Source organism: Tinamus guttatus, unplaced genomic scaffold (genome assembly GCF_059628265.1).
Source record: "Tinamus guttatus ecotype Peru unplaced genomic scaffold, ASM5962826v1 Tinamus_guttatus_pri_ptg000150l, whole genome shotgun sequence".
NCBI classification, from domain to species: domain Eukaryota; kingdom Metazoa; phylum Chordata; class Aves; order Tinamiformes; family Tinamidae; genus Tinamus; species Tinamus guttatus.
In genome coordinates this window covers 3,170,706-3,314,884 of record NW_028288684.1, presented here as the reverse complement: position 1 = coordinate 3,314,884, position 144,179 = coordinate 3,170,706, and the positions used below count along the sequence as shown (strand labels likewise).

The following is a 144,179-nucleotide window of genomic DNA, read 5'->3' as shown; positions in this document are numbered from 1 at the left end:
GAAACCTCCAAACTGAGAAGAGTTTAGTTCGCTGATTTAAAGACTCATATAACCCTTCCCTCTATTGCAAGATAGAACAAACTCTATCAGGCTCATTCTCGACTAACCTCTTACAGGTTCTTAGGGATGGTTAGGGATAGACACTTTGCATTTTCAGATCTTGCTATAGATGTTATTCCTGACTAACCTACTCTTGAGCTATAAAGGCTTCTGCTGATTCCACCTGATTCAGGGCATTAGAGCCTTCCAGCTATGCAGGAAGTGTTTTTTGTTGTTGTTGTTGTTGTTGTTGTTGTTGTTGTTGTTTTGTTTTCTTTCTTTCTTTTTTTTTTAATTCATTTATTTTTTGCAGTTCCCAGATAGCCATTATATTAATCCACATCCTTTAACCATGCAGTTTCTGGCCAGACCGCAGTTGTATTTAGGCAGGATGCACCAGAAATGGTGTACAGCCCTTGAGTGGGTGCCCAGAGCTGAACTCAGCATCAGCCCTGTGGACAGGCAGAGGGTAGTCTTGCAGGACAGACCCAGATGCGATCAGAGCCTACTCCCCAGATCATATGGGACACCGTTTCCCTTACCATGTCTAATGGCTCATGGAGTGGCTGGCACCTCACCAGGCAGTGTGAATAGGAAGCACCAGATCCAGGCACTCCAAGCTGCTCCTGAAAAGAGGTCTTGAAGATTTGCTTAGATGCGACTGCAACAAGCTTCAGGGAGCACAGGGGTCGCCTTGATACTTTCAAGGTTGACCACCGAGCATATCTAGTCATATGTCAACCCTCCCTCTCCAGTTCCGTCACCCTCTCAGTGCATCTGTGGCTACAAAAAACAACTGTGAACTGTTAAATCCTCCATAAAACCTTCTGAACCCCTTCAGTTGAGTTTCCACTTACCCAGAAGGGGTAGGGCTCAGATTTTCAATTAGCAGCCTGTTTCCCAGGTCTTCCAAAGCAAGGAGCTCTCTTCTTATGGTTAGAGAGCACGTCTTGTTCAGTACCTTTCTAACTAATGGTACAGATCTGTATTCTAGGCAGCACTTAACTTTGAAAATTTTAATTAGTTTACCCCATGACTCATTAATCTTCTGTTATTATGTCTGTTTCTGGTTTTACTAAGCTAGGTTATGAGGTGCTGGGAGGAGAGGTGAATAGGAGGTAAATAGGATGTAATGTTTCTTTCTTATGTTGGCTTCCATCATGCAGTGCTTAAACATTCTTGAAAGCTATAGCTGCAGCAGAGAAGTCCCTAATGAGCCAACAAAATTAGCTTGAGACCCTTCAAAGTCCACAAAATTTGATTAAGCTTCTATATAAATCATTATATCCAACCAAGAAGCAGATGGAGTCTGCCTTAGTTGCCTCTGTAGACCCAGGGTATTTAAAACCTCTTCAGTCTCACTCAGTGAGGCTTTCTGAACTTAAGAACAAAAACAGGAGTGTTTCTTGCCAGGAGGAACAAAGACAGATAAAGGTAGATAAAACTATCATCACAAACCCCTGACTTTTTCCTTTTCAAGATTTGGGCAGCGGCGATGATGTTTGTAGTGAGAGATATTTACACTGCTGATTTTATGCTGAGAGAACACTTACAACATCTACTAACTCTACCCGGTATTGAGCTCATGCAGAAACAGTTGACCATGTTTATGTTTAGGTCTGAAACTGTCTTTACTAGTAGACATGTCCTGCCTGTGGCAACCCATTATTACTGAATCCTTGTGTAGAACCATAGAGCAATGCAAGTTGGAAGGGATGTCTGGAAGGCATCTAGACTCATGCTTTCCAAAGCAGGGAGTACTTAGAGAGGACTGCTTAGGGCCCTGACAGTCTTGATATAGTACCTGCTAGAGATGCTGAAGGAATTTGCTTGACACCAGTTGATGTTACTTGGGGTTATAGTTCCCCTTCATGTTGCTGATACATAATCCTTCAGAGCGAGCAAGGCAGAACGTGAAAAAAATCATGAGAAGTAAAGATGTTTCTGGCTTTACAATACAGTAAGTACATTGTAGAGCCCTTCTTTTTGGAAAACTCAGCTCAACCTTTGCCTTCAAAGCACATAGAACTGCCTGGACATGCTGTGAATAAAAACACCATCCAGCATAGCTGAGCAGGGTCCATGAGGAAGGGTTTGATGGGGTGGCGAAACAGGTGCTCCACTCACTCACAAGAATGCTACAGTCATTGCTATAACATACCTGTTGTCTGCTACAGTATAAGACTATGGGACTCAGCAATCAGAGCAACAGTAGCACGCAAAGGCTTTACACAGGGTGCCAGATTTGCTTCAGTCGCCAGTGGATGCAAATGACATATTAGCACTGAAGAAGTGGCAGCATTTAAGTAATCCAGACTGCTTAATAGGAAAACAAGTGATCTGAGCACCAAGACGAAATGTGATTTATGTCACTGCCTGGTCAAACTCTCATCACTGCCTGCTGATGCAAGGTACTTCTCCACAGATACTTCCAAGCATGTTTGAACTGCTGATAGCTCAAAAACATTAGAAAAAAAAATGTCTTCAGCTAAGTAGCATCTAAAGTAAGTGGCTTTTAAATCTCTCAGGAAACCCATCTCAAATGCTTTAGTATTTATGAATGCATTTGAAGTCTTTAAATTTAATACAAGCTAATAGGTTGATGGAGACCCTTCAGCAGAAAGTCCCCCTAAAATGGGAGACATTACAGCAAGGTACAAAGTTCCTTACTATAAAAAATGAGGAAAATGAATTTTAAATTGAACTCAGTTCACATATTAGAGCAGCTTGTAAGAAAGACTTTTTTTTTTCAAAAACAAAGGAAAATGATTTTTTTTTAATCCTTACTTTTTATGATTTATTGTGGGCAGAGATCATCTTCCTATCTACTTCCACTAGATCCACTCTTACCAAGCCTCTCCAGCTCTGTAAGCTCTTCTCTTCTCTTGGGAAGGAATTGTCAGTTATTGTGTATCTGCACAATGCCTCATAAAATGGTGCTGGCCTGCTTGAGACTAAAGCCTGCAGAGGTCACCAAAACTGGAATGTCCAAGCCATGATGACAGCCCTCTTACAGGTTAATTAGGATGGCTGTTGGCTTTAACTGCCCAGAATCTGGTGCTTTGATCCAACTTTCAGGAAATAAGTGAATGAATGATTCGTCCCATCCTAATGCACACCTTAGGTCAGAAAAAATAAGTGTCAGAAATGCCTATCTCTCTACTTACTTACTTTTAAGAAGAACTAAGGTGACTATCTTTAATGAGATGCATGCACAGAGTGGTTTAAGCCAAAAGAGCTATCTGTTATAAGGATTAGCATAGCAGGAGAAATACAGAAAAGGAGAAGCTGCTCTGAATCCATCATCTCGTATTTAAACAAAACTTACTTACAGCGCAAGCGTCACTGCCAGGCTGTCAAAGCCACCTCATCTCCCCTAGAACTCATCTCACCTATTTTTGAATATGGCCAATGCAGCAGTCCACATCGAGCTAATGACCCTGAGTTGTCCTTCCAGGTGGAAAACATAAGCACACCCAGAATGCAGTATTTGAATTATCTAGCTTATGATGAAATGAATGATGCCTTAGAAATATCGCTGTCCCATCACTGACTATCCATTTTTACTCTATCGCAACAACAGGAAACTGAGTTCTAGAGCTGGCAAAGAGCTGGTGTCTTTGCTCTCTTTGAAGAAGATGAAGATATTGGAAATGTCCAGAACCAACCCTTAAGCTCCTTTCTATAGTATTTTTGTGTCTTAGATGACACAAAATATTTTTGTGTCTTAGATGAAGCCTAGAAGGCAAAGAAGAGTCTAGGATAAAGGAGAGAACTAGATCCTGGATAGAGGAAGCAAATTTTCTGTTCTCAACTACTGAGAAAGGAAAAGTAATATGGAGAGCACATGAGGAATTGCTAAAGTAAGTGCAGTCAGCATTCTAAAAAAAAAGAAAAAAAAACACATTACCAACACCTCAGTAAGGTGACACTGAGGGAACTGAGGAAAATGTCTATTTCCAAACCAATGTCCCCCAGATTTGCTAAGCCGTAAATGGTGTGCCTTGAATTTCTGTGTGAGAGTATTACCCAATTTCACTGCTGTAGGACACTGTAAAAGTTTTCCTATCCCACAGTGACACTACTGATGTCAAATGCTGACAAAATAGAGGTCCTTGTGTATACACATTTCCCATATCACTTTCTATTACTGCTATAATTTAATGATCATTTATTATTCTGTGCTCTAACAATGCTGCAGGTAGTTGAGGATGCATTCAAGGGAAGTGTACCTAGTTTACTGACTCTTCTGTCCTATTTGTAATTGCCACCTCACAGCAGGTATTACATCACTTCTAAAATATATTTAAAGTCTTTCCAATGAATTTTGCATTTGGTTTGTATATGTGAAGTACCAGGAGATTTCAGGTAACCTCTTGTAATTATACAGTAAAATGTGTAGCACCAGGTTTACGTGAGGAAAGCGGAGGAGGAGAACAAGAGAGGAGAGGAGAAGGGAAAAAAGGAAAATGAAAAGAAAATTCTGTTAAATATATTTTTCTAGGTATACTTCTTGAGTGTTCTAAGAAAGAGTGAGATTTGACAAGCAGTCATTCTTTCTGGCCTTTAAGGCAAAACAATTTTAGATGGCCTACTATTCCTGGAAAGAAACAGTCTTCCTCTTTCAGCAAGGTAATGGGGGACCATCAACATGTAATGGTGTTTCACCTGCCCCCTCTGAAAAGGTTATTATCTGAGCAGCATTTTGTAAGGTTGGCTCTGTGGTTGAGAGTATGTGCAATAGCTCTCCTGCTTGCAGAAGGACCACAGGCAAGAAGCTTTTCGAAAGGTTTTGTGCACCAGTTCATTTGTCACTTGTTTGTGTTTTACACTGCTCACTGTCCTACAGAGGTGATGCAAAAACACTGTAAATGATGACACCTATCTATGAGAAACCATCCATGAGGATGTACAAAGTAACTGGCCAGAAACTCCTCCCTGTCAAACCTAAGAAGTGGTGCACTCAGATCCTGAGAACTGGCACAGCTCAAAGGGTAGACGAGACTGACTCCCACCTCCTTCTGCTTCCACCTTCTGAGCATGGGGCTCCCTGCTTTCAATACAAAGGTTTTGCTAAGATAGATGATTAATTATTCAGTTCATCAATCACACTTCCCTTTTCCGAATCACAGTTCAAGTCCCTTTTAGATGTACCCTTGATATCAGCACAGTAGTCTAACTACAGATAGTCCTACCCTTAAAACAAACTACATCAATACTGTATAATGGATAGGATTCATTTTACATGCCAGATATATATGCAAGTATGAATGTACTTTGCAAAAAAAAAAAAAGCACTGGAAGTTAATTTTTAAACATACAAGTATATATTCCATTTTTTTCCTTTTTTTTTTAAGGAGCTTGTTGTATTTCAGTGCAGCAGTACCATATACTACTATGTCAAGAGTATCAGACTACTTGAATTTGTCCAGAACACTCTGATAAGGCTCCAGTGCTGAATGTGCCCTGAGGGTTCCCTCCCTCCTCCTGCCACATGCTGTGGGTGACAGGGGTGTCTCAGCTCCTCAGAGGATCTGTAGTCCCATTTTGCTTTGCAGTAGGGAGACAGACTGGAACTGCTGTGTAGTCCTTCAGTTCACTGGATAAAAGTCATCCTCTGTCCATAACTCTTGTGCACCACTTAAGGTTCTCGTTTAGACCTGAAATCAGGATATCAGACAATATATGGTGCAGAGATCTGACTTTGGTTGCCTGCAGAGGGGTGAATTTCACCTACTAGGAACAGCTACAGCCAGGTTTCTGAATAGATATTCAGAAGGGCTGATAATTCTCACCTTTTACTGGCTTGGCTGACAAATGAAGATATTCATAGGAAATGTCCGACACTTTTGCAGGAATTTGGCTTATTTTGTACTAGAGAACAGATATGCTATACCCGAATTTCTAAACTTACTGTACTGGCATCAGAATAGCTAGAAACCACAAAACATAGCATGAAAAAAATAGGAGAGTGGACTATGTATACATATATTTACATCTACATACATCTACATATAGAAGCTTCTGTTCACTGGAAATTCTGTAAGCCACTGCCTGCAATAGCATCCACCCTAAGGTAGTTCAAGAGATGACTCTTAAGAGACGGAGGAGATGGGGTTATGAGGCGAGCCCATCTGTGTCAGCACCTTGTCCAGCCATTGCAATGGTCCATGCAGGTGGATCTCAATCCAGCAGGGTGTGCTTGTAACATCTTGGCGATGATACTCTGCTCCCCAGCCCTACAAAAACATCAAAGGACCAAAAAGTCAGTTTTTTAAAAAGGTACTCTGAGTAGCCCATCATCCTAATTACTAAGATTTAATGCTTTTTCCTATGCAGATTTTTTTTTTACTCAAAATGTTGCTCTTTTTTAAGGTTATTATCATAGTTATGAGAGACACTAAGAGTTACTCTACACTAGTAAATTAAATATGCTCAGTATTTCCAAATGATGAGACCAGGTGGCATGGAATTTCCAATGGCCATGGAAAGTCCTGGAACATGACTATCATTTCCAGCTCTTTCTTGGAGATAAGAGATATCGAGCTTCTGTCAGGAGATGGGCATGTGCTGCTGGCAGGGACTCCCACCTCAAGGCAGCACAGTGTCTGCTTGTTAAGCAGGCAGCTACTCTGCCAGGTCTGGGCGGATATATTAATTTTAGACACCCATCTGAATTCCCAGAACAGTGTGATTCAGGTAACAAAGCATGATGGGACTCGATCAGCCAGACAGCTGATATTTCTGTGAGCACAATATTACAGAAAAGAAGTCATAACCTTCACCGTCAAGCCCAGGAGGGTTAGTGCTCTTCAGTGCAAATACAGAAGCTCTGGACTTACAGTGCCTGTGCACTCTATCACACTCTGTGAACAGCCAGTTTCACAGTAATGCAAGAGATTCAACTAACAGCCTAAAGTCTCACAGGTAACTGACTCTCTTTCCTTCATAAATAGTACTCAGATTTCCACTGGGCGATGTGCAATATATTGTCTTGCTGCCTGACGAGGCTCATTGTGCAGAGGAGCTGAGCTTTACCTGACAACTGTGCTACTCAGAAGGGTTGACATTTTTGTCATGAAGTATTAGACGTGATGTCTGCCAAAGGTACCTAAATTAGGGCTTCTAACTTTAAGGGTGATACTGCTCAGCTGCAGTGAAGATGCATGGCACAAGCATCAAAGAAAACAGTTCATCTCACCTGAGAGGCAGGACAGAAAAGCTAGATAAGGAGGAACCACAGGCTGCAAATGCAGCCTGCACGATTCTGAGGAGTTCGGTGCCAGCAAAGGGCAGCAGTCATTGCAGCAAGTCATCTGTCAGCTTGCGAGCGTTTAGGTGGCTGGCCATCTCCCTCTGCTGGCAGCTCCACGCCAGGGACAGATGCCTGCAGTTAAAATGTCACGAGCATGGGACTCACCTATGTCTTTGGCCTGTAAATTAAGGCCCTCCCTGGGCTACAGGTAGAGTCCTTGCTCCTCAGGGCTGGAATGAACTCCGAGATGGAGCTCTCTTTTCAAGGGAGTAAAATGAGAGCAATTTGCAGAGTTGTATTGGTTTGAACCCATGGTTCAGCCTGGAGAAGAGAAGGCTGAGAGGGGATCTGATCAGTGTATATTAGTACCTCAAGGGAGGCAGTGAGGAGGATGGTGCTGGCCTCTTTTCAGTGGTGGCCACTGATAGAACTAGAGAAAACGGCCAGAAACTAAAGCATCAAAAGTTCCACAGGAACTTAAGGAAAAAATTCTTAACAGTGAGGGTGACAGAGCCCTGGAACAGGCTGCCCAGAGAGGTTATGGAGTCTCCTTCTCTGGAGATCTTCCAAACCCGCTTGGACACAGTCCTGTGCCATGTGCTCTAGGTGACCCTGCGTGTGCAGGGGGTTTGGACTAGATGATCTCTAGAGGTCCCTTCCAACCTTAAGCATTCTATGATTCCATGATTCTATGACGGTGAGAAGAGGATACCAATAACCACAAGAGGAGTCCAGAAATGAGCCTCTAGGCATGGAGAAGATGGTTTCAATAACCCTGCTGGTACTGCCAGCCTTTCCAGCCTTGTGCAGGCCACAGCTCTCTCCAGGAGCATCTTTCCCCCTCTGTCCCGCATAGTGTGCAGGGGCAGGAATCAGGGAAAACCATAGGATTGCCCCATGTCTGGGATCTTCTGGTGTGTGGCACATACCAGGGCTGTGATAGGCAACACTGTCCTCTCTCCACTGCACACCCCCAATACCCCAAGGGCACTCCTGTCCCACCAGGACTCACACCTTGGAAGAGAAATAATTTGGGAAAACAGAGTACAGGAAATGGCCACGAAAAAAGAACCTAGGTAAGATTTGTACAATTTGTTTCCAAAGGTCGTGGGAAAGGATTTGAAATATCTCCTTCTTGCATTGGTCTTCTGGTGCCCGCGGCACGATAGTGGCTGCCATTGTTTCAACAAAGCATGGTGATAATACAGCAGTAGTGCTACTTAATGCATCAACATTACCACTTCTGCTGCCATGCTGGGCTCAAAAGCAGATAACACATCAAAGAAACTGCCCCTGTGTTGCTGAGATAATGAAAATATTGTGTAACTGGCTACACTGCCTTTACAAACAGCATGCCCATTCATGTCTTCCATTAAAGAAAATGCTGTTTGTTGGGCTTCTTGGGTACTTTTTTCCCCCTAATGCTTGCATGTGAACAAGATGCCAGTTCTTTCCCAAGAACAAAGCAATATATGCAGGAAGATTTTGGCTTGGACTCCCAGGAAAAATTACAGGGCATTCTTAATGCTCTTAGTGAAGAGGATGGGCCCCAAGGACAGTCAGAAAGAGTTAGAGCCAGAAAGTTGCCTGGGTCTCAACATTTCTGCTTTGCAAGATATAGGGGAACTGGGTTTGAGTCTCAAGCGGTATTGTAGTATCTTAGATGTGAACTCAGTCAGCTTGATTCAATCATTTGTATAGAACCAAATCTGCAAGACAAAAGGCTATACTAAAGCTGCTTGTAATAGCAGCTAAATAGGGCTAGTGAGCTTCTAATGACACAGCTTTCACCAGCAGCACTGTAGGAAGTCAGTCTAGTGCGTTTTTTTGAGTAAGCAGTCTTGAATTCCCTTAGATGACACCAAAGATACCAAAAGTACATCGTTAGTTCTAAAAGCAGTCAAAAATGACGTTCTGGAGAGGGCGTTCAAAAGATTTAAGAAACCCCCACAAAGACAGATACCATGTGCATCCAGCAGTCAGACTGCAAAGGTTCAAAAACATGGAAACAATAATAGTCTGGCGGTCTCTTTCAAACAACAGAAGAAGACTAGTGATTCTTCTGAGTTTTGCATTCCACTTGTTAGGACCCTTTCTGGTAGTGGATTTGGCCAGTGGGAATGCCAACACCAGTTAAGACAATCTTTTGCCAGGGAGCAGAAAGGTGGCAAATAATGTCAATCCCCAATAGGCTGAAGGAGGACCCAGTATCTCTTGGCTGAGCCCATACATGCAAGTCAATAGTAATGTTAAGACTATAAATTAACTAGTGGCCTAAGGACACCCTTTTCAGATTTGTGACCGCACCAAGTTCTATTGCAAACTAATAACGATGGGATGATCACAAACTGCCTAAGGTATGCACATATATTACATGCTTAGCCCATCTAAACTGAAATTTTTATGCCATCAATGGAGAAAACATCACCAAGTGACAGAATTCTTTTTTTTTTTTTTTTTTTTTCCAGAAATGCAATAGAAGGCAAAACAACCTTACTTTAACAAAGCTCATTCGAATAGTGCACATCTTGGTCAGCTCATACACCACTTCAAAGCCATGATTGACCGACTGGGCAAGCAGCTGGGCAAAGAGCTGGTTATTGAAAATCTTGAGGCTGCAGCCACTGGGGATCTTGCAGACCGTGGCTGGGTGGAAACCATGCTGATAGTTACAGTTGCGGCTCTGCACAAAAATGCTGCTGTCGCTCACACATTCTGCATAAACTTCTCCACCGACATAGTAAAGATGAACACCTCAAAAAGGAAAAAACAAAACAGGTGTTATTTCTCCAGTGTTCACAATATGCCTTATGCCAGTAATTCTATGGTTATTTTATTTGTGTGCACATACAAGCCCAGAATCATTCCAGGCATTTAGTGCCTGTACCTTGTCTTTTAAAGGACAGTAAAATCTGTGTATAACCACATATCTACAAAACGGACCCACAAACATTGAGAAAAAATTGTCAAAAATGTTATTTCAAAGTGTTGGTATAGGAGAAAAAATGGCTTGGCATGTAATATTCTACTTTGTTTCTCAGTGAAGTTTGAATTACTTTTTTAAATACACCAGCATGTTACTTTTGGAGGCATGCACACATGCATATACATATATATGTCAAACATACGTGAAACATATACAAAGCATACATACACAAAACGGCCAATAATTGGCAAAGCTGTTTTGCATTACACATCCAAATGTGTTCTCCTTGTGGAGCATACACAGTTGCCCAAGATTCAACTCACCGCACGCTATATCTTAATCCTATCACAGGCAATTCAAACACACTCTGATGTGCACTAAAAACAGCTTTTCTGTATTTTGTTTTATCCGTCACATCACAACCATGTATTCACATTTGCACGACCCTTACTTACTCACCAGATAGCTCAAAGTAACGTTTAACAAGAAAATGACTGATCTTCTTGTGAACTTTTGAGTGTCTGAGTGACTTACCAACACTAACTCGCCTATTTTTACCATGCCATAGGGAAATGAAAATAGAAGCACTTCTATCCTTTCAAGGACTCAGATTCCCCTCTGGATGCCTGCTTCCATAAAAACGTACATAAATTGGTGAGGGATTTATCTCAGCTAAATTCAGCAGCCTTAAGATTAGTGATCTAGTGTAAGCTAAATGTGTAGACTCCTTCTATAGCTGATAGGTGACAAGAGGCACCACCACCAGATGATTCACTCCATCCACCACAAAGTGCACTTACTGTCAGCTTAATCTGAGCTAAGTCTGTGCTGGTGCTGAAAACGCTCTCTTCTCCTTCCCCTGTTGCTTCTTTCCATACCTGCACTCATGACAGCAGCAATGCTTGAGAGCCAGGCAGCCACTCAGATAAGGAAGCTGAACCAAATGAAAACTAATACATTCACAGTGAAATCTTCATTAGCGCAAGGGTGGCAATGAGGACTTGGACTGCTTATAAGTGAGCATGAAACCACACCCTGAAGGGGACCTAGTCATCCTCTGAAGATGCCTCCACATTTAGTCTTCCCATGGTTAGAGGTAGACAGGATGAACTCGTCCCATGTTCAAGAGAGGTGGAAGGCTTCAGTTCTTTGTTCTCATATGAACCACCAATAAATAAAAGTAAAACCCTCCTTAAAATAAAAACCTCCTCCTTTTTCCCAGGTACAGAGCTCAAAGCCTTACACACAAATGCACACATTCCAAAAGTCTAAGTGGACTGCCTGCAGAGTTGGTGATAATCAGGCTTTAATAATTCAGTGTTAATTTGTTCTTTTTTCTTTTTTTTTCCCTGTTATTTTTCATACAAAAAAGCCGGGCTGCATATTCCCAGTCTCTGTTCATGCTTCTGTGGTCATGACAGCAAGGAGCAGCAGCACATCCTTGAAACAAAACCAGCCTCTCCACAGAAGCGGGAAAGGCTTGGGGAAAAGCAGGTTGAGTGGGAAAAGGATCTGGGAAAAAATATGCTCTCCCATAGACTTCCAGAATGACTCAGACAAGAACCTTAAAGTCTGTCTTCAAGCCATCACTTGACTTCTGTGCACCCACAGGCTCTCACAGTAGATCTGAGTGACAGGAGGTGCATTTGGCAACCCAAGCACACGTTGTGCTGGGAATGCGGGTGAAGCTACAGTGCAATTAGAGCCGCCGTCAGCAACGGCACAGCTGCTCCAGATGGTTACGTGGTGCTTCACATTGTGACTGCTATTACTTGACCCCTGTCTCCTCTTCCTTTTGTAAAAAGGGGGATAAAAGGGAAGGAAAATACACTGAAAATCTTCCTAGGTAAGCTTGATGAGTCCAAAATAATTCCTGAAATAAGCAGGCTAAGTGAGAATGAAGGGTAGGAAGAGCAAAATAAGGACATAAATATTTGCTGTATTTCAGATCTACAGATGTCACTAGTGATTTAGAGCGCTAAAGTGAGAAGCTCTAAGCTGCTGGATTTCCAAAACGTATTGAGAACCCAACTTGGGGAAAAAAAAATGAAAGCTTTCAAAAGCCTTCCACAAACTATGTACCACAGTAATCAAAGCACCAAAGTCACTTCTGAAAGCACTGTTTTCTTTTCCTTGAGGACTTTTTAAAAGAAGCAGCAGTGAAATATCAGCACGTGTTTCCAGTCTTCTGCTATTCATTCACTGAAGGGTAGCACTGTCAAGGAAATCAAGCAGTTGAATATTTGTGGACCAAATCAAGAGTTCATATGTTTTAATTGGATCTCATTGTTCTGTGCAGAATTGGGAGATTCAACAATCTCCAAGTTTCCTCATCTTTTTGACACTCTGCTCAGAAGTCCCCTTTATGTCCTTGAAGCCTAGTTGCTGAAACGAGTCCAATTGCTAGTAGAAGTTGCATTGTGTTCTGGATTGTTTGTAGCTTTGATGTGGTATTTCCAGGAAACCATTTCATGCTGATACACTAGATGACGATTCAATCGCATATCCTTATCCTACTGAGCTAATCTTGTTTACTCGCTCTTTTTTTTTTTCCCTTGTTAACATGTGACAATTGTATTCATTTCAGGAGCTTTCATCTGTCCAGCACACTTATGCACTGTGCAGTTTTGGAGCTGCTCTGCTCTCTTCTGCAGGCCTGTACTGGTGCCTTTTCTATTCCACTTGAACATGTTTTCCTAAGATTTGCATAAACAGGGAAGAGCAGGAAAATTAAGGATCTCAGATATTCTAAGCTCCTCTCTGGGCAACCTGCTCCCTTCCCTTGGGCAGATTCCTAGCATAAGACTTGAAAGAACTTTTAATCGATGAAGACAGATCTTCAGATTTGAATGGATGAGGACCATTAGCATGTACCTCATTTCTTTCTGTTCTGTTTCTTTTCATTTTGGGGGCAGAAATGTATGAGATGTAACATCTCAGATGACAACTTTGACTGAGATCTTTTGTCATTTAATGTAGCCACGCATCAACTTCCATCCACACTCCTCTGACAGCGTACCCTGATATGGAAGCTTTGCCTTACTTTCTGCATAAGCCCAGACTAGATGGATAGCTTTTTTACACTGCTTACAACAAACTGCTATGACAGACACCTGTAGCATCCCACCCACTTCACCCAATACATTCATACCAGCAATGTTCTCCTGAAGAACAGGACAAGAGCTAAGCACAGCATCTTCTGCAAAATACCTCATGCACTAACCTCTCCATTCACTGTTGTTTATAAAAAAAAAAAGTCACATTTGTCTCAGACCTTCCTCATATTCAGTCATTCAACACTAGACTATCAAGAGCCAATTAAAATACTGCTCTAGGCCTGGGAAATGAGGTGAGGTTGACAAGATAATAGGAGTGGAACAATTAGAGTTAATTAGCCCAGTGGGAACCCATTCCCAGGCAGCTCCTGGTGAGAGGTTGGCTTGGCAAGATGATGAGTCTAGACTGGATATACCAGAATAGGCACCACTTCATCGGCACAGAAACGTGGCCAGTACAGAGCTTCTGACTCACTGCCATGAACAGTACACAGCTCGGGGAGAAGATGAGGACCTCTGCAGCCTTAGTGACCTGGGATGGAGTGTGTATGGCCGTGCATGTTCAGGAGTGGTCTTGACATACTCGCTGCCTGTAGCATATGATGTTGAGTGAACAGTGCATGTAAATCTTCCAGAGCATACAAGCAGAACTGCTCAAAGGAGAATCCACGATTTAGTTTTACCAGCTGGAAGCTGATGAGGCAGAGGATCGGATTAGACTGATTTTCTTAAGTTGCTAAGGCAAAAAAAAAAAAAAAAAAAGCTCCTAAGGCATCCCTTGTAGAGTTCTTCAGCTAAATAACTCAACTACTAAGTGTTTCATCCATCTCCCTTTGTTATTTGGTGGTAGGAGAACCAGCCCTGAGGCACCAGCAATTATCCTTTTAGTGGCATTTCAATGGCAATATTCCCAGTTGCCAGAAGCCCTAATAAATAAAATGAAAATACATACTGCTAAATTAGAACACACAACTATAAACAACATTTTTCTTTTCAGTGGCCAAGTAAATTGCTTTTGTAAGAAGCTACTTTGCTGATTCTTATCCAGTCAGAAAAGAATCAGCTGCTTTTCTCCTATTTCAGAAGTAAACTCAGAGCATCGGTTTTAAGGCATGCACATCCGACAAATTGGCTAGATCTATTAATACAATGCACACTTCTTTCAAGCTGTGAATATTCCCAAGAAGGAGGGAACCTCTTACCTTTTCCTATGTGTCTCCTGGTGTTTTCTATAGTAGAGTTGCGGTTTACATTCGAGAGCAGTCCTAGGCAGAACCTGTTTCTGTTATTTGAGGGGTCTGTAAATCCATCTATAAGGATACTTCGAGAGGAAGCCTGGAAAGTCTCCCCTACCCGATTGTTGAGTTCATAGTAGGCAACTGAGCACCAGTGCTGGGGTTCCTCATAGCAAACAGGGCGAAAGTCTATAAGAAATAAAATTAATTGATGCTTATGCTTTTTGTATTTGTAAAGTGCATGTATTTTGTACATGTAAAGTAATGTAATACTTTTTAAAACAACCATTCTCTGACTCTGTCTCCTTTCCTCTCTCTCTTCCACCCCTGTCCCTGGAGATCTTCATCTAAAACTGTCACTTATGTCAGGTTTTTTCCTGACAACAGCTTCTGCCTCATCTTTATTTTATAACTGGAGCCTCAAATGTGCAAAAGGCTGGTGCATTAGATTAACTTTAAGCCGCTAAGAAGTCCCACTTGTTCTTAAAAGTGATAACTCTAATGCATTAAATTAAGCACATGCAGACATTCTTTGCTGAACTACAGCCCAATCACTACACTGAAAATAGTAAGAGATACATCTGCTGTGCACACCAGAAGGAGCTATGGATGACAGATGGGCTCAAAGCAAGAAGAAAACTGAGCCAAGCCTTCAGCCTGACACTAAATGCTGAAGTTCAGAAGTAATCAATCACTGCCCTCCCATCCCCATTTTTTGCATGCTTCTGGGCTTTCTGCTTCCATGTGGGACTGTAGGCAGCAATGTCAGCAAACACCAGCAAGGCTATTTCTTTTGGAACTACCTCTGCCCATAACATAACAGAATCCATGACCCTTATTTGTCCTCCAGGAATTAGTGAGTAACCTTTTCTTGCCTGCTTACCCCCTGGTAATATGTGGTAAAACCCCCTGGCCCCAAGGTACCTCCATGAGTAACCTCTAACAAATTTCCAACTAAGAATCACTACGCCATTAGAGATGGAAAGAGGTGGTAAAAAGTCTCTGGACTATTTATTTAAAAATACTGGTTCCTAAAGACTACTTCCTGTTCGGCCATTCTTTGTATCTATCTGTTATTAACACTTTTATCCTCATCTTTGTTCTCCAGTTCTTTGATACATAAGTGGTCATCACTGCTTCAGAAGGTTGGAATTATTTTTTAATGTGCATTTGTATATGTGGTGTTCAATCCCAGTCCCTTCTATCCTGACCATCCCTGGCACCTCTCCCTAAGGCTTATATGAGTTTGGCCTCCTTTAAAGATCTTTGTGCTTCACTAACACATGTCTCTCTAGCTTCTAGACAGCCAGTAAGGTAAGATTGAAATGAATTTGGAAATAAGAAATGTTCTAAACGTAAAGCTTTAAAATGCATGAAACCCAGAACTGAGGGTGATAAAGGGTGATAAAGTGAACTGAGGGTGAAAGAATTGTGATATTGGTAGTGCTCTTTTGCATTATATAGCCTTCCCATCCTTGATTTAATCTTTGCCTCTACAACCTAGAGAATAGTGTTTGCTTTAATTATCAGTTTTCTAACTGTAGCAGCTAATGTATGTGAGAAGGATCTAAACTCTGTAACTACCCACTTAAGTCAATGACTCCTTAAATCACCCTATTCTGCTAGCCAACTGATGGGTCTAATGCACAGCCTTAGTCTTAACCTTTTCTGAGACCTACTTTTACAGATGCTGGACATTTAATTGACAATTTTTACTTAACAAATTCTCTATGAAAAGTAGTACAAATAGTTATTTACTTTCAGTGTCTGCGTCGGCAGATTTACCTCCATGGGGCAAAGACAGCACTAGTTGACTTTCAGCTATTGCATCCATTGACCGCCCATTATGGATTCCTGAAAAGTCTCTTGCATGGTAAGGCGGGGGTGGAGTTTCCACTATTAGAAAGAAGGAAAGAAAGGAAGATAGGAAGAAAGAAATAAAGAAAGAATGAAAAGAAAGAAAAGACATCAAAATCAGTAATTTGGTAAATTATCCCCACCTCTTCTTGTCAAACATGCAACATTCCTTCAGCATTTTTTAGCTGGAGAAAGATTTGAAACAGAACAGAGATGTGAACCTGTGAATAACTTCAATCCCCAGACTAAGACCATTTTTTGTTCAGGAAGAATGAAAAGGAAAAGCATATTGGACTCAATACACTTGAAAGAGGGAGGAATGATCATGACAGCAGTGTCTAGATTGGTCAAGAAGGCCTTGAAGTAGAGGGGACAGGCAGGATTCAGAAGTCTTCGTACTTTGTCCTGAAGAGCAAATGAAAGCCACAGGACCAACTGTGAACCAATTACAGCAACTGAGCATAGAGGTGTCAAAGGCTGTTGTGAATTCCAAGCAACTGAGAAGAGGCACTTCCCTGGCAGTAATTACTAAGGAACTAGGGATGATTATTGCCAAGTACTCTGGTAACTTGAGTTTTTACACTAAGGAAGTAATGCAAGTTGATCCTTCAGTTCCAAACTTCTCTCTCAAATCGAAAAAAAAAAATGCAGAGGATGATTTAGAATGGAAGCAAACTTTAATTGCTCCTCTGGGAGAAAGCTCTCTTTCTTCACAGGCTGTAAAGAAAGCCTATAGAGATCCTTTATATCCTGAAGTGAGATTTAGCAAAGCTCCACGCAGATTTTTCTTTTTTAATGCTGTCTAACAAGGGAGGGCCAGCTGTCTTCTGTCTTTTTCAGTCTTCTCGTCAATTAGCGTTAGATGCAATGAAAAAAAAAATTAAGAAAAAGTATCAACTCAGCTGCTCAGCTTCTGACTTTTTTTTTTCTATAGCAATAGAGAAAAAAAATAAAGGGAAGGTGGCTCTCTATTGCGGGGATTCACAAGAAAGGCAAGAGGCTTTAGAAAACCAGAGAAAAAGGGACTTCATTTTCACATTAGAAAATTCAGACATTCTGTACATAAGCTCTAAAAGTAGTTACCTTTACTCACTTAAACAAACTCAACAGGCCTATGAGTAACTTACAGTCATGTATAAGTTTGCAGGACTAAGGGTCTGTTTAGCAAGTCTAGGGTTTAATTTAGGTCTAGGTTGAAATCCCTTCTTTTGTATTTGGTTTCTTGGCTGACCCCCCAAAATTTTACCCACAGAGGATAAATGTGGACTGCCTCATAAGAAGACTACTGAGTCTTCCAATTACTGCAAAAGAACATTATTTATTCTGTTTAAGCAACATCCAGGACTTGGAAATACCGCTTAAAAAGCTACCTAATATATGGAAGATATAACCCTTCCACAGAAAATGCAACAAGTGAGAACAATAACAAAAACAAAATCAAGAAACAGTGGAAGAGAATAAAAGTTACAGAAAGTATTATAATACTGTTACACATGTATCATCTCAGATGTCTACACCTGAACTAGCCACCATAAGCTCTCCTTATACTCACTAAAGAAAATTAGGCACTTCCAGGTGCAACTGCAGCTACTGTAGACATATGCCTTAAAATGAAATTATTATTGTTTCAAGAATGCATATTTTCCTGCACGGAATTAAAGCATACACAGAATTTTACATTGTTGACATCTACATATGGTCACACCAATTCCACTTGGAGTCCCTGAAGTAACTCCTGGCTGTTGCATTAGATAGTCAGCAATCCCTGGTTGTTACACAAGCAAATTACTCCATTAGTATTCAGTAAGCTTTGATACGCTGAAGCTCAGGCTGAGCCACTTCCATTTCTAAGTGTCTTTCCAAGGTCCCCAGTTCAGGTAAACACACAAGTCAGAGGCATGTAGCTTGGAATGGGCCTGATCTACCTGTCAGGACCAGCTCTTCTGAATTGATCTCTGTTACACAGAGGTGAAAAAAAGAATGGGGATAGATAAACAAGTCCTACTACTTGCCAGAGTGTTTGGATGAGTTAATCTGACTACAGATTTGTAGTAGAAATGAACAAAAATTGAGTGGATGGACAGGGAAAGAAAAACATTATGCTGTGTTGAAAATGTCCGGTTTGAAAGAAAGGAAGTTCAAGAACTACAAATAACATGTAAAACTAAACATCTTTCCCACACTTAAAGTCAAAATAGATATTGAGGATATGAATTTAAATGCTTTATAGTTGAAATATTAAACCATTGAGCTACAAGATTCTGATCTGCATTCATCTTTATAAAAAAGTTGGGGCTGCTGTAATTACTTTGGAGTTTCAACAAAGTGCAGCAGTGACTTTTCACATTAAAGCCAGTCCTGAGTTGTGTTGCATGACACCTTCTTGTTGCATTTAATAACAATTGCATAGTTAAATTCTCAGCTAACCAGAACATTACCAAGTAAGGAGCTCACAGTATAAACAATCTGAGTAAGTTAACCCTGCTGAGCTTGGAGCTGTGGAGCAGAAGAAACAAGCACTGAAGGCACAAGAATTTGCCTGGTGACTTCACTGAGCGTTCAGCCAGATTGAAAAACACCTTAATTTCATGAAGTTTCTACAGTCAGAGGGGTCATTATAGATTAACAACTATTTCTACATACTGATTTCACAATTTTGCCTCTCTTGATGAAGCTGCTAAAGGTCCCTGTTCTGACTACCTCCATTAGAGGTGCCTAAGGTACTCTCTTCCATGGATTGTATCAGAAGCAGGGATGGACAGGAGGTGGACTGCCCCACCTGATGTTGTCTTGAATTTTCTCTTTATAGTAATCATGAGAGCTTGCTCAGACATTTGTAGCAGTGGTATGACTATGGCTTTTAGGCCACTGACCATCCATCAGAAAGACTGGCAGAAAAGGCGAAGAAACAAAAGGAAGAAATCTTATTCCAGGTCCATCCTGTGCAACAGTTTAGTGCACAGGCACAGCCCGATGGGACCACGCAGAATTGATCCTGAACCCAGGCCCTTGCAAGAGCCTCTGCTGCCACAGGGAGACATCTGTAAACCTCTTACCTGTGAGCTGATATGGGCTTCCCGGTCCAGAGGAGCTTCCTGGTGAATTGGGGTAGCTGATGCTGTTGGGTGACTGGGAAAACATGTGGCTGGGTGAGGGTGGGAAGGGGGTGCACGGAGGGTGCTGGAAAGAGTCGGGGTAGGTGGCATTGTGCGGCATCAGCGGCTCGCTGTGGAGAGAAGCGTTTCTGAACTTGGCCAGCAGGCTGAGGTGAGGGTTAAACTCACTGTGCCTTGGAACTAGTACAGGAGGTAGCACTGGAAGCAAAAACAGAATTGAAAAAATATGGTTACAACTGCACTTGTGTAAATAACATCTCTTTTTAAGTAAGGCAGAGCGCTATATTCAGTACTACTTAAATAGTTTTCTCTGATACTCACTGAGATACAACAAATCTGCCCTACAGTGAGGATCTGCTTCTTTGGCTTCTTTTTTTTTTTTTTTTTCAGGTTTGCAGTCAGTTGCAGCAGTTCCATGTGCAAAAAGGGACTTGCTCCTCAACTGGCCTAGGTACATTTACAGGTTTTGCAGGAATTTACAGGTACAGTATGCACACAGAGACATATTATAAAAATGCAAGCGGCACATTTCTCTTTCTCAAAGTTACATATTCCTTCTCCTGAAAGGCTGAAAAATTCAGGAGTTGATAAATATTATGATTAGTTTTTGTCAAATTCAGAGCCAAGTTTAATTATAATTAACAATGCTCAGCAAGTACACTGCATTATTTTACTACTAGCATTTTACAGATGGGCATAAAGAAACATAGACCAGAAGCTAGAGACAAGATTTAAAAGGTTTTCAGGTGCCAGAAAATGCTGCCAACTAGGCAGTAGAATCTTTAAAAGGAAATTTAAGTGGCAATTCAAATATTGCAGCAATATACATTTAGCCCTTGTAATATAGTTAAAAGAAGTGTAGCATGAGGAGACTAATGTCAATGCTTGGTAGTCAAGACACGAAAAATGCAGGTCAGAAAACTGAAATACAAACTCTTCCAACTTGGTCTAGTGGAAGATATCTTCTCTCCTCAAAAACTCACTTTTTCATGTATATCTCATATTGTGATGGCTGTAACAGCATTACTGCATTGAAGAACCAAAAGATGACCTGAAAACTTCTGAATTCTGATGTAACAGGAGCAACAGCAGGACCAGTCAAAATGTTTAAAAATTAGGTGGGAGAATTATAAAGATGTAGCTCATAGCTTAGTACACAAAGAGGTTTGCTGAATGTTTCTGAATAGGGTACTTCAACTTCAGGCCTTAGCTGGAGCCATCTGTAGTCCTTAGGGAGACAACAGCACTTGCAATGGGCAATTTTTGTACCCCGTTTTCTTTACTAGCTGTAGAAGATAATTAAACACCTAAGTGCCTTATTTAAGGCCTTAAACACAAGTAGGGGGAAAGAATACCTGCTTGCTAGCACAGAGATCAAAAACCTCAAGAGAAGATAAGGAGGCAAGCCAGGTTATTGTGACAAGGATGAGCTGTCTCAATACCAGAACAATACAACAGGTTTATACAGATGACTTAGTGTCTACAGTTGCTTTGGTCTAAAACCCAGCAGCATGTCTGTTTTTACCAGCTCATAGAAACAAATAACAAGGGGCATTCTTGGTTATAAATACTGACAGGAACATGTTGTTTGAAAGTGTTTTAATATGGTGTTTGGAACAAAAAGCTCTGTCTAGGTAAGGCTAATACTTCTTAGGCAGCTAAGGGAGCACCTTTTAGTTACTTTGAACTCTCATTTATCCAGCCTAATGAAAGAGTGGAGTAGTTGCTATAAAGCAAATACATAGATAATGCAAAACGTGTATGAGAAGAGGCTGTAGGAGACCCTCTCCTTGGACGTCTCTGTGCACCGACTGCTCAAAGCAGAGGCAGCCTCAATCAGGCAGCAGATCAGTGCCTGGTACAAATGCCACGTTTACTGTTTCCAGCTTGCTGTAGCACTATCTTGCAGCTGGGGCAGTGATTAAATTGCCCTCCTGCGAAGGCACTGGAATAGACCATTTGGGAATTTGCCAGTCATCTGAGGACTGAAGATCTGAATGTTAAAAACATAGAAAGGATTGGACTGATGACAGGGGATGCACTGTAAATGTTATCTCCTCACCCACCCCAGAAAGCAGGCACTGGATTTCCTGTTAAGAGACCATGTGTAGACCCTTCTCTGGCTAGTCTCTAGCCAGCACAGTGCTGGTGCTCCGAAAGCCTATTTTCTTCCCTTCAGCCTTCCTTGTGGGAGGACAAGTGTGCAGCCACCCACTTGGTGGCTCTTTGGTAGAGGAAAATATTTTTGCTTTTTACCTCTTCCTTGGGTTTCTGGATTTCCTTGACTCCCCAGGTAGGACTCATCGGCAATGCAGCGTTCACATCTAAGCTGCATTACCTGATCCCTCTAAGCTCTCCTTACAGCCAGTGGAGAGAAACAAGACTCTCTTAGTGCCCAGTTCATCTGCCCTGTGTTGGGACAAGGCCACCACAGAAGTGATCACACTGCAGATGTATTCTCGGTGAGCTGAATCCTGCCCCTTCCATGGTTCCTGTAAGCAGCTCTGGGCTGCAAGCTGCTGCTGCTTCTGGAGTTTTTCCCCATTCTAGCTTGAAAGTGGTCTGTTTTTTTGTCAGGTTCACAGCTACCCAGCACTTTCTGACCAGCAGCCCCGGAAAATGGGAAAAGCAGCCACCTCTGTGCACTCTGCAGTGAGCAGAGATACTGAGCAAGCGATAGCTGTGCTTGGGAGCTGGTACCAGTCCCTGTGTGTACCATTCATATTGAAGCAGCTTTCTTTAGCCCTGTGAGAACTCGACACAACTCCTTTTTTAAATGAAAGCTGAGAATTTGGTTATGTGAACAGCACTTGCCAGAGAAAGCCTTTGACTTGCCCTGAGTGAGTCAGCAAGAGGAATTTTCAGGCTTTGCGATGCCTTGTACTCTTTCCCAGCTCTGTCCAGGATACTCCTAATTTCTGCTCTGTGGTACAGTATTTGCCCTTCACTCAATCTTTCCACTGACTGCTCTGTGGATGCCTAGAGGGCTAAAGCCAATGTAGAGGAGAGGAATTTGGAGATTTTGTTGTTTGTGGCTAAAAAAAAAATCCCCAGAAGGGATTTGTTCTCCTTGCTCTTTTGGTAACAGATTTGTCTCTCTAAGCCTCAACCATTCTGAAGAAAGCGTGACCAGAGGCATGAACTGAAACACTGACTAATCACATCAGAGCCAATCTGCACTCATAATTTATCTGTGCTGTCTCCACTCAGTGGGGCACTTTCTTATACCTACTATTCTTCATCTAAAACTAGGGATGGATCCTTCCTTGTTTGCATGCCTTTGGTTATGTCTCAATTCCTGCTTCTGCCTTTCCTGCACTATGCTCTCTCCTATGCTCTTTAGCTGCAGTAGTTCTTGCTGGAATCCTGTCCGTTCCTGTGTTTGCTGATCCTGGGACTTCACGCGCTAGGGAGCAATTTATCTGCCCAATTATTTTATTCCAGGTACAACTCCACACTGCTATTTCTGATACATCAGCCCCACTCTCAGGAGTTTACTGCCCTTGTAGCCTTACCCTCTGGTAAGATCCACTTGTTCTCTATATCTATGACCATTCATACATATGGCCCATATCACTGAAGGCCATGCATCATCATCACTATAGATCATCAGGTGGTCTTCCAACTGGGAAAATACCACTTCTTCCTTCCACTCAGGCTTGACTAGGGCAATCTTCTAGTCTAAGTCAAAAGTTCACTTAGGCTCCTGCAGTCTACAACAGCAGTGCACATTAAAACCTCCTTTATCTAGAAATGAATGATGTCATTTAAAAATAATAGGGTAATAGGGCAAAAGCCTGGGCAGCTTTTATATTTTCTGAAACTGCAGCTTCTGCTGACAATGATCCATTCAGACTTCTCCAGAATGGGGAAGGTGGGAAGCAAAGCTTAACCATCATGCCTAGACCTTTAGACTAAGCAGACTAACCCCAATCTGCACAGGGATGGGGTTACACAAAATAAAGGAAATACTTGCTGTGCTTTTTTTAAACATCACCTGCTGCTCAGCAGGCTTGGAAAGAAGTGACCTACTGGGGATGCTGGTAGCAACAATGAACATGACATCCTGTCTTCTGTCTTCGACACAACTCATTCACTCTGAATAACAGTTAAAGGATCTGATCACAAAGTGGTTGTCTCAGCGAGACAAATTACAGTGATGGAAATTGAACCAAAAATGATGGGCTTTTGTATAAAAATAATTCAGGACTCTGGGTTACAAGGAATGCTGAATAATGGGTGGATTCCTTGGTTGGAGGGACAAAGATTCAGGGAATTTCCCATACGTGTAGGGTCACCAAGAGCTTGGATAGAGAGGGTTTCTGATAGTCAAAACAGGATGGTTGCTTGAAAGGCCTGGCACCCATATCACTCGCACACATTTCTGCAGAGATGTCCCTGCTATCACTTCCTCCTCACTTTCATTTCTTTTCCTCCTTCACCATGATCCTTTCCCAGCACTACTACCCTAAGTGCCTGCGGCCCGGAGCTGCATGGCTGCATGGCTGCCCCTTGCAGTGGCCTAAGCTCTCTCTGTGGCTGCGGCTCCAGCAGATTTGATCATGTTGTACTTCTTATGGTGGTCACATCCAAAATGCCCAAAGTCCCATGGGGGCAGCCTCTGCAACCTGAGTGTTGTTTGGGGAATTACTAGTCTGCATGGGTCAAAGCCATGGCAGGGAGCATGCTAACTAATAAACATGTTGCCAGCCTGCTTCACAGGCTAATAACTAGCTTTGTAAGTGTGTAAGCAGCTGCTGGGCTATCCCAGAACTAGCATTTGTCATAGGCACCAAGCAGCTCAGAGGAGCTGGATTTAAACCATCACTTTGCAGTGCTGTCAGCTACCACACTGGGGAGACTCCATTAGCTACACTGAAGTTGCACCAGAAGAAATGAGAAGACACTAAAGGCTAGAGCTTCCAAAGTGAAAGATATACAAAATGGGATATTTTATGAGCATCTTTTCTTAGATTCTTGAAGAGTTTATTTTAGCAAGCCAGGAGACCAGCTCTTTGTAGCAAAAACTGTTGACAACATGCACCACTCCCTGCAGCTGTAAAGTTTTAGTTGTGACAATGTTTACAGCAGTTCAGATGCAATTTCAGAATGACATCTCCCCTGCAGCAGAAGAACTACGAGGGAACGGTCCTTGTTGTTTAAAAGATGTTAACAAATGTCTTTCCCTTATTTTATCCCTGTGAAAAGAAACATCCCACAACTAACTTATCTGACTCTAATGTCACCTCAGAGTAAAGTTCATGCCAGACAAAGAGTAATCACAGAACAATAAGTATACACTTAACAAATGTACTCATTAGTAAATTACATTACTGTGATTTTTGGCAGCACGGGAAAGTTAGGTTAGACACTAGAAATCTTTCTGAACTGTAACAATAGCAAAGCAACATATTCGTATGCTTGGCAAGACTGTGAAGACAAAGGATATTAGACCTCACTTTAAAAACATATTTGTTTTGTTTTGCTTAGGGGTAGGAACAGAAGGGAATAGGATGACCACTCAAGGTCTCTGCCAGCCTGCTTTCTAAGATCTCTATGGAAGTTAATACTGAACACTATATTTTTATAACAGCTGTTGAGCTGTTTCATTGGCACAGACCAATTAAATGACCTTTCAGTTAGGGCATGAGTTTTCAAGGTTGAGCAGGTCTAGTGTAAAGAGGATCATCAGTAGAAAATTCAAAGTTCTGTGAGAAAGGGGGAGCACTTTCCTATAAACTATCCATCTGGATACTTAAATCCCACTGAAGGCAAGCCATCCATCAGGCATTTTAGGAGGAATTCACTGACTACAACTCTAATTTCTAAAAAGAGAGGTGGTGAAACATTTTCCCTGTAGATTAATGAGTCAATTTTCAGCTTTCTGAGGATGAGGCATAAATGCAGCCAAGGTTGAAAGACTCACTGGTGCCTAGATTTCAAGCAAATGGCCACCCCAGCAACACTGGTCTGTAGAGGGAGGCCTTGTGGGGCAGCCGGCACCTCCATATGCAGCAAGGGAGACTCTTTTCAGCACCCTGGACAAGATCTGGCCCCACAGGGGCTCTGCCACCCTGAGCTGGCAGCGAGGACCCCAGGCACAGAGCTGCCCCTTGATCCAGGATGCCAATGGGCAGAAAGGTCTTTCCATCCAACACAGCCTTTCTTTCCATCCAACACAGCCTTTCCTGTTTTCAGAGTAGGCCAAGTACAGACCTGCCAGTACAAAAGCTAGTAGAGAGCTAGGAATCATTTGCAAGGGATATAATTACCTGGGGTTTCCACCCGGCGGTAGTGGTAGGGGTTAATGCACACTTCTTTCTGCTTGGAGCCAAATGGGAACTCGCAACATTCCAAGGGTTTCAGTTCATGATGAGACTGCAAATCAGGCCAGCGCCACACTCTGCAGTATATGACGTGTGGGAGCCCCTTGCGGTGAGACACCTGCAGCCGGCCGTCCAAGGACCGTGGGATCGTGACACATTTACTGGGCTGGCCAGGGCAGCTCAGAGCCCGTTCCAGTTCTTCCATGGCACCTTTTTTCTTCTTCAGTTTCTTCACCAAGGAATCAACAGCTTTTTCTGCCCACTTCTCCTCTTCATCTCCTTGTTTCCAGCCCAGCAGCCTTTTCACTGCAGGGCTGGTGAAGGAGAACAAGGAGCTGATAGGGGTGCTGGAGTGCATAAGAAGCCGAGATTACCCACCAGGGCCAACAGAAGCACAATTTGCCCTCCTGCCTCCCAAGGCCTGGATGGAGTTTCCACAAAACTCAGGTGGAACTTCAGAGAGCAGTTCTTCCACGCACCCCCTTTTGTGTAATCTCAGGCGCTGGGTGCAAGCGCTGCAGCAGGGTCGACCTCAGAACTTTGCAAACATGAAGAAACTGCTGATGAAGCCTGGAATAACAACACAATATATCGTTAGGTTCCACATACTCCCTTCATTGTTCTTTTAATACAACTTGTTTGAAAGAAAAAATACTCAAAATGTGTATTTAATTTGTGATGGTTTTCTGTTTGTTTTCTGCTCTATTTTGGGTCCAAGTCTCTCCTCCCCACTGCCCTCCACACACATTTTAGAGTTAGACCTCAGAAAGCATCAAGTGTCTACTCACTTTCATTTGTGTTTAGAGTTTAATGCACCAAGCAAAATGTTGTAAGGTCAAGGTTATATTAAAGAAAGAAAATGTGCTGCTTTTTCTTTCTTTTAAGTTGCTGGGCGCAGGTTCAGCTAAAGCATCCTTTATAAAATTAAACATGTTGTATCAAATCTGATGGGACTAAAGAGTATTTTTTTCCAAATTCAGTCCCCCTCTGCCCCTCAAACTGCGAAACTCATTTAAAATTCAGCTATTTCCAGTTTTTGCTTAGTACCTCTGGAAGATCTGTTGTTATTCTCTAAGACTATTTACATTCTCTCACATGCAAGAGAGACTTGTTTGCTTAGTCAGTCTGCTTGGCTGTCCACAACAGTTCAAACCTTTTTGGATAAAAATCACAGACTTTTGGATCGAGTTCATGCTGGAAGGATCTTGAGTTATTTCTGCTAGGAGCTGCTACATCTGAGGAAGTCCAACAGAAAGAGTTTAGCTCTTGAGGTTTTGCTTCTCCTCTCTTTTTTTTTTTTTTTCCTAGTATAGCTGGAGCCAGTCTAATTTTAGCTGAAGATGACATATTTCCACTGACTGGAACTCCGAGGAAAGGGAGGAAAATGCCCTCATGTGTCAAGCTATTTACTGCTTTAAACAAACTTCACAGATCCCCCTGCTGCGCATACCAAGTTCAAAGGACTGAGCAATACAGACGGCACTAAACTAGGAGATGGGGACAGCTCCTCGAACAGGTACCTCCACAGAAGCAGCTCCGGGACTGCTCTGCTCCGACCTTGTGCAGGAGGTGGTTCCTGCTATCCTGCTGCTTCCCACCAGCAAAGGCCTGGCCGTAGTTCCCAACAGCACTCTGAGAAGTGACCCAACAGTCACTGAGAAGACACTGGGAGACAGTGCCTGCGTGGGGAACAGCAGGACTTCAGAAACCATATTATTCCGGTGTTCCCTTAAATGCACAACTCTTTTCAGGATCCAGGGGACGCCTGGGGACACAGAGTGCACACCTAGGTACAACATATTGAGATAGCAGGGCAAAGACAACACCAAAACCTGGCTTAACCTGGTCTCCTCACAAGTCTGGAGGGTCAGTCATGCTGCAGGATGAGCCCATGTGGCCAGGGCATCAAGCAACATCCCAGGCAACAAGTTGTGTCTCTGGGGACCAGTGACCCAACAGAGCTGGTTTCCTCTGGCCTTTCTGTTTTGCTTGCACACCCAATGGCAGGTTCCTCTGTGTTACTCCATAACACACCCCACACCTTGAGAAATGCAGACACATACGAACCTATGGAGCTTTCTCCCTTCTTACATGACAGCAGCAATGACAAGAGCAGTGGTTCTGATTCCCCAAATCCTTCCACAGTGCAAGAGAAAAGGGAGTGCTTAGTCCCTGCCTTTGGCCTGTCACAAGTCCCAGCAGCAGCTGATGTTCACCCGAGAGATTTCAAACTGCAAGCAGCAGGGGATGGGAGAGAGCAGGGAAATATGAACATGGTGTCTACAGAACTGGAAGGAAAAAGAAACACTCATTGCTTAGTGCACCCACTAGTGAGCATTGAACTCTGGGTTATGCAATTTCTACCTCGCTAATTTGTGTATATGGCAACTGTCTGCAACTGTCAGGAGAGACTCATGACAGAGTGAGTCAGAGATCACCTCACCTGGTCTCCTGGTGGTTACCTCACCAGTAATCAGTTAGGAAGGATCAAATTTGCCCTGGCAATAATAAATAAATAAATAAATAAATAAATGCTCTTCAAATTCAAGACTTCCATTCTGCGTATTTATAAAATTACACTGGCCTGCAGTATGTAGCTGGATAGCAAAGCTTTATTCCAAACATTCAGAGGGTAGATGTGAGAAAAAAAATAGATTAGTTCAGAATGATTTGTCACAGGGCAAAACTGTCAAGCTACTTGTAAAACATAACGCAGAGAAAATTTAGGCAGACAGTCTGCCATCCTTTACGAGAGTGGAGTCAGACTGCAAAGCCAGGGGCAACTCCTCCCAGGTAGTCCCTACAGTGCAGCTCTCTATTCCTCAGCCAGCATCAAAACATCAGGGGCATCTGCTGGTTTCCAAACGCCTCTGCACTGCTGTCACTCCGTGGCTGCACTGAGCCCCAGCATCGCGCGAGAAAGCAGAGCGATGCTGGGATCACCGTGGGTCGGTGCTCTAAGTAGGAAGAAGAAGCAAAAAGAGATGTGGGATGAGAGCCCACAGTGCCACAAGTTGTGTAAAAATCTCTGCTCCAGGCTCCCATTTCTTATCTGAGCGGGTCTCGCAGGCGTTAGTGTGTGTAAACAACTGCTCCGATAAGTTAATGTAACATCACAACCATCAGATATGAAAACATACATGTTCACGTAAACGTATTGTCCTGAGATTTTCTTTTCCATTTTGATCAAGATTTTAAATAAACACATTAATCTCGTTCAGTCAAATTAAATAACTCCACAGTGACATCAGTATGAGTCTGAGTACTATTGTTGCTGGTGGGAGCGTTGCCAAGGGTATGTGTATGAGAGCAAAAGCAGTGCTTTGCAGACCATGTGGTGTGGCCTCAGATAAGTATATTGCGCAATTTCCTATTGCGCGCCCTCTAGTTTCTTCTAAAATCTCTTTTTCCCAAAATACAAGTGACACACCAAATATAAATGGCATTAAGTACAGTAAACAGCTTTCAAATAATATTATTATCAGGACATCCTACTTTAATATGATTGAATTACGCAATGCCACACACTACCCAGCAGGCTAAGTCACATGCTGCTAGGCTTGCATGCTCCATTATGAAATACCTAGGCAGCCACTCTGCTCCAGGGCTGTAGAGATAGAGATGTTAATTTACAATTTAATTTAAACAATCTTTAGGACAGCAGTTGCTTAAAATGTATGCCTTTTCTATCAGGCAACTTGCCTAATGCACTGCAGGTTCCAACTCTGAAACGTTTTAAAACCACATTTGACATATCTGCAGTGCTGATGATCCATCATGTTTCTCGATGTTAATTGCTTGAGAATGGAGGGTGGGAAGGAAAACATTGCATTTTTTTTCCATTCCCCAACAAATGTATCAAGCCCAAGGCCATACCGTTATGAAAGTTCTGGTCTGGCCACCTCTATCTCTCTCAGTGATAGAATGATGCACTATCATGAGTCATGCATCTCTGAGGTTACATCCTTCACACACTTTCCTTCTCTGGGACTACATGGAATAGCCACCCTATTGGAAACTGAAAGAGTTAACAGCAAGGAAGCAGGCCACTCCATGCCAGATGGCCTCCAGGCCAAGAGCAGTGCCAGCCACATTTAATTTATTAGTATAGAGGCAGCCTTTGGGTGGGATTTCTTTGGCCAAACAAATGCACCCACATTCGCAATACATGTATCTGACCTAGTCATGCTGAACTCCCTAAATATGAGAAAAATACACATGTAGAAAAAACATGCATGTACAGGACACAGACCATTCCTCCCAAAAGTAAACACCTAAAAAAGTCAGCAAAAGCACGCACTATGTACATCTATTGAGTAAAATGAGTCTCACCTCAGTTTCACATGATTGCTAGACTAGGACTCACCAACGTGGACACAGAGTAGAGGGGACTGCGGTACTTATTCCTGTCCTAAACCCCACTTACTATTGCCTGGTGTAGAATTAGCCTGTAAGTCCTCAGGTCAACAGGAGAAACATGTTCCTTTAGGAACTCTACTGAAGTAACTTTTGCTGTGCTACCAAAGAGCCTGAAACAGCAAGAGCAGAGAAAAGCAGACGAGAGACCATCACAGTGTCAGGTACATACACTTCTTATAGTTACTGCTGAAGACAGTAAGACGAGTTCCAGAGTTCACGGAAATTAAACATACTGCAAAAGGCAGCAGCATACTGACACCTCCACTATGGAAACACCTTTGGGAAAATAGATTTGGGATGATAACAAAGGACTCCCTAGCCTGGGAAAGACTCGCATCCTCCTTCAGCAAAATGTCTTTGCAGGCCAATGAGCTATGGAAGTTTCCTTCTAATTCAGATCTGAGGAGCTTAGGAAGGGAATTGCATCAGTGCTGGTTAAATTTCACATTAAGCTTTATGTTAGAGTCAAAAAGGGAAAATGCAGTGAAAACAGGCTTAAAAAACCCAGCTATATGGAAAGCACAGGGCCCAGCCTCCCTGCAGAGGGTACTGTGCATGTGCATGTGGTGCATGCATCAAATCCCCATATAAAGCTCCAAGACTCTGGCTCTATTTCAGAGCCCACCAGAGTGGCGAGAGGCATGGCCATCAGTCTGGCAAACAGCTGACATCACCGTCCTGGTGTCACTGCAGCAGCTAAGCATGGCCACAGAGGGAGATTTCTCAGAGGGTCGTCTAGACATAAGCTGTGCAGCAACTGGACGTCGCATGCGGCTGGAACATGGAAAAGGGAGGCAGCTATAGCTAAAAGTCTGCAGCTCAGTGACTAAATCCTATCGGAATTGGGAGAAAGTAATTCCAGGAAAACCACGCAAAACAGCCAATTGCGAACATGCATCTATTTATTTTTACCTACCACTGATTTAGTTACTTCTAGTTACTAGGAAAAAGAAAAGCATGTGGGTTTTCTCAGAGCTAGTATTGTTGCAAGTCTTGATGCTGTTTCAAATGTGACCAATGGGCAGCAGCCAGGGTAAACTCCAGGATGAAGGTCAGTCAGCAACTTCCTGGGCCTCTCTGTCACGGCTGTAGTTCGCTCTGTGGATCTTCCATACCTCTTTTTTAGGAAATACTTACACATACATCACCAGTGGTGATGTTACCCTCGACACATGAATCATCCCAAAAAGTCTCCTGTTCTACTCATGGTCCTCAGGATATAGTTTGGGATCCCTTGCATTTCCTGTCATGATTGGAACTAGAAAGAAAAGGGTGCTGTTATGAACGTATCTGGAACCTCTGTCTTTTGCACCCAACAAAATACAGTGAATGAATTATTCATCACAGTGTTAACAAATTCTTCCACAACCACAGAACCTGACACCCAGGATTTTAATTAAATGGGATGTAAAAAGGGCTTTTTTTTAATTAAGAAATTAAATTTCTTCCCGGTTTGATCCTGAACTGCTTCAATTGAAAACAGCTGCAAAGATATGAGGTAAAGCATTTGAGACTCAAATTTACCCGTGTTTCACACAGCCCTGGCACTATCTCATTGTTTATTCCTATAAGCTTAAATGAATAATGCAAACTCCTGAAACTCATTTTCTTGTTATTTCAAGTTTGTTCTGAAAGCCTTTCTAGGCTTAACTTTATGTGAAGCCATTGATATCAAAGAACAAATCCTGCAGCACTTCATGCTTCTTTGGCCACTCTTTTAGACTGCGGAGTCTTCCCTGAATTCATTGCCTCCAGGATAAAATGAGGACAAAGTTTGATGCCAGTGACTAAATATGTATAACTTCCTAATAGCTTCTCTGCACTTGTGGAATCACTCAAATATTATCATCTCATCTACTCAGCATCATCCAGCTTCTCTCAACAGAAGCAGCATTCTCACTTGGTCTGAAGAATTGATTCACGTACATAAGCTGCACACCTTACCATGTCCACATACATTTCCATAGGCTATAAACTTACAGCCTTGTGCAAGAGGTGTAAATTCAGACACAAAACACAATTAGGCACCTCGCTCATGTTTGGTATGTCCACGCTGCCTCATTAGGAAGGGATGTACAAATTCCTGCGGCAGAACTGATCCGAACTGGCTCATCTACATGACAGCACAGCAGCATGGAGACTTAAATCATCCCAGTCCCAAAATCAGCAGAGCTATATTAATGTGCCTTAAACTGAAGAGATGGGAGGGGAATGGACACAGTAACAATATCTGTTTTCAAAAGTGTGAAAAGCTGCTACAAGTAGGACAGGAACAATCCAACCCGTCTTTCATGGTCATGTCCATGGACAGGACAAAAAATAATGGGCTTAAGCTACAGCAAGGGTCAACAGGTAAGTGTATAAATAGCAGGGAGCTGAGCATTGGGATGGCTTAGGAGGGTAAGGAGGGTCCACTGTTGGAGGTCAGAGAGAACAGATGACACATATCCATCAGGAATAACTGTGCTGCTTTGAGGAAAGAGAAGGGACCAGAAGACTCCTTGAGATCCTGTCCAGCCCTATGACCCTCTGCTATAACCAAAAGATGCAAATCCATGGGGATATGCCCTGTTCTCAACCTGGCTCCCCATCTCCATAGGCACGAGGAAGAATGAGTCACTCAGTCCCCACATCAGCCCTCACCGTGGCTGGTTTTCTCAGACCAGCAGCTCTGACAAAGCAACTGGATCTCCAGTGCCTTCATCCAAGAGAGATGACGACGAAGGAGTAAACATGTCACGGAGGAACTCTGAGGAGGTATCTGTAGGAGAAGGAAGGGCCAGTGGGCTATGACGAGGTTGGGGGATGGGGGAGTGCATCAACCTGCCTTGGGCGCCCAAAATGCCTTCTTATGGCTTTGGTTATCCCCATTTTATGGACAGACAAGAGTCCTGCATTCCTCACATACCCACCATTCCCAGAGAAAGTTTAGCAAAGCCCATCGGTGTTTCTAAAAACGGAACAGTTGGAAATACGCAAAAAATAGAGTTCCTGCTTTTAAAATAAACGCTGACTCGTCTCTAATACAAAGCACGCAGCCAAGTGCCTCCAGAACAAACACTTCACAAAGGAAGAAGAGAACTAGAAAAGAATTCCAGCTTCATTGCTGGCCTGAAGTTTATATCCATACTAATCAGATCCTGTAATCCTTGTTATCAATCATGGGCATTCTTGGAGCAATTCCCAAATACCCATTTTAGGAAAAGGATTTGCTTAGACATAGATGTGCAGAATGTTGTGAATAAGAGTACATCTAAAGAACAAGTACTTCACCTAGGATGCTGCATGCAAGCCTGATGGGGAGGCAATCCTGAAGGTCTGGTGTATTTAATTTGTTAGGAAGGAATGCACTTTCCAAGCTGTATTTGTCCTTGCATAGTGCCAGTAAAGGAAACAGTGCAAATGTTCTCTTCCAGTTGTGTGGTAAGACGTCCCACCTACCTAACAGTAGATGTGAGGTCCAGCTCCTAACAGCAGATGTGAGGTCCAGCTCTGCAAAGTTCAGCCAGCTGTCTACTATCTTCAGGTCCTGCCGGAATACACAGAAATGCAGGGATGTTGGTTCCTTTTGGGCAGATCGACAAGGTCTCATCCTGGTGATGAGGCTTTGGTCCCAAAGCAAGCACCCTGTGTCATGCTTTTGAGTTCTGATGACTGTTTGTGGCAGGTATCTAAAGTCGCAAAGCCCAAGATAAAGTGCAATGCTAGGAGTTAGCATGGGAATCTGTTGCCTATAAACTCTTCATCTCCACTCTAGGAGCATTGCTAGAAGACCTGCTCCTAGCCATGGCCTAGCACAGCGGCCTCATGCTAAACACCCAGTCCCAGAGAGAGCTATCTAGGAGCTCTGCCTGAAAGGTTACTCACTGTGGTGTTAACATAGTGGACACCTTTGGCAGAAAACATGATTTGGCAACACACTGAACACACTGCAACTGAATGCAACACACTTAGCATACAAAATAGAGGTGGAGTTTGTCAATAAAATGCTCCAAAGAAAGAACTTCCAGAAGTACTTCCAGTTGTAGACTGACAGTGAGCAAGTTATACTGCTGTCCTCTCTCCCTTTCTCCAAGGTGAGGAAGTCTAGGCAAGTACATACAGGGGGTAAATCTCATGCACAAAGGCTTGCTATATATATATATATTTATATGCATATGTATGCATATATATATATATCATGTTAGCAGTTTTCCGTGGAATCACATTAGCATTTCATTGTGTTCAAATCATATTGCATTCAAATCTGTTTTTCCTAAAAGGCTTTCATTGTGCATCACTGTGGGAAATTGCTAATGCAATAAGATTGACATATAGGCTCTCTTGCAGGAACATCCGCAGTAATCTGTGCTAATTGAGCCCTCAGTGGCTTGTGAAACCCTGCAGGAGGGAGGAAGGGTGGAGTATCCACAGGACCTACCTCTTGGAGAACTGCAAGAAAGAGAATGGGGAGGCCAGATGAGCAACCAGATTACTGGGATTTGCCTACAGGAGGATGAGATTCGGCAGCATGAATTGCTTTGGTCAATAACCCCAAGCAATAGCACTGGGGCATTTTCCACGAAGAACATCTGGATATGCTCGGACTCTCTATGGAAATTTTTCCATAAGAACAAAAGAAGTAAGAACTTGTCTATCTAGTTCCATCCTAGAGGGGGGAAAAGATGGAGATAACTGGCCATTCCCAGGGACTTAAGCTGAAACCTGCAGGTACTTAGCTTCTCTGCAAACTAGAACACTTGTGCTTATGAGATTATACAGGTTTCATATGTCTAGACTTGAGTCTGTGAGTATAAAATGAGGACTAGATTCACTTTAGCATGTACGATGGCATGTCGTGGTAGCACACACCTTCAGAAAACCCAAGATGCAAAACAAGAGACAAAAATAGGGCCCTGAGACTTTAAGATATGGGAAGAGAGAATCCTTCTTCCCATCTCTTCAAAACTGTTTCTCGCCTCCTTCCTTTCCTTCCTTCTATGCTCTGCTTCATCCAGCTTCTGGGTGCCACACAGGTTCCCACCGAGACATGTAGGTCCCAGCACAAGTCTTGGAGGAGCAGCAGAGCAGACATGGAAGCCACAGGCTGCTGCTGACCCAGGAATGAAATTCTTCTTCTCTACTCCAGATGTCCCTGCAGAGGCCCCACACTCTGCATGAAGCAATTCAAGATTTCTTGATGAAAGAGAGATAAATTAGCTACCTCATATGTGCTGCGGGGTGAAAAACTACATTTTGGCAGCCAGGCCACAGTAATTTGATGGAGACAAGTAAGTTTGGGTAGGCCAGGCCAACAAGAAGCCATAAGGGAGGTCTTGAAAAGTCAAGTGAACTGCACGTGTCTTTGGCCAGTTTTGAGCCTACAGGGCAGCATGTGGGATCAAGAGATTGACATTTCTGCTCCTGCCACAGGGCTCTGGGCAGATGATTTTCCCTCAGATGCCTCAATTTCTCCATCTGTCATGTAGGCATCCTGGCAACGGTTCCTTTGTAAAGCTCTCTGAACTCAGTGGATGAGGAATGCTAGGCAAGAATGCATTTTTTTTTCCAAAAAAAAAGGAATTTTCCTTAAAAAAATGCACATCAAAAAAAAATGCAAACAGTGATTACGCTTCATTGAAATGTATTGACTGCAGTAGCCCAATTATTTGCATTATAAAGTATCCTTAATTACAGGGAAATTTGCTAATAGCAAACACCACTTTATGGAAAAAGTACCACCACCAATAGCTCCCTACCTTGTTTTGTTTACTGCACCGCTGCATGATCAAGGACAATATAAGACAGAACAAACACAAAATAACAATTACCAATAAATGCCCAATCTTGCTCCTATTGTAGCCAGCTAATGAGAGTGAAAGGAAGCCTGAAGCAGAACCAACTGTAATGATCTATGGCTCTGTTAATTTTTCTCCCCTCCTCATTTCTGTCTTCTGCTGGACTGCAGGTCTGAGGCCTCTGGAGAACTCTGGAAATAAGGAAAATCTTCAGACCTTAACACCAAGATCAGGAGTAGCACAGAGATTCCAGCATAGGAGACTGCATGGAGACATTTCAGAAAGAGAAGCAAAAGATACAAGATTTTGGCAGGGGTCATGCTGACTGGAAACAGAAAGTAGGTGGGAGAAAAGAGCTGGTTGGGCAACAGCAGGTTGCAGTACCAAGCTGAATCGTTGCCACAGCATGGACTAATGCTTTGGCAGCTGCAAACCAAAGGAAGGAGGACTGTAAGAAGTAACGCGAAGGAAAACTGTCAAGAGATATTTGGGAGTATCAAGACCTGTGAGGAAACAGAGCAGTCAAATAATATGGCAAAGGGAAGGATGGCAGTGTTACTGACAGTGAGAGTGGGAAGGAAACACATCCTGGAGAGAAGGATATAAGGCATTTCTCCTTCCAGTGAGAAACCACATGAGGTATTAAAGCTGTCTTTCAGAAAATGGGAGATCAATTACTAGATTTTGTTTGTTTTTGTGTTTTCTATGTAGCTTGGATAGTGTAGACTCCAACCAGTGTCCATCTCCTCAGTGTCCTTGCTGTGGCCTTGTTTGGGGCAGCTGTACCTCAAAGAAAACTGCTTATCCTGACTTTTATCTAAGATATTGCAAAAGCTCTTGCAGAAAGCAGCAAGTTCTGCAGTTCTACAGTAGTCCTGTAGAACAACTTCACCTAAAAAAAAAAAATCACTGATATCTGCCACAAAATGCTGGCACATAGTTTCGCCTGTTTTAATTTCAATGCATATATGCACTTGCCATGATCTCAGTCTGGGCTCTGATGCTGCACCATATCAGATCCACTCATTTGCAAAAGCACAACAAGAATTTCAGCCACTGTAGTAGACATGCAGAGCTCTAGACTCTTCAGTTTACCTCTTCATCTGCAAAATTCTCACAGTTATCATTCAAACACTATAAACTACATAAAATGAGAAATAACTTGGGATATTTTTGAAAAATTAATTTTATTATACTGTATTCAGACTTGAATGTTTCCTTAAAACAAATGTTCTCAAAGACAGTAATAGCAGAGCAATGATTCTCTCAAATTATCATTGTTACTATTGTCTTTTGCTGTTAATGTACGACAACAATGATTCTTTATACCAGCCTGCAGCAGGAAACCAGGCAGTCTATGTAACAACCTTTTGTATTTTTTTGCTGTGTTGTTTTTAGTTAAAATATTTATGATTTTTTTTTCTTTCTTCTCCATCCCTGTATACCCATTACTTGCAATGGGTATATGGCATAGCAAATGGAACCTATATGCACTTTGCTTACGCTGTTTGCATCAGACACATTACCCAGAGCACATACATTTTTTTCCTCTTTTGGTTCTCCTTATTCTGTTAAGTTTCTCTGAAAAAAAAAAAAAAGATGCTTAATACAGCTGAGGTTGGAATTGCTGATAGAGAGTATCAGTACCAGTGATAAACTCGAGCTAGTGTTTTGGTTAGAGGTCACTTGTAATTAGCAGTCATTGTCCTTTGAATTTAACAATAGAAAAATAAAACTTTATCAAGACAGATTAGCCTGGCCATCAAAATCACAGCACTTTAGCATTCAGGAGGGAGGATTACATGACACACTATCTCCCTCACTGATAACAGTGGATAGCTGGGGATTCAAATGCGAGATGCAGAAAGACTGTAAAAGAATGAAAGGAGGGAAAGGAGAACTAACAGTTCGAACATTATGTATTATGTTACACTGGCACTTCTGGTCTCAGTATAGTGGGTTAAGCCTTGTCTTAACCAATGAAGACAACACAGGGGACCAGCAGTGAGTCTTGTTGGCGCAGCTTCTAAACCTGCTCTCCGATTCCTCTAAAGATGCCTCCACCTTCTACATGTGTTTGGCACATATGTATGTGCCTTCTAGCTTTGGATAAGTGTGTTAACAAAATATTAATAATTAACTTCTTCGCAAAGTTGTGAAGATGACAGCTTGAGTAAACCTTTGCATGTATTCATATCAGTTGCTGCATGCAAATGAAAGCATCCAGCTCCAGCTCCTACCATCTTACAAACCCTGCTTACCATAACAGTTCATGATAAAATACACTTCATCAGTATCACAGCCATTTTTGCCAAATTATTATCATTTTAAATGACAATAACAAAGTTAAGGAGAAAACACAGCTCCATCACAGGGCCAGATGGGAACGGGAAACTCAGTCAGTACAAAACAGTGTGTATGTCTTGATACAATTCACTCAGCAATCTTCGAGGGCATGTTTATTTTAGCTACTATGGCAAGTGAGCTCCATATTTGAAAGAATGCACCCCCAGAACCCTTCCTAAAAATCTAACAGGAAGCAAACATGAAATAGCCAGAGACTGGTACTTATCAAATCTGAAAGAAGGGAGTTGTCTGGCCGGATTAGAACGGATGAGGTTTGTTTGAGTGATGACATTTGTCCTACCGTTGTTGAGGGGAGGAATTTTACAGCGCTTTTCTGAGCTTATTCTCCTGAAGAGGAGACGATTACTCTCACCACACAAAAACAAACATATATAAAAATGAACCTTTTTTTCCCCCACACTGAGATACAAAGTACAGAAACTTGCATTATCTGCAATGTCCTTGCCGAACAGCCACAAACTTGAACACATTCCAGAGACTTGCACATCATTTCCTACTTCTAGGGGACTACGGGAGAACCCATTCACTGAGAAGCTGACCCTTCTGAGCCGAAATTCTTTTCATCGGTCTCTTAAATGTAAATAATTAACAGTGTGTGCGTGTGTGTGTCATTTATTTTTACTCCCAGTAATGCCTCTGTTAAGGCAGACCTGGCTAGCATCAAATAAATACACCTATAAAATCAAAGTAGGAAAAAAAAAAACAAAAAAAAAAACCAGAAAGCTACCACACAATATCTCAATTGTTACAAATTAACTAAACTTTGAATTCCCTCCACTTAGCGCTGCCTGGGCATGGAGATAAAATTATCCTGCTTCATAATTTGCCATATCCAGGGCTATTGTTTTTGGAAATGCTGCTTACTCGCTAGCAACTCATGTTCTAACTTCGTAGCCAAAGAAAAGAGAAGGGCGAGCTCTGTAACCGGAATACCAAGCACGATCTGAGAAATCCCGCTCCGTTTTATTTGGGAGCACATCCAGGAGCGGGATTTCTTGAACAGAAAACAACCTCCCGAAAGGAAAAGTATTTCCAAACGTGTCATGTGCGCGTTTTTTTCTCTCTCTCTCTCTTTTTTTTTTTTTTCCTCCCTTTTCTTTTTCCCTCTGCTCGCACAAGAAGGACAAACCGGGGCAGCGGGGGGACTTGTCAGCGTTTCGCCATCCATGAAGCCTCGCCGCTTCCCCCCCGCTCCCTCCTTTCGCTCGCGGTCCTGGCGTCAGTTTGTCTCCTCTTCGCGCTCCCCCTGCCCCCGTCCGCAGCCGCGGAGCCGCCGCGGAGCCGCCGGGCGGTGCCGGCCCCAGGTGCGCGGACGGGCCGGGCCGGGCCGGGTCAGCTCGGGCCGGGATGGGACGGGGCGGACGGCGGTTCCCGGGGCCGCGGGTGCGGAGCAGCCCCGCGCGGGGCTGTTTGCGGGACGCGGCTCTTACCTGCCAGGGCGCTGCCTGCGCTGCGCTGCGCTGCGCTGCGCGCGGAGCGGGGCTGGGGCTGCGCGGCGGCGGCGGCGGGGCCAGGGCAGCGGCGGCAGCAGCAGCAGCAGCAGCCCCGGCCGGCGTCAGTCAGGCGGGAGCCGGCGAGCTGTATTAGTGCGCCGGGCTGGAGCGCGGCCAGCAGCGCTGCTGCCGCGGCCCGCCCCTGCGCGGCCCCCCCGCGCGAGCGCGCTCACACACACGCACCAACACACTTGCACACGCATGCACGAACACGCTTGTGCACACACAGACTGGCATGCACAAACACACATGCGCGCACACATTTGCACGAACACGCTTGTGCACACACAGACTGGCATGCACAAACGCGCGCACACATGCACGAACACACTTGCACGAACACGCTTGTGCACACATGCACACAGACTGGCATGCACAGACACCCATGCACGCACACATTTGCACGAACACGCTTGTGCACACAGGCACACACAGACTAGCATGCACAGACACACTTGCACAAACACGCTTGTGCACACATGCACACACAGACTGGCACGCACAGACACCCATGCACGCACACATTTGCACGAACACGCTTGTGCACACAGGCACACACAGACTAGCATGCACGAACACACTTGCACAAACACATGCACGTACACACTTGCAGGCGCGCACACACACGCGCCCATGTACACACACAAGCATGTGGATATGCACCCGCATGCATGCACACGCATACAAGCATGTACAGACATGCACACACGCATGTACACGTGCATGCACACTCGCACAGAGTTCACCTCCAGCACTCCCCTACCACACACACACTCACTCACAGTCACCCCTTAGTACACGCACCCATGGGTCCCCTCCCATGGCAGACACACTCACACCCACGCACTTTCATGCACACACACACAAGCACACATGCACACACTCACACATATGCAAACATGTACACATGCACACACACACACGCATACACACATCACACCTCCAGCACTCCCTCGCTGTGTGCACACACAGACAGTTGTGTCTTGCTACACATGCCCATGGGCCCTCCCTGTCTCACACACACACTCACACATGCAGCACTTGCCCCACTGCACACACACACACACACACACGTATGTATGCAGCCCACCCTGTCCCTCTCACACGTGCACGAGTCCCCTTCATCACACCAGAGCTCACCCATGACACAGCCCCCTCCGCCATGGGGCAGCCTTTCCCCAGCCCTCACCCCATGGGCACCATCCAAATGGTCCTTGGGGTCACAAGAGCCGCCTGGAAGGTCCCAGCAGACAGGGGGAGCTGCATTTACTGTCCTGGAAATCTCCCAAGCAGTCTTGTGATCAGGGAATGCACAGGCCCCATTTAGCTTTTATCCCTGATTAAAAAATAAAATTAAAAAAATCATCAACAGTATTAGTAACATTTGCATATTGGAACAACTCCACCAGCCTGTGGTCAGAGAACAGCCAACGCGAACCGTAATTCGTAAGTAGATGTATTTTCTTCTCTAGATATTACCTATTAAATCTATGAGAAACCATTTGTAACAATATATGGCGTATTACGTTAGCTATAATAAGGACGGGGAGTATCAGTGAAGTCCAGAGCTGCAGACATCCACTCTGGCAGACATTAGAAATAAAAAGCACTCGTGAACACGGAGCTGGAGGCAGCTAGTGAGAGGTATGGCCTAAACACGACTCTGGCTGTATTGAAGAGCTCCAGTTAAATTGCACTGAGCCTTTGGAAGTCAATCAATAAATATGATTAAAGATATCATCCTGCTGACATTTTCGTCACTTTTTTTTTTTTTTACATTGTAAAACATGGCAGAAAAGCTAATGTAGTTTGTGTAAACATCAGAAAGCCACAATGGAATTATAGCTCCACAATGCAAATATATCAAGGCATGTGTGCGTAAGGCCTATGGGGTAAGAGGAGGATATAACATAACTCTCTGAATACCTCTGTTTCCCACTTTGGCCCCAGACGTCCTAAAATATCAGCTGCCTCCTCACTGCTGTCTCCTTTCTCCTCCTTCTTGACAGATGAGTGGCAGAAGAGACACTATTATTTATAATTCACTATAAACATTTATAAAGTGCCAATCACACATTCTACCTCAGTGTGTCTTGAGGTTTTATTTCCATAACACTGTTTATTTTTAACTTAGGCACTTTAAAAAGCACATTGTAGAAACAGTCTGAAAAGAAGAGCCTCCATCACATGACACATGTCACGGATCCATGACAGCAGAGTTGCTTATTTGGTTCTTAAAACTATCAAGCAAGTTCTCAGCTCATGTACATAGTCATGCTACATGATGAGTGAATATATGCTGGTGTTACCTGTCACCTGCAGAACATACTGAACTGGGTGTCCTCTCAGAGCTGGGTTGGTACATATCCCCCATCTTCCTTTCTGTTCTCTCCATATTCACTTCCCTCAGTACATTCCCTGAGTCCAAATTCTCATCGACGTGGCTTTCAAAGCCCGGTTCTCCTTTCCACTCTCCATAGAATAACATGAATTTACCACTTGAATTAGACTCTGAGACTCAATATAAGCTCCTAAGAGCTGTAAATATCTCTGCTTTGCATAGGTTTGGCTATGAGGCTCTGGTGAAGGACTGATGCTGTCTGCCACTGAACAAAACAGCAGTGTCATATGCTGCACTAAGGAGAGGACCTCAAGCTGCTCCAGGTGTGTTGGCATGGGGCACTGCAAGAATTCCAGACTCAGTATAGTTAATTTACTGTGTGAATTAGATTTTCCTCATGGGTTTATTCCAAGCAGATACAAAGTAGGCACTTGCCAGTGACGGCAGATTTTGGACCAGCAGAGCAGGGTTCATGCTGCCCGATGCCAGATGCACAGGGCAGCTCTGCTGCAAAGAAAAGGGGAGGCCACTCTTGCAAGTAGCAGTAACCACCACTCCCTCCAGAGAGTGCATGAACTTGGAGCCCTCAAGTATATTGGGCTTCCTTTTGCTCTCCTTGCCACAGGAGGACAGACCAGTCCCAGGCCTTCACCCTTGGATTTGGCTCTTTGATATGGCTTGTGCTGTGAAGTGTCTCACAGCTAGCTCCACTTATGCTGCTTGATATCCACAAGTAGTTTGGGTATCTCAGCACCCAAACCAAGATCTAAGTAGTTTGGACACAACTGTGTTAGGTTCAATGACAACTATTTGAACCCTCAGGGACTCTTCTGCCACACATCCTTTCCATCTCAGGCAGAATAAAACATTTGCTCCATACAAGCATATTTCATGCTGCTTGCATCATTTTGATCTGCATGTTTGTGGCTCAAGATGTTAGCTCTCAGAAGAAAAATAGGTGGGAAGAGTAGCTGCTATCTTATGTAGCATGATGGTGAATGCAGCATTGCAGAGATGAGGCTGGGCAGCTTACAGCAAAGAATTTAGAATTGTGCTTGTCTCATGACTCTTTGCTTCAGACTCTAAAAGTGAAGTTGTTATTTCATGGAGGCAGGCAGACAGGTGTGGAGGTGCATCACTAAGGAAGAGAGAAGAAAAGGAATCACAGTCGAATGGATATATAACAAGAAACACCTGAGAAAACTATATAATAGTAGTTCAGAAAACAAAACAAGCAAACAAACAAATTCTACTAAAAAGAGGAGACCTGAAAAATATTGCTGAGGTGAAAAGGCTGAGTGGCTTCATGTCCTGCCACAAGAATGTGGATTCAGTCCCTCTTTGCGTCTGCTGACGACATCATCTCAAATTTACCATTTAGTTTTATGGCACTTTTCAAGCAGATTCAAAAGACATATCAAGAAGTGAATTAGCACACCATGGTAGGAATGATAAACCTTAGTTACTATCTTAAAAAAAAAAAAAAACTGAAGAAAATGTTTGAATTGGCTAGGTCACTGCAATTTTTAGAACTGGAAAGGATGATTTTCGACACAGCACTGTAATTGAGCTAAAGATTTCTGTTATGTAAGTACCTCCTGATGGATCTGCACAAGAATGAAGTCATATTATTTGTGATTGAAGATTTGGGGGACAGATTCTTCTCTGAGCTACAAGAACATAAAATTGAAGTAATTCCAGTGAAATTTGTCATCATCTTATTTTACTAAAACTTTACAGACTCCCTTGTGCTTTCCCTTTCCTTTCCTTTCCTTTCCTTTCCTTTCCTTTCCTTTCCTTTCCTTTCCTTTCCTTTCCTTTCCTTTCCTTTCCTTTCCTTTCCTTTCCTTTCCTTTCCTTTCCTTTCCTTTCCTTTCCTTTCCTTTCCTTTCCTTTCCTTTCCTTTCCTTTCCTTTCCTTTCCTTTCCTTTCCTTTCCTTTCCTTTCCTTTCCTTTCCTTTCCTTTCCTTTCCTTTCCTCTCCTCTCCTCTCCTCTCCTCTCCTCTCCTCTCCTCTCCTCTCCTCTCCTGTCCTCTCCTCTCCTCTCCTCTCCTCTCCTCTCCTCTCCTCTCCTCTCCTCTCCTCTCCTCTCCTCTCCTTTCCTCTCCTTTCCTCTCCCTCCCCTGCCCTCCCTTCCCTTCCTTTCCTTTCCTTTTCCTTCCCTTCCCTTCCCTTCCCTTCCCTTCCCTTCCCTTCCCTTCCCTTCCCTTCCCTTCCCTTCCCTTCCCTTCCCTTCTTTCATATACAAAGATCTGATTTAAATCCACCTAAGATTTCAATGGATTGAGATCCAACTACTTGTCTTTTTATTGTTCCCGAATCTGTGCTCTCTTGTGGATGGTCGTGGAGAACAAGACCGTGAGATGAACTCATCATCATCAATCATTCAGATTGATGATAACTCATCTCATTAATGTTGAGATGTGCTTTTATTCCACAAGATGTTACTGGACCCAGAACTAGCTGAGATTAGTTGAAAGTATGAGATCTTCCTGTTGATAGAGGTTTTTGCTTCCTTCTCAAAAATACAAGACCGTGTGGAGGAGGAAGACACAGGGAACCTACTTCTGCATTTGTTGTACTTTTTGCAAGACAATATTTATGACTTAGTAAACCTCAGAAATACTTTGAACAAGACAGTGGTAATACTATAGCATTCTGTTTCCATTCCTTTTAGCCAGAACTGGCTGAAATGTATAATAAGAAATCACTTCCCTGCTGTTTGCCTGACCTGGCTGAAATATTTATGTGTCTCAGTCGCATCTGGCATTGGTTCAAGAGCTATTGTAATTCCCTGTCTTCACTTCACCTTCTGAACTTCACGCCTAATGTTGGGAAGAATCAAATGAACCATCAGTTATTTCATCTTATTCCCCTCTATACTAAGAGCTTGAACTCTTTCTTCATTGCTGAGGGTCTGCTGGGATGAAAATAAACAAATATAAAGATTCATAAAGTCAGAATGAACCACTGTCCTCAGACTCCAATCATAACCAGAATTCCAGGATTTCCCTAAATTTTTGCTTCAAAGCCAATAACTGTGGTTGAGCTAGAACAAATCTTTTGGAAAAAAAAGCATAAAGGTTTTGAAATCTTTAGTGACAGAAAATCCATTGCAAGCTGTGCTAAGTTGTTCCATTGGTTAGGTTTATCCTTGCTGTAAAGAAAAATGACTGTGCTCTGAATTTTTCTAACTTCAGCTTCTATCAGTTCTATATTGCATCTTCCTACACCAGGCTAAAGGCTATTGTTGCTTGTCTGTTCCTTTACAGGCCATGTTCATGTTGCCTCTCAGCCTTTTCTTTTCATCCACTTGAGCTCCTTGGTCCCTAAGTATGAGGTGATTTCTAATTCTTAAATCACCCTAAGAGTTGCTACACTTTTCTTTGAACCCTGTCCAAATTCTCAGTGTCTGTTCTTGAACTCGGGACACCAAGACTGACCAGGATTCTCCAGCTCTACCAGACCTCAGCAGTGCACACAGAGCTCATCTATACCTATGGCAGAATATTGGGTCCTCCCTTGGAAACAGAGGGAGGGAAGGAATGACCTTGTCACCAGCCCTATTTATAATCTAATCCCATTGTCACCCTGATTTCTTCTCTCCCTTTTTTACCAAAACCATAATCTGTGGCACTGGGAAACTTCTCAGTAACAACTTCATATTTTGTTCTGGGTCATTGTTAAAAATATAGTTAAGTACTATAAGGTCAAGAAATGATCTCTTCGGGCTTTCATTAAAAACCCATCAAGTTGATAAAATTTTCCCCATTTGCAGTGACATTTTCAGACCTAGGAACTAGTCAGTTTTTAATTGATTTAGAATAATACAAATTCAATAGAGCCTACATTAATTTCCTAATTAAAATGTCAGGTAGCATGAATCTGAATATCTCTGAAAAGTCTTTAATACCAAACTTACTTCCTTTACCAGTTAAACTTATATTTCAATTTTAATCTCAGATTTTTGTCATTGTTGTTGTTTATTGGTGTTACTCACATTATCCTCCCTTAATTCTTTATCAACTAAGTCCTTTGTAAACTGTTCCACTGTTTTACCTAACAGTTGTTTTTAGCCCTGAGAAACATCTAAGTACACATCTCATTCCGCATATCCCTTTCAAAAATATTGCAAAGCAAAGTTTGTAAGTCAGAGAGCTCCTTGACCTACTCATTAAAAATTCCTGAGAGCAAGATACAAGGATCTGATGATTTCCTCTTCAGTTGTTAAAATGGAAAGTATTTTATTACCTTGTAGCATGAGTAATATATCACTTCACTTTTCTCAGACACTTTTTAAATAGTTTTTGTTCACTTATTCACAGCTCTATCATTTCTGTCTATGACCGATGAGAACCATTGTTTGAATTGCTTTAACTTCTGGGATGCTTAACTCATTCTTATTGTTAATTGTGCTAGCCATAGATTTTTCCTTTTGTTTTCATCATTACTTTATTATTATTATTTTTCTTCAAAAATTTTCCTTTGAAATTTCCACAATCCCGATTTCCTTTTCTTCTCCCATGTTTTAGAGAATATATTTGCATTAGACTCCCTTTGGAGTCCAGCTTCTCTGTTAACTAGGATAGTCTACATTCTCAGCTGAATTGTGGTTTTGAAACATCTTCTAGAATGTTTTAAGTAGTTCCTGATTATTATTTCATTTTCTATTTATTTTCTTTCCTTAAAGATGACTTAGCTTTTAACTGTTTTCAGCTTTGTGTAACAACTGGCTTTTTTTAGCTACCAAAGACATATAACTGTTTGAACATCACATCGCGTCACAATCAAGTTAGAATCCCATACAATTAAGCAAGCTCTTTAATTTGGTGAAAGATTTCTCTACCCATCATTACTGAGTTTAACACATATTCCTTTCATCTTAGAGCCAGAATTTGATGAGCTAGGAAAGCCATCTTTAGATAGCAGAACTTCACCAAAAATATTGACCTGACTGAATATCTTCAAATATTCCTTCCTGAAAATAAAGTAAGTATTTAGAGAGATTTTTCACTTTGCTATTATGTCAATGAAGAGGAGCCATGAAGAATACCTGCATATCTGGAAATCTATTTTAAGAGTATGGTCAGCTTAACCTGCTGATTTCTCTTGCTGGCATTTTTCCATTTGAAACTCAGCTGAAACAGTTCTAGCTACAGAAAATTAGTACAAAATAAGTACAAAATATATTTGTCTTTATAATGTTAATGGGTGGGCAGATGGAAATATTTCTTTAATGCTGTGTGAACTTTTTAATAGTTCTCAGCATGGTTTATCTTCATAGACCAGCCACAGTGCAGCAGTGATCCCTTGCGTGTTTTGTTTATTTAGAAGTTAAGGTTATTTGAAGCTTCACAAGCTCATGTGGTTTCTTCATATTATTGCTGTAGGAAGGCAAAAATAACAATCAGGACAAAAGAAAAGGTTAGTAGCAAAGTAACAAATTTCTTTTTCTTTTTTTTTCTTTTTCATGGACTTGCTACCCCAATAACAAGAAACTCTGCAAAGATGTATTTCACTTTCTGAGAAAGTCCATTTCTGAATGCTATTTGAAACTATCTTCACTAAATGGAGTCCTCAGACTTCCCTCTCCAGATGAAAACATGAAAAGATGTTTGCAATTAATGTTGACGGCAAGTATCTCTTTAATAATGTATTATTTTAAAACACTCCCATGGTTTAAACAAAGACAGTATATGCCTTCTGGGGAAAGAAAAGAGTTCTCTATAAACTAAACTATTTAAAACTCAAAATATAATGAGAAAAAAAAGCAGTGATATTTGACAGACAAGAACACTGTACTGATAAGAACAGCTTATTTGTTCATTGTTGGCATTAAAGCAGGATGCAGTAAGTAGAAGGGAAAATGCCATTTGTATTAGAAAACTCACTATATTTTAATTAAAACTTGATTTATATGAATCAGATTTATCTGTATTTCCACTATCTGGCAGAAGTAAAGAGAAAAAAGGCCTCATAAACTTATAGCTTGTGCTTCAAGCAATAGGGGTCAAGCAATGAATCATTTTACTATGCATATGCTTTAAAACAAGTTCAGGACTGCTGAATATTTCGCTGAGGAGTTTCAAAAAGAATTGTTGTGCTTCAATCCACTCCTTGCTAATATGCTAACAGCTATTCTCTTGGAGATCATGAGGTTATTCTAGTCCCCCATGGGACTAGAAGCAATATTAATACTGTTTGAGACCTGCGCATTTCAAAGAAAGATGCATTTGGTAATTTACAGCCTGATTTAAAATTAACTGCAGTTCATGGGAATTATTACCAATTTCAATAAGTTGTAGATCAATCGATTATTGGTAATGATTACAAGACTGAGCATGTGATAAATTCAGTCCCCTGGGAATCACCTGGCACCAAATACCAAGCCAATCAAGATATCAGGTAAGCCAAGTTACATGAATAAGGTATTTGTTTTATTGAGTATCAGTTCACTGAATATTTGTTAGACATCCAAAATGTACAAATCTTAAGAATGTGTTTTATAACTGCAAAACATTTTTTCATCCACTCAATCCCTAGGACAAAATACTTTTAGATAGCACATTAGTATTACAGCCTCTGACGTGACGGTTATAAAAAAGAATAGGAGGAGAAGTTGTTCTCCTATGGATGAAAATAGATCAACGTTTAAAATGTATCTCCGGGTATACCACTAGATGAAGATAGTACCAAAATGTGTTTATCCTTTAAACTAGTCACTTGTTTTCTCGAGTCCTACCATGCTTGCATTATATTGGTGTGCTATGAGGCAGGAGCTGTTGCCTACTTTTGTTTCTTCATATTTTTCCACCTTCCAGTTAATATTTCAAATGCTTGACCAGGACCTCTGCCCAACTGGGTATAAAATGAAGCATAAGTGTGTCATGGCTTCTGAAGTTTTGCCTACCTCCATCACGAGAGTTAAAGGCACCATATTCTACAAACTAACACATTTAGATTCAGTGAAACCCTATGCTACTGCACGCTAATGTAACAATGAGAAATGTAATTAAAGTCACTACTATAATAACATCTTATCAGAATGCACAATGAAGATAAACTTGCTTATTCCAGAGACAGGAGGCTCATTGCATACATAGGAAGCAGTTTGTTCTGATGGATTCTTTGATCTACAACCAGTATCTTTGTTAACTGGAGGGGTGGGGAAGGGCTTGGTATATATTGCTAAATTTTCCTTCAGCTGCCAAGGGAAGAATAATTAAAAAAAGAGGGGGCGGGGGGGGTGGTGGGGAGGTTTTCAGGATCAAAGAAATGGAAAAAGTTATGCTGCCTAGTGAACAGGCCGAGGGAAAAAATTAAAAAAAGATTTTCATGAGTAAATATTTAGAAGGCACAGATGCTGAATAAACACCTCGTTTCACTAGAGACTTCAGCAGAACAATTAATGTATAAAAAGAATGAAAAGACTCAAAAGAAAAATAAAACTAGGTTGATGGCAAGTATGTAAACTGTGTACAGAAATACCACAACTATGCACAAGGTATCAGGTTTTCTTCATAAAGGGCAAGAAATTACTCTGACTCAGTGCTCCATATTTTGTACACAAATGAGACTGGATGGCAACTGAAAGCCTCAGAGACCTTTCAGAAGTCGTCAGTCCCTGGGAACCGTGTGAGATCGTTTCAGCATCCTGGCCCTTGGCACTGTGTGTCTTAAACTGGTCGGTTCAACTAACGCCAGTCTTTTTCCAAAGGAGGCAGCAACAAGCTCAAGGAAAGAAAAAAGGAATGTTTTGTTTTGTTTTTTTTTTTCTCCTTCATAAGGCTTGCCAAAGCTAGAGCACTGCATTAATCGTTTATTCCAAATACTTAAACACTTGGTTCCATGTTTGCAGAGTCCAAGTGGAAATGACTCAGCATGAAAAAAGAAAAAGAGCAGGCTGCCCTGCTGTAATTCACGTAATTAAAATATTCTGCCTAAATGCATTACATCTCCCCCCACACATCAAAGGCTTCTGGTTCCTCAAACCTGCCATTTACATTTAGGGAAGCCAGAGTTCTTAAGCTCTTAAGGGAAAGAAAAATGATGTGGCCTGGGCATCTCGGCCTTGGTGAGGATAAGAAATCGTAACACTGTGAAATACAAGGTTCCACGCAAAGATGCGTTATATTTAATATGTACTGCAGCACTGCGACAACTCAGTTACTCTTTGCTGTGCTAAGGACTATATGCCTAATTCTGTTTCTCTGTTAGCCTAGATAATTCCCCTGGGTTGCCACTTGACTGCAACAAGGCATCTAGGTCTTTCGATGATCTAGTCTAGTAGGAGCCCAGCTATGTCTGTATGGAAAGTAGCTGCAGGTATGAAGGAACTAGCAGAAGAACCTGCATCCCAGGGGACATACTTAGAAAGGCTTCAAGGTGATGAACAGTTTCACTTTGCTGGAGTTTGGAAGAGTGTATGGGGAAGTTTTGGGACGTGGAAGGTTGCCTAGAAGGGTGGCATCTGCGGTGGGAATGAGTCAAGGTCTTGCCATGCTCCTGGTGGTGTTTGGCCTGGGCTGCCCTGTTCTCTTGCTGAACTAGATAGATACAATTTGTGAAGACTTTCTGCACCTGTGTGTGTGGTATATGTTGTAGCCTACATGGAGCGGAAAACGCGGGATGAGAGATTACAGATTAGGGGAATAAGGATTTCTGGTGAGGTCCTTATGTAGCAAGGCAGCAGGAACAGCTGTGGGTTTGTGTCTACAGTACAATCATAGCGTAGTTCCATTAAGAGCAATGAGAAGCTGCAGTAATTCCTGTTCGGGCTGCTGGCGCTATGACCGACAGGTAGTGGGTGACTGCAGCACTGCGGATCTCTGCTGAGGAGGGAGGCAGGTAGGGAGGATGTGAGATAGGCATTTAGTGCTTGTTGCACTCTCTTGTATTAGGCCCAGGAGGTTTACTGATATGAGCAAGGAAAATAAATCAGAAGACTGCGGCCTCAGAAGAAAAGCTGGATGCTATCAACCCCTTCTATAGCCCAAAGCTGTTTGGACCTAGCCTGGAATTGCTCCAGGTCAAGGATGTTTGGGGGCAACAAAGGAGTGAGGCCGGGGATCAGGATTTGGGGGCGATATCTTCATCTCCAGGGGTCAGGTCAGATCTTTGTCTTTATTTAAGGGATTCTGCTTTAGCAGAGGATTGATGGTGTTAGGGATCTTCTCTGGTGGGATCATCCATTCCATGAGCCTGAGTCTATCAGTTGGTCCATATTCCTCTTGGCTGATGCAACTTCTTCCTTCAGGGCGCTTTTGCTCTGTTTGGTACTTCCAATGGACAGGCAGTGTTCACTGGGATGTTGTATTATGGGTCTTGTCTTCACAAGGCTTGTCAGCTGCATTTCAACACTGTGGTATGATTGCCTGACATAAACAACTACCCCATATTGCCTGGGGAAGGAATAAGACCATGGATGGAGCATGTACTGGATGAATTTCCATGCACAGCTTGTTTTATTTTTCCTTTATACTCCTAATCTAGCTTTCTGTAGCAAAACAGGCCACCATCATCCTGATGCCTTAGCCTCATGCTACAAAACAATTGTTTCCCAATTAATCACATCTTAATCACAGAATCACAGGATGGTTGAGGTTGGAAGGGACCCCTAGAGATCATCTAGTCCAACCCCCTGCTCCAGCAGGGACACCTAGAGCACGTGGCACAGGGTGGCATCCAGGCGGGTTTGGAAGATCTCCAGAGAAGGAGACTCCACAATCTCTCTGGGCAGTCTGTTCTGAGGCTCTGTTGCCCTCACAGGAAAGAGTTCTTCCTCATATGAGGAAAAGAGGAAAAGTTTGGAAATGGAGCTTATCTCTGCACCATGGCTGCTCTTCTATTCAGCCTGTTACTAGATAAAGTCTTGATGGCAGTTCTAACAGCTGCTAGAGAACAGAAGATTAGAAGAGGTTAGTTTTCCCTGCCTGCTTTAGAATCTCAGCTGGAAGTTGTTACGCTTAAGAGTACGTGCCTGACCACAGCTGGGTGATTCTCCCAGGTTAAGGCAGGTAGCTGGGCTCTTTGCAATGGAGAGAACTGTGTGTCCCCATTGTGGGGACAGTTTGCTGTGGGTGCAGCTCCACGGTGGTCTTCAACTGATTAAGGCAGAGCTACTATCAGTTCCACCATCCCCTGGTGTTGCTTTCTTATCGTCTCCCTTGCAGGAGTACAACATAACTGCCTATCCCCCCCAGGAGGGGGCAAGAAAGCACAGGCATTTATAATAGATATCCAGCAACACCAGGATCTCCAGAACTTAGGTAGGTAACAGGTCCAGCACTCTTCAGGTGGGTTAGTGTTCAGCTGAAAAATGCACTCATCTAGGTGTGGCTGTGCAAAGGTGACGTAACAAGATGAGGGTAGGTGATGAGAAGATCAAGATCACATCCTACAGTAGCAGGGCAGCTTTATGCAGGCTTAGTGAAGTGGTTACTTCTTTTCATTTATGGTATGAAGCCTCCATATGCATGTGCATGGCAAATTTTGGTTTTATTTTTATAGATGTGGGAGCAAAGTCATTTGCAGCCAGCTGTTAGAAAACACCCAGCAGGGTGTCTCCACCCTGGAGGGGTGTCTCCAGAGGGAATCGATCCAGGGCTTCACACTCCAACTCCCATGCAGGAGGCTGAACACCAGAACATATTCTGAGAAAGACGAGAAGAAGCAGGGGCAGACACCACAGTAATGTAATGGTGACAGCAAAACGGAGAAGAGGGATCCTGGGCCCTCTTTTGCTTAAGGAAATTTAACTCCCTTGGTATCTCCTTTCTCAAAAAGCTACTCACTGATGAAAAGCTATCAGGGCACTGAACTTCTGTTGAAATAGGGCTGTTGTTCAGCAAAGAGTGCAAAACTCATGACAGCGCAGATTAAGTGGAAGGGAATATGGTCTTTTTTTCACTGGGGAACGTGTCTGACAATGGGAAGTCTTCATTCTCATCCATGTGCTGAGAACTACTCCACAAAACTTGTCAAGTGATAGAATAAAATGCATCCACAGAACTGGAAACAAGGCTTAGGATTCCTTTCCCAAGGGGAGATTTAAACTTTTCATTGGACATATTTTGTCAGCATTGATTTTATTACTCAGAGGTTATTAATCATGTTCCTCACTGTGGCATTCATATTTCAAGTCATTAGCCTTTCACTTTCTGGCAAAAAATGCAGTAGATTTCTAAGTAGATCTGACTGTTCCCTCCTGTTGAGAAATCCATGGCATCATAAAACTTGAGAAGCCTTACACCAATTTAATCTATTAAATGACATCTACATTCAAAATACAGTGTGCATGTATAATGCCCCACAACAGATGGCAAAATCCCATTAACACAACAATATAGTGGCTTAGTTCCGGCATTCGGTGACTTTCTTGTAGGCAAAGGTCTATTCCCTCTGACATAATGTTCCTTATCTATTACAAATGTTGGATTGCCACATAGCATTTTGATATCAAGTCTGCATCTTAGTAAAATGTTAAGCACTTTTTTTTTTAATTACATTATTTGCTGGGTATGAAAGATTAATGTTTGCCATGACTTCACATCCAGTGAATGTTTCCTATAAGCTTTTTTGCTGTCTAAAGCAAAGCACTAGGAAATGTGAGCCATTATTTTAAAAGTTTGTGTTTTATTGTCTATAAAGACAGTTACCCATTTTATGAGCCTTGATCACTTTGATCTAGTCTCTTCCTCAAATTCAAAAGTTAATTACCTATGTAGATGGACTATTCAGAATTCAGCTGCACATAACTACACATATCAAATCAGAGGCAAAAATCAAATTAGGAGCAAAATGCACACAAGTCCCTAGAACACGGAACCTGGCATGAAAGAAAGAACCTGTTGCAGAGCTAGAAATGTGAATTACCTGAGAAAATGTTTAAGACCCTTGCAAATTATTTTCTAGGTAATAATATCAGTGTATGTGCAATAGGTAATGTGTATGTGCTTGGTAATAATATCAGTATATGTGCTTGCTGGATTTTACTAATTCTTAAATATCTGTGTGCTGCAGTAGTAGCATGACTACTTTACAAAAGTTTTCCTAAAGCATCTTGCTTGACAAAAAAATAAAAAGATTTTGCACATTGCTCAATCCTATGTAATTATGTTATGCATTAGATTTGCACTGAGTAGCAAAGATGGTATTTTCCCCAAAGCAGTTGTCGTGTATAATAAAACTTCTTCAAGGCATGAAATTTAATTGCTTGATGTTGATTTTCTACCTGCAGGAAGAGGAGCTAAATCTCAGGATTTTCAGTAAAGCCTGCAGGCAGGTTAAGTGAGGTCCTAGATAATCAATGAAATCACTTCATACTACTCCATGGATACTTGATAGTCACAGAGAGGAGCTCTTATTCTAACATATTAAAATCTTTTATCCTAACACTGGAAAATTCAGTAGGGGTTTTTTGAGTGTAAATAAATTATCATGCCCATCTTCTGGATTAGAGCTAGACTGATGTATTGCATAATCTTGAATAAATTAGAAGTAGCCAGGAATTAAAAACAAAACAAAACCAAAAAAAAAGTGCTTCATTATTTTATAACCAGTATAATCAGTCCATGTAAATTAGATTCCTTTAAACATGCAGATTTGCTCTAGTTATTTCTGAATTTCCTGTGTGATGCGGAAGGGTGCATGCAGCAAGATCAACCTTTCTTCACTGCTTTCTCTGAAACTGGTTCAGAAGTTGAGGCCCTGCATTTCTGTTTTCAGGGGATAGAGTGGGTCCAACATTAGATTTTTCTTCTCTCCATTCCTCTCATATCCATCTCTTCTCTCACACTCTCTTCTTTCAATGATTGTTGAGCTGTAATCCATTTTAGGTGTACCTGAGCAGTGACCATGTATTTAGGATTCTATCATGATCCTCTTCTATTATCTAGAGAAAGCAACATAGAAGATACGAAGTTGGATCTTCCTTGGTCAGCGCAACCATTAGGAAGGCACTGGCAAGTTTGTGAAAAACAAACATCATGCATGTAGACTGCATGATGAGGAAGATCTCCATCCTGCAGTATTTTTTTAAGAGCTGACAGATTATAGCATTCTTGATTCTTTGTTTACCACTGCATGAATGTATCCAGTAAGTCATCTAGTTGCATATATTTATTTTGGTAAGAATCTTTCCCAAAAGCTAATTCTTCTGACAAGTAAACTGAAAGGGTCTATATATATATTTTTTTTCCTCTGGAATAAGCTGGACTACATGTCGATATGGATGAGATTGGAAGAATCTGAAAGGTATCATGGAAGTTGAGGCAATATATGAACACATGGGTAGTGCACATAAGTTACTTACATCTAGTATATTTTTGGTGCAGCCAGACATTTCTATCTTTCTAGCAAATGCTGAAAATAAGTTGTTTGTTGTCTGGAGTTACATCTGAAAAACCCTAACACTGTGAGTGTGACCAAAACTGGAACAGGCTGCCTAGAAATCTTGTGGAGTCTCCATCAGTGAAAATACTCAAAAGCCATCTGGGCGCAGTTCTGGACAATATGCTTTAATTGACCCTGCTTGAGCAGCAGGTAGGACTAGATGATCACTAAAGGTCCTTTCCACCTCAACTGCTCTGTAATTCTGTGATTTTATTAAGAAATTTTTTAAAGGCTATCAGGCTTAATTAGACATATCACCAAAACTGCTCAACATCAGAAAATGCTTTTTTGAGACCAGAACTTTATTGCTTGATAAAAGCTCTCCAGCAAAGCTTGTTCTAACCTCATCTGTGCTCAAGTTCTTGTTATCATGAAAGTTTCTACCAACAAAACTTAGCCAGACTTGTAGAACTACCAAAGGAAAAGCTGACACTGTTGTTTAGCTTCATTAGTTCCAAAACTTATGACTTGGCTTAAAGACTGGAAGATGGCCATGGATATAGTGGTGTGTTTTTTTTTTGGTTTGTTTTCCTGGCAACATTCTGCAGGAGTTATCAGCAATTCTACTACCGAGACCTTAAATAATGGCATCTGACCTAGTCAGTCAAGAAGAGTAAGAAATTTCTTGTGGTTTTGATATAGTTCCTGATTTAATAGTAGACCATTTAGATTATGCAGTGGGGTGGTTCATAACACTTGGTCTGTGCAACTGAAGTTGTAATGTGGCCACAGAACAAAGTCTGTCCTTGACATAATTAAATAACTTCCACAGTTAAAGTTTTGTCTACTTTACAAAGATAGGAAGATAAAGATTTGTCCCACATGCGGAAGGCTGCTTTCCAGAGACTATGCAAAGTGAATTTGCCAAAACTGTTTGCAGAACTGAACTTTCTTCATCATCCTGTGGTTCAGATAGCTCTTCTGATCTCCAGTCCAAAAGCTGACATTCAATATTTCTCTTTGATTTGTAGAGGAATCTTTATACAGATCCAAAATAACCCCAGATGAAACATTAGAATATGGCAGAAACAGATGGGAATTCCAGAGTTAATGTCACCTCATTCTTAAAGAATATGGTATAGAAGAGGCCAGCAATGAAGGCTCAAATTCTGTCTAGATGTTGAAGTTAAGTCTACAAAAAGAACAAACTGCCAAAAGTTCAAAGGGGGACAGTGATCTCAATAGAAGAACACTAAGACTCAAGGACAGTAGAGGCTGACTAATGGAAAGACATGGACTTGTGAGGGACCTAGGGTCACGCAGGCAAGGATCACTTCTGGCTAAGCTATTTCTGGAGGATGTTTGTCTGGCTTGTAGCTGTTTACTGAATACTAATTGTACATGCAGAAAGAAACTCTTGAGTATGAGGAGTTATTTATGTCATTTGCTCCTTTGTTTGGGAGTGCTGAGAGGTGTGGGAAAACAAATGTAGACAGAAGGTAACTACATGTGATCTGCTTGAGAGTTATGGCAGAATACTGTTCATTGATGGTAGAGTGTGTCCCCAGAAGAGGTAGAATTAAAATGGCTTTATGCAATACCTAGGAGCTGCAGAGAGTCCAAAGGGAAGTGCTCTATATCAGAAGGGTAGCTTTTGTCATGAGATGCATTTCCCATGCCCCTGATGAATTGCGGTAAGGATCCTTACCCTGCAGTTGGCCAATGCGTCCAGCTGGTGTAAACAAGAGTGTTCCTGCAGCTCAGGTATCTCTAATAACCACAGTCATGCTTTTACTGTTCATTAAAGAACTGCTGTGCTGACTAGGCTGCTGGTTTTGAAGTGGGATAAGCAGTTTCACAACTTCTTTTAAAACAAGTGTCCTATGTTTGCCAAGTGTGGAGTGTTACTAGTATGCCAATGTGTGTATGTAATGCAAGAATCTGTCAGATTAGACGGGCAACTTAGAGACTGTTACCTGCAAACTGTACTGGTTGTTGGAAGACTGCTCCAAGCAAGGGGGGTTGAAAGATTACTTCCCCTTCTCCTTCCCTTTCCATCCCAGGCAGAAAATATTTAATTATGCAATTAAAGCAGTTTCACAGATCTACAAAGATGTGCAAGCAAAATGGATTAAAAAAATATCCAGGAAAATGAAGGCTGGTTAGCTCTTTCTCTTCTGATGTCTCCTTTAAATTAAATCACACCCTAGCACACTCCTCTCAGCTATGATCTCACAACTATTACTTAAACCAAGTCATATAAAAACACCATCTCGTTTTCCAGTAAGAAACAAAGGTTTGTCTGTAGCTTCTCCCCTGAGCCTAGGTGACCCCTTGGGCTAATGTGTTTGAGACTCCCTTATGTGCCGTTGGCTAACGCAATACACACGACACAGTGGCATCCAGCTCTTAACCTCTGAATCCCTATCCTGGAGAGGTAGATAACTTATGGTTCAGCTGGGAGGGTGCAGCCTTCCAACAACTTTGGAACACTACTTTAATTCATGCCCCTTGAGCTATAGCAGACGTGCCACTGCACCCCTAAGAAACATACACGGATCATAAATAAGGTTAGATGTTATGTTAAGTAATAAACAGTGAGATGGAGAAACCTCATTGTAGTCTTCTGTCTTTGCCTGTCTTTTCTCTTGGACTATTTTTAGTTTGCCATCAGCTTGATGACTGTGAACGCCAGGAACACTTGGACAACAGGTACATAAATAATTATGGATGGGTCTCCAGAGTATTAAACATTAGCAGAAGGATTCAAGGCAAGTGCTGGCTGGGACTATTCCATGGCTTGGAGATGTGGTTGTGTTTGTATGTATTAATACAACATCCAAAGTGAAAAAAACACCCTGGACTTCTCTCTGCATTGCTGGTAGTGGAAGGGTCTGCACTGGAGTTCTGAGTGCTGTGAACTGATGTATTATTGAACACAATTTTGCAGAATGAACGGCTTCTGCCTGGCTGCTTACACTTCACAGTAGAGATTTGAGTGCTTTATATAGACTAAAACTGATTAGAGATGTATTATTACTCATTTCAGAGTTACTCTGCTTTGGGATAATGCTGCAGTGTCACTGAGACCAGTTGGGGATACACAGCTAAACTTTGGAGCTGTTCCAGACAGTGAGACTACAACACATCGACACAACATGTTATATGTCAAAGAACAAAAAGAGAGGTTTTTAAATTATTTTTACCATCCATATTCAAAATATGAGTGAAAAATGGCTTCTAAGGATCAAAACCAAATATCTATCAGGGATTTTGCATTACTGTTGCTTCTGAGAGTGATAAAAAATGTAACAGTGAATAAATCTTGTGTAAACTACTGAACTATTCTCAGTAACTTTTTGCACACATGTAGATGAAAATTACTTTGTTTTGATGCCTCTTTGGAGGGTTGTGTCATGCAGGAGACTGATTAATCTGGAACACTCCATCTGCACGGGCCATCCCTGAAAATGTAATGATAGGAGGAAATGGCAACGGTTAAGCCTGCAGTGAAAAACAAACAAGGAGGCTGTTTGCATCTCTGCAAGTCTATGAAGAGTGAAGACAAGCTGGACAAAACACTGGTTTGAATGACAGGCTGAAGGTGAAGGAAACAGTTCACTTTATGCGTGGAGAAACCTGGCTGTCTACACGTAATCTCTGGTTAAACAGGAGTGCATCACATCTCAAGCCATCAGTCATAGAATCATAGAACCATAGAATGCTTAAGCTTGGAAGGGACCTCCAGAGATCATCTAGTCCAACCCTCCTGCGCCAGCAGGGACACTTAGAGCACGTGGCACAGGGTGGCATCCAAGCGGGTTTTGAAGAGAAGGAGACTCCACAACCTCTCTGGTCAGCCTGTTCCATCAGTCCTTCCCCTAGTAGTAACAACCTGCAGATGTTCCGCTAGAGTTTAACATTAAACGTTTTGGCACTTCATAAAATCAAGTGGTGGCTTTAGAAAATATCAAGAGGAGCCAATACTTTCTTCCTGTAGATCAGTGATTAGTGAACTCACATACGGAGGGAAACAAGACTTCACCCTAGTCTGAGCTTCAGAGAAAAAAGAAGAAATCTAAATCCATATGTTGGACCTTAGAGAAGTGGCTTAGCCATTATGATAAGTTATTCTTTGGACTTGTGGAGAGGGTTCATAGCTGTCAGAAGGAGAAGCCCTGCTTTTGCTGCTTTTTGCTGCTTTACTTTGTTGAGTGAGCCATTTGAAAGTACTAAAATGACAGAAAATGCCAGAAAGAACAGAACAAACAACCCCCCCCGCCCCAAACCCTGAAAGGTGGCATCTTATCATTCTGGTGAGTGAATGTGTCTTGGGGGGACAGTCCAAACAGTCCCAAAAGAGGTTCGGGGGGGAGCAGAAACTCTCCTCTCGATGGCAGTGTGCTACTAAATCAGCACAGCTGATTCAGAAACTGTACCTGGGAGCATCTTCCACTGATTCTGGGACTCTTTGCAACAGAACTGGTATATTTGGCGTCGAAGAACACAAGAACTGAGGGCAGTGTTTCCAAGAAAGGAATCCAGTTGTTTTGGTGTAAAATACTAATATCACAAAAAGAAGGGACTGGAACCAAAGCCTTCCTCACTCTCGGCAACTGCCGTGATGAATAAGGTTGAGTTATGTATCCCTGCTGCATCTCAGCACACAGCAGAATGGCTTAAATAGAGAATGAGTAAGAGGACAATCCATGGGAGAAATGGATCTGACCTCCCCGCAGTGTGGCAGTCTCATCTTGGTCTATTTCTTAGCTCCAGATTCTCATCAGTGGAGTAGCCAGCAGGCTCCTGCTCTGTCAAAAGGAAGTTTCAGACTCCTTTCTGAAAGGCTTTTACAGAAAGTAGAAGCCCTAAGAAAAGAGCTCTGGGTTCCCAATCACCTCATTTAGATTCAATATGTGATTTAAGACACTTACCGTCAGATTCTGTAGGCCTACCCTACAGGTGACTGTATATTTATATATGTATATATACACACATATATATGTATAAAGATCATACAAAGATAGGTCATCTTTGATTCTGACAGTTACAGATCTCTATTAGATGTTTTAAAGGATCTGTTTTCAGATAATTCTAAGTGAATTATTTTCCCATCGTCCCACCCCTGACGTGTGTTGGGATTGCTTAATACAGAATTTGGGATCTCTGTCACACAGCCATCTCCTATTTGAATAGTCCATAATGACTGTGTAGTTGCTTTTTAAATAAACAGATTTTCCACGATGTCTGCTAGGGAGTTTTCAGCGCTTACTTGTCATCGTGCTTCTTCTCTATATTCAGCACGAATTCAGTTACTGTTGACCTGTATTTTAATATGGGGCTCAAGACACAAGCTTAAGATACCTACCTCTGACCCAAATAAAAATTTTGTCAGCGTTCAAAATCCTTGCTCTGCTGCTGTCTGACCTGAAGGCGCGTAAAAGCCACAAGCAGTAAAACATTTTCAAGTTCCTCACATGCACTAAATCTCACTGTGGACAGGCTCTTACTGGCTCTACCTCTTGACACAGAAAAGCCACTTTTGCTTATGTTTTATTTGCTGCTTATTGGGATCCTCCAAGTGGGCATACCTTTCTCAAGAGTGTGCTGTTTGCCTATGCCTTGCATTACCTGCCCAACACACTGCTAGAGGAATGTTGATATCTGAGCAGGAGCAAAAGCTAAAAGCAATCACGAGTCAAACCTTCTGCTAAGGCGTGTGCCTGATGGAATCCTGGTCTCCTGTGATGGTTTATGCATCTTATATAATTTATGGGTACAAAAAGAAGGACCTGAGGATGCTACCCAGGCTGCTTCTAACCTTTATGTGAGACAGCCATGTTTCACTACTGAGTGTTACTACTGAAGGATATTAACACTCTAAGATGTTAATACCCCAGTAATGATGTGAGTCTCTCATAGTGCTGATTAATTTGGCTAGAGCAGCTTTAAGACTTTACTTCCTGTAGCTGTCCTCCCTCCCTGCAATCCTGCAACAGAGGCAACTGCTAAGTCCCCTTTGCTGCTTCTGCTTCAGCAGAAATTTGTCGTGCTACATGAACAAGCGCAGGTAACTGTGTCAGACCCGAGAACACTCCACACAAAGACATCAGAAAAGGATTGCTTCTACCCCAGAACACACTATGGCAGACTCTGAATTCAAATTATTTGAGCAGCACTATCAGCAAAGACCTGGTGTTGCTCAAATCCTTTCCTACCAGCTACTGATAACAGCAGGGCTCTCAGTACTGCCTGGGACTGTGTGCGAATGCAGGGAGAGGCTATGGGAGCTGTATTTACCATCTAAGTAAGCTGGTGCCTTTTTCACTCTAATCTGTTCTAATGTTGGGATGGTATCTTCTCACTGAATGGTTCAGGTAACTCTTCAAAATGATCTGCAGAAGAGTCTGGAAATCCTTCCACCATTTCTTAAGATGCGGACATGCATTACTTTAAACAACAGAGGAACTGAATCCGTATCTCTAAAACCCTGTCTGAATACACTGACCATTTGTGCGAGAGGGGAAAAAGAACCCATATGTTTGATGTTTGTCTTCACTTTAAGCAATAGAGAGTGTTGTGCCTCTCTTTTACCCTTTGCCTCATTCATACTGTCCAAGTTTCCTTTTTTTTTAAAAAAAAAAAAAAACTCCAAAAAACCCAGATCAGTTAATCGCTTTTCCTTTTTCACACAACTCATTAAATACTTGGTCAGTTCCATGCACCGAACTTGTTTTCTAGGAAAAACAGTCCTTCCTTAAAATGAGTATCTGCTATCATAGCATCTATATCAGCATAAGGGAGAGTTAAGAGTTTGATTTCCTGCTCTCTTTGTATCTGCCTTTTTAACTCTAAGTGAGCTTTTATTGTAATTTGGTGTGTATAATTCTCTGATTCTTTGTGAGAGAAGTTGTTGCTCCTCACTGCTCTTCAGAGCTGGAGTCTCTAGAGCTACTGCAGATTCTATTCATGAGAGTTGGAAGAATAACTGACATGGTGCCATTTATTCCTTTTATGGAACAGTGCTGAAAGAGGAATGGGACACGACTTGCATGGATGTTGCAGAGGGTAGATGACAACTGAGAAACAGATCTTAGGTTCCACACTGGACAGCATTTTGTTTGTTTAAGTTGTTTTAGGTCATAACACTTATGTACTGACCCTTTCTCATGGATAGAGCATAGTGAGTTCCTTCAATTCCCCTTCCTCACTGGCAGTATTTCCTTTTCCATTCCTAATAGATCTGTCCTCCTTCTCCATTCCCTCCTTCCACTCTCTGCTGAGTTCATTGCTATTCCCTCCTCCTTCCTCATGCAGTCCAAATACTTCCTCTACTCTACTTCACTCGCTGACTTTCAATCTCAGCCTTAGAATCAGCCTCCTATCAGTTTTTCTTTATATTCTTTCTGTCCCGCTTTACTTTCTTTTTTCATTTCTTCTTTTCCTCTTCATCCCACTTTAGCTTTGACCCCCAGGGCAATGAACAAGCTGCACTATCCAAGTGGACTAAACGCCCACAGCTGCCTGTGCCCATTACCATGTTCTCAAAAACACTTTTCAGGCACAGTGTGGGAGCCAGGGCAGGTCACGGACTATCTCCAGGAGACAGTTTGAATGCAGCAGAGAAGGGACGTAGTTTTCTTGTGTTGCACCGGTTTCCTTATTGCGGAGGAAATCTCTTAGGCTTTCTGTGAATTTGAGCCATGAATAAAGCTCACTGTATAGCTTTATAGTCCAGGATCTCTCCTCTGGACCTGAATGAAACAGACATGATAGCGCTCACATCCATATGACTAAGAGATGACAAGTGTCACCTCTGCATCCCTGAGGTAGAAGGTATCAAATATTCTGTGGTAATTATACATACGTAGATGAGTTTTTAAAGGAGAAAGTTCATTAAGGAGAGAGCTACAAGAGATTTTATCTGCCATGTTTTAGAAAGACAGTGTAGAAAACACATGATTTAAAAATGATTACACTAGCACCTCATTTCCCAGCTTTGGCAGCCTGCTCATAGAATCACAGAATTGTTGAGGTTGGAAGGGACCCCTAGAGATCATCTAGTCCAACCCCCCTGCTCCAGCAGGGACACCTAGAGCACGTGGCACAGGGTGGCATCCAGGTGGGTTTGGAAGATCTCCAGAGAAGGAGACTCCACAGCCTCTCTGGGCAGCCTGTTCCAGGGCTCTGTCACCCTCACAGGAAAGAAGTTCTTCCTCACAGGGAGATGGAACTTCCTGTGTTTCAACTCATGCCCCTTGCCCCTCGTCCTGTCACCAGCCACCACAGTGTGGAAGACATATAGGCTAAAAGAGCTGGTCATTAGCTGTTTTACTTATCATGGGTAAAATAATGCATCATCTAAGCCTCAGCATTTGAAAAAAAACAGTGAACTATTTCAGTCAAAATGTTAAAGTTCAGCTTTAAAGTAAAACATGAAGAAAATTTGAGGAAACTACTGACTGGCAACTTAAAGTCACAGCTATCATTCTTGAAGTCTGATCAGAGCAGTTCACTTTACCAGAATTGAGCAGCTGATATTTTATTCCAGCAAAAGCAGGAGTCATGTGATTGATTCTGCAAAAACTGTGGAGTAGGCAGAATATCAATGAGAATGAAGCCTGAAAAATAAATGGAACGTGTTTTTTGAGAATTTATTCCAACACTTCAATTTAGAGAAAACTGAGGTAACTTTTATAGGAGTAAAACCCAAAACTGAGTAACACCATTGGCAGAAAGAAGAGAAATTACCAATTAAAAATATGCACAGGTAAAACTGTATCCACTTCATGCTTCAAACATGTTCAAATTTGTACGTGCTTCCAAAAGAAAGACAAGCTTAGTTTGTTGGCAGTCCACAATATATAATTTTGAAAGCATTATTTAAAGTTGTATTCTGTAATAGGGTATGACATTGCTGAGAAAAGATCTTTTATGCCCCCTCTCTGATCTCATTTGAAGCATGAGAACTTCAAATTGGCATTGCTAATGCACAGGCCCCCAATGCACATTGAGTCTCATTTTCATATGCTCTGAATTACTTTTCCATGCCCTTTTTACTACAGATTTGGAGATGTCAAGGACTGCTAGCCTTGAACATACAGTATTCATTAGTATGTAAGAAATAGATCTATTTATAAAAGACAACATTTTAAAATGAAGTGTGCTCTCTCTTGAAACTTCCACAGTCAGTGTAGACAATCTGAAGTTTGATCTTAGACAAGCTATTTCGTCTTCAGACAAGAACATTTGGAATGTCAAGAGACCACTGAAAGTTCTTAGAACAGCCTTAGGAACATTATTTTTATAATAATGTAAAACCCATTAGTATTTCCCATAACATTGAATCTAAATATGTATCAGCGTGAAGCATGATTGATCATTACAACTTGTAATATGGCTGTAAATTTCCATATACTACAGAAACAAATGGTTTTGGCCATTTACAACAGACAGAATATTGCACCCTGTAGAATATACAATGCTTCTTTTCAACATGTACAATTTTACTAGCAGGAATTCTGAACGTACGATGAGAGAAAAGCAGATATATTCAAGTGAATTTATGTAAGATCCCCTGATTACCAGATAAACATCTTTTGAGAAATGCTTTTTGTTTCCTAAACAAGTTCCCCAGTAACAATTTTATAACACACATATATGTTGCAGGAATGACACGCACAGCAGGAGCAATGAAGAATTACCTCAGCTTTCATCACCATTTTGCTTCATTGAAACTGTTCTCATGTTCCATTAAGTATAATAATACATTTGGAGAATGCAAATAACCTAATTATATTTTCTTGTTTCAAGCTTCCAGGCACCGGTCATATATCGTAGTCGTATAAAAAGAAGATCCCTGCCCATCTGCAGCCAGCTCCAAAAGGGAACCAGCTTAGAACCTGTGATTAATGGAGAAGAAAATCATAAGGACATTGTTAGAAAAAACGAGCACCGGCAAGACACGCATTTAACTAGTGATGAACCTCTGCATTCTCAGCACATTCAGCCTACAGTCTAATTTTCATAAAAAATTATATAGCAAAAGTTAATGCCTTATAGTAATTACACCATACAAGGAATGGGAGATTCTAGTTTGGAAGCAGCACAGCACAGTAACTCAGCACATGCCACAAGATGTTTATGGTACAAGGTCTTCTGTACAAGGTTTTGTTCAGGTAAATAAGAACCTGAACAGTAATAATTATGCAAATTGTTTCTGAGTGACTTGGGAGACTTACAGCAACAGTATGAATTTACCGATCTTTGGGTAAATTAATGAACCCAGGCTATTAAACTAATTTCTTCTTCACTTCTGCTAGCATTCATGCCAGTGCAATACACAGGTGTGACTGCACTGACAGTAAGCATTCTCTTTCTAGTAAAGTTGGCTGAGGATATTACCTACTTGCTTGCATGCTCCTGTTCTTCCCATTCTTCATCACTGTTGCCATTTATTATATTTTTAGTTGTTCAGGGGTTGTGTTTTAGAGAAGAAATCCATGCTAAAGAAAATAAGTGGGGGAAAAAAAAAAGAAACTGCACTTGATAGGAGGGGATAAATGAGTTAAATAAAATGAGCAGGCAGCTGGAGACAAGCGACTCTTCAGCTGACTAAGAGATACTTGCCTTCAGTGGCCCATCAACACAACCCCTGAACACCTAAAGTACAATGTTCCTGCATACAGGTGTTCTGCAATCGCAGTATTATTGTAAAGACATCACAGCAAGTGAATGTGCCAAAGTACTGCTTTGCCCTAGCACTGCAGTTACCTGCGTTTGTTCCCAGTGGGAATGCACAGTTTTTCTCCCTCACTCCTCCTACTGGGCCTACAGTCCCATGCCTTGCCCAGGAAGCTGGCAAGGCTGCAAAATTGGATAGCCATATAAATGGAAGAAAGGAGTTTGGATAAGATCTGACTCACTCTGAGAACCGGTATGTTTATTTTATTCTGGATTAACATTTAAGAGATTTTATAAAACAAACAAATTCATACCTTCAATTTCAGTCCAGTTTACAGCAACTTCTGCTATGGGTATTTTCAAGCGCTGAGCTATATAAAGAAGTTCCACATCAAATGCCCTGAAGTAGAACAAGAAATAGCAAATATGGTGATATTTATTTTCACATGAAAGATGGTAGCACTATCAATTAAATCTGATATAATTGGTGTGAGTTATGAGGATGATACCAATGCTCTAAATATCAGATGCACAGAAATGAGAAATAAGTTACATGACTGAACGACTCAGAAAAGAAGCAACTTACATCCAACAATACTCTGCATCTATGTTTTTTAAAGGCATATATTATGCAGTACTTAGACCACAGTTCACCTTCCATTTCATCACAACCATGATTTAGACAATTTTAGACCAAGGCCGTCTAATCTGCAACATCAACTTATATTTCCAGCACCTTCATCGAAGGGGACTTCCTGCTGTGCCTTTATGCTGATTTGATGCTCTTTTTTTTTTTTTTTTTTTCTCTTCCTCCCTCAAGTGAAGACTAAAGGCAGCAGTGCAGAACTGCTGTGCACTAAGAGAGAGGCTCAACAGCAGTTGCAGTTTAGCTGTTGACCATTTAACATATAAAAGACCCAAATTTCTCAAAAACAAAATAGCTGAATGTTTATATGTGTAATCAGTAATTAATACATTTTAATTCTTCCACTATATGCTCAATAAGGCTTCTGGATCTGAGGCACTGAGTCTTTTCATATTAGATAAGTGCTTGGCAACCGGAGCTCACTTTCTTCATGCAGAAATCAGGATGCAAAATCACTAGTAGCTACTATTGACGTGAGAGAAAGCAAATCACAATTATGAAGTTTTGGTTGGAAGTTTTTGTAAAAAAAAAAAAAAAAAAATATTGCTGTGTACAGAAAATTTAGAAACTATTTTTAAGTCTATATACGATTCATATTAGGACATGGGCCTTTTGATTGCCATAAAACAGTTACAGGAATAAATTCATGTTTTTTTCCCCCCTCAGTGAACTGAATCTGCTCCAAGCAATCTTGCCATTTCACTTTTTTTTTTTTTTCCTCTCTAAATGAGCATTGAATATTATTTTATTAATTATGCCACGGTCTCTTTTATTGAAATCATACTGTTTGTTTTTTTGCTGACATTTTACATCTGTAAGCCAACGAAACATGTGTACACCTTTGCATGTCTATGAGTCATGTGCATTAGAGTAAATCTAATTTTGTAATACTACTTAACTGACTAAAAATGTTAAGAGACACAGAATATTTGTCTGATGAATTATACCATATGGGCTGCTCTAAAAATATCAGTTCATAAAATATTAGCCTAGTGAACTAATAGTCATTTGCAGCCATTTCTATGGATAACCAATTACTGGAATGTCAACACATAAAATACATCACAGGAAAGCAACATTAAATAGGTTGGTGAACTACAGTGCTCAGAGCAAAAGATGAACACAGGGATGAATCAGGTTGAACACTGACAGCAGTTACATCTGGTAGCCATCTGGGTAAACATTTCCCAAAATTAAAAAAAACAAACACACACCAACCAACCAACCCCCCCAAAACAACAGCAAAAACACTCCACCCTATTCAAAGCTGAAAGGGAATAGACTTTGTTAAGGTACTGCTGAGATGCTACCCCACCAGCTTTGCTGCACCCAATATGTATGGAAATATAGGCTGTGGTATGTTCAGTTCACTGATGGTCTGACACCCCTACTGCAGATACCAGATCCAGATGGTAAGAAAGAACTCGCTTTCTGCATGCGGAATTTAAGCATGGATATGTAGCTGGACTTGTTCTAGAGAGGGTAGGGGGGAAAAAAAAATCCACAGAACACCAGGGATGAGCTGGCGAGTGCAGTACAAGTGTCTGACATGAAGCAGCGAGTCATCCATTTCTGACTGCCGCCCTGTGAACAGAATCACCCTTAGAAATAGCAGGGAACTATTCGCAACACTGTTTCAGAGGCTTTTGCAGTCAACAGTAAAGCCAGGGCAGGGGGAAGATGGTTCGGCCTACCTTAAGTTTGACTCTAGCCTGAATGAACTCCTAGAACAGCTCAACAATTCTTTCCTGATCATATATGAAACTCAGACTCCAAACTAAGCCCCCTGAGTTAGACACCCATAATAGAGGGTAAAAACATCTTTCCAATCTATTTTGAATAATGGCTCTATTAATCTTATAGTTTATATAAATATGAATTGTAAAATACAGAAAGGGGAGAACTTTTTCATATGCTTATGTTTAAGTAGAAGAGTATATTTGCTTAAGTTATATTTTAAGAGCATGCTGGCTAAAATTTGATTGAACATCAAGTCTATAGGGTATTTAACTGAATTAAAAACTTCTTAAACTTCTAAAAGTGAACCTTTAGAAGGCTTCAGCTTATAAAATATCTATCCTACAAACTTACTCTGTATTTTGAGATTGCAGTTAGGCTCTTTTTTTCCCTTGTGCATCACCATAAATATTAAGTATTTCAAATTTCAAAATGAGGCTTTCAGTTATACTATAATTAGAATTTAAGAGTCTCTGCAATCAAAAAGATGTGCTATTCCAGCAGACTCTTGAAGCAGGGTCACAACTTCCAATGCCCAAGAGTTTTAAGAATGAAATACGCTGTCGAGGATTAAGCTGCCCATACTGCTGTGGCCGTACTAGGGCTTTGGAAAGTCCACATATGCCTGCAAAGAGGAAGACTTTTTACTGCACGATGAAACACACAGAGTTATATAAGCATGATGTTTTTGTGCAAATCAGACATTCATAAGCTATTCTACCCGTCATGCACAAAACCCAGAATTTTTTTCTCCGTGTTGGTCTAAATGGCTAAAGAGGGAAAAAAATCCCCACTGCTATAGGCAGCAGCTTCACATATTATGAATGTTGATTTGTCTGCAATTCTTACATTTAGACTCTCATTTTGAGATTAGTGACAAATTACAGAAACAAACATTAATATTTTTTAAATTAACTAGCTCAGTACAAAATAGAATGGCTTGTTCTGTGCACAATGTTGTTTTTATAGACAAAGGTATGCAATCAAGCTGCTGATTTGCTTCATCATTATAAATTGCCAATAACAAGTGGGCCAGTCAAGACAGGACCAGAACTGTGTTTGAGGTTCCCCTTGTTTGACCAATATTCCAGATAGGGCAGTAACCACTTTCCATCTCTTGTTTCCTTAGGAAAAGACAGACATTTTCAGGCTAGATGATTTATGGTATTTCTTGTAGTTAAAGAAATCAATGAGAAAATTTTAGATATGAAAATTCTCCCAGTGAGACCACCTAATTTTTCAGTTTTCCTCCTGTGCTTTATAATTCAATATATTAAAAGAAAAAAATACATCTTTCAGGTCAAGACAATAGATGGAGAAACAGAGCTTCTTTTGGAATCTGGAAGTGAGTAATTCCAACTGTCTCTATTATGCTTTTAAAATATCCCTTTTAATTTTCTTTTAAGTTTTAATTTAAAAAATGTGCTCCATCCATTTCTGAAAAATAGATTAGTGGTGTAATCAGATTCAGAACCTAAAAAACACAAAGCATATGCTCCCTGTTCAAAAGGTTGCTCTCATTTCAAACTAATGTCACAACTTTGCTCTTTAGAAAGTAAATTTTAAAAACATTTGGTTTATACTGGTATGCATACAGCCAGCTCTCAAAAGAGCACTTAAACAAAACAGTTAATGAAGACACACACACATGGCTTATTTGGGATGCGAGCATGACTTCCTAATACCAAAAACACTTCCAGTATCTAATAATTCTCAAATGCCAAATTTAAGAGTTAGATTAAAAAAAAAAACATATGGAGATATCTTGGTCTTGCTTTGAAAGTATTGCTGTATCAGCCTCATCCCATAAGGAAGAAATATTTTTCCTTGTATACATCAGTCTGCTCTTAAAATTTCCTAAATACAGGCATCTATACATCAAGCGCAACATGGGAAGCAGACAGCTGTGCTCTCAAACTTCTAGAATTCTTAACATTAAAGGGTTGATATTTAATTCAACATCAACTGGAAGAGAAAGAACATGTTGACGGAAGCAGCAAAATGGAGGTATGAGCAAATAATTTTTCATTCCTAATCTAGCTCAAATAGGGTTATTTCTTGGCTATTTTGAAACTGTCAATGCCACACAGATCATATAAAGGATATTCTTAACACATTCTCCAAGGCAAATATGGAAACAGAGGTTCCAGCTACCTGGTAATCCCAATGAAACACTGAAAACACCACAGGCATTTCTTCCCAGTGTTTCTAATGGCATTCTAATTGTGGAAACTTAAATTTTCAGCCTGTCCAGCTCAGAATCATAGAATCATAGAATGCTTAGGGTTGGAAGGGACCTCTAGAGATCATCTAGTCCAACCCCCCTGCACACACAGGGTCACTTAGAGCACGTGGCACAGGACTGCATCCAAGCGGGTTTGGAAGATCTCCAGAGAAGGAGACTCCACAACCTCTCTGGGCAGCCTGTTCCAGTGCTCTGTCACCCTCACTGTTAAGAAATTTTTCCTTAAGTTCCTATGGAATTTTTGGTGCTTCAGTTTCCGGCCATTTCCTCTAGTCCTATCATTGGCCAGAAGCAGGACAGCTATATTGATTACGCTGACTTATTTACTGCCAGGGCATCAGCCTCCAAGAAGGAGAATGTGCTCCTGACACTCACCCTTTGAGTGAGGTTCTGTTAACAGCCTGCAGAGAGATACAGAAATAAAGCCTGCATTCTCTCTTGGGGCAGTAGTGACAACCACCAACACTTCAAGGCAATCTCCTACTGCCCAGTGCTAATTCAGCACTTGTTGTCTCTTGTATGCAGCAGAGTCTACTAAATGCCTCCGTGTGAGGGGAAGAATTCTTGGGCTTTGTCTACAGAAACAACTGCCACTGCCAATAGAGTACTCAGTCTTCCCCCTATTCCTTTCAGGATTTACTGCATGGTTTATCCTTTTGCTACAAATGGAAGATATTTCTTAACTTCCACTGTAATATTACCCCAGGAAAGAAATCTTGACCAACTTAATTTACCTACATATTCACCTATGTACAAATTACTTAGATTCCCTTTGTAGTCAAGGGCAGGATATATTCACTTCTATGCTGCATTTTTACACTATATTCAGTCTATATTAAGATGAAATGAATTATACCTTTCCATTGCCTATGATGGCAAACTAAATGATGAGTAGATACACTCAAGATGTGATGAATACTGCCCTTTTTAGGCACATATTTATATTTTAATTGAATGATAAACTTAACACTACAGTGCAGGGATTATTATATAACCAATTTTGTAACCATTTTATATTAACACCATGAATAGATATGTTATGCATTAACGTTTGGTCTAAGTATTTATTATGTTCTTGCATGATTAATGAGTCAAGTGAATTCTATCTCAAAAAAATCTGAATATGACCAAACTCAAGCAGAAAGGATACAGGAGACTTGTGCAGAAGCTGCATGGCCTTTATCCTCTCAAATAGCTCACAACACACACAGGTTCAACAAGGGGGAAGAGTTCAGAGATTAGATATAGGCAGGGTTATGGTTCTCAAAGGGATACGACCTTATTTTAAACACTGTTTGTTGGCTGAACATTCCCCAGAACTCTCCTCCATTACCACAATGTCTCAATACTGACCAGACTAAAGTGAATTTCTTCTTTCAATACCTAATGGAGTGTTCTCCAATGGGATTTTAGGATTCAACAAAATGAACTATTTTTTTCTGATATCAAAACCCACCAATGTAAGCGCAGAGATGCCAGCAAACCCAAATTTCACTCTTCCATCTATTGACACAAAGCGGTTTCTCTCCAGTCCCCAGATGACAGTCTCAGTGGGCATGAGTTGCTGTGACCCACTCAAGGATTCCCCTCTGTTCCAAGTCAGCAGAGGGGTAACAGGCTCATTTTATTAGGAAAGTGTATGAGGGGCCTATTTAATTCTATTAAATCAAGACTCTCTCCAAAAACACTACCCCAAGATCTACCTGTGTGCCCCGAAGGTACAGGGCAAGCTGTTCTGTGAGTACTAGTAATACCAAATCAAATTCTTGTTTCCTACACACCTGATGGTCCTACCTCATTTCCCACTGCAATTATCTCAACACCACAGACATTTCACTTGTGACTACCCTTTCCCACACAGCCACTTTTTCCCCCATCCTCATGCCTCCCAGTCTGCTAGCTTACTTCCAAGCCTCATGGATAATGACTCTAAAGGAACAGCACTGTTTCATGTGCTGAAATGCTTGTTTCAGTTACAGGGGCCGAATGGTTAGCTATAGACCTAACAGTAAGTAACTTTTGAGTACTATAGCCTTTCCTTCAGCAATGGCACCAATCTGATTTTCTCTCCTCTACCTTGCTTTCAGTTTCTACCAAATTTGCTGAAACTTTTTATATGTGAGAACTCTGCTGTTCTGTCAAATTTGGTTGAAATTAGAAAACTGGTATGAAAATGGAGAGAGGAATACTGGCTGATGGACAGATGAGGAGAAAAACAGATAAATTATTGCCTGTTTCAACAGAAAACTAAACAATTAAACCAAACAACAACAACAGCAGCCCTTGTTTTAGGCAGATTTGTTGCTTGGCAATATTTAGAAAGTTGCTTTTGGAAGAATGAATTGCACTTTTTTACTTAAGGGATACATTTATGGGATTATTTTAGGGATTATTATATACAAAAAACTTTTATAACAACACATACATGCACAACAAATTAGCACACCAAAACCTTAAGTTCTGGTATGTTCCACACTAGCAATAAAACTAAAATGAATTAACAGTATTATCTTTTCACTGCTTCTATTCCTAGACAGAGGGGTGCAGAAAATGTACAGCATATAAACGTTTTTGCTCTTCTGTTCCTTTGTTACTAAAGAAAGTTAGAGTAGGAAGAGAAAGTCTGTTAAGGGATTTAAAAAAAAAAAAAATCTCATGTTTTATCTAGTATGGCTGACCATAACTAGAGTTATATTCAAAATTGCTCAGAGTAAGACTGATGGCTGCATTTTTATCCCCCCCCTTTTTTCCCCAGTATTTCTTCTATATAATAATTAATTCAAAAGGGCAGTAAAGTTAAATAGCAATTTTGGGAGGTGCACATTAGGGCTTTGAATACATGTTTAGCCACATATTTAGAAAATTGCAGAATATGAAGGATTCAATAACTGCTTATACAGTTTTATAGATTAAGCTTGAAGCATTATCTGTGTTTTCATTATATTTTTTCTTAGGGCAATCAATAAATCACCATCCTAGCAAAGGGATTTTTCTGAATGCTGCACGCCACAATTCCATACCGAATTCAACAGAAGCTCTGCATTGCACATCAAATTTGTATGCCCAGACACTATGTTTGAAAAGCTACTCTGGAAGAGCAACAAAGCTTGGCTATCACTGCCAAAACTCCAGCTAAAACTAGATGTGTTGCCCTGGACTAGGACTGTGGGATCATACAAACTTTTGCATGGGAACGTTGCTCAGTAGTTCCCCTCCTTGCCAGCAAACAGTGCCCTGTGAGGGATCTTCTGGGATGAACAGTAGTTTGAAAAGATTTGATTATACTTAATTAAGCCTGGGAACTGTCACCATCCTTTTCAGCATTAGTTGTGGTGTAGAAAATTTACAGAAATTATGGTACTTATGTGGAAAGAGCATTTCATTTTCTTAAAAGCCGTCATCACTATGTCAGTCTCATAAGGAACTGTTCTAGCTAAATTATAATGAGAGACAGCTCTAAAGCAATTCAAAGGGTAAATGTAATTGTCTACTGTATTAAATAATGAGATTTATCAGAAGTTCTCTCTTATTAAAGAAAAAAATAAGGAAATAAGCAAAGAGAAAAGTTTCCTCTCCCTTTAAGTCTTCAGTGACTATGAACAACTTACCAGATAATAATTTAAGGAAAAAACACTGCAGTTGATAAGTATTGAATTGTGAAGTCACATTGTCCAGAGATAGACTAAACAAAGTTTTGAATTGGGCTGGTAACTCTCAACACATATCGCTATAACAGGGTCTCTCCATTCCTCACCCTGCTTCCATGGCTTGTAGCTATAAGAAGAGAGAGGAATCTCTGAAGTAGGGAAATGACTACAACAGAAGAGTAAAAGGTTGTTTACAGTTTCTCCTGTGGACAAGAGCTCTTAGCATTTTCTTTACTTCCTTCTCTAAACCAATTAGAAGACAAAAATAAGTGATCTACTTTGAGCACTACACAGCTTTCTATGCTACATGCTTAAGTAAAACGAGTTTGCAAGGAATCAGTTGCCATCACCCAAAATATCAGTACTGTCAACTGCGAGAAGGTTTTAAAAATTCATCAGATTCTGTTTTTAAAAAAAAAAAAAATCAAAGCTTAGTAAGCCATCCCTTCTCCTCCGCATCACAAGAGGGTGAACTCAAATTCCCAGCAATTTCCTACAGTGCATCTTAATGAAATTCCTAATGAACAGCAGGACAGCATAACAAGAAATCTAAAATGCCACACACATACTGCTATAATTTGTTAAAAATATTGAGCAGCTAGGATGTATATATAGACACCACATGCTTTATTGTAAATGTTGATGTTAGCTTTTCAAAGCTATGTTCAGTTGGGAAGGTGAGGTGAGAAAAAAAAAAGAAAAGAAAAAAAGGCATTTACCAGCGTTCTATGTGAAGAGTTGTAAAAGTCTCTTCTGCAGCTTTTCTGGTTAAAAGTTTGAATCCACACTGTGTGTCCCTGATCTCTTTGACACAGAGAAACCATACGAGGAAATGGAACCCATACATGAGAAGAGTTCGGAAGTAAGAGCGCTGCAAATGAAAGGCAAAAAGTTAAATGCTTCATCTATACAGTGAGCGAAGAGTTTAAAAAGAGCTGGCTTAAAAGAAAATAATTCTGTTTTGTAACAGCTTTCAAAGTTTTAAAACTGTTTTGTTTGGCACTGGCACAAAATCTGAACTTCTAAATTGTTACAGCAGAACAAAAGAACAGCTGAATAGAAAGGCTTGTCAATTAAGTTCATGGGTGGATACTGGCCCAGAATATGAAATGTCCAAATTCTTATCCCTGCTTTCCTTAATTCAACAGTACTTTTTCATTCTGGATAGTACCATATTAAGTAGAGTAGAAACCTGAATTTCAGGTCATGATTGGAACAGTCATAATGTCTTCTCTATGATTCTCTGGGAATTTGGGGTGCTAATATAGGAGGAAAGAAGGAAGAGGGGAAATTCATAGTACATCCTCTACCTCTACTTGCCATTTAAATGCCATTTTTAATCTGTCTAGTCTTCTGTTCTCATAAAACTTCATTGAACAGGCCCAACAGATCCAAAAGTTACAAGAAGGATGATATAGAACAAATCCAGCAGGACTGTATAAAAGCTGTTTTTCCTCAAGAATATACACTAAAAACTAAACACTCATATGATATGTTTGTCCATACAAGTCAGAGGCTGAACTCTGGATTCAAAGATGTCTTTCCTAGGCCTGTATTGCAGACAGCTTCTAAACATGGATAGCTTAGATCCACAAATCACTAACTCACTGCGGGCCTTAAGCTGAATTTAGATTCTTGCATCCAAGATTAAAAGCTAAACATGTAAAATTGCTGGGAGTCAAAATTTTAGCTGGTAGACATCTCTGGATGATAGGAGATGCTTTTGAAGCTATTCATTTCAAATTTCAGTTGAAAAAAAAAACCAACAACAACAACAAAAAAAAAACAAACAGAAGATGCTCAACTTACTAGGTAATAACAACGAGAGCACTTATGCAGGCAGCAAGGCTGCTCTGTACAGACTTCCAATTTTCCTTTGGCCTAAGAGAATTCAAATGCCTATCTTGTGCCACCCAGAAAAGTGCTCAGGTCCCAGAGTAGTGGCAGATCTGGTGTGGAGTCTTTGCAACTTTTGATGAAGGTGAACCACTGTGCAACCAAGACCTTTTACCTCAGCCCCAGTACTGGGGGCATATACACGTAAATAGACGCATGCACAAAATGTACATACACAGTGCACACATGCACAGAAACTATTCCAGCATAGGAGCTTTAACTCATCACTAAAAACAAAACACTAATTTCTGCAGGTTGTGCCTAAAGCTTTACATTTAAACAATATGAAAGGAAAATGGTTTCTTGCTGCTAATTATGTCAAGGATTTGAAGATGTGTGTGTGTAAGATGTTCTCAACTAGAAAAATTAAATCCTTAAAACTGAAATGCTAACTTTTTATGCAAACCAGACCAAAGTTGGTGGTGTTTCAAATCTAGAAGAACACATTCTTCACATATGACTGAGTATATAGTAAACTTATGACAAGTTTTCCCCACTTTTATCTTCCAGTCTTTTACAAATCCTATTTATTTATAAAATCTGAATAGCAGTATCAAAAAATGGAATCAAGTGTTTTATTATTTAAGTGTTCTGCAGGAAACAGAAACATACCTTTGCTATTGAGTCCTTCTCCAGATGAGCTCTAGAACCACAGGAAATAGCCATCCCATTCTGCACAAAAGTATAAATTTAAGACTTGTCAGTTAAACTACTATTTGAGATTCCCCATTAAATCTTCAAGTGTTATTACAGATGCATAATAAAAACTTCAAAGCAGTAGATCTTTCTGCTTCCTGTAGCTGTACTTTTTATACTGGTAGATTCTGAGGCAAAAATAAATCTTTTCTTCAGTTAACAGAGCATCTAAAGTTTATTTTATTTTGTATATGACACATACAAATTATCACAATTTATTCATATCTGGTTCAGCTTACATAGTTCCTCTGAGCTATGCAGAGAGCACGTGTTGAATAACATACATAACATGAAGTGCCTTGGAATGCTCAGTGCATAGAGGTATGTTTGCCCTAAATATTACACCGTGAAAGAACACTGCATTAATGTATTTTTAAAATAAATGAAATATCATGGTATCAATAGAAATATCATCTCAAATTAATTTAAAAGAGATGATCCAAATGGAAGACTGAATTTTTTTTTTATGCTACTCCTTCTCACACCAAATACTTCAAGCCTGCGACATTCGGGAGCAGGCGAGCGATGCTGGAGAACCAGGAGCTGCTGCTGCCTTGGCAGGGGCACGGCAGGGCAACACTGCCTCCCCGTGGCTCAGCAGCTCGGGTGCCCCTTTCCTTCTTGCAGGCACATCCCTTCGGTCTCCCCCTGCAAGACTGCACAGCACTTCTTACCTGGCTTCCAAAATGGCAGAAAATATTTCCCTGTTCTGCAATGGAAATAAGTCTCATTTCTTTCAAATCAAGTACCTGAAATAAAAGAGCTACCCAGGAGAAGCTCTTATTTTCTGTTGTTGTTATTTTTGTTTGTTTTTGTTTTGTTTTAGTTTTTTTTGTTGCAATAGAAGTTCTTTAATAATGTGGTTAAACTGACAACTCCTAGAAAAGATAACTTATATAAAAGAGGGTGAAATTAAGATGCATCCTTAGAGCTAAATAGGGTGACACCAGATGAAAATAAAATATAAAATCCATTTAACAAACCAAAAACTGTTTTTAACTTAGCAGGTAATGTAAGGCATTGGAACAGACTACAATAACTACAAATGCTAAATAAAACATGTACTGTACTGAGAAAGGCATGATGAATGCAGGGGAGATAAGAAGTTGAAGCTATCTACTGACAAGCCCACTCTTGCTATTCAAAAACCCTAGCTCTTCAGACTGTATCTAAATCTTTAACTGGATCTCAACAAACTCCAGTTAAAATGGAATCACAATAAATTAACCTATATGCATGAGTATTACACTAAAACCATAAGAACTTGTACTCACGGGCCATGGCTGAAGATTTTTTAGACCTTCCTCTACTTTTTCAATATCTGGAAATTTTGTAGCCCCATCTGCATCAGCCATAAGAATTTTCTTCCCCCGGGAACTAAAGACACCCTGGAATTGAAACAGTTGATAAAAAAACAGCACCTTCTAAATCGTTATTTGTCATAAGCCAGTTGCAAGAGGTTGCATAAATCTAGTGTAGTAATTGGAGTAGTGGCATCACAGAAATGGAACACAACAGGTGATTCTTGCAGCAGATATTCTGCTGCAAACTACAATAAATTAGTTTATATTGCAAGCATGCTTATAGAGGCTTCACGTATTGCTCAGTGTTCCACAATAATATATTATGCATTAAAAGGGTCAGTCTCTCTCCTTACAACCTAAAATCCTGAGATAACAAGTTGCTACAGTTAGCTATAGAGGGAGGCACCAAAAAGCAATGATGAGCAGCTCTTGCTGCACTGGAGAGCTTTTCTTTGTTGTCTGAGCTATGCTTCTCTATCAGTCTAGAGCCATCCAAAGCAGGAGGCTTTCCATTTCAGTGGTAATGGAGAGAGAATATTTCTCAAAGCTGATTTAAAATAAAGCACGGTGTCATGGCAAATGCTCTGTGACAAAGCAGACCTTATAGCTTATTTTGCCATATTCTTAGTCAGCTCTTTAACATTTTTTGAAGGAGGCCGAATAGAAGCACAGTAGCGGGTTTGCCAAAAGTGCTGTCATGACTGAGAACACAGGATTTGGTAAATTCAAATTTACACTGCAGACTGTAGCGTGTATCACACAGCATTCTCCTTCTCCTAAAATAACTGAAAAATATTATTCCTTAGGAGTACTCAGTATTTTAACTATGCTTTCTCTTTGCTGTAGTTACTGGTGATCACAAGAAAAATCTTTGAAGCCACCTATTGAAGTCTAAAGCTTTACTGAAGCAATCAGTGGATAAAACACAACTGTAAACTTTACAATTACTTATTAAATGACTGAAGAGCCTCTCAACCCATAAATCATGTCCATCTCTTACTAAAAGTAAGATGTCACTTATCCTAGGAAAGAATGTTTCTTCTAAAATTTTAAGTTACTTTATTTTTTGGAAATGATGATTTCATACAATATCCATGTGCACATTAATATCTGAAAGTATGATGTCTGCCCCTTCTATTACCATGTGCAGGTGATAATAGTGAACTACAGGAATACAAAATTTCTTAGAGAAAAGTGCTCTTAATCTTTTTTAAAGTTAGAACTATGAACTGGAAGCTTGCAAATTTAGCTGTAAAAAAGTTTTTCTCTACAAAAGTTTTACTTAAATCTACTCTTTGTTGTTGTTTTTGCTTTTTAGTTTTGCTTAGAAGTAGCCCTCCATCTAACAGAAGTATGTAGTCCAACATTTTAAAAAGAAAAAAAAAATCTTTTGAATTCTCATATGAAAGGAATTCTTCACTGCTGTCTTTTCCAGGTAGGGAATATTGTTTTCAAGACCTAAAATTAGCTTACTTTGTTTTTGATTTAATTTATGGAATCCATTCCCAGTTTTCCTATAATCATTTTGTTAATATATTACATTCAAAACTTCGATCCACACATCCGTATCATTTACATAGTGGGGCACAACTTGTTTAAATAGAGAAGGAGAAGAAAGCATCAGTTACCATCCTGACTGCTCCTCCTTTCCCTCGATTTTTTACCAAAGGAAGCACTCGCACTTTGTCGCTTCCATATTTCTTGCTGTACTTCAGTGCAACCTAACAGACACATAAAAAAATATTCATAAAACAAAAACAGAAATCAAGGTAGAAGTTTGCATTTGCTCACCAATTTTTAGTTCAATAGCACAGAGTTATAGTCACTTCAGTCTGCACAAATACATTTCCCAGAGATTGCTGAAGTCTGTTCAGGAAAATAAAAACCAGTTCACAGTGAACACTGAAGACTGAAAGAGATAGTCAGGTTCAGTAAGAACAGGATACTCCCCCAAGCAGTTCTACAGCCCATTTTATCTATCTCATCAAAGTCTGAAAGACTCAATACTGATGTAGTTTACATTATACTATTACAAGACTTTTATATTAACAGCTACAACTAGTCAAAGAAATATAATCTTCTACTAGTGCTACCTATTTCCCATTTGTTTCACTTATCTGTGGTTAAAATAAATAAAAATCACAAAGATCTAAAACCCCATTCATACCGCAGGGATGTGCACTTCTGGTGCATACTGTGAGGAAGAAAAAAAACCACAAGTTCTCCTCTAATCTCTTCCAAAGGCTGACTCAATCCTTGCAAGTTGAGAGGTCCACAGCTACTGTATGCTGCTAGAAATGATGCTAGCAGGAACGCAAGGAAAACAAATGTACATGCACAATCCTAACAGTCAAGATTAGGAGAAGCTTAAGAGAAATGAAAAAGCAGCACTCATGTTCATAGCTGCCCTAAACACCCATCGTGCAATAGCTGAATGAAATTCAAGTTGCTCAGCGTTCACTTACTCTGACATGCATCCATTAGAAGCAGAAGACTGCAGAATTATTTTGAAAATGACTGCTACTGGCAATGGGTTTTTAAGTGAACAATTTTATGACCACAGCAAACTATGCTGTAACATAATAATAAAAAAAAGACTACAGTGGCAGTTAAAAAGAGAAGCACAGAGAAGGATGAATAGGCATTCTTAAAAGAGAGGAAATTGGGGGGGGGGGGGGGAGTGGAAGTTTGGAGAGAAATCCCCTATCTCAGGCTTATTGATGCTATCAAGAGACACCGAGTTACAAATTTATAATGTTCTTGAGGTGACATTGTGGAAGTGGCCGTGTACTCGTGTAGCTGTAGTGCCCTGGAGTATCATTTTATTTAATGATGGCATGGGGAACAGCTATAGGACACGTCAGCCATGCCATCCATCACAGAGGGCACAAATCAGCCTTTCAAAAGGCTTCTTAGTTTCACTAAGCTCCGTATTTGCATCACTATGCACATGTGGAATATTTCAGGGGAAATCTGAAGAAATTAAACAGAATTTCAGATGCAGGAAAGCAGCTGTCACATCTGACAATCATAAATAATAGCACTGGCCAAATGTGTGTGCATGCGACTCTCAGTGCTTGCAGAATAATGACAGAAACTGTCTAGAAACAAAATTTTAATTACTAGGGAAAACTGAATACCAAAATGTATGGACAAAAGATTTTCATGGTTCACAAATCCTATAAACTCATAGGTCCAATTATTTGGTAAGAAACTGCCCTTTCTTACCTGCTTGGTTTGATCTTTGCTACCATCGTCAACCACTATTACTTCATAAGTGAATGAAGGATCTTGTTTCTGAAAACAAAGAGAAACACTGCATTTGATACAGCCTCTTCAGCAGGCAGCACGTCTTTCGAACACTGGTGTTCTTTTCTCCCTAGCACCTTCTCATTTGTGTTTACAGGCAGGCACCAAGATGACGGGGTAAGTTTGTTATGACGGCAATTACAGTCAAAGACTTTCGCCATTTAGATGTCTGTCCCATGACCAGCAGGTTGCCACTTTTCTTCTCAGCTACTAACCAGCACTGAAAATAATGAATTTATTGAAAAAGAGTATGCAAAAACTCAGAACATCACTGTTAAAAAGCAGACAAAACCCAGCATACAACTCCCTGCCCCAAAACCTTCATAATTTGCTTCTTAACCAGATAATCAATCCTAATAAGAAGCAAATGTTGTTTAAAAATACTGGAGGCACAAACTAAGTTGTACTTTAATCTCTACCTTGGATACACACCTTGCATGCAAATTTTTGTTATGATATAATAATTTTTTTTTACTTAATTAAAAAATACCTTCAAGCATTCAATCTTAAAATAGCTGATAAGAGACAGAAGCATTACTTTTATGCAGCTAGTTAAAATGTTTTAACATATAACAAAATAATCAAGTAACTCGATCAGACTTGTATGCAACGCACAGAAAAATAATGAATTCTGAATGAAAATACCTGTCTTTTTTCTAGGTAATCCAAAGCTTCATCCATCATAAGAGGCACTACAGAAAAAGTGGAGGAGCTCAGGTTAGTAGATATAGCAGGCTAAACGAACGAACACATGCACAAGCAAGCTGACAAAAACCACAGAGCTAAGGAGAGCAAGTTGCTTCATTCATAAAACACCAGCCTCAGTAAACAAATGTAGCCCCTGATACTAATCCCCTTGCCCTAAGTCCTGTCCTTTCTGAAAACAGAAATGAATTATGAAAACAAAGAAATCCATGTTTAAAGGGCTAAAAACATTTCTTTGAAGATCAAAATCAATGTTATTTTGAAACATGTAATTCTCTATATATTATTAGAGAAACACCCAAAAAAAAAAAAAAATCAGCCACAGGTCAACTTGCAAACCAGCACTGACTAATCTTTTTGTATTTAAAAGAGGTGACAGAACCCAGCAAGGGAAATACCTAGTACTAGTCAGTATCATACGTTCTCTTACTAACGCTGCTGGCCTAGACACTTCAGGCACTTTACGGGCATTACTTTTGCTGGTAATTTATCTGTAGAATACAAGGTATTCAATCTCATGGTGGTCTTTGCAGTATATGCTTTTTCCAAGGAAAACATCGGGTGATTATTCCATATTTCAAAAGACAGAAACCTCACTATAAATAAATAAATAAAAATCACATGAAATGTATTACATCCTTGCTCACAGAAAGCATGCATTTGAGCATCAGAACTGTCTTCAGCTGCTGTAAAACTTGGCTCCAGAAACTGCCAGGGCTACCCTGCAGTCTAGATGCACGTTATTTGCCAACATCCCTTGTCATGCAATCCTGAAGAGCTCAGTACTTCCACTTCACCAGGAAAGGGGATGACAAACATGCGCTAACGTGTCAACAACCACAGGCAGAGATGCAGAGTTTGAAGGCTTTCCGATGGCGTATGAAAGTATCATCTTCTAGCAGCATATGAATGGCCAACCATAGAATTGTTATGGTTGGAAAAGAACTTGGAAATCATTGAGTTCAACCATACGCCCTTCAACAACATGCCTGTTAAACCATGTCCTTAAGTACCTCATCTACACATTTCTTGAACACTGCCAGGGATGTTCACTCTGCCACTTCCTTGGGCGGCCTGTTGCCATGTGTGACTACTGTTTCCATGTAGAAATGTTTCCTAATATCTAATTCAGACCTCACAACCTGAGGCCAGTTCCTCTTGTTCTATCTGCAGTTATTTTGGAGAAGAGATTGATCCCCACCTCACGACAACCTCCTTTCAGGTAGCTGTGGAAAGCGATAAGCCCTGAGCCTTGTCCCCAGGCTAAGTAATTCCAGCTCCCTCAGCTGCTCCTTGTAAGGTCTGTGCTCCAGCCCCTTCGCCAGCTTCATTGCCCATCTCTGGGCACACTCCACCACCTCAGTGTCTTTCTTGTAGTGAGGGGCCCAAAGCTGAACACGGCATCCGAGATACAGCCTCTCCGGCACCGAGTTCGGGGGATGATCCCTTCCTTGGTCCTCCTGGCTACACCGTTCCTGGTACAAGCCAGGAGGCCGTTGGTCTTCTTGGCCACCTGGGCTACTGCTGCTCATGGTCAAGCCATGAGTCAAACACGAGACCATCCTGTTTCTGCCTGAAGCTGCTGCTGTTTGTTTCAGAGTAGGAAGTGCTCGAAAGTTGAGTTTAAAAATCCTTTTCTCGTTCTTTCCTCACAACATCTACAAAGGAACAAGCAGCTGCTTTGTCATGCTTAATTTTAATATACACTATTCTTACAACTCACATTTGTTGCTAAAAATAGCAAGGGGCAGATTGCACAGTTTCTTAACTCTTAAATTCAACGTTTGTGGACCGGTTTCTGGAAACCGGGCACAACACGGAACCTGGCCTGCCAGCATCTATGGCTAACAAAAACCAACATCTGCACTATTAGAACAAAAACTGACAGATTTTCTTCTTTTTTCCCCCCAAACAAGAGAAATCTTACACCGGTCTTCCTCATTGTACGAAGGCACAACAACAGAGAGTTCCCTTGTGGCAGGATCATATATGCTGGGGACAGGCTCCCTCCCTTCGGCGGTCACAAAGAGCTTTTCCTCTTCGTGTCGGTGGAAGGCTGGCATTTTTACGGCAGTTACGTGAGCAATCGCACAAACCTGTGAAGAAAACAGGGAAACACGAACATTTCGGAGCGCTGTTTACCGCTCGCTAACCAGGAGGGTATTTCACGCACACGAAACACCAGAATTCCGGTATTTCACGCTCGCCTCGCGCAGCGACGCGGCTCGCGGCAGCGCAGCCGCGACCGCCGCCCCCGCCACGCGGCCGCCGCCGCGGCGCCCGCGGGCCGAACCGGGCCGGTACCGCCGCGCCGCCCGCCCCGCGGCTCTCACCAGCACGAGGGCGGCCGCCACCAGCGCCGCGGCCGCCAGCAGCGCCGCTGCGGGCAGCGGCAGCGCCATGGCCGGCGGCCCGCGCCGCCTATCGCGCCGCTCCAGCGAGGCGGAAGCGGCCGCCCCGCCGCGCCGGGAGCCGGAGCCGCCCGCGGCCGCGGGAAGCGCCGCCCCGGAAGGAGGCGCGGGGGCGGCAACGGCGCGGCCATGGCGGCGGCGTTCAAGTAAGTGGCGCAGGCCGCGGCCCTCCGCGTGCTGCGGGGGCCTGGAGGCCTCCGCGTCCCCCGGAGCGGGCGGGGACGCGTAGGGCAGACCGGGACGTGGGGAATTCCGGGGGGGTCTGGGGAAAAACATTTCCAGGGAAGATCCCTCCCCGCCCCCCCGCCTTTTTTTAAACTGCGGTGCTCCTTGCTCAAAACACTGGCGCAAAAACTATGTTGGTAATTTCTGAGACACTATTACGAAACACTGCATAAAGCATATTTTACAATGTTATGTCCTTAAATAAAGGCTTCCTAGAAAAAAAAAAAAAGCTGTTGCGTTTTAAGGTGATAAATCGCTTTTAACTGTTTTGTACCTCTGAGCCCAGTCCTTGAATTAACAAGATATTTCAGGAAATGTATTGAGTGGCCCTTTCTGCATCACGTCCCCAAGCACGTTTCGTGCTCATGGCTCAGTAAACACTTTTTGACCCGAACTACCTGGACAGTAAGGTTTTGGTGATGATAGCTGCTTTGTATAGGCACAGGGACTTCCCTGCCTGTAAGGAAGGAGAGTTTTAAGTAGATAAAATACTTCTGTTTTCATCCTCTTCACCCCTTTTCATGAATCATACACACACGATGGCAGCCCCTTCCTCAGCTCGCTGTGGAGGCCTTGTCTTAGCTCAGTTAACAGTTTCCTGGCCTTGCTGTAATTGCTGGTCAGATTTGCTAGTTAGCCTCATGCTCAAATCACTGTTGCTGTAGAGAGTTGCCCGCTTTTCTTCTTAGCTACCTTAGAGACTTTGCACGTGAACTTCAATTTCTGTCTATTCCAGAACAGTGGAACCGTTGGAATATTACAGAAGATTTTTGGTGAGTGGAACATGGGGTGCGTTTATAAATGGCTTGTAATCTCTATGGAAGGTGGAAAGTTCAAAGGCAAAACATGCTGTGAAGAGTACAACAATTTTTCGCAACATTTTTTTTCTTTTTCCTTTACATCGGTGTTGTTTATTCTGCAGCATGATTCCAGACTGGATTTTTGGATGTTACTAAAATACAAACGGTAGAGACTGTTACTGCTAACCATATCCAACACAAATGTGGAAGAAAAACATTGACTTTATTTTGGTAATGCATATTATATTAGTCTACGCATTACTAAAATAGTACTAAGAAAGGAGTCCATATCATTGCAGTCAGCTTTAATTCTTCTAAATGCAGAATGTATTTGTATGTTAACAGAAGCTTCATTGTCTAGGAGGGCTTAGTTCTTTACCTTCCAAAACAGTGGTTAGCAGGGAGATAGATAACAAAATAAGATTAAGAGGTGAGCATACATTAATTGAACTATTCAAGTCTTTGTTTTTTGAAAAGCTTGAAATTACGGTAAATTATCGTTCCCATCTAACATGATGGTAAAATAGGACGGCTTCTAATTTAGTGAGTATGTCTGGGTTTTTTTGATAGTTTTGACTTAAGTTTGTCCAATGTTTAAGAGACCTGCTTGATAGGGAAGAGGAATTACCTACAAAAACTAAGCAGTGTGGAAAGGCAAAAACTTTCTAAATCTATCAATAATTCGTGGATGTTTTTCTGAATCTAATGTGTAGCACTTAACCTTAAGACAATTAGTCCATGTATATATTTGTCTATAAAATTTTACACCTAAAATTACCAATGGGTTATCAGTTGCTGAAAAACTACATGGGCAATGACTGAGTTTTCTCTTGCAATTTTGTAACTCTCTATTTGTGCTATAGAGAACACTTTTTAAATAAATTCATGTAGAATAAATGTTGGTATGTTATGTCATGAAACATCTCTTAGAATTTGATTTTTGTTATTTTTATCTCTTAGAAAGAGAACTGTCGACCAGATGGGAGGGAGTTAGGTGAATTCCGGGCAACCACTGTCAACATAGGTAAGTGCTTTGTTGGAATAATAATAATGATAGTTTTAAAACAGTGGAATAATAATAATGGAATAATAATAATGTTAGAATTATGTTGGAATAATAATAATGATAGTTTTAAAAATTATATTCTTGTTTATTTTATTGTTGGTGCCCTTAATGACTCAGTTTTCCTGAAACTTGAATTTTGAAACAAGAAAGGAACAGGATTTATATTTATAGTTCCAGCAAGTGTTAAAACAATGTATTGTACAGGAATATATTTGAGCACGCTTACTCAGTCCTAATTCTGGGCTGATCTGCACAGCATAATTGAGGATGCTTTAGGCTCCTTGGAGGCTTGTCTAATTCTGAGACCAGCTGTGTATGTTGTAGATGCTGAAGGCACCAGCTGGGCATGTACTGAATGCCCCAGTGTCTTGGGAGAGGCAGTGACTCCTGCTTCTGCTGTGCTCTAAGCTTGGCCAGTGGCTCTTGCGCAGAAGCAAGATGCCTCCCGGAGCACTGTGTCCGGTTCTGGGCTCCCCAGTGCAAGAGAGACAACATGGAACTACTGGAGAGAGCCCAGCGTGGGGCTGTGAAGATTATTAGAGGCCTGGAGGGTACATCTTTTCGGGAAAGGCTGAGAGCACTGGGCTCGTTCAGCCTAGAGAAGAAAAGACTAAAAAGGGAGGGTTTGTCAGTGTGTGTAAATATCTTAAGGGAGGATGTCAGGAGGATGGGGCCAGACCATTTTCGATGGTGGCAGTGACAGGACAACAGCCACAAACACAGCAAATTCCATCTGAATATGAGGAAAAACTTTACTTGTGATGGTGAGTGAGAGCTGGAACAGGCTGCGCAGAGAGTTTGTGGAGTCTCCTTCTCTGGAGATCTTCCAAACCCACCTGGATGCCACCCTGTGCCACGTGCTCTAGGTGTCCCTGCTGGAGCAGGGGTGTGGACTAGGTGATCTCTAGAGCTGTCTAACCAGTTTGCATGGTAGAAAGACACAATTTCATCCAGCAGACCATTGACTGTTCCTCCTCTAAAAGAAATTATTACCTCAGATTTGTATTAAGGAACTAAAAGTTATATGGTACGTATGAGATGACTGGGTCAAGATAATAATTAGGCAGGCTTATTCTAAGACAGAATTTTAGGAGAAAGCAATACCTTTCTTATGTTTTGTAAGTGTTAATAGCCCAGTCTTTTGATTGTTGGTAGAGAGGTTTGGTAGAGAAATAGAGATTCCTCTCCCACCCTGAATTAATGAACATTGTATTTATTTTAAAATGATGCAAGTGCTTTTTGAAGCTAGTTGTTATTTAAGGTCCTTTGAATAGAAATAGATTTTACTGAACAGCATTTTTTTTCTTCAGGTTCAATTACAACAGCAGATGGTTCTGCCCTGGTGAAGTTAGGAAATACTACAGTAATTTGTGGAGTTAAAGCGGTATGGTTGGTTTTTATCTTAACTTTAGTTGAATTTATGTATTTATTTTTAGAATGAATCTTCTGGAGAGCTACAATAATGTGTCAGTCTAACAGTTATTGTTTCACAGGAGTTACTTTCAGTCCTGAAACTAAGTATAACTTCATTGTCTAATCCTACCTATACATTTTGAAAACATATATTTTGTTTGTGTATTGGGGAAAGAAATATGTAGAATTGAAGTTTTAGGAATTTTTTGACAAAAGCTGAATGAAGAGCTACTGAATATTGATTAGTGAGTGATTTGGAGTTAAATGGCTGGACTGCTGAGTGACTTCCAGCCTCAGCTTTATACCTGGCCTGCTGTGAAACAGGAGGCAAATCACTGTATTGAGTTTTCCCTTACGCCAAATACAAATATGAAGACCTGAAAATTTCAAATTGACTGATTGACAATGGCTCTTATAAATATAATTGTCATGATAACTGGCAAGGAAATGACTGTTTATATGTAGAATAGCCAGAAACTCTTTTTGTGAACAAAATTTACCTTTTTATTTTGTCTAATTACTCAGGAACTTGCAGCACCTCCAGCAGATTCTCCTAATAAGGGATATATTGGTAAGTATTTCAGTACACATCCTTTTCAGATCTCGTATTACTTCAGCTAAATGATGGGATAGATTGAATGCATGGTGAAAAAGTTTAAAAGAAATAAACTAGGTAAAAATGTAGTACATTCCTTAAGAAACAGTTTCCAAATTGACATACAGTACTTCAGAACAAAACCCAATAGCTTAAATTAGTAACTCCTAGTTTTGGTAGTGTAGCTCTCTAGAGCTCTCAAGATCTGCTGAGCCTTTTTCAAGTCGGAAATTCCCCTGCTCTGCTTTTGAGCTCTCTATGCAAAGCTGTCTTCTCATGGCTGATTCCAGCCCACGCTGAAAAGGGTGCTGTCACGGAACGAGTGGTGGTGGGGGTAAGTGACACAATGCACTTCACTCGTGGGAAAGAAATAGGAATAGGTTTTATTGGTAATGACAATGGTTTCACGAGATTCTATGGCAAGGTCACTTAATAGTTACTGCATGGAGGTTCAAGATATACACAGAATTATCAAGGACACCCTCCCATTGGGTCACGAGGTTCAGATTGGACCCCCTTGCTTTCCAAACTCCTTCTGAGAGGAGTCTGGGTGCGGCTGAATCCAGTCCTAGTCCCAGACCTGGTCAACGGTTTATGTCTAAGGGGTTTGTGCACACTTACAAAGTAAAGTTTACAAGTTCAGAAAGAGAAAGGCACGCTATAGTCACTTACCATGAATCTGTAGTGGGAAGGATCTCTTAACCTCGAGGAGTATCCTTGAGAGGCGTCCCTGCTCAAGGGGAGATCCCAGCGTGCAGCCCGCTGCCGTGCAAGGAGAGCTCAATGGGCTCTTGGGCTGTTTCCGTATTTATGGGATAAGATGATTGACTGATAGTCATTCTTTCAATTCAGAAATGACTGTTGGCTGGTGCACTCACAGTTAGCCTTATCTCCCCATCGGGATAGGGCCATCAGGACTGTTATTGATGGTTGATGTCTGGGTGGGGGACAAGTCAGGGAGGCAACTACCAGGATCAGATAATGTGGTAGTTAACACCTGAACAGGGCTACATGTGAGAAGTCAGGATGAGCTGGGGAAGGAGCATATCCCTCACAGGTGCTGAGGGAGGAAGGTTCGTTTATGGAAGATTATGCCTTACAGGGTTGTGCAAAACATTGTTAACTTTTGCCTGGGAATCCCAAACAGAGACAAAGCAAACAAACAAACAAACAAAAAACAACTCCCTTAAAAGCGCTGTAATTTTTGTACCCATTTTTGTAACAGTTTATTTCCCAAGGAGTTATATAAATCCCGAGGGTAGATCTTTACTCCTTTGTGGAGTTCTTTTGAAATAAAATCCTTCTGTGAAACTGAGAGCTTTTTAGAAATACCTTATGAAAAGGGGATTTAATAAGTATGTTGTTTTCAGTGAGCTTGATTATGCTCTCATTTTCTTCTCTGTAAACTTTATGCATATTTTTGCTCCATGTCTAAAGCGTCAAGTTGTAACAGTTGGTGAAAAGCAGGTAGCACAGCAGTAAAATCAGGCTGTGGCATGAAAATGCTGTTGTCGCTTGATCTAGTTAAGAATGCTTAACATTTAAAGAAGAGTTTGTGTGAGGTCATGATATTGATAGCAGGATTACAGACAAAAATTTATAGTTAGGAGTATGTGTTTCTTCGTGGAATACATAGTTTCTGAGTGCAAGGTAGTATAAATTCTTTATTACAAAGCTCACAAATAATTTTTGAGGGGAGGAGAAAAGCTTGATTGGTAAGTTCTTAGTTGAGCCTTTCATTCAAAGTACCTAAAATGATATTAAGAAATAATGGTATTAATGGTAATGTATATTGTTGCATTTATATTTTTGATTTTTCTATAGCATGCTTTCCTTAGTTTTTAACTAATTATTTTTGATACCTAGTTCCCAATGTAGAACTGCCGTCCCTCTGTTCAACAAGGTTTCGCTCTGGGCCTCCTGGTGAAGAGGCTCAAGCAGCTAGCCAGTTCATTGCAGATGTGATTGAAAAGTAAGACCTATTTTAATGCATTTAAAACAAGAATAACTCTGCAAAACAACTTTCTGTTTTTTGATTTACTCTCTCATTTTATTTTAGTTCACAGATAATAGAGAAAGAAGATCTGTGTATTGCAAATGGCAAGGTAAGATGTATGTCAAAATGAAGAAGGACTTTTTAACAAGATCACGGTGTAAGGCCTTTAAAGAAGGTATTTTAGGGGTAGTAGATTGTTAGTTTTTAGTTTTGGTGCCTTGGATTACATCTGAAAGTTAAGAAGATGATTATTGCTGTAAATATCTTTGTTTATATGGTCAGCATGTGCTTGAATAATACACAGTTTCTTTACCTACTGTAATATCTCACATACGCTACTCTTTTTTGGTAGCTTGCTTGGGTGCTATACTGTGATATCATATGTCTGGATTATGATGGAAACATTTTGGATGCCAGTACCTTTGCCTTGCTAGCAGCATTAAAAAATGGTAAGTTTTCTCTCCAATAAGATCTGCACCCTCAATACTATTGCTTAGAGAACTAGGTTAGTTCTGAATCACGGTGACTTGTCAAGTAGTTTGTAATCGCTTCAACTGTTTTTTTTTGTCACAATAGAATATTTCTAGATTTATTACAGTTTGAAAAATGTTTTTGATGCATCCAATAGATGATTGATAATTCACAAGTTTAGGGGTTATAAGTGCCTGCAGGAGAGCAGTATAAAGGGATGCTTATGGCAAAGCCTCTTTTTTTTTTTTTTAAACTATGAACTGCTTGCCTCTGAATTCGTGGAGCATCTTTGCTTTCCATTTCCGTGATGCTGTCTCTGATACTGTCTGAGGGAGTTTCTATGGGTGTATAAACAATTACTGAGATGAGACTACATTCCTGTTCTTTATATGGCTAGTAGACCCTTGGGGAACAATGCTCTTTGTGAAACATGACTCTTAAGGTGTTGTAATTTTACATTTTAAAAGCAGAAAATGCTTCTGTGTAAAGAAGAACTTGAGGAGTAAAAATGAAATACATCCTTAGATAGTTCCAAGCTAAATCTGTTCATTTGATTCAAGATTTTTTTTGTACAGAACACTGATAATGTAGCCTCATCTGTTATGATCATTATCATCATTATTTTCATCTGTTTCATCTGTGTGGCGTACCAGTATCGTAAAAGAAGAGCTTAAATATTTCTGTAGCCTTCATCATCTGTGTGCCTCCCCCAAACAATGTTGAATGACATATCATTGTGCTTTTTCCTTCTCTTTAGTACAGTTGCCAACAGTTACTGTAAATGAAGAAACTGGTTTATCGGAAGTTAATTTCAAACAGAAGAATCCTTTGATCATCAGAAAGCATCCAGTTGCCACGTCATTTGCTATATTCGATGAGTAAGTTGGTAAAGGTTTTGTACTTAAAAACAGCAGTGCAGTTAAGGGGAGAAAAACAGAGGATGCTACCCAAGGAGTTCACTTCTTACCTGTTTGTGCTAGTGAAGACTTTGCTGTGTCCGTCAACATGGCTTTATTTATCCTAGGCCTGTTTTGCTGAACTGTTCCTTGGTTCTGTGGTTTGAATGAGTAGGCAGCAGAACAGAGTGAACTCTGTCCAGCTTCTTCCTGTGACTTAAGATACACTTAAAAGTACTCTAGGATTGAAATAAGTTTCTGGAATGGGTATTGCTTTATGTTTGTGCAATGTCTTTGAAAAGTGTTACCAATACAGTTAATCTTTCAGAAACTGATCAATGCAAAAGATCTTATTTTTGAATAGCTTATAACAAAGACTTAGCAGAAGAGGTAATTAATAGCGCAGTCAAAAACAACAAAAACTCTGGATACCCAAAGATATAATTGCCCAATAGATGTATGACCAGCACTCTTAAATGATTATTCCTGTAGGTAAAGAATCTGATAATGAAAACTTACAGTAATGACATCGGACAGCTTGACTCCTCTCCTGAAATTATTTACTGGCTTTTCATTTAGTCTGTAAATTACACAATTACACTTGGCTCAGAAAATGTTTTCAAGTGTTAGTCTTTAGAATTTAAGTATTTTTGTTCCTGGGAATGCAGAGCTTGAATATGTTCTGTGGCTGTTTATAAAAAAATGCAGGTATTTATGATGATACCTGTTTGAGATGCAAAAAAAAAAAATGACAAATAGGATGATGACTCTTCTTGGAATCAGTCAAGGCTTAGGTATTCTTAGGGTGGCTGGGCGTTATGGCACATTTACCTACATTAACAGAAATTACTAACAAACAGACCTTTTATTCAAACACAAGAGGCCTAGGATGAGCAGAGGGGATGCCAAACTCCAATGGTGATCATCTGATTATCAAAATGAACCAAACTAGGAGTTATAAGTATGTTAGAGTGTTTCTGTTAATTGCTATAATACGAATTCTTGCGTGGTTTAGATTTAACATAGACTAAAAGAGAAAAATTGTATCTCATGATAGACACACAGTGATCAGTATGGTATTATTTGTACTTAAATCATCCGTACTCATCCACAGACAAAAGCTGCCCTTAGGAAGAGGCTCTGCACAGTTAGGCCGTGTGGGTCTTTGGGTCCTTCCTGCTTTCAGTGGCACTGACCCTGCATCATCCAAGTTCCTGTTTTTAAGTCTGCCCTCATCTCCTAAGACTAAACAACGATGGTGTGTGTGAACGTGTGTAGTATTTCTCAGGTGTTGGCACAGCCCTCCCAATAACAGCTTTACATTCCCTGGCTTCTACAGACATTTTTCTTCCTGACTAAAAGCCTTGAGTGAGTAAAACGTGGGCTACTGGGTGGTGGCTCTGGGCCAGGCACACTCGTGCACAGCACCCGGCATGGCCCCTGCTGAATTGGCCTGTGCATAAATTGTCTGATGCAAATACTTGTAACAGCACTGTTTTTTTTTTTTTTTTTTTAAGAAGAAACTAAGGCTGACTTGTAGTTTGTTTTGTTTTCTGTTTCATTTTATTTTCCAGTACTTGTTGTTGTACAGTGCTGGCTCCCAGGTGACATTGTCTATGATCAGTGTTAGAAATCTGATCAGAAATTGAGAATTACTTTGGTAAACTTGCTGTGTTTACCTTAAGGTCTGGTAATGAGGTTAGTGTGCAGTCCATGCAAAAGCAGTAACACTCTCCTTATGTAGCTGTGATTAAGTGTTGCAAAGGGTAGTTTATTGATGTTTTCCTTTATGCGTAATAATTCCAATGGTAAGTCTTTATAGACTCAAACAGACCTTTGAATTTAATGTTGAATCTTCCTTGTAATTTGCTTTTCCTTCTTTTTAAATTGGTGTATTTTGATAACATAACTGGTGTTACTTAACCTGTGCAGTAAATTACACTAGATTTTTGGTAGGATTACTTTTTTTTTTAAATAGCAACTTCTGTTTTGCAATGAAGTTAATAGATCCCTGATATACAATATGTCTGCATGTTTTCTTTCAAAAGCTCATTACTGATTGTTGATCCAACTGTAGAAGAGGAAGATTTAGCAACTGGAACAGTAACTGTTGTAACTGATGAAGAAGGCAGACTATGTTCAATCCATAAGCCAGGTACTTCTGAGTTTACTATAAAGAAATTATGGAGATGACAAACTTTTTTTTTGATCCAAATGTTTTACCTACATTTCTTTGTAAAATTGTGTCAGATGAGTGGCTGGAAAGCTTACTAAGTCACTTGCTCTTGACATTAATTAAGTCTGAAAATGGTAGCATGACTTTCCTTATTTTAAAAAAGTCATAGCTAGCCTTATGTGTATTCTTGACGTGTAAAAAATAATAGATCTTGTACAAAGTCTTACACTTAAAAGACAAAAACCTAAAGCAAACTTGACAGCTTCAGTATAATTGGTGAAGCTATATATTCCCCAGATATAAGTTGCTGGTTCTAAGAGTTTGTGTATTATTTAATGTTTTCACTTGGAAAATAGATGTAAAGAAATCTAACCAAAGTATAAAGGGAAAAAACAAGTTGCTTTTAATTTTTAGGTGGAAGTCCTCTGACAGGAGCCAAGCTTCAGGACTGTATCACCAGAGCTGTTACAAGGCATAAAGAAGTAAAGAAGCTGATTGACAAAGTGATAAAAAGTATACAACCCGAATGAACAAAAGGCAAGATCTTTTCAAAAATGGATTTGTAAAAATTGTATTTGTTACAGTGTTCACAACCCTTTTATACTAAATAAACAAATACCAATACTACATTTACAAAGTTCATTTTTCTAAAATGATTTTCACCCTTAGACTATATACAATGCTGCCGAATGGTAAAAAATACAGGATAAAACATTCTGTTAAAAAATTAAATGACTTAAGGAAACCAAGCCCTAGCTGCTTTACAGGTGAACTCTCTAATTTCCAAAGGGCTGGCTTCCTAAAGCAGTTCCATTTATTACAGTGTAGTTTCAATGGTTCATTTTCCCACCAGCAATGTAAAACACTGATTTGTTTTTAAGCTTTCTCCTTTTTAAACTTAAAAAAATCCCCTTTGAATCATTAATTATATATAGAAAAAAATGCAAGTCTCAGGATTTTGGAGGGGCCGGCGTGCCTCTCTTCCTTTTACTTTTTGAGTGGCTGCCTGAATGCTGTTGATGTCGTAGGTGAGCTGCTTGTGCTGCTGCTGCTGCCATAGCCATTTGATGCTGCAAGAATCGCAACTGCTGCCATGAAAAAGGAGGGGGAAAAAAGTTTGTTAAGACTTGGCTTTATAGCTACCTTCCATCTCAGAGAGAATGACAGGAAAGGAAAAATGAAATAAACCGAGACTTTAAGTTCAGGGTTAACAAAAAGGAATATACCACGTACTGGGGCAATAAGTACAGTCAAGCAGCACCAGTGGCACAGAAGCCTGCTGAGGGCTCTTAACCTGTCACCTTACACATACACGTAGTGCTGTTTCTTCGCCCTCTCGGTTGCAGTAACTGCAGTAACTCAGCAACTTCAGTCAATCTGTTTGGTTTAGCGGTACATTTTTAGCATAGTATTTCTTCAGCATGTGTATTTTCTACATGTATCACCTGAAGGAGATTATGTGATAGAGTACTAAGGCATTTTTATATAGCTATAAAAATATGCTAAAGGAATGCTTTGCCAGAGCTGCTTTTTCCATGTACTAACGGGAGCTGTGCTACATTACAGGTGCTTACAGTTCATGCTGTTGCACTATTCTGACATCCTAATGGCACCTGGCACAGCTTATTTTTGATGTGCCACAAGCACTCCTTGAATGTTGTCAAATCAGGAAGGTGGATGGTTTACATGAATAAAAATAAATTCAGTGCTCCAAGCTGAGATAACAACAGATTTTAAGTCTTTCAAGGTGTAGTTTACCAAAATGTTTTATTGGTTGAGAGACCACAAAGACAGTGAAAAAATAATCCAAGGGACAGAATTTTTGCTTTTGGAGCTGAGAATTGTATTTTTTTGTTTGTCTGTTTTTGTTTTTAAATGCAGTCAGAGCGAAGTTGCTGGATTACTTGTATCTGTTGCTGCTGCTGCTGCAAGGCTTGTTGTTGCTGTTGAAAGGCAGAAGAGAGCTGGAGTCTCTGCTGAGGAAGGCTTTGCTCAGGGCTGTTCATGGCAGAGCCAAGCTGAGACAACACTATGGAAAGGAGAAGGGGAAAAGCAGGCAGGTCAAAGAGGTCAGGTTGAGTTTGTCAGGGTTGGGAAAGGAAGACATGGGAATAGAGAGCAACAGAAAAGGGGATCAACAGAATTAGTCTCAAAGTAAAAACTGGAAACAGTACAGAATAAAGTATACGTGATATACATACTCGGTTAGTTAGAAGGTAATTAGATTATGAGGTGCATGTAGAGACACAAAAAAGAGTTCTGTCATACTGGATGTTAAGCACACAGTTAAAGAAACATTCCGCAATGAAGTCTGGCATGGAAGTTCTCTGGTTTTTTTTTGTATTAAGTGTGACTTAATTCCATATGCTTTAAAGATAACTCATTTACTATGCTTAATAAATGCGAAACAAAACAGAGAAGTGCATGCGTGGAAAGAAGCTATTTCTTGTGTAACTCGTGCTAATAATAAAGAGTAAATTGTTTTGATTTAAGACTGCTGTAAGACCAAACTTCATTTCAGTATGAATTTACCAACATACACAAGTACAAGAGGAGGCTCAGCAAGCACATACCTGTGGCCTGAGGTTGCATAAAATTCCCCACTCCAGTCAGGTTAATCACAGCAGCTTGCTGGGCGGATAGGGCCTGATCTTGGGTGGATGGACCTTGGTCGGACCCCTAGAAAAACAGACAAGCTTGGTCCTTATTTCCAAAATTTGACACCAGTCAATAAATAAAGCTGTCATGAAGACAAATGGTTGAAGTGCCTTTTTCAGACTCTTAATTCTGCTTTTTGCAGTGAATGCAGATACAGGTAATACTGTAGTCATACAGGTAATAGTCACTACTGAAGCTGTACCTAGAGCTGCTGAAAGCCCCAAAGCAGCTCTGGCAGGAATGACAGTGTTAGCCCTGTTACCTAGTGGAAGGCCTGGGAAGAGGGCAACTGCCCCACTGAAAATCAGCAGCGACACCTTCATGTTCAGGTTTCTAATCATGCCACACTTTATCTCCTACCCACCACACCTGAAGTCTGCAACTGGCACCTAACACTACCCACATGTGAAAATCCCCATCATAATCAAAATAAGAAAAGCCTGAAATGTTTATTCACCACATTGTGCCACGCTTTCCTCAGTGTCACAAAAAACTACTTTTAAAATTTTATTTTCAGAACAAAGCATCTCCCACGTTAATCACACGAATTTAATTACTACAGCCTGATCTGCTGCCCATTGAGGTCACTTTTTGCTAAATTATGGCCTGTTTTAAGAACCTGTATTAATTTTAAAACCTGGAAAACAAGTGCTTACGCATGTTATTACATATGTGATTCAAGCAAGCCGGGTGGCTTATCATAAGGGAAGGAAAAGGAATGAAATCTGACCTGCTGTAGTGCTGCTTTAGAATAACCGTATGAAATAATGGCCCTAAGATCTAGCTAAACTTTGCTAAAAGACTGAACATTAAAGAAAATAACATGTTATGGTAGTGTGTATTAACACATATATATGTTTTTTTACAAATTAAAGGAATAGAAACAATATCTGCAAAAAAATGAAAAAAAAAACCCTTAAGTATGAGAAAAGTATGACTGTATTCTGTAGGGAGAAAATGAATTTCTTTTTGGCTGAAGTTCTTTTTTTTTTTTTCCCCACTGAGCACTTAGAGGACAACATTCAGAGCAAATACAGTTCTCATTTTTGCTGAATTTAGTATTTAATTGCTGGTTTTAGCCAAACAACCCCTGCCCTACTCTGTAACTTGTGGTGAAATAAAAGTTCCTTAGGGACAAGCTCCCCAATGCTGTAAGACTTATTTCCTCCACATGCACTTTGCAAAAGGCCTCAGATCAGCCTTTGTGCCTGCTTTTAATTCAGTGCCTAGAATAGAAAACCTAAAAGCAACAGCTTGCCTATTTTTTTTTTAATAATTCAACTAGTAACTGACATTTGTATGCTGAGAATAAATCCAGAAGTCTCTCATTAAGCTGTCACACATTCCAGATCAAGACCTGTGACACTGGAGCCTGTACACCACGGAAGCCTTCTAAGAAACCAACTTACATAAAAGAAAGCCAGTAACATATTAGACTAATACTCTTATTTTCAAAGGCATCCTATTTATGGCCAGTCTGCAGCAGCTCAAGTAAAACTAAGGCAAACATTTGTGCATCCAGTGGAGACCGTTTGGTAAAACAGAAATCTTCAATGTCCAGGAGACAAAGGGGTTTGTAACTATAAAGAACACAAAAGCAGAACAGCTGTAGTTTTCCCCAACTGCTGTATGAGTCTTGGTAAGATTTTAGGCACAGGTGGAACCAGCCACTCAAATTTTGTTATTTTGAAAACAGATTATTCTCCACCAAGAGTTCAGACTTCCTCATTGATTATAGCCTTAACACTGATTATAGGCAGCAGTAAAGCAAATTAAGATTACAGCTTTAAAGCCAACAGGTACTTTCTTGGGTGCAGAGAGAACAATTTTGTTAAATGACAGCACTGAGGAATAAGCCAACTCCCAAGAGAGCGAGGAGGAATTTTCAGTTATTCTTTGGTAGTCCTGCTGTGTGAATCTTCCCCGAGGTGGACGGTATCTGCTAGGTGAGATGAACAGGTCTACACCACGTTTGCACCACTCGTACGGTGGGCAGCCCCCCTCACGGCAGGGCAGGATGGTGCTTGGGCAGTTTTTGCTATTGCTCTTTACTATAGGATACAAACAGGTAACTATGACCCAGCTCCAACCATGGCACTGAAGGCACTGCAGTCTTTGCAGTTTCAGAAGGATTTGGAGGATGCTTCCCCCCACATCTGTTTTAGATCTGCTGTGCTGTTTAGATCTGTGGCTTATTTGTTTTGTGGAGCTTGGCAAGAATAGGAGAAACTGTTTCATCCCAGCACCCCAGGCTGAGGGCTATTAGCACACTCCCTGTTGCTGAGGACTACAGGGTTGTAGCACATTGAGATTGTTGCTGTGGAGAAAACTGCTGCTGTTGCTGGAGTAGATTAAAAATAAGTGAACAACCTGGAAGCTGCTGAAGATTAAAAACAAAAGGCATAATTCAATCAAACTGCTGAGTTCCCCACTGTCCTAGGTTGAGTATGATATTGATGCACTCCTTGGAGATTTTTAAAAAATCCTTTAAAATGAATCACTTTACAATTGCTTTTGTTTTTAAGAAAGCCTCATGCTCAGAAAACAAAACGGAATTAGATGTAGCTAGATATTTCTACAGCAAAATATGTTATCATTGTTTTAATTAAAATAGTAGAGATTACACCAGCAATGGATTATTAAGTCTTCAAAAGAACAGAATACTAATTTAATTCAGAATATTCCACTGTGTTTAGATGTTTCCAATCAATGGTTTGTGAAGTTCAATGCAAAGAAATGTTAAAATGAAACAGTTTTGATTTGTCTCATTCCAGTTTTACAGTATCAATTGCACTGATTTTAGCTAAATTAATCCTGACTTACACAGATGTCAGACATAGCCTGAGTGGGCACACTTTGATTTGGAATCAAAAACAAGCATTTCACTGTACAGAAGAGCTCTCCCCTGGCATAACTGCCTCCCATGCCAGCCCTATTCCCTGTTCCTGGAGCACGTGCAGGAGTGGAAAGAGGAAGCAGCAAAGCTGTGGCTGATCTTTCACTACTATTAAATTCTGGAAGAATGGTGCTTGGGAAACTTTTCTTTTTTTGTAAAACCTGGGATTTGTGGCAGCTGGAAGCTGCAACTTGCAGGTGGCTGCAGGACTAGGAACTAAATCCAGCCCCATGAACATTCCCATTAGGCCTTTACATTGTGCTGAGACATAACTAGTGTCCTTTGTGCATGTTTGTTTGTTTACCTGTTTAATGAAAATATTTATAGAGCCTCTAAACTCTCTATCTTAAATGAACCTCTACTTGCACAACCAAAAGCTCTTTTACAGCAATCACTGCACCTATCGCTGCAAGCTCAGCTCAGCTTTTAGGCCCATTCGTGTAGTCATTAGTGGCTCTGCTGTACTGCTTTGGGCTTTTCAAACAGACATAATTTCCATTTAAAAAAGTATCAGCACTGAAAGCCTAGGCAAACGCTGAAAATGAAAGACGGTATTTCAGATATTTAATCTCTTTCATTCAAATGTCAGCATTTTTACATTGCTACTGAGAAAATAGCTGCTTCGTAGTGAGCTGAGAATGTCATTTCCACTTACAGTCTTTATGGAACCAGCTTTCTCTCTGTTTTAATTGTTTTAAATAATAATCAAAGATTTACAATAAATGGCTTGTTCCTGATAAACTGTCTTCAAAGAGCTGTAGCAGGGCAACGTATAAAAAGCACCACACTTGTTTACAAAGCAACGTGAAAAGTTATTAGTGTTAGTGTGCACAGTTAGTGTATCAATTACCTGTAGAAGATTTAAGGGTCGAAGATTTGATGCATTTTTCAGACCAAAGGGGCTGCCTGTTAAAGAAAACATCTTTTCATTAGTAGAAAGTCATTACCTAGCTATATGAGTGTTGCATCCCATATACCCCTCCATTAGGATTATCTCTAAGCATCTGGAAGGTGGAACTTTACGCAGTGCTGCATTTTCCCTAGTCAGGAAGAGTGCAGCTGCCCGGCTTTAAACTTAGTCCCGAAAGAAAACTGCATCACTGCTAAGCATGGTGCACTGTAAACCCTATATAATAACCCGTTGCTGCATTTACAACAAAGGTGAATGTGGAGGATATTACAGCAGTTATTCCTCAGTGATTCTTCTCCTGGCTTTTTTTTTTTTTTTTTTACGGCTTGTGCAGGACTCATTGACATAAGCAAGTTCTTACAGTTTCTTTAGAGAGAAAATTTTAACGTGGCAAGTGACAAAAAAAATGAATAAAACCACTCCACATCTTAACCACTGTCCTCCATACAAAAGCTTCTGGAAAGATATTTCTGTCTTCCATAAAGCTTTTGCCATTATTCTACATCGCATTCTTCAAATGCTATAATAAAAAAAATATATATATTTTAAAGTTTGTATATAGTAAGCTATAAGCGTGATTAAAATGCTTCAATAAAACAGAAGCTGTCAAACAGAATCCCACAGAGGTGTGCCTCAGACCTAATTCAAATGACATCCACTTGTTATGTGGACAATGGTGTTTGTAAAATCTGTGTATGACACCAAAATTGCTAAAATTGCATAATGCTTGGAAGTACAGAAATAGAACTAAAGTGATACTAGTATTTTGGAGAAAAGGTCCCAAATCAATGATAGTATACTCAAAAAAGAGTGATGAGCAGATACAATATGGTGAATAGCCAGCTTTGCATCGATATAGCAAGAAAGTATGTGAGAAATGACAGTAAATCACAAATGTATCTGCAACATCAATATCACACGCTACAGAACACACCACCCTTCACATATAGTGCACACTTATAAAACTCACTGTTACAAGATGCTGTAGATGCTGAAAATATAAACAGGTTCAAGAAGCAATAAATAAGTATAGATAGATCCACAGAATAAAAATCTAGCAAGGGATATTAAGCGCAAAGGTCCATGTGGGCAGCCTTTACTGAGACCATCTCAAAGCTGCAGATTGCCAGAAGAGGTGGGGGCTGTTCGCCAAGGGAAGGGTCGCTCTGCACTTGCCTGGTCCTGCACACTCTCCCCTACGTGGTGTCTAATATCCACTGCCAGAGACACAATATGAGCTGGGTGGATTTTTGGCCTAACCCAGCACAGCCATTCTTATGTTAATGTAATTGCTGTTGCAAAAAAATACAAGTAAAAATAGGCAGACCTCCTCTGGGGAAATGTTAACAGGAATGTTGTGAAAGAGATGAGATGCAGTTATTCTGCTGTGCTCCACAGTGGTAAATCAGCCAAGCTCAGGCTTGTATCCAGTTTTGGGTATCACATTTTAAGAAGGATGTAAGCAAACTGGACAGTCTAGAAGAAAGTGACAGGATTATGAAAGGTTTGAAAAATACGATCTATCAGAAAGAGAAGACAAATGTGGGACATGACAGCATGTTTCTAATATTTAGAAGGCAAAGAGAAGGGATCAACTGTTCTCACGTCTGCAAGGAACAGGATAAAAGAAATAACTTAATTCACAGTAAAGAAGATGCATTGTAATTAAAAGGAAACACTTTGTACAGACAGTGAACTACTCCAAACAGCTACTGAGACTGGAATCTTTGTCAGCAAAGGAATTTAAAGACATTTTGGGTACACACTGGTCATGTTTCAGTGTAAGAGATAGTTATCAAAGCCTTATCTACCCTTCTCATCCATAATCACACACTAGGGATTTTGTCTTTATTACATTCTCATTAAAAAATAATAGAATTTATATGTTCCTTTAATGAGAACTCAGGCCTATAGATTTGCACAGCCACACATGAAAGCAGTAATGGACTAATTGTTCTAAAAGAACGAATCAGTATCAGGGATAGAATAAGGCACCACAGTCATTTGGAGAAGGAGGCCTCTTTCTAAATTCTGTCACACCTTTTCCTCCTGGCAGTCACTGTTATCCAAGTTGCATCTGACTCTGAACGCCCCTTAATGCAAACTGCTTGCTGGGCACAGCCGAACACAGAGTCACGTGGGGAGTGTTTCCCCAGCCCAGCTCCACAAAATCACAACCTCAGGCAATTTCAGCCATAGCCTAAACTTAGGAGGCAAAAATATTTACGTCGTTCCTAAGCTCAGGTCATCACATATGCACCATTCACACACCAGCCCCTCTTGTCCACTGTTCTTACAGAATGTTTTCACACTGTCACCACCTGAAGATGCCTTTTTGGCTTTTCACACTAACCTGCTTGGGAAGCAGACTGCATTGCAGCGGGCAGCGCACTTGGTACCAGGCCTCCTGATGGTAAAATGCCACTCAGATTTATACCTGCAGGGGCTATGGCACCAGTGTTGCACCCCAACATAGGGTTTGAGCCACTCATCAATGTCTGTGCTCCACTGTAGAAGAGGAAAGACAACACATCAAACCCAAGAGGTACAAGTACATCTGAATAACTACATTCTATCCCTCTGTCACATGACAAGTAAACTCGGTTGCTTCCTCTAAATGGAATTATGGATAAAGCTTCAAAATATGTAGATCCATTTTTCCACATATACATTTTTTTGCTTCAGTATAACCTATGAAAAATAAAACCTAAGTGGCTCTTTTATTCTAAAGATATTAGAAAGTCTGGAGATCTTCAAAACCATTCATGGTTTGGAGACCATTCAAAACCATTTGAAGACCATTCAAGTTTGAATCGTCATCAAAACCACTGTGATATTGTAACAGAAAGCTGAAGAACAGGTTCATATTCTCCTTTTGCACCATGAGAAGCCTGCTTAATGAAGCAACAGTGATTGACTTTAGAATATCTCAAATGAGTAATTTAAGTATAACACATGCACTGAGGCACACCATGTCACTTGCACTGGCCATCTTACATTTACCAGGAAGTCTCATTTACTCTCAAGTAGTTTTCTTATATCACATGATCCACTCCTAACAGCAGCACTACTTTAACAACAAAATGAGTTTTAAGAATCATAATAAGTTTAACCTCAATGCTTAAGTAACTGTTAGAAATCATTTATAACTGTTATAAATAGTTTTACATGGTATTGTAAAAATAGAGATTCACAGAGACTTTAATATTTTATCTCTATTTTTCATTTAGAAAGGTCTGCATATGAGATCTCATTTCATCTGTCATGATCAATAACAAAATCAAATTCATAGAAAAGCAAAACCTAAAAAATACTGCAGTTTTGAAGTAAAGCTTATGAGAGGAAACAGCCTTCACCTTAAAAACTCCAAATACAAGGTTCCTTATAGACTGTATTCAACATTTTGATAGCAGATGCCTTAAATTTGAGCTACTAGTTTCTAATTGTTCTTTACTACATAACTGCAAGGTGAATGACCTTTCCATATTGCAGATCCTGAAAAACATCTACCTCAATGTGCTGCACAATTCACCCCTCCATCCGCCCCTTCCCCCAGCTCCCCCCCAGCCAAGATAAATTAAGACACCGTCGTAACAAAGAACTTACCACACAGAGCCCACTACATTGATGAAGTTAAGTCCTGCGGGGTTTGCCATGACCTGCGTGGAGGTTGTTCCTGTAGTAATGGATGTTACCATGGTGGAAAGAGGAATGGTCATTACAGGCAGTGCCTGGCTCAGAGACATCTGCTGCTGAGCAAACGGGGTTAACAAAGTGGGCTGAGGGGTGAAGCCTGAATCTTGGGGAGTAGGGGTGGCAGAAGGGGTAATAGGAGTTGAGCTCTGAGCATCAGGAGGGTGTGGGGTCGATGAAGGGGTGTTGGTTGGAGTAGGAGTAGATGGTTTAGGAGTTCCAGACCCTGCTCATTGAGAAAAATAAAAAGTGCTAGTTTGTTATAAAAGGCCAGTCTTTCTTGTATAATACGGTTAATGGAATCTTATTTAGCTGTTCCAGTTTTCAAACTGCAAGTGTTAATTCCTACACGACACGAGTGTAGCAGCACGCACTGATTGCTAAGGATGCAGTATATCACACAGAAACCCCCTTCTCCATGCCTAACTCCTTTAACCAAACACAAATTTGTATCATCCCTCCAAAATTTCTGGCACATTAAGTCATAACTCTATTCAGACATATTTAAGTCAAAATACAACAATTTTTCTTAGTGACCATTTTAACCTAATTAATGTTTTTGTTCTAAAATGTTAAACATATACTGTATAAGCACTGCCTGCACAATAGCATCATGTTAAAAAACATATCATGGAAAACAACAGAATCAACAAAGAACAGATACTATTTCAGTAATTGTGGGGTCAATCTAAATTTGATCAGACAGCTAAACTCCCATTTGTCAATTTTTGACCAAATGAAGAAAAAAAAAAAAAAGAGGATAATACTGCATCTTTAAAAGTTATTGTGTAATTCCTTATGCTTAAATGTAGTATGTATAGCAATACTGTTGTGGATGCAGTAAGCACAGTTTATCAATAGAAGAAAAAAAAAAAGCTCTTGAGGTGTTTTCTTTTTTTAGCTTTCATGTCCTGCAGAAAGAAAGGAAAAAAATGTGAATGTCCAAATGCTGTGACCAGAGCCTTACTTACAGTAACAACTGTGTGCAGTAGATTTACACAATCCTTATCAGTAACATAAAAAAGTGAGTAAAACTGTTAGAAGAAAACTCTAAGTTTTCTGTTTTTCTTTGTGCAAAACAAGAAGGCAGAAAAATTACACCTTTTGAGCTATCCATATTTCAAATTATTTAATTGAAAAAAAAAACACATTAAAATACTGTGCAGGATCCTGGAATGGTCAGTATACAATTATCCATAAAAAACTGAAAAACTACAGCTGTGACCTCTTTGTACAAATCTTCTCACAAAATGCCTCAAGACACATACATATTTTAAAACTGTTTATGATCTTATTACAATAATCCTACCAGTGTTAACGAAAAAAAAAGCACATCACTTGTTATTGAAATTTACATTTTGACACCTAAGAATATGGTGCTATTAGCAGCAGCATCACCACCACACTTGCAATCAGCAATGATTTGTAAAACAGTGTAGGAGTGTTTTAAAAAATCATCTTTGAGTTTATTGTATCACCACCTTGGGACTGATCAGATTATATACATACATAGAAATACAACTGCACCAGCTCCTAAAACATTTTTTTAAACAGATGCTTAGATTATGTAAAGGCAAACTGATCTAACACACTGTTTTTACACTGGAGGAAAGATCTACACTTTGGAATGGTACGTTGTAACATTATCTACCACCCCTTCATAAAAGAGGAGATCATAGTTATTGCATAAAATATATTAAAACGTATACACAAAGGGTGCATACATATATACAGAAAAACAAACACAATTACAATAAACATAAAGTACATACAGTGAACAAGAGACCTGCCTGAAGCTGCACAACTTATACAATTTAGGGTACACTGTACATTTAAACGTCATCATTCCACAGGTTAAGGAGTTTATCCCAAGAAGCATTTATGCAAAAGCCTAAGATTTAATGGAGAATTTAGGTCGTGACTCACTTTGTGAAGAGCTCGCAGGAGACATGGCAGCTGGAGAGAGCATGCTAACTTGATTAAGATCCATGGATTGTTTCCGAGAAAGACCGGGAGGCTTAGAAGGAGGAGGAGGAGTTGGGGATTTTAGGTGGCCACTTGACTGCTGTGGACTAAAAATATTACCTGAAAAAGCATAATTAAAATACATTATGGTTTCGTGAGTTGATGGTAACCTGTTACTACACAAATTCCTGATAAATGTAATTGGAAATCAACAAAAGGATGCTTTGCAAGACTCTTTTCACACATCAGAAAATCTTTTTTTAAGATTAAGATTTTACTAAAGTAATAGTATGTCACTTTGTAATTGTCAGAACACATGGAAAGGAGACACTAAAATCAGTAAATAATTACCTGAAGAGCTACTTCCTGAACTTGAAGGTAATTTGATAGGAGGAGGTCGGTGTTTTACACCTTTCCCCAATACTGAAGACTGAACAGAGCCTGATATACTTTCTGGCTGCTAGGAGGAAAGAGAAATTAGCACTACCTTAGCAATGATGTAAGCTTCCATATCTGACAGGAAAGTATAACAATCCAAATAATCTGTAAAAAAAATTCTCAAAACCATGATAAAATGCCTTGGAAATATTATTGCAGATTTTTTTAAACCATAGCCCTATGACTGACTCTCCCCTTATGAAGAAGAAACTCCAAAGTGCTGTTAAAATTTAAATATAGCTGGAAAAAAAAAAGTTTTTCTTTTTTTCTGAAGCTTTTCTTGGCATCTATTCACAAATGGAAGTGTCAGAAACACAATCGCAGAAGAGTTGAGGCTGGAAGGGAACTCTAGATCATCTGTCCAAACCCCCTGCTGAAGCAGGGTCACCTACAGCCACACTGCCCAGGACCTTAACTAGGCACCTTCTGAATATCTCCAAGGAAGGAGACTCAACAACTGCGCTGGGCAGCCTGTTTGAGCACTCTGTACCCTCACAGTAAAATATTTTTTTTCCCTTATGTTCAGAAGGAACTTCTCTGCTTCAGTTCGTTTCCGTTGCCTCTTGTCTTATCCACCACCAAGAAGAGTCTGGCCCCATTCGCTTTAAACTCTCCTTTCAGATACTTACACAAATTGTAAAGATCTCTTCTCCAACCTATACAGTCCCAGCTCTCTCAGCCTCTCTTTGTGTTCAGTCCTTTGATCGTCTCTGTGGACCTTGACGGGAATCACTCCTGTGTCTCCATGTCTCTCTTGTATCAGGAGTCCAGAACTGCACACTGTACTCCAGCTGTGGCCTCACCAAGGCTCAGTAGAGCAGGATGACCTTCTTTGAGCTGTTAGCAATGCTCTTCCTAGCACAGATCAGTGGGCTCCTTTGCCAAAAGGGCACATTGCTGGCTCTCAGTCAACATCTTATCCACCAAGATGCCCCAGACTTTCTCTGCAGACCTGCCTTCCATTAGGCCAACCCCCGATATGGTCTTGAAAAAATATTTCATTTCACTCTGTATTCATTTCCCATTTCTAATCAGTTATGACTTGGAAAACAGGATTAGGCTTGGACATTCTGAGAGCAGGACTTTCACAGAATCACAGAAGGGTTGAGGTTGGCAGAGACCTCTAGAGATCATCTAGTTCAACCCCCTGCTCCAGCAGGGACACCTAAAGCACGTGGCACAGGGTGGCATCCAGGCAGGTTTGGAAGATCTCCAGAGAAGGAGACTCCACAACCTCTCTGGGCAGCCTGTTCCAGGGCTCTGTCACCCTCACAGGAAAGAAGTTCTTCCTCATATGGAGATTAAACCTCCTGTGTTTCAACTTGTACCCATTACCTCTCGTCCTATTTCTGGCCACCACCGAGAAGAGTTTGGCTCATCTTCTTTACATTCTCCCCTCAGGTATTTGTATATATTGATCTGATATCCTCTCAGTCTTCTCCAGGCTAAACAAGCCCAGCTCGCTTAGTCTTTCCTCATACAACAGATGCTGCAGTCCCTTAATCATATTCGTTGCTCTACACTGGACCCTCTCAAGAAGCTCAATGTCCCTCTTGTACTGGGGAGCCCAGAACTGCACCCAATACTCCAGATGTGGCCTCACCAGAGCTGAGCAGAGGGGCAGGATCCCCTCCTTTGACTTGCTGGCAACGCTCCTCCTGATGCAGGCCAGGATCCCATTGGCCTTCTTGGCCATGAGGGCACATTGCTGACTCATGGTTAACCTGTTGTCAGCCAGGACTCCCAAATCCCTCTCTGAGGAGCTGCTTTCCAGCAGGTCAACCCCTAATCTGTGCTGGTGCCTGGGGTTATTTCTCCCCAGGTGCAGGACCCTGCACTTGTCCTTGTTCCTTGAAAGGAACCTCAGGAGGTTCCTTTCTGCCCAACTCTCCATCCTGTCTAGGTCCCTCTGAACGGCAGCGCAGCCCTCAGGAGTGTCAGCCACTCCTCCCAGTTTGGTGTCATCTGCAAACTTGCTGAGGGTGCACTCTGTGCCCTCGTCCAAGTCACTGATGAACAAGTTGAACAGCACTGGGCCTAGCACTGACACTTGTGGGACACCACTGGCCACAGGCCTCCAACCAGACTCGGCCCCATTTACGTTCTGGGCTCTGCCATCCAGCCAGTCCTCAATCCACTTCACTGTCCACTCATCCAGTCCACACTTCCTAAGCTCTCCTATGAGGATGTTATGGGAAACAGTGTTGAAAGCCTTGCTGAAGTCAAGGTAGACAACATCCACGGCTCTCCCATCGTCCATCCAGCTGGTCACTTCACTATAGAAGGCTATCAGGTTGGTCAAACATGGCTTCCTCTTTGTGAATCCATGCTAACTACTCCTGATCACCTTCTTTAGACTTCAAGCACTGCAAGGAAACCCTGAAACTGCAGAAATCACCAGGCCTCTTAATCAGCCTTCCTGGGCAGTTTAGTCTTCACTGATTCTCCATAATAAAACAAAACTTGTTACCCTTCATTTACATAATTCTAACTATTTTCTTACAAAAAGGAATCTTTTGAAGAAACTGCCAGGATTGCCCTTCTCTCCTATAATATATAAAAAAAACTTCTCTAACTCTGAAAATTAAAGACTAATGGACCATTCAAAATGAGACTAGATTGTTAATAAAGTAACCTGAGTAACTTAGGCCCTGCTTTCAGTGGGGGTTTGGACAGCAAGAGACTTCCATAGATACTCTTCCCACCCAAAATTGTCTGCTTTAGTACACACAGATATATATATATACACACACACACATATATCTATGCTCAGACATATACATATCCCACCTACATGTGTATATATGCACATATATTAATTTATACATGTCTGTCCAGATGTATACATACATACAGACTACTTCCTCTCTGCAATTGTTGGCTTTTGACTACTTTTTTGACTAATGCAAAGAATTCTTTCAAATAAAGGTTATTCTAGGTTAAAAGTGGATATCTAAGAGAGAGATGCAGCAAAGTGAATAGCCCCCATTTATTGAAATCCATTTTCTAGCTGGTAAACACAGCTTACCACTGGAGTACTGAATCTGACCAAGAAAACCAGCACAAATCAATAAATATAGGGCAATGTCATGTCAGACATGAGAATCTGGTAATGCAGCTATCTCTACTGCATGTGTACATACAAACGCAGGTGTCTTCAAGATTCTTTTTTTTAAAGTTTGTCTCTTCAAATTCAGGTAAAAACGCTTTTTTTCAGCAGGGTAGAGGGTGTAAAAGAAAAAGTGCACCTGCTACATCCGACTGTTACTGGCCTGTGCTGGAATGTGCACAGCTGTATTCTCCTAAACAGCTCTGTGAAAGACATCTGACAGTAGGTCTACAACAGAACCTGTGACCAATAAAAACGAAAGTATTTTCCTGCAACCTCATTACAACATATTTATCCTGAATGATTGATTACAAGGTTTAAAAATTTCTTCTGAAGAAATATGCCACTTTTTTAAGCAAAGATCCTTCTAATGGTTTAAAAATCAAATGCAAATGTAAGAAATGCAGTGCTCAATAAACTCACTTCCATTTCTTTCCCTGGAGAAAGATGGCTAAGATTGACGGATCCACCTGAATTATGAATCATTTTCACAGGACATTTAGCTTCATTCTGTACTAACTCTTGGTACTGGTTCACCACTCTGAAACAAACATAACAAACATAAAAAAAGATTTAAGATTTAACAAATGTTATAATAAAACTTTTCTATTCCATGTTCCTTTTTTTTCTAGCTTAGATTTATTCCATTTACTTTTTATTACTTTTTTTTTCTAATGTGCTTTTTGTTTCCCAAATGTGAGTGGAATGCACTACAAAGTAAGGAGGTAAGATGAGATATTTGCATTAGTTTACACCTAAGTATAATGAACTAAATGTCAATTTGGTATAGCACCAATGCAATATGCTGCTACATAACCACTTACATTGGCATAAGGAACATACTCAAGATATATGGCATGATGAAGAGGGCAGTGTCTTAGAATCATAGAATCATTATGGTTGGAAAAGACCTTCAAGATCATCGTGTCCTTTCGTAAGCAGCTAGGTTTTACACTACAGAACCAGAACCAGAGTAAGAAAATACTGCATACTCAAAAGGGGTGGTCCTTCCATCCCCCTTTCATGCTTTCTTCTGCCTCTGTCCTTGAAAACCAACTGCTTATCCTCATAGGATTTGCACAATGTGTGTAGAAAAGCAATCCCAGTGAAACTATACCCCTGCACTACCGGTATTATTGTTTGGTTTTTGGCCAACCAGTCCCCCAGTGCAGCTTACAGCAAGACACACAAGAGCAAATTCTTTACAAATTCTGTTTTATAAACTCTCTTGTAACTTCAAAAATAAAAGATTACTCAACAAAGCTGAATCAATTAAATTATCAACCTCCATGATTGTCAATTTACCATGCTAATTCTTAAGGCAAGGCATCTGTTAAGTGCTCTCAGAATTTTACCATTACCTTTGTAATTAACAGTAGTTCTGGAAATCACTGTGCAGCAACATTCTTGGAATTTAGGCAATTTCCTTTCCTCTATTATTTCTACAAGTGTTAAATGTACACATGGTACACTACACACTTTTTCTTGTTACAACTAGTAATTTCCCATGTTTTCCGTGTCTGTTCTGCATCCTTTTTCAATCCCACACCATTAGGAGTCAAAGGCTAAAAGGATACAATTTGTTTTCTGGCATCAAGCCATGCAGAGCCATACATAGCCATATAGAGAACATACAAACATACTATATTAATTTACCTTTCAGCATCAGTCTTGGAACCAATAAGGAATCTGAAATGTAAAACGTATAATATATTTTCAGTCGTTAATTGGACTAAACGCATAAGTTTTTACAGGTTTCACAAAGCTCTAAAAGAATGGAATGCTGCTCTCATTTGGGACCTGCCCAGTGACACAAGACCATATTAATTTGACAGACTGGATATTACTACCTAAATTACAAACTTGGGTTCATAATTATGTATACAATACACTATACTAAGGTTACATTGCGAATGATGGAGTAGTAATATGGATCCTTTAAAAGTAAATTCTCCATAAAGCAAAGACATTATGAGAATTTTCTATTTTGTGTTTCCCAGAAACAGGAAGTGAATATTTGCTACAGAGCTCTACTATGAAAAGCAGTATAACAAATATGTACATAAACCAATGCTGCTGACATAAAAAAAATCTAAATTTTCGTTTGGTCTAAACGTTAAGAACAGGTTTTAACTAAACTTTTAGTTTTCATTATTTGATTTATCCTCATCATTTCCATATCACCCAATTAAGTGTTTTTCTATTGATTAATACTTTTGAAAACTATTTCATTATGAGAACTTGTTAGAACTTTTTAACTATAGATTTTTCTCTGTTTCAGTCAAAAACATTTTTATTTTACTACAAAATGATGAAATGTCTTTCACTTCCAATGCTAGGATTCTCAAATGAGTAAGAATACAAGTTCTCATGAACTTCAATTGGTAGTAGCTTAAAAATCATAGAATCATAGAATCATAGAATGCTTAGGGTTGGAAGGGACCTCTAGAGATCATCTAGTCCAACCCCCCTGCATACGCAGGGACACCTAAAGCACGTGGCACAGGACTGCATCCAAGCGGGTTTTGAAGATCTCCAGAGAAGGAGACTCCACAACCTCTCTGGGCAGCCTGTTCCAGTGCTCTGTCACCCTCACTGTTAAGAAATTTTTCCTTAAGTTCCTATGGAATTTTTGATGTTTCAGTTTCCGGCCATTTCCTCTAGTCCTATCAGTGGCCACCACTGAAAAGAGACCATCCCCGTCCTCTGCACTCCCTCCCTTGAGGTATTTATATACACTGATTAGATCCCCTCTCAGCCTTCTCTTCTCCAGGCTGAACAGGCCCAGCTCACTCAGCCTCTCCTCATAGGGCAGATGTTCCAGGCCCCTGATCATCCTTGTAGCCCTGCGCTGGACTCTCTCCAGCAGCTCCACATCCCTCTTGTACTGTGGAGCCCAGAACTGGACACAGTACTCCAGATAGAAAATTGTACACTAGAGCAGTGATTTTCAAGAAAAACTGAGCATCTGGCTTCTTTACATGCCTTTCAGTTCTCACCCCTATTACATGTGCGCAAGCCAGCACTGCGGTTTTGGATTGGGAAACAAACAGCAAATAGGTCAAGAAGTCCAGGGATAAAACATCCTAGAGCATGCAAATATTAAGATTTTTAATTAAAAGCAAAAGGTAAGAATTATATAGTATACAGCAATAAAAACAGAACTGGTTAACAGAACAGAAGTTTGTTCAAGCTAAATGCTCTCTGCCCTGCTGAAAAGTATAGGGTCTGCTCTGCTGCACAGGTTCATCCACAGAAAGAATCTGGCATGTACAGAGCCAAGAGCAGAGCTAAGAATACAGAACCCACGAGGACTAAACTTCTTTAGAGTTCATGTTTTCCTTCATCCTTTATTTATTTTGGCTAAGGTTCTCAGCATTGCTTTAATGCAAAAGCTTTCACACAGATTTACTATAAGAGAATATTTAATTATTATAATGGCTGCTTGAAAAATGTATCCTTTTTAGGCAGAAAATTTGCAGGAAAAAATTTCCAATTTTCCTGATAAAAGTCTTAGATCAGAATTCTAGTCCCTGAGTAAAATACAGTGAATTTGTTTTCATGACCAAAAGACTACATATTATTTGTCTTCTTTCATATATCAGGTCATAGCAAAATTTCAAAGCATATGTAACTTACTGTGATGGAGTTAATAGGTTATCACTTTCATCATCACCTTTGAGTGTCTGAATTTTACCATAATACAATGGATTTCCAAGAGACTGAAAAATAGTCAGTTTTGTTTTCTGAAGTTGATTACCAACTTCACATTCGAACACATAATCATCTTTTACTTCCTAAAAGACAAAAGAAAATTACAAATTAATCTTAATAAAGCAATAAGAGAAAGAGTTAGTAAAACACACTACACATTTGCAGAAAACAAGAAACTCAAATAATACACTATGAAAAGGTGTTCAATATGTAAAGTGAAACGGATCTGAGAAAAACTTCTCTAAAAGGGTGGATGGATCATCTTTTAAAAATACAGAAATACAGTAAAACCTACACTAATTATGACTGATATGGAAAGGTAGACACAATAAACATATGCAGAAATAACTATATACAAAAAAAAAAGTACAGAGTAGAACACCAAAGATGAACTTTACCAGAGATGGGAAAGTACTACCTTTTGCCAATATGAAAGTGCAAAGACATCATGGCAGATGTTGATAATAATGTAGTATCTTGCCTCAGAAACCACAAAGAACCAATTATTTATTTATTACAAATATTAAATGACTTCTCCCTACCAAGTTATGTAACACATTTATATAACATATGGAATATTAAACTGGAGAAGGAAAGAGTATTCCTAGATTATTCGGATTTTGCTGAAATAAGAGGCATTTTAACTAAAGACAGAAAAGACTGGCCAAAGGTTTAAACTACTCACATGTGCTGGCCAGACAGTGGGCTGTGAATCATCAGGCTTGATGGACTTTTCCACTTTGGCATATTTTTCCACCTTAAACAAAATGGAGATATTAGAAAAGAAACAGATTTAATGTAGCACTTCACCTTGTTTTTAAAAGTGGCTAACATCAGATTCTTAGAAAGTGAGTGCAAGAAACAGCCAAGATAACTTCATACTTCTAAATAGCACCCCTCTCTGTTTTCAGCATTTATGAAAAGTGAACAGGAGAACTTTCAGAAGTTTACACTTGTTTTGTTTTACCGTATTTGCTCTATTACTTATAACTTAGCAAAAATGTTAAGAGGAAAACATGGATTAAAACTACAGATTTAAACCCCTGACCACAATGAAAAATGGTTAAGAAATCTGGCAATAGCAGGAACCCCTAAACTCTGATCGAGGCAGATATAACACTGCTGAAAAGCAAAGAGAGAGAAGGTCTGTATAACTTACTGCATCATTTCAAACATGTAATGCACGCTCCTGACAGGTCTATTAAGCCCAGCCTACACTTGGGCCAAAACTACAATCTCTTCTAGCCCCATCAGTATATTAATAGAATATATTCTGGCAGTGCCAAAACCCAAGAATGTCTCAGGCCCTGAAAGAATAGTCCTTGATTATTTTCCTTTATATGTACATATAGTCTGAACACAAGATTTTCAAATCAGAATTTCTCTATATAAAAATACTAAATTATTGAAAACATAATGTCCTATTGTGTCATAACATGTCAAAAAAAAGAAATTTCTACCAAGCTAAATAACTAATTTAAAAATAATTTACCTCATTTTTGTTTCTAATTTTATATCATCATAAAGAAATCAGACAGGTGTGCACATTCACCTCACAGCTTGAAAATCCTGAAGGTCACTTTGCACTGTTTCATCCAAACCATTATGTTAAAGTTGCAACGTACTACAATGTGGCTTAGCTTTTATTTATACCTCACAGTGCACCAAAAGTTTCTTCAAATGTTAAAAGACATTCCCATTTTTTTTAAATAGCATTATTTAATATCGGACCCTCTTAGTCATTTCCTTCTGCATGCAGTACAACAATAATTGATCTTGGAAACATCTGAACTTACATCCACTTCAGAAGGCGCAGTCAAGTAGCAAGGGTTCTGTTTCCACATATCTACACACTGAAAGATGATCAAGAACAAAGCAGCATTAACATTAAATAATTGAAGTAAACAGTTAAAAGTTCACCCACCTAAGTCTAAAGACACTTACATTTCCAGCTTTAGAAATTTTGAGGTCATACTGCTGGCCTCCTTTCCTCTCCTTTCTTTTCTGTAAGTAATCAAGTAGTCTAAGCTGAGGTGGTGTAGAATAATGAGCCACTTCCTGCTGCCTGTTCAGGGATGACCTGGAGTATCTTTTGAAGCACCTATGGTAAAATGATAGATGAGCTTGAAAAAAACCCACAAAAATCCAATAACCCATTGCCTCTATACAAGCACAAAAATATGCAGAAAAGTGCTATTTACATTGAGACTGGTTCTGAAACAGAAGAGGTTCCGATTTTCTTGACTATACTGTATAACTCAAGCTCTTCACATAAGGTTTTAAAAAAGTACTAGTATTCTGTTTAAGTACTTCAGCTCTAAGAACCTGTAATGTATTTTTGAAATATATAATGCAAGTACGTTGCAGATATTCATTTTAACAACGTTACCAAGGTTGTAAAGTTGCTATATTACCTGAAATTTCAGTTCTGTCAAAAGACTCGTATACCTATTGAAGAATTATAGTCACTGTGTTGTTCCGTACTATCCTGCACTCTTTGCCTCACACACAATCCTTTGGCACACTAATACTCTCTCTTTAATGTCACTTAAGACTTCTGCATATTTTCCAAACAGATTGATCAGCTATCCTTAAAATTAAAACTCTGAGGACCATATTTCAGTGCATATCTAGTTTTAAATATATTTTGGTAATTCTAATAGACTATTGGTACTTTATCATTCTATAGAATGAATGCACCTCTTTTATTAAATAAACTGCCAAGCATTTGAAGCTTTTGTGGAAAAAAAAGTGAACAACCAAGAACAAAAGTGACATTTTATATATAACACACTGCACATTGTTTATAAAGTTACTGTGGTCCTAATGTGCCAATACTTTTGCGTAGCCTTAATTTCAAGCATATAAATAATCTTCCCGATTTGCTCATTTAGGATTAAACTCGTAAATGGCTTTTAAAGGATCATGGACCAATAAGCAATGTATCAATTTATGTATTTCACATTACTGAGCTGACGTCTGCTTCAGCTTACCCCCTAATTAAGCAAGATTCTAGACAAGATCATAACTGCAACGTAAATCATTACGTTAAGAAAACAGTGTGTACAGTACACAGTAATGTGTACAGAAACACACATATTACTGGATATGTTACTAATTGAAAAACAGTGCAAAATACAGCTCTAACGAAGATACAGTTCCTTGATTGTTCCTAGAGTTTATTTAATTAGATTTGAATTTCAACACTGCACAGAGGAAGCCAAAGTTTTGATGTATAGTACTGTCTGTGTTTTTTGATGAAGCTCCCCATAAAATTTGGAAGTCCAAACACACTACAAATTCAAAAACTACCGTTTCATTGGGCGAGTATTCATCTTCTGCTTGTTGTACAGGAGTCTGTTGGTAGTGCAGGTCACTGCTATTGAAGGATCAAGACACAAAGGCTCTGCTGTTGCCAAAATAAGTTGACTCTCAAGTAGAAGTTTGTCCTCCTGTAACATATACAGTTATTAATGAACATATAAATCTCAAATCTTACAGAAAAATGAAGATTGCTGTGGAGAGTTGACAACAAAAAAATGTGATAAACAGTTATTGAGTACCACTATTCATTAGTGAGAGTTACAGCGCTGTGGATCAGGTTTCTAATCACTCATGAAGAGTGAATTTTCTAGAGCAGTAGTGGCAATGAAATCAATTGCCTGACAGTGAGTTTTTTCTTGATGGATTGGCATTCAGTTCCATAAAGACAATCTATATGGGACTTCTGGTTACAATTTGAAATTAAGTTGAACATGATTGTGTCTCTGCACTACAAACAAGCACTTTGAGAGCACCGTGTTCTTCAGCATTTAACTAACTGCACAACCCAAATCATTTACAATACTCTGAATTAATATAATTAGGTAAGTACTGCAACAGGAGCAATAATATTTCAACAGATTCCAAGGAGCACTCTGAAACTCTATGTTGGAGATGAATTGAACAGGGTAGACTAATTAGAGCCATTCTGACATCCTGCATGACCAAACCCAGATCTTTCACCAACTCCTATTGTACCCTGTGGTACCCTGTAGGAAGCCACTGCTAACAAGTCTATGGCAGCTCTCTGGAACATGGGACGCAGTACTATAAAATAATTTAGGTTGGAAGGTGCCTCAAAAGGCCTCTAGTCCAACTTCCAGTTCAAAGCATAGTCAGCTTCAAGGGTATCAGATCTTGAAAACCACTAAGACTAGAGCGGTTCTGGATAATCTCCAGATGAACCTCTCTGGGCAACCTATTCTACTGCTTGACTGTCCTCATGGTGCAAAATATTTGCAATATAGTCAGTTTGAACCTCTTGTTTCAACTTGACAGTTTCCATTAACCCAAAATATAACCAGTTTCTGCTTATGCAATTTCATTTTAATTAAGTTAATTTACTATACCACTGTAGAGTTTATAAGTAACCGGTGACTGACCTGTGTCCATTTGTGGTTGTCACTCGTTATAGAATGCACATCACAAATTAAAGTCTGAGGAAAAGACAGAACAGTAGTTATATTGCAAAAAACCTGTATTTTTAATAGTAGTTTATATCTAGTCTGGGAAATACTGTAACAGTGACGAATGACTTGAGACACTTCTTACCTGCATTGTAGGACGCAAAAGAATGTGCTTGCTTTGGTATGTTGGAGATTTCATATTCCCACACTGTCTATAATCACGTATTTCTGCTATGACACACCCACAATGAAAAATGTTAACCTAGTTGAAACAAACAAACAAAAGAAGTGTGAATTCCCAAATATCTCATTTCCCCTCTCCAAAAAGGAGTTTTCTATATATTTATTCTAAATACAACTGACAGGACTGATACCTAAAATCATTAGGTCCTTTGTTACTATTGTAAAAAATGTTAAATGCAATCGTAAATTATCATGAATTCATGTTTTTGCTCTGAGAATAAAGTTTATAAACAGAATATACCTATGAAGAAAAAATCAGCCCCAGTGCTAATTTGTGCAATTTCTGCCAAATTAGTGCAAATTGTAAAGTTGCTTCTGTTTATTAAGGTATTGCATAAAATCTATGGTGCTTATTCATTGATGTTATGCTTTAAAATACTCACTAGTTTTATCAAGATCAGTGGTCTTTACTACATACTTGGACAGATCTAACTCTCATCTCAAACACTGTATTTTCATATGCCAGAAATGTAATTTAAAAAATTAATGTCACATATGTCATAGAAACAAGAAACTTTTTGCAAGAATGCAGAATTCTAGTGGTTTGTCAGCATAAACGATAGCAATATATCTATTTCTTTTCCTCTAATACTTATGAATTATTTGTTCTGGGTATCAAGAAAATATTTATTGTGGGCATAAAATATGGCCCCAAATGCATAATCTTTCTGTGCCATGTTTGGAAACATCCATAAAAAGCATTTTAAGATCAAAGTCTATCTGGATACAAAACACGGCTTCATTTCAAAAAGAAACTTTCACACCTGAGATTTTTCCAGAAGATCAACCAGAATAGGTGGTAGTTCCTCTGCATCCAAATATTCAAGCAGTTCTCCTTCCTCATAAGGCAGCCGAATGGTTTCAGAATCTGAATTTAAACAAAAGATACTGATTTTGCTTTTCAACTCGAACAAGGTAAAATTTAAAAGGAGCTCGTCAGATAGGCACTGATTTGTACAGGTGATTATGTTAGAAGCAAAACAAATGCAGACCCATTAAACGCAGGCAACTATAATAACATGTTCCGACAGTTTGTAAAAAACTCTAAATATATATATAGAAAATAAAAATAAATAGCAAAAATCTTACCTGAACCATTTTTTCCCCTGAGCATCAGTGAATAACCCTCATTTCCTGGATAAAGATTCACTACCAGACACGATAATGTCTCCTGCATAACCAGCTTCTCAAGTAAATTCACATTTCGCCTCAGCTTCTGCTTTAAAAGTAAACATTGCTCATGAACATAATACTATCAAGTAATTATTAGCAATAAAACAATCATTAAAATCTGAATACTATTTAGATCAATGTTAAAGTATATAGCTAAACAGACCCAGCTAAATTTAATTTGGCTGTATTCAACAAAGTATGCATATATGTTAAGGAACATTGTTAGGCACACAAGACTTGTTTTTTGTAAAATCATTGGTTTGAATTTAAGAAAAGCATTAATTATAGGTCAATTGACAATACTATGATACAATGCTGTAAAACTACTGTGTACTATCATTTGTGTCATTTATGTGTGGATCATTTATGCAATTATACATTGCTAACAACAAGTATTTAATACCTTTGAATATTCTTAACAGAAGCAAATCCTTCCTTCCAGGATTAAAACATAGAATTACAGCTTTTGAAAGCTTCCTTAATCACACTGCCTTATCTGTATTTGTTGAAATCTGATCTAGCAGCTGTAGAGACTATTTCGGTAGTTATAAGAAAGATCATTTTCACAAATAACAGATTTAAAAATGAATATGTTTCTAACTCCATGTGCAAGTCTGACAACTTTAAACATTTAAAAGGCCCTCTTCACAAAAAAAAATTGTTCTGTAAACTTCAGGTAACTTTTACACCTCCTGGTGGAAGACTTCATCACTGCACGCCAGCCTGCGTGGATCTATTCACCAGAGAGAGTCATGTGGGCACTGGTTCCCATCCCCAACAGCAGTTGTATCCCCACATTTCATACACTCATTAAATTGCAGTGCACTCTCTGCCTATCTTTATTTCACATAAAGATTGAAATGTTAATAAGCCAAATGGTAGAATGACTTCTTCTAAGGAGGCTGCTCCTAAGGGAAAAAGAACTCCCTCCCCAAAAGAAGACAAAACTGTGAAGAAAGGGATGTAGAAGAAATACATTCCCCCCTAACTATGCTGCTGGTACCACTGCCAAGGCCTAACTCTTTCCTACGCATCGTTATAATGGCAAGAACACCTCAATACCTTTTACAGCTTAGAAATAACATGGAAACTAACAGAAAAACGTGAAAACAGCATAGAAATTCTGGATAATTCAAAGGGAAAGACCAGGAAGAGAGGGGGAAGAATGAGAGAAGACGTGTTCTGGCAACAAAAAAGGGTCAAGGCAGCCAAATCTTTACTAGAGCTCTGGAGATGTAGCTTGTATAAAATCTTCTTCAGCCAAGACTCCCACTAACCCCACAAGTCTCTACTATGAGGCAGGAGCCTGCGCGTGTCCTGCTCCCCTACCCAGTCACGTCACTGAGTGGGGAACCTCTAGAGATCCTTCACTTAGACACACTGAGAAGCAGCCAAAAGCACAAGCACTGAAAGCAAAGTCAGTGCTCTATTCCTCTGGCATCATTTAACATCTGATAGCAAAGAAGATTTTGGAGGAAATGTAATGAACTGCAAAATGGCATTCCCACTCCTGTGAGAAGAACACGGGAGCAGTTCGCAATGGTGGCTGAGGACTTGCCAACAAACATCCACTGGTCTTCGGTTGAACAAAAATAATAATTTTTTATAGAAAAATATATTTTTAAAAAATAATTTTTTATAGAAAGCTGCTCGTAAGGACTAGTAAGTAACAAATACAATGGCAATGCATTTGTAAATATAACTTAATTCATTCAGCCACACTAACTTAATCAATTAATAACATCTTAGCATGTTTTTTTTTATTAGTAACAATTGGCCAGTACATCTTGCAAGGCTTTTCTTTCCCTTTCCTTTTATTCCATCCTCCCCTCCCTTTTTTTTAAAGTAGGAGAGAAAGGCAAGTAATGAATAAGACAGGGATAGGAAAGAGGAATGGATACCGCATTCACATTGTCTATGCTGAACAGAAACTGTCACAATGTAAAACCTATATTAAAATGTAATGCCTTGCAAGAAATCAGAGTAAACGTAAGTGGTTTAAGGGTAACACTTCAATAAATGGGAACAAAAACCATGTTTCAGTAAGGCTGTAAAGTCTCATAACCACAACATCAACTTTCTGGTTAGGGCTGGCCACAGCAGGTACGAGCTCCAGGCCAACACTAAACATAAGGTTGATGTCACCTGAAAACCTTTTTAAGATGGACTGACTGGGGCACATTACATTTCCTGAGCGTTTCTCAGCGCAGGCAGGGCAGCCGCCTGGCTCTGCTGGCCGAGTTTGCTGGCCCTAGCCCGGGGGGCCCTGCCGTGCAGTGCAGTGCAGGCCACGCACCGGTGCCCCCCTTGTCGCAGGCACGGCCCATTTCTGGGGAACCTGACTCTGAGCACCCCCCCAACAAAACTGAGGCAGTCGTCTTATGCTATGCCCATTCTTGTCTAGGAGTGAAATGCGACTTTAATAACTTATCCTTGGATGGTGCACAAATTACACAAATAAAACTAGAGTTTAGGACTCCCACTGCCCCTCTTGGACCCTTGCTGCAGCACAGAAGGTGCAAGAACTGCCTGGGTGTCACTGTTTTTATTCTCTGCAGGGCTCAACAAGTGAGTAACTCGGCGTTTAACAAGCTTGGCTGTGTTCAACATTATACAATCTGCATAAGTTTACAGCTTCTCTGATTTTTCAGGAATTCGAAAAATAGAATTTCCGTTTTATTATGTCATGACAGACTCAGTTCAATCATTTTATTTCTATTGCATGGAGCTTTCCATGTAAAGCAAGATTTATTTAACAGTCATTGCAACTGTGGTACAATCATTTTCTCACTACCTTAAAGTCTAAAAAAAAAAAAAAAAGTCAACTGTACATATCTTGTTTTAAATAAACCAAAAAAGTTTTATTCCATCCTTTCCAGCTCTAGAGGCAAAAGATGCAACAAAGACACTCAATTTTTTGACCTTTGTTAAAAAAAGTGTGTAGTATTTCCAATTTTTAGGGAGCAGAAATCTTATTCACTGTTTTCTTCTAGAAATCAAGGAAAAATTGACAGATTTACTCAAAGTGAGAACATAAATCACATATTCGAAGTATTTTCAATACTTCCTTCATGAAAAAGAGTCAAGAATCAGTTTTAGGATAAATTTCCCCAAATGCCGTACTTGTTTTAAGGTATAGAGCAGGGTGATAGGAAGGGGAATTGAAATATCCCTTCTATGGTCACGTAGTTCAGGTTGCTTTAAAATCTATAGTGCCCCAAATGGTTAAGTAATCTACATACACAAATGTTATTATTTCCTTGGAGGGGGGAATACCAATCAAATATCGCAGCCCGATGGCATTACTTAGACTTCCCAAAATATAAGCACAGTACAGCTATTTATGAAACAAATCAATAGACTCGAGGCAGGAGTTCACAAGTTATATGGCCAGGATTGTATACATGAAGGAAGACTAAATATGATTGATTATATGGGATCAACTTCTGATCTAACATAAAAACTACTTGGTATTTTTGATCTCTTCATATTATGTATCAGATATCAATTATCTATTAAGCATAAATGAAACAACTAGACATGAATTTATCACTACTCTATAATTTGCGGAGTATCAAAGTAAATAAACTTCTGCATTCTGATATTTTGAATTACTTCACATTTCTAAAGCTGATGTTGTAAGGTATTTTCATGCCAAGAAGAATTTCAAGAATTTCAATCATGCCAAAGATACCATGATTTGTTCTTCCCTTAACACAACTACCAGCTACTTACAGGTCAATTGCATGAAAAGTGATAAGCATTTTCTTTTCAGGAAGCAGAAAAAACAAAGCAGAATTTCTTACGTACTGACTGAAAGAAAAACAATCTATATAACTTGAACAGTCTTTTTTTGTGACAAAACAGATAGTATAGGCTGAAGCCTAAGGATGTTTGTGATGTAGCTGAACCTAAATGGGACCCTGAGAGAAGACTGCAACTAAGACATGAATGTGTTTCCACTAACACATAAATTGATATCAATCCACAGGGTGCTATCCCTGTCCCACCTGCCCCTGCCCCACAAAAAAATCTAACATAGTATTACGCTACTATTTGATAAAGCTTTTCTAGGCTCAATTTAAGGATTAGTGTTGGCTGGAAGCCTGTTAGCTTTACAGTGCAGTCTTACAGGCATTTCCTCACCTCACGCATGCTGGTTACAGACAAAGTAGCAGATACATGCTCTATTTTTTTGCATAGTCCAATACAGAATTCAAGCTATTGATTCCCAGGAACTTTCATTAACAGTATTCTGAAATCTTCATTATTATGGCATGTTTTCATGACTGTACACCAGCTAACAGCCTAATTAGTTCTCTTTTTAGTGCACAAACAGAAGAGAATCTAAGATAGAAGCATACAGATTTTTTTTTTCTTCACAGAAGAGAACCCAGGCATGCTGGACTAATGCAAAAGGATTAATAATGAATTAGTCCTTTATGAATTATCATGGAGAATACAGTCTTCCTTATGAACACCAAGACAAGGCAAGGATATGAGCAACTAAGGTCAGGAAACTCGAACTAGAGACAGGCAATATTAAAAAGAGCCAAGATAAAGGGAGAAATTTAGGACTGATAAATGAAGTGAGAAAGTACACTAAAACATGGAGGATTCCAGTGTAATTGAAAACATTGCTTCTGAGTTGACATATGCACATCGTGTACCATCTAGATAGTGCAGTGCTGAAACAGAAACTCTGACATACATCTGTACATCAAAGTCTTCAAGACTCTTTCAAGATGAAAGAGTTGGCCAAACTGCAATCAGAATACAACTTCCCTCTTCAGGTTTATCTTGAAAATTAAGAGATGAATAATCTCGTGAATGAAGTTCCACAAGAGCATCACCTTCCACTCTCCATGTCTCAAACTTGACAGTTCTTGTTTTCAATGAGAAACCACAGCATTACATGACCAAGGTATGTATTAATTACTCACATTTCATTTTAGTCAGTAACATCTCTAAATACAGGTTTTGATATCATAATAACTAACTAACATTTAGATAGGAAAATTTTTTACTCAATTCCAGATCAGGAATGATCCATTTAATCTTCAAAACATTGTGATTTTTAAAAACTTTTCTTCACTACTGATTCTATTAGCAGTTTGTGCCTTCTGCTTAGCAACAACTACACTATAGCAATCCTACTTCTAGATTCCACTCTTGTAAGCTCGATCTCCTTCCTGTTGCTCAAACATCTTAGTATCCATTCACTATTGAGGTTTTAAGCAAAATGGAAATCAGATATTAGTCTCTTCACCTTTGCATTTCTGATATAAGAAAGCGTATGTTAAAGATTTTCCATGTCTTTTTCCATAGTAGCCATGTTAAGCTTCCAATGCAAAAACAGTGATAGTGACAATGATGCAGGTGACACTGACACCACTCCTGGACTGGCTCTCAACCAACTTCAGGGAAAGGGGATTAAAACATAACTGACAGATCACTGACACTAGTGTAGGTTCAGTTATTTTAGCAGTACTGCCTGCCTTTAATATACTAAATGTATTACATGCATCTCTCCATTCTAGATTGTTCCTCTGCAATTCCTTGATATTTCATGTATAGTAAAGCAGATAAAGAATACCCCCACATGGTCTTCAGCCACGTGTTTATCTTTCATTTTATTACCTTTAAAAACAGATTTAGGATTACCAGATAACCATCAGTTCTGCTACCACCCTGTTTCTATTTCACTATGTACTAAAATAATACTTTTAGCCCACAGAAGCCATTAATCTTTTCTACTATAATCCTAACCTTAGGTAACTACCACAGTTATCAGAAAAATAAAAAATGGAAAAAATAAGAGCCTGCATTTGCCTCTTTAAGCAAGCAATGCAAAGCTGCTAAGCAATTTCCACTTACCTTTATCTCAGGCTCTTTTTCACATTCTTCTATATACAAATCATAAAGTTTTTGAAATAGAGATTTTCTGTAATTAAAAAAAAATCTTAATATAAAAGCAAATTAAAGAAAATCAAATATTAAATACTGAAATACTTAAATGTATGCTACCTTCCACTGGGCAAATATTTTCGTTTGGGAGGTCTCTGACGGGCACTTTCAATTATATACTGGAAAGGAAATGTAAAATAAATATAAAACTTGCATTAAAATATGACGTAAGTTTTGCTACCAAGCTACTTTTGATCATTATCAAGCATTGTTCTATGTATACAGTATATAATTACCATAGTTATGGTAAATAACTGTCAAACTTATTAATATGATCTACTCTATGTTATATTCATTAACAAAGAAGCATTTCTCAATTCAATTATGAAACACTTTGAGCACTTATGAGCACTTTGTGGTATGGAATATGTCACAATTAAAGTCTTAATCTATACCTACATTTTGTAATTATAGTAATATTTACAGACACCTTGTTTACTGAAGTTAGCATGTTACAGCAAGTTTACATCACATTTTGATTTTAGATCATGTCAATACAGTTAAATTTAAGTGTATTGTCTCACAGTATTTACATATCAACATAATTAACTTAATTATTTTCCCCTTGTCTCTTGCATCAATGCTGTTTGACTAATTTATAGAGCCATTTGTTATAAAAGCAATTTATGTACATTAGACATTTTAAAAATGAGTGATACCATAATCACGATACCATACCCATTAAAGGTAGCTTTAAATTTGAAAAAAATTTCCCTAAGAGTTTCTCTTGAGTATTTTTATTAAAATTTTAGAGTAGAATTTCAGTGAAAACAAAACTCCTTCAGAAAAATGTATTTCCTCAAAAGGAAGCAAATATGCACTACATCCCATGTTGCCTTGAAAGAACTTGAATGTAAAAGCATTTGTCTCTGTCATAACTGGGTTACCCTTAACACTACAATCATGATTTTGCCATAGATTTCTTTAAGGTTTCTCTGATTTTAAAGCAAATTATCAGTATATGGCTCTTCTTATTTCCCAGTGCATTGCTGTGTTTTTGAAAAGAATCGTGCGTGTTCAATTTTCATTGCACCTGAAGTTCTCAATATGCTTGGAAAGAGACAAATGCCTGGCTTGGCAGTTTTATCAAAATTTTTGTAATTCAGTGTTACATGTATTTGTGGTTATATATATGCATAAGTGCACACACAGAGCCCATCTTCATTTTTTCACAAGAAATACAGAACCATAATATTTAAGTAGCAGCCCAATACATTATTTATGTGCAAATATCTTGGCTACTCCTTACCTCTGCACGATCCAATGCCAGTTCTAAAGCTTGTTGCTGCAAGAATTATAAACAGCTTCTTAGAAAATATGTTAATTATATAATCTTGTACTAAATTCTGTTACTATTGGCATTAAGTAATTTTTAGAAGATATAGTCAAACATTGTTTTGCACATACTAAACTTGGCAGCTGAAACGTCAGTTAAATGAAATAACGGTCATTAAACTCCTAGCAAGTGTCTGCACTTTCAAAGTTTTAACCAAATAAGGAGGTGTTAGAAAAATGACAGGCAATTAGAACTAAGAGCAGGAATAGAAACCATATGGAATAAGGGTAATGAAAACAGTTAATCAAAAAAAGTTACAGGCAACAAACAGAACACCTTTTAGCTGCTCTTAACTTGGATGCCAATACATCTGTAAAAGTAGGCAGGTACAAGTATTTTGAAAGAGAAGTAGTAACGTAAAAGGTATTCTTGAACAGCAGCCCAGAAATAAAACATTCAGTGCTAAAGATACTGTTGCCGATGTATACGGATAGTTATTTTTCTACACAATGGAAATGCAGGTCACGGACTGAGAGAGCTACTTCTCTGCACAATACAATGCTCCTTGGGAAGAGTTTCTAATGATTATATTATTAGGTGGCTGAGAAATTAATGCAACCTCCACTCCAGATTTCCTCCAAGGCAGGTTAAGCAGTATGCCTGGTCCTAGGACAACACACTGAAATTCTTTTGAGTAGAGACTCCAGTAGAGACTAGACTTTAGAACAGAATTCAGTGAAGACAAGCATACTAAACAAACAAACAAAAACAACAAAAAAGGAAATATATAGGAAAACATTTACTTAGGCTTGTTATCTTTCACCTAGAATTTCTCTACTATAATTTTTTTTTATCTGTTCTTATCTGTTCTTAAGGGAAAAAAAAAAAAGCACCCATGGAGAGTGTGCTTAGTGGATAGTTCTCATTAGAACCTAAAATACAGCGCATCCACATTTTAAAGTGTTTGGGTATCTATACAGCTACATCCAACTTCCATGTTTCTTACATAAACATATAAGATAACCCCATGATTTCAGAGATTCTGTTCACTTTTTGCTTGACGCTAGAGAAAATCCAGCCATATTAACTTGTAAACAGAACACTAAAAAGCTGAGTGGATTCAGAATTTGTACCTAACGATCTGTTGAATAACCCCAGTCACGACTGAAAACACACCACTTGCTTTATACGGCAATTCCTATGATGCATTGGGCAGCTAAAGTGTTGAGGAACAACATACACAAGCTACAAAGCAAGATATTGCTGAGAAAAAGGAAATGATGGAAACTCAAGAGTGTAAAGTAAAAATCAAATTTCTAAGATGATGATAAATGTTAACAACATTCTCCCTCCTTATTGCCCACACAACTAGCACAATGGAGAAAAAGACATCTGAAAACATATTTGAATCATAACTTACCATTGTACTTGAAGCCAGGTGGCCAAATGGCAGATGAAATATCTAAGATGTTTGGTGCAGTAGGTAACAAATCATATTTTTGGTTACACTTAAGTTACTGAGAAGTAAAGGAGAAAAAAAAATATATATATATATAAAACTAAGAAACTAATCAAGCATTTTAGTTATCTAAATTCAATCTTTAAAACTGTTAATTGCTTTGATCTCATTTGCATAGTACCTTCACCAAAAAGTATAAACAAAAGTGCCAAGTGCAGAAGTCGCTATTCTAATGACCGCTGCTACTTTACACAATCACTTTACATCAGAGATACTAATTAGTAAAGTAATACCAAGCACATAAGAGAAATTACATAGCCAAATCCGATGTTTATTGCAGCAGCCTACCTAAGCACCCTAAGCACAGACACCATGTCCAGAAAGGCAAAGGAGTCTGCAGCCAGTAATTGCAAATGGCCAGCACATCTATCATATGACATTAGGTTTTTGTTTTACTTTTATGAACGCATTAATTCACAGAGTACACCTGCACCAGTAGCGCCTTGTAGCAGTATTTTAAGATGTTAGTTTAATACTGACTCACTGCAGACTGTCAATTACGAGGCAAGTGACATTTTCACAGCTCACCAGAATTTTGTAGACATCCTTATGTATTGTTCTCCTTTATCATTTTTTTAATTCAGCTAGATAGTTGTATTAGGTAAAATAGGTTTAATGAAAGTAATCTTAACACTATCTGCTTGTTCCTGATAACACAGATACTTCTTAGCATCATCAACAGAGACGTGAAAGTTAAAGTCAACCTTACATTTGAACACAGGTCTTTTCCCATGATTCTATGAATATTACAATGCCTGGAAGCACTTGCAATGAATTACAACTTAGGAACTTTCCTTGCACAAGGAAGCTTGCACGTTTAGCTCATGCAAACCTTTCTGTGGCACCTGCACTTCACATCTGCCTTGTGCACGGCAGAATGTAAGCCTCTTCCCAAGCTTTCGAGGGCACCCGTGTGCCCCAAGGACCTGCCAGAGGCTCCCTGCTCGTCTTTGCGCGCACAGTGCCGCTTGCCACAGGCAGCGCCCGCTGAAAACGAGCGCCCCGGCACGCCCCACCATGGCACCGCTGCGGAGTGAGGGCCCGATGCGCAGAGCCGGCCTAGCTAAGAGAGTGACCGCAGAGGCCGCCGCGGCCGGGAGGACCCAGGGCCTCAGCCAGCCCCGCCTCCCGCGGCGCGGCGCGGCGCGGCGCTGCCCCGCGGCCCCACGCGGCGGCCGGGGCCGTTACCTGCGGCCTCACGGGGGGTCCCGCCCCGCGCGCAGCTGCCCGCGCCGCCCGCTCATCCACGCCCACCGCGGCCCGCGCCGCTTCCGCCGCGCCGCTTCCGAGGCCCGCTCCCGGAAGGGGCGGGGCGGTCTCCATGGAGACCAGGGGGCGGGGGCGCCGCCGCGTCGCCATAGAGATGGGACGGGCAGTGGCCAATGGGGAGGAGGACTCGCAAGCTCCGCCCCTGCCTCGCCCCTCCCCCCGCTGGCTGGCGGCGGGAGCGGCCGTTGGCCGTGCGGGTGGGTGGGCACCTGCGGCACCCGGGAGCCAAATCCCATCAAATCAGATCAAATCGGATCAGGTCAAATCAGATCAAATCGGATCAGGTGAAATCACGGGTGCACAGCGAGCTTGGAATGTATATGTTGAACATACATCTTCCCTGGATGTTGCTGGCAATGATGCAGTCACATCAAACTGATTGGAAGTACCCTGGGAGGAGATTTGCTGTGTCTTCTGCCTCCGGAGAGGTTAAATGGGCTGTTTTTGGCCAATACTTGTCTAACAAAAATGATCAAGTTTGTGTGTACAATTATGAATTAATAAATATCAGGACTCCTTGGTAACATCATTATGAAAACCTGAAACACTTATATTTGGAAAAAAGTTTGAATTGGGATTTGTGTTTCTGAAATTGTGTGCATTGTAAAAAATCTAAATACATCCAAATTTCACTGTCATTAATTAATGGTAGCTAGTTTTTCAACAGCTGGAAAAGGAGCCAAGGAGACTTGCTAACCAAATGTGACAACCTTTTTATCCCTGATTTTTTTTTCTATTTTTAAAAATGAAAGATCAGTTGAGTCCACACGGCCTGCCTACCCTGCTGTAGTGCTTCCCAGGGCATCCTAGGAGGAGAAGACCTGGTTGAGAGGCACACCTGGTATCCATACTTTGGGTCTGTAAACATTTGCAAGCTGCCCTAGGTATATCTTCCCATTATATATGAAGGTACCTCTGTACTGCATATTGTACATATTGTCCGTGGGCACAGCACTGCGCTGCTTCTACCTCTTGTCTGGTATTCTCAGGCCTTTCTAGCACTTGTGCATGAGTCACAACTCACAGGGTAACCAGTCAATCCTATATAAAAAGCTACACCCACCACTGTCCTTCTGTGCCAGTGTTAACTTTCCAGTGCTGACGTGTCCTGCCTGATAAGTGACTTGAAAATTAATGGAAAATTTAGAGACAGAGCAGGGGACCTAGAAAAAGCTACACTGCTTCTTGTAGTGTAGCACCCAGGTGCTGCATCTCACCAGTGCTGACATTGCTACAGTTTCAGCACCAGATTGTTCTTTGCCCCTTTGCAACTCACTCACACTCAGAACCGTCAAAATGTGGGAAGTTGTAATTGCTGATCAGGCCTAGAGTCTCTCAGAGGTTCTTGGTGCACATGGCAAAAATCTCTGATGGGATCAGAATTCTTCAGATATCGGGAGGAAACTTTGAGCACTCACTTTCAGCAGGTGAAAAGCTGCCTTAATAATCTGCCAGGGGCCCACACAAGTTCCTGAACACCAGGTAGGTGGATCTAATACTCGCTGAGAAGCAGGCGGCAGTTCTTTTTGGAAGCTGACTTCTCCAGGCACCTACTGAGGCATGGAAGCTAGCCCAGCTCTGAAGCTCTGGAAGCTGGGCTACATGAGATACCCCAGAGGTGCCTTTCAGCCCCCCCTTTTTTTTTTTTTCCATGAATCTGTGCTCTATGCCATCCTGCTTCAGACTACCTGGTAAATTATAAAAGGCCTCAGAACATAATTGTTATGGTCTTAAGGCTATTTTTTTCATTTTGTTCTGCCAAATGAAGAACACTGGGAATGTGAAATGATAACATCCTGTTGGCTTGACTTTCTTTTGCAAGGATGTTTCCTTGATTTCCAAAACAAAGAATTTTAAGTATACTGTTTTGATTTATGGTCAGTAACTTTGTGTATTTTAATATGATAAGTCAGAGTGGAACCTAGCAAAATGTAAGCATAAAGTCTCATTTCATCTCAGTTTACTGGCCAGAAGTAACACTGTGGAGCCTTGGCTCACAGCTGCAGTGGCCATGTGCATAATGCTCTTGTGTTTGAGAACTCTTTCACTTCAGGTAAACAGGCGCTCTCGTTCTGCCCAGCAACATCAACATCCCCTTTGAAGGACCTGCAAACTGACAACAGGTTCTTTCTGCCACGATCTGTCCTGGTAGTGATCAGGCCAGGCCCTAGTTCACTGCTCAGTGCCCACTCAGCAGGCCACATGTGCTCAATGCTGGCATGACTCGTGGTGATTCACTGCAGAGAAAGGGCGACCCAAGGAGCTGCAAAAGAACTCGGTATTTCATAAGACCTCCTAGCCAAAAGCTGTTGCCATGTTTTCCTCTCTATTATCGTAAAAAAGAATATGTGAAAAAAAAATCTTGTTTTACTCTGTTCTAGTCACTATCTGGCTACAAAAGCAGGAAGCTTGGCAACCGAGCTCTGCTCATGGCCTGTACCATTAAGGTTCATATTTTGGGTGTTTCTTTTCTTCCCCTTTCAGTCCAGGCTGGAATGAAGAGATCTAACCTCTTAAGAAGGGCACTGGGCATAGTCATGATCTGCCTGTCAGTCTTATTACTGATTACTTATTTATTACCTTCTACCCAAGGCAGAAAGGCATCCTCAGCTTTAGGCAGTAATCTGAGCTATCGTTGGCCTTGGTAGGCCCCTTTTGGGAGGCCTCCAGCCTTCCCCCAGCACTGCCTCCAGGCGAGGTTACATCTGGGTTGGGTATCTGGGCCAATCTACCCGTCTGTGTGTGTTTCAGCTTGTCTTTCCTAATGCCGTGGTGGGTGAGGCCCAGGATGTTACTGCTGTTTGAATGTGAGCTGTTGTTTACAAAGGCATCTCAATATTGGTTCGGAAATGCCCTTTCTTCTTAGAACAGGAACTGGGTTTCTCAGAATCGCAGATGGTTTTACATACTCTCTAAACATATTGTTTCTTTATGCCCCTTTTCCCTTCACTAGAAACAAATTAATATGTATTCTTTCTTGTACACAGATGGAACCAATGATGAACATATGGTCAACTTTTGTACTGCCATTATAATAATTAAAAGTGTTGTAATTATGGTGTTTTGAGCACTTGGCCTGTCACAAGTCTATTACAGTCATTCTGTCTTCTTTTGTTTGCCTTGGCATACATTGGTTTTATGTGTTGTGCTGGAAGTTCGTTCTTCCCCTGCAGATTGTCAATGGAGCTAGCTGGTCTAAGATCACACATATGACCCTAAGTAATGCAATCTGAGGTCATTAAAACTAAAACAGTTACAAAGCATCTGTGTAAATAAAAAGTATGCATGTCTTCATAATTCTATTTAAAACATGTAGCAAGTACATTTTTCTTCCTGTTACTGTTAAAACCTGAGGAGCCCTTTTCAAATGCAGCACTAAAACTCTTCTACTCCATGAGACCACCACTGCAGAACCAAACTAGCTTGGGCTAATAGTACTTGCTTCTCCCTATCTGTTTTAAAGTTTAAAGGAACAAGTGAACACAACTCATGATTGAACCTCATCAAAATCTGCATTAAGGTTTCTTTATGCATTAAGGTAGTGGGTTCCTCAAGACTGATTATGCTTCAAATCTAAAAACATTACTTTTAAGCTTCAGTAATTGAGCACCTTCAGCTATGATTTTTTTTTTTGGTATATACTACAGTTTTAATCAGGGTAATCTTCTATTTAGAACATATCCTGTGGCAGATTCTCTCAATATTCTGATCCTTCTAGAAAGTTTTCAGGATCTGTGAAGATGGAATACCTTTCTGGCGCTTGCTATACTTGTTCAAAGCAAGAGGCCTTACATTTAGAGCACTGAGTATATTTTTCTGGTCATTTAGCCATTTGTTGTGCCAGGTGAACTTCCTCACCACCCTCTTCCATGCTGAAACATTTTAAGTATCAGGTGGAGATAATTTGGAATATGAAGTTTGAGATTCTAGAATAGTCATCTCTGACTTAATTGGCTTCATGATAAAACTTGCTCTCTCCAATTATTCATGCTTGGAAATCTTAGAATAAAATGTCTTATAACAAGTCAATTTTTTTTTTGATTTTATTTAGAATAAGCCAATCGTTTGGTGTTCTGTCTGTGTTCCCTGCAAAACATATGGAAAAAGCTTGAAAATTTGAACCAGGTATTTAAATATATCTGTAGATATGAAAATGATTTGGGAACCTACTGACTTTTCCAGCAAGAAAACTAGAAAATCAGTCCTAGGAGTTTGTAATCCATCTATACTGCCTGATAATTTGTTCCACCTTCAATGTGTTTACGTTCTCTCTTTTTTATTTTTTGGATGGTAAATCATTTAAAAAAATATATTTTAAAAACTCTGTGATTTCCTATTCCATTGCTTCTGCACATGCATTTCAAGACAGATGCTGTCCAAGTAATTATGCTATGAGTCATCTTGTGGTTTATTGACCAAATTTCGTTGAAATTCACGCTTCCAGATGATGAGTTTAAATTCTGCAGAAGAGGGAATGTTGATAATAAAAAATTGGAGCAATTTTCACCCATCCCTTCTGTGCTTTAATTTCTCTCTCTCTCTCTTTTTTTTTTTAATTCATTTTCTCTGGAACCTGTTAATTTTTGGTGACTCAAACTCTCTGTCTCCTCCTTGTTACTGCGTATTGTTCCTGAGAAGAGCTATGATACCGTAGTTGAAGATGGATCCTTTCAAATGCATGCATTTTGCTGGCCCACATTTCCATCTAGCTTTGCTCTGGTGTATTTATACTCTACAGGGAAGGCCTGGGGGAAAATAGACATTTCCCACATTTCCCTTTTTGCAAATCCATTAGCACTGATTTTTCTGCATTATTGTGTCTGTAGGATTCCACCAACTTCTATACTAGTGGCCTCTCAGCATTCCCCCTAACCAGGCACAAATTAGCTCCATAAATGAGAGGTGATAGTTGTGTTTTTGGACTTCTTATGTTCAGTATCTTCAGTTCCTGCAAAGCCTGAGTAATCCTTTGGATTCAGACCCTGCAATTTTGGGTTTAAACTTTTTGTTATGTGTGACCATTATATGTATTGAATTTCATTCTGTGTTGTGAGTTCGTCTTTCCTACTCTGAATAATCTGGTATTAGAGAATTTTGCTACCTTGCTATTCACCCACTTTTCTAGATGGTTTATGAATGCACTGAACAGCACATGTCTTCGGAGATTCCTGTGGAATCCTGCCGCTTCCACCACTGTGGAAACTGCTTATTCCTCCCTTCTGATTTTTATTCACTTCTAAAATCTGTTAAGGCAGTCTCTAAATCCAGCCTTGAGTCCTGTGTAGTCCTTAGGCCCCTCCTGTAAAGGGGCCTTAGCAAATGCAACTTCTATGTTCCTGTCAGTTGCTCTTAATTTCTAGTCAAGATGGCAGTACAAAATTGTATCATCCTGATTAACAAGAGTTGTTGTCTGGATATAACATAGTCTCCCTAGTCTCCCTTAGTCTCCTAGCTTTCCGATGCTGCTAGTCTCCCTAGCAGCATCTCCATTTCCCACCTCAATAAGAAACATGACTTTCTTCTGTTTGAGGCCAGTTCCCCTGCTCCATGCTTCTACAGGCCAGTTTGCTTTTTTATGTAAAGGACTCTGCATTAGAGATCCATCACGTAGATCGACTCTAGCCGAATCTGGAAAGTCAATTGAGATTTGTTGATCACCGTTTTTTGAGTTCTCATTTCTAAACAGACTTTCTGTTCAGGTACATCCTTTCCCCTTTCAGTTATATTGTAGTGAGGCCCTTCAGCCTGGTATTTGAAAAATTGATTTTGTTCTGTAATGTTGATGAAACATTGCTTAATTCTTTCAGCATTGTTTCTTCACTGAATTTGGCTTTGAAATCAACTGATCCTAAACTCATAGCCACACAGAAAGAACAAGGAATAGCTATGCTGAAAGGCTGTATTAGAGGATGAACTGTGATGTGAGTGCTTGCAATTCCTCTTTTGCTTCCTTTTAAGGTTGAGGGAATCCATTCATCTGAAGGCATGTGCAACCTCAAATACCTAATTAGGACAAGAAGCCAAAGCTCTGACAATTTCCTCTCTTACCTACCTTTTATCATGGTTGGATAAAGCCCTCAGCAACCTGCTTTGAGCCTACAGTTGACCCTGCTTTGGGCAGGAGGCTGGAGTCCCTTCCAGCCTGAGTTATCCTATGAGTCTGTGCCTTTTACATAAAAGATACAGAGCAGCTAATGCAAAACCTCCTATATCCACTGATGTTTCAGTTTATAAACCCCATATGTGACAAGGAAGAGTGAGTTTAGGTGTCTGTATAAGATCAGTCAGGGACTGACTCTGAACTTTCTATAATTTCTCAAAATTTCTTAGAAGCAGCAGTGGAAAAATTTGAAAAGCAAAGTGTTATGATGGGAATTTTTGTTAGCTTTTAATATATGTGTATATGAGTCAGTCTCATTGTTAATCTATATAAATTAGATTATTTTTTAACATTACCAAGTCTTCATTCATAATTGCTATCTGTCTATAAACAGATTTACCTGATTGGTATGTTTGACACATTTGTGAGAATAGAATGTCCGTGTTCTGTAGCCATAGTGATACTCTTGTCCCAGTACAAATTGCAAAACTGTTTCACATTTCCCTGTGCTGTTTCACAATGAACTGGCATGCAGGCCCATGAATCAGGTTTATGTGCTCAGGCTGAGCCAGTGATTCAAGTACTGTCCCTCTCATTTGAGTACAGATAAAGAAAGAAATGACAACATGCTCATCAATAGAAAGCGCCTTGTTAAACCAGACAGACTATAGACATGTGATTTAGACTTTGAACTCCTGAATTCTAACTCACTTAGGTCATTGACTTGCTGTGTGGGCTCTAAAATAATCCCAGTGGCTAATATTTTCTATCCTGGGGATGTACATCCGTATTTAGTACTTAAATGATTTGCAGATGTGCTGAGGAGCCACAACTTCTATTTATTTTTAAGGTCAAGTACAGCCACCCATTCTTTTGTAGGCAGGTATCTGTAATTTCACTGTTGAAAGAGAATTTGACATTTGGAAAATCAAAATGAACAGCATATTTGCTCAATTTGTGTTCATTGCGGTATCTGATTTTTTTTTTCCCCTTTCATGAAAACTTGCATAAAAGGTCACAGAGAAAGCTCTACATTTGCTTTTGGACAATAGGGGTGAACTAAATATTCAATACCCTGGAATAAATGTTTTGAAATGGCTAGGAATAGATTCAGTTCATAGTTAGGAACTTACAGTGAAAACACCTGCTATAGAAGCATAGGTTTCCATTATACTCAGTAAAGCCTAGATAAATTAATGTCACCTTAAAGCAAACACAATGCTTGAAGATAAACATCTAGTGGATTTTGTGGTGCCCTAGGATATCTGAGCTGCTTATGCAGGGCTGGCAGATAAAAACACCAGACTTGTGGCAGATCTGTACTTTTCAGCTGGAGACCAAGAGGACACGAGGTGGACCCTAAAATGGTACTAGACACTCATCTTTAGCCCACTTTTGGTTGGTCAGCTGAATTAGGGTTAAGGTTAGACTTTCTTGGCTGTATTGGTGAGTTCTGCTGACCTTGGAGCATTGACACACATAGACACAGAAAATGAGGTGTCTCCATTTCAAACTGAATCTTTCTCCAAGAGCTTTAGATGCCTCAGTTTTGAGAGGTCCAGCTAGTGATTACCTTAAAAGTCTTGATTTTCAGGATGTGCTGACTTACACTGTACAAATTAGGCATCTTTGCTAGCTCTCACCTTGGACAACTGAAGAAAGTGGTTTATTATTACAATTTTATGATTTCCATCAGATAAATGTGACAGTAGAAAACACTCAGTTCCATCCACACGTGTTATTTTGAATTTGCTCTTCTGATGGCCGCTCCAGTGAGGCTATTGAAAGCTAGACTACCTTGTCTACATGGGAGGACCTTTTGAAGTTTTGCGAGAGCGAAGGGAGCATTCACACTACAGATCTGTGGGATACTTGGACACAAATATTCCACAGACCATTTCAACTTCTCCAAGCTCTTGCTCTAACCTGAACTTAATCTACACCTCTCGTATTAACGTCACTTCATTGGCCTACATAAATGACTCATCTCACACTTAACCAGCCCCTCATAGAGACAAATGAGACACAGGATGGACAAGCTGGCCCAGAATAGCTGATTATCATCCCTTCTTCATGGCTTTCACCTTGCCTGAGCTTGGCAGCTCTGAAAGAGCACAGCACAAGCTGCTTAGTAAGAGAAGCAATGGGTGAGGATCATCTGGGACTCCTGAACACAAAGAGATACCTTGGCTGAGTTTTCCAGCCCTCATAAGCAACAGAATTGGGTCTTCACTTGTAATGCTTGGAGTTCGGAAAGAATATCTGCATATTTGTGTGTTGATCATATACACGTGATATGGAATATGCAATTGTAGGGCTTTTGTGTCTCTTTGGAAGTGATGCCATGATTTTATTTTTTAATTACTGATTTTATTCTAAGAATGATGCCCTTGTTATGCTCTATCTTGCTTGGTCTGATTCCCTTTTGCTTAGTTCATGGTAAAGCAGAACACCATCATTTATATTAGTATGATTATACAATGTAAATGCATGCCTTGATTAGCACTGATGTGCTAGGTTTATAGGGAGGAGCAAAAGTACAGTAATTGGCTGTTAAGACTGATATCATCTACCCTTTTGAAAGAGATGATCCTCATTCCCATTGCCTTGTGTCTTGCTTTGGCCTTCAGTATGAAGACAGCTGTATTTAATGCATCTTGCATATTTTCTGGAATCTTCTTATGGAAGCCTCCCATATTTGATTGAAAAATTATTGCAGCATTCTTTTCAGAGCTCTGGATTTAATTTTCGCTGTGGGACAGAAATAACAGGAAACATAAGCTCCCTAATCTTTGAGTCTGGAGTATAGCATGTGTTTAGTGCCATCAGTTTTCACTGGATGTAAAAGGGGCTGATAATGCTGTGCAATAATCAGGTAGATTTGCTTTATACAATGTGCAATGTACCTTTTCCTAATGTACCTTGTTTGTATTCGTGAAGCCAGAAATGGCTATCTCTGGGTCAAAAGGTAGGTCAATTAAGAACGATAAGCTGACCAAGCTATGCAGATATCTCAGAGACTAGTAATGGGCTTTACTTAACCCAGAAGTCCCACTAGGAATGAGCAGTCATCTGCTGCCCATCATAAACACCTCATCAATTACACAGACCTTGCCACAAGGCAGAGGCAGCACTGCCGTTGGCCTGCACTTAATTTTCGTTTGTATAATAGTCCTTGGCTGCTCATATGGCTGTGCTGGAACTTCTGCATTTTGTAGTCTGAAGTGAAAATATTTAAGAAACCGACGTAGCGTTTTCTTCTGCCTGTGATGAGTGTTTCACTCAGCCCACTAGAGGTCAGCGCTGCACTGCTAAGGCGATGGCTCACACAGCCTCAGGTCTCTTCCTAAGCTGCCAGAAAGTCAAAATTTTATCAGAGACTTCTCAATTTTAGCGGTTATATATGTTCAGTTAATAATTAATAACCTCTAGTACTTGTCAAACAGGCTTATTCAGTATATCCTTGTTTATTATAAAACTATATAGCTTGATTTAGCACTGACCAAAATTTTGACTGCTATGTTTTGTAACCCAAATGATCCTAAGACTCAATGTATTTGCTGTTAAAGATTTATCTCCATCTCTGTGACTGCATTTTATATATGCTATTTATTTAAGAGTCTGCTTAAAGAGGATCAGGCAGATGTGAGAGATGCTTCTTCTGTGGAGCAGAGATTAACCCTAGTCAGGGAGCCTTCTCAACAGTGAGTTACTACTGTGTTTCGGTAGTAATGCTTTGAAATGCAAAAGACGGATAAGGTCTTTGACATAATATTTCATAGCTTTACGCCCAGTCCAGGCAGGTGTATCCATTCACTTGTTGCTACTAAATTCTATTTTTCACCTTGTTATGACTGAATAAAACATAGTTTGTGATTATTGCTTTTGTTAATGGCATTTTATTCTGCTCTGTGATAGTGGTGTTCTGTAAAATTCATACATGCTAATGTAAAAGGGAGCCACAAGACTCCTGACAAATACAAATAAAAAGCTGATTACTTTGAGCATGTAAGCTGTGGTGGTCAATCATTATCAGATGAAGAGGCACTTAGGTGAGCTCTCTATTGCTTCTGGCATAAGAACAGAGATATATGTTGCTGTATGGACTGAAAGAGTAAGATAGCTAGCTCCATCTCGTGACAAGAGAAGGAGACCTTACCAGATGAAAAGTGAGTGTTCCTCTTGAGACTTGCACTAGTACTCACTTGTTTGTCATTCTGTTTGCTTTGACATTTATCCCTAAGATAGCCAAAGCAGATCCCTCAAGTGACCAGACTCCAAACACGCAAGAGTCATTTGTCACAGAAAAATATCTGCCTTTGTGATGGATATCTGCCTGCAAATGATGGCCAGCTGCATGAGCTGCTGTGCACATTGCAGGACGGATGCACACCCGCATTTGAGGTAGGGTGCATGTATGTCCTGAGGGATGCAATGGGGAGGGCTGACAGTGCAAAGCAGCTGGTCTGGAGGGCCGTACAGTGGCATCATGCACCTGGCTTTCCTGCCCTTCTACCACTCCAGTAGCTATATTGCTGAAGCGGTGTCAGCAAATCCCACGTGAGGGTGACTTCTGACATTGGGCTTGGGAGGCCCTGCAGTAGCGAGTCTGCAAATGTGCAGCCTACATACAGGGACTGTGACAAAACGCGTAGAATGAATCTCTAACTGAGTTTGAAAGTTTGGGCACACAACATATGAGGTTGGGTATCTATCCAGACAAGCAAGATTATTTCTTAGTTGATTTAATTACTCTTTTAGAAGTCTCACATTTACAGAAATCAATATAATGGTGGGAGGTTTTAGTTATGTTTTTGAGCAATTCTGATAACATTTGCAACAGAATGCAACTTAATGACTTTGCAAATTTGGAAATACTCCACAGCAAAGGAATCCACCTGACTGTGTGCTGGGATTTATCAGCCTTCACTTACCACCTTGTGCTAGTGAGTTAAAATTGGGAGAAGCAATGTGGATGCTTCAGAATCTCCACAGAACTGGAGGATGGTGAAGAACAAACTTAATTAGCACTGTCAGCATGATGGATGATATATACTGTGACAAGGCACAGATCCTTTTCTACAGTGTTTGTGAGGATTGCTGTAAAATCAGCTGTAAGTTTCTGTGTAGCCTGAATTTTACCAGATTAGGAGAATAGTTTCATAATGATGTATGGTGAACTCGCTCATTAACAGTTCCCATGGAGGACAAACTGCTGCATGATACAGCTTATCTTTAGACAGTTTTCAGATTTAGTAAACAGGGAAGACTGAAATAATCAATAGGATGATCAGCTATTTTGTCTCATATATTTTATTCAATTTTTGCTATAGCACATTGGCAGTCCATGCTCATCTCTTTTGGTTTTGCCAGGCCAGGCTGGCCTACTCTGTGTTTCAGTATGACCAAATGGTTTGCCATTCTGAAACCTCTGCCTGGCCTCCACAGCAATTTTCCTTTTTATGTTTTGCCAAGTCCCAGAACCAAAGATGGGATACGTGTGCTACGGAGCCCATGGTGGGTGAGAGCTTTGCTGGCCCCAAACAAGAAGGCAATCCTCACACAGCTGGCCAAGTCAGCGAAAGCTGTCTGCTATGAACGTAAGTAATAAAAAATCATAGAAGCAAGAGCTTTGGGACCATGACCATGCTGAGGATCCCAGGCAGCAGCCAGTAGCAGCGTGTTAAGACATAGTGTGCTCAATGAGAGCCCATCCGAGAGCATCTGTGGGTGTGACAATACCTATATGCATGGGGCAGATGAGGGTGTGTGTGGCCTGTATAGTGTTCTAGAGAGGTGTGGTTAAATTCAGGAGCCTGTGGATTACATCTTCTGCCAAGGTCTCTGCCATCAGCTTGTATGTGGCACAAGGCCGCCTTGTTTGAAAGACGGTGAGTTTGCTAGCCTGGATGCAGGCCATGCTACGCCAGTTTGTTGGAGGGACAGACTGAGTGCCCCAACATGTTAATTTTACTAGTATAAATATATCGTCGTGTCCAAATTAGGCAGAAATAAGTACCTAAGATGTGTTTCCTGAGTACTGATATGCTGACACTTCATTCTCCCTTATGGAGAGATTGACTCTCTATGTATGCTTTGAACATACCTTATGAATTGATGTCTTAAACTAACAGCCCTAAGCCGGGAGAAATACCCAGTCCAGCTTATGTGTGAGATAGGCATTAAGTTTATCAGCATTGTCAATTCTCTTCTGAGAATTCCCAGCCAGAGAACTTTAGGCATCAAATGAACTCTGGCATCAGACACTTGGTCAGCCACACAGTTTCTGCCCAGCCTGACCGAATAGATCCTGAGAGGTGTTTGTGCTGGGCTGCACTTCAATTAACACATCTAAAGTGGCAGTTGGAATTCATTTATAGCAAAACTGAGGCACTTAAAGGTACATCTGGATTAAGTTATTTAGTACTAATTTTAATTTTAGCAAAATGAATTTCTGATCAGTGAAATAGCTGAAATTGAGGCACTTGATTTTCTTTCTGAAACACGGAAGAAGCTCCATTATTTTTATCTCTTTGTATGCCTCAAACTTTAAAAAATTTCACTATGCCTCTGGTTTGAATCAATTTAAAACTTTATCAGCATGAAAGCATGAATAATATTATTTGTTATGAAGAAAATAAAGTAGCTCTGAAATGAACTCCTCAGATTAAATATTGGTAAACTGACATAGCATGGAAAAAATCACTGGTGAGAAGGCCAAGTATCCTTATGATGTAACTTTCTCTTATATATCAAGTCATAATTTTGTATGAGAATACATGTTTCTTTCCAGCTATTGGCAGCCTCCACTAACTTTATGAGCCTCAAGTGTGTCTATTAAGAAGAACATTGACTCAAAGCCATTTTTTTCTATCCTTTCCAGACAGAATACAATCACTGCATCTTCTTATTGTTTAGAGGATCTAGAAAGATTTGCTATGGTAATTAGCGTCCTTTCCATTTTGGCTTGATATTTGCTTTCTTTTCTGTATTACTGTTATCATTATTATTATACAATATGTTGTAAATTATAAATAAATCAAAAATCTTTAAATTATATTGAAATCAAAGCATTTGGCACTTTCTTCTATGAACAAAGCCAGTTTATTCTATTCTGGTCCTGAAAAGCTGGTTGTAATTTCTGTTTATGTGTTAAAATAAATTACTTATTAATATATGTGTCTATGCCTCGTGATTCTAAGAACTTTCTCCTATACCCCTACGGAATTTAGCTCAGTTCTGGAAGGCTGTATAATGAAGTAGGCTAATTGAAGAGACTGGCATGCCTGTGGCCCTGAAAGATGCATAGTGTACCTGCTTACATATTTGTCTTCAGAATTTCCACAATTTGAGGTCTCTTCTTTTGTCTCTGTTTTTATTCCTATGAATATTAATTACTATGTCGAGGACAAACTGCTGCCTGTGGAAAAAAATATTTTTTGACTATATTGTTCATGTTACACATGTTTTGGTATTCTCAGCTCCTCAATACTCTAATTTATGTTCAAGAGACTGTCTCTCCTGAGACATTTTCCATTGTTTTTTTTGGTCTTGTGTACTAATAGTATGACATTTGATATGGGATCGGCAGCATGTTGGCTTCTGGTATGTGTGTGAGGACATAGAGCGGTTGTCTCATGCTTAAGGCTTGTCTGACTACAATTGTGGGGGAACAGATTTGATAACTGAGGATGTCTCATCCATTCCTATGTTTCTGTGCAATTATAATCTCCTTAAATTCCAAGTAGGATATGTTATTCCTATTTGAAAATATTGCATGTTTGTATGCATCACCTAAGTGTTTGTTTCTTTAAGAACCCAAGAAGAGATTTGTGTCCAGATTGTACACAAATTTCTGTGTCTCTGCAGAAATTTCCACATGCAAGTGAGGTGTCTGAGATCTCACTACAGTAAATAGGGATCTAATTGTCACAGTGAATGGGATGGGATTCAGCTGATTGAATCCAGATGAAGAGTCTTAGATGGTTATTCAGCTGATCACTTGCAGGTGTCGCTTTCAGGAAACGCCAAATCATTCTCTAAACTCCACTGATTATATTAACTGCGTAAAGAGTTGGTTGTCTAAGCCTGTGAGCTTAGCGGCCCTTTTGACAGTGGGGTATCTTCCCACACTTCAGTTGCTGCTCCAGTTTTCAACAAGTCCCATTTCATAGTTGTCTGCTCTGTGTAGAGGTTTTGTATATGCCAGGGCACTGGCAGTGTCTCTATTAATTAATTAATTAAGGCATCTGAAACTCATCCTCAATCTGGTATGAAAAGATCAATACGTATTCTCTGAAACGGATTCCAGCTTTTATTCTTCATGGTCCTACTAAGCATCACAC

At 40.1% G+C, this 144,179-nt stretch overlaps 4 protein-coding genes across 13 annotated transcripts; 1 reads left to right on the top strand and 3 right to left on the bottom strand.

Moving 5' to 3' along the window:
* Positions 1 to 5,147: 5,147 nt before the first annotated feature.
* On the bottom strand, positions 5,148 to 26,254 carry SMAD9 (SMAD family member 9). 2 transcript variants are annotated; one of them, XM_010223598.2, is made up of 6 exons: positions 25,757 to 26,254; positions 19,425 to 19,682; positions 16,270 to 16,407; positions 14,479 to 14,700; positions 9,792 to 10,048; positions 5,148 to 6,278 (listed from the first exon to the last, which is right to left on the bottom strand). In XM_010223598.2, the coding sequence occupies exons 1-6, from the start codon at positions 26,166 to 26,168 to the stop codon at positions 6,135 to 6,137; spliced, it is 1,431 nt and encodes a 476-aa protein (XP_010221900.1). In that variant the 5' UTR covers positions 26,169 to 26,254; the 3' UTR covers positions 5,148 to 6,134. The 2 variants fall into 2 exon arrangements, with proteins under 2 accessions (XP_010221900.1, XP_010221902.1); XM_010223600.2 differs by lacking the exon at positions 16,270 to 16,407.
* Positions 26,255 to 64,469: 38,215 nt separating this feature from the next.
* Positions 64,470 to 84,809, bottom strand: ALG5 (ALG5 dolichyl-phosphate beta-glucosyltransferase). The gene is made up of 10 exons (XM_088522284.1): positions 84,741 to 84,809; positions 84,335 to 84,503; positions 82,348 to 82,394; positions 81,622 to 81,690; positions 80,022 to 80,114; positions 78,364 to 78,477; positions 77,006 to 77,065; positions 75,217 to 75,368; positions 66,537 to 66,622; positions 64,470 to 65,441 (listed from the first exon to the last, which is right to left on the bottom strand). The coding sequence occupies exons 1-10, from the start codon at positions 84,807 to 84,809 to the stop codon at positions 65,329 to 65,331; spliced, it is 972 nt and encodes a 323-aa protein (XP_088378410.1). The 3' UTR covers positions 64,470 to 65,328.
* Positions 84,810 to 84,947: 138 nt separating this feature from the next.
* On the top strand, positions 84,948 to 97,144 carry EXOSC8 (exosome component 8). The gene is made up of 11 exons (XM_088522144.1): positions 84,948 to 84,964; positions 85,759 to 85,816; positions 86,804 to 86,867; positions 88,220 to 88,293; positions 88,848 to 88,893; positions 90,784 to 90,889; positions 90,977 to 91,022; positions 91,266 to 91,362; positions 92,142 to 92,262; positions 94,329 to 94,435; positions 94,871 to 97,144. The coding sequence occupies exons 1-11, from the start codon at positions 84,948 to 84,950 to the stop codon at positions 94,984 to 94,986; spliced, it is 852 nt and encodes a 283-aa protein (XP_088378270.1). The 3' UTR covers positions 94,987 to 97,144.
* On the bottom strand, positions 95,012 to 129,683 carry SUPT20H (SPT20 homolog, SAGA complex component). Of its 9 annotated transcripts, none has more exons than XM_088522245.1 (23): positions 129,654 to 129,683; positions 128,367 to 128,463; positions 126,920 to 126,955; positions 125,731 to 125,789; positions 125,581 to 125,647; positions 119,620 to 119,749; positions 119,295 to 119,398; positions 118,433 to 118,549; positions 118,264 to 118,317; positions 117,152 to 117,291; positions 115,784 to 115,940; positions 115,636 to 115,692; positions 114,525 to 114,596; positions 113,765 to 113,922; positions 111,782 to 111,814; positions 110,549 to 110,666; positions 106,930 to 107,038; positions 106,540 to 106,698; positions 104,527 to 104,596; positions 103,274 to 103,428; positions 100,861 to 100,916; positions 97,030 to 97,135; positions 95,012 to 95,544 (listed from the first exon to the last, which is right to left on the bottom strand). In XM_088522245.1, the coding sequence occupies exons 2-23, from the start codon at positions 128,367 to 128,369 to the stop codon at positions 95,444 to 95,446; spliced, it is 2,061 nt and encodes a 686-aa protein (XP_088378371.1). In that variant the 5' UTR covers positions 128,370 to 128,463; positions 129,654 to 129,683; the 3' UTR covers positions 95,012 to 95,443. The 9 variants fall into 9 exon arrangements, with proteins under 9 accessions (XP_088378371.1, XP_088378368.1, XP_088378366.1 ...); XM_088522242.1 differs by having other exon boundaries at positions 106,930 to 107,035; positions 119,620 to 119,746; XM_088522240.1 differs by having other exon boundaries at positions 95,012 to 95,541; positions 104,527 to 104,839; positions 129,654 to 129,679.
* Between the last annotated feature and the right edge of the window lie 14,496 nt (positions 129,684 to 144,179).

What these genes read in the sequence shown, in the direction of transcription:
- SMAD9 (XM_010223598.2), bottom strand. Translation starts at nt 26,168, where the DNA reads ATGCACTCCAGCACCCCTATCAGCTCCTTGTTCTCCTTCACCAGCCCT. An exon ending in TGCCGACGCAGACACTGAAA is followed by an intron (nt 14,701 to 16,269) that starts GTAAATAACTAT and finishes TATTTCTTATAG; the next exon opens with ACTTTCGCCCTGTTTGCTAT. An exon ending in TTCGAATGAGCTTTGTTAAA is followed by an intron (nt 6,279 to 9,791) that starts GTAAGGTTGTTT and finishes ATGTTTTTGTAG; the next exon opens with GGCTGGGGAGCAGAGTATCA.
- ALG5 (XM_088522284.1), bottom strand. Translation starts at nt 84,809, where the DNA reads ATGGCGCTGCCGCTGCCCGCAGCGGCGCTGCTGGCGGCCGCGGCGCTG. An exon ending in TGGCGGCCGCCCTCGTGCTG is followed by an intron (nt 84,504 to 84,740) that starts GTGAGAGCCGCG and finishes TTTTCTTCACAG; the next exon opens with GTTTGTGCGATTGCTCACGT. An exon ending in AGAAGGACTCAATAGCAAAG is followed by an intron (nt 75,369 to 77,005) that starts GTATGTTTCTGT and finishes TTTCATTTGCAG; the next exon opens with CGCTCTTACTTCCGAACTCT.
- EXOSC8 (XM_088522144.1), top strand. An exon ending in TAATTTGTGGAGTTAAAGCG is followed by an intron (nt 88,294 to 88,847) that starts GTATGGTTGGTT and finishes CTAATTACTCAG; the next exon opens with GAACTTGCAGCACCTCCAGC. An exon ending in TGTGTATTGCAAATGGCAAG is followed by an intron (nt 91,023 to 91,265) that starts GTAAGATGTATG and finishes CTTTTTTGGTAG; the next exon opens with CTTGCTTGGGTGCTATACTG.
- SUPT20H (XM_088522236.1), bottom strand. An exon ending in AAATATTTGCCCAGTGGAAG is followed by an intron (nt 125,648 to 125,730) that starts GTAGCATACATT and finishes TTTTAATTACAG; the next exon opens with AAAATCTCTATTTCAAAAAC. An exon ending in TCCAAGACTGATGCTGAAAG is followed by an intron (nt 110,667 to 111,781) that starts GTAAATTAATAT and finishes TGTTTGTTTCAG; the next exon opens with AGTGGTGAACCAGTACCAAG.